The 144,179-nt window shown below is 30.4% G+C and overlaps 2 protein-coding genes and 2 long non-coding RNA genes across 6 annotated transcripts; 1 reads left to right on the plus strand and 3 right to left on the minus strand.

Moving 5' to 3' along the window:
• The first annotated feature begins 255 nt into the window (after positions 1-255).
• Positions 256-98,854, plus strand: Agxt (Alanine-glyoxylate aminotransferase). Of its 3 annotated transcripts, none has more exons than XM_087155975.1 (11): positions 256-405; positions 24,352-24,509; positions 35,575-35,767; positions 36,662-36,726; positions 38,717-38,817; positions 50,173-50,243; positions 50,323-50,407; positions 51,724-51,819; positions 75,940-76,105; positions 94,204-94,286; positions 98,591-98,854. In XM_087155975.1, the coding sequence occupies exons 2-11, from the start codon at positions 24,360-24,362 to the stop codon at positions 98,745-98,747; spliced, it is 1,167 nt and encodes a 388-aa protein (XP_087012101.1). In that variant the 5' UTR covers positions 256-405; positions 24,352-24,359; the 3' UTR covers positions 98,748-98,854. The 3 variants fall into 3 exon arrangements, with proteins under 3 accessions (XP_087012101.1, XP_087012103.1, XP_087012102.1); XM_087155976.1 differs by lacking the exon at positions 256-405 and adding an exon at positions 5,778-6,436; XM_087155977.1 differs by lacking the exon at positions 24,352-24,509 and having other exon boundaries at positions 273-405.
• Positions 79,383-80,355, minus strand: LOC139427237 (uncharacterized). The gene is made up of 2 exons (XR_011638378.2): positions 80,163-80,355; positions 79,383-79,763 (listed from the first exon to the last, which is right to left on the minus strand). It is a non-coding gene; the product is annotated as an uncharacterized LOC139427237 (long non-coding RNA).
• On the minus strand, positions 81,582-82,327 carry LOC122272276 (uncharacterized). The gene is made up of 2 exons (XR_006226900.2): positions 81,758-82,327; positions 81,582-81,622 (listed from the first exon to the last, which is right to left on the minus strand). It is a non-coding gene; the product is annotated as an uncharacterized LOC122272276 (long non-coding RNA).
• A 38,423-nt stretch (positions 98,855-137,277) lies between the features above and the next one.
• LOC147800904 (uncharacterized) lies at positions 137,278-140,478 on the minus strand. The gene is made up of 4 exons (XM_087156060.1): positions 140,406-140,478; positions 138,972-139,430; positions 137,982-138,776; positions 137,278-137,900 (listed from the first exon to the last, which is right to left on the minus strand). The coding sequence occupies exons 1-4, from the start codon at positions 140,476-140,478 to the stop codon at positions 137,278-137,280; spliced, it is 1,950 nt and encodes a 649-aa protein (XP_087012186.1).
• Between the last annotated feature and the right edge of the window lie 3,701 nt (positions 140,479-144,179).

Here is a 144,179-nt window from a genome sequence, read left to right on the forward strand (position 1 = left end):
AGCGCCCCTTTTGATCTTATGATGGTGCCAAGAATGTTCCAGAACATTCCACAAAATTCTTTTCCAGGTGTGTCACCACTTTTGACAACCCTGCTTCATGTTTAGCGTGGAGCATAACAATTAACTTCGCCAGTTGGCCAATATTTGCAGCTCTGTGATTTGCCCCTCTGATCCTTCTCCGTCCAACCAATGCGATATTCGTAAAATTTTAATTTTTTTGGCGAGGTTTCCTCGCTTGTCTTCCTAATGAAGAAATAGTTAGTCGTTACTTTTCCCCTCACAAGTGTTTGTTTGTTTTTTGTATTCGGCTGAGGCCGTTTTATTTTTGTTGGCATGTTTACTAAGTTGTTCAATAATGTTATCTTTTTTAATAAATAGTTGTTTGCATCTTAAAGAATGTGTCTGGTGAGTAATTTTACTGTATAAGTTGTTTTCTCTTCCTTTTTTTTCCAGCATCTTCCTCGGTTGCACTTACCTGAAATTTTTTACCCACTTCCTATGTACCCCACTATCATCTTTTTCGGCCTTTACATAATTAGTCTCTAAATTTTATTTAATCGTATGCTAACTTAATGTTAGTCACCCCCTTTTTTATTTAGCCACACCACACCGAAATATAATTTTTATTAAACAGTAAAGAATAATATACTAATTTCTATAATTTATTGTATTCTTTAATACAATCAATTGTTTCTAAAACAAAACTGTCAGTTGATGCAAACTTAGTCTTCCTGCCTTCCCGGTCGTTGACGGTGGCAAGAACTTCACCAAATTTTTCGGCTTTTCTAGTCTGCTAGTTTCTTTAAACAGTCTGAAGGTAGCAGCTGAAAAAAAATAAGACATGAACTGTGGTTAATTTTAATATGTTTAAATTAAAAGACTAATAGTTATATTGAAAACATTACATGAACTAAAGTAGACATAAGCATAACGCAAGTACTACTAGCAGCGTTTATGCTAATCCCTAGGTTGATAATTCTTTTGTATACAATCAGAGCAGTTTTTATGTTTTCAGGAGCACTGGGCCTGTTTTTATATGGCGGCCCTTTACAAGTAAGTTTATAACATATGGAAAATATTATATTTTATAATATAATAGATGGAAAAAAGTTTTTCCTTGAATAATTTTTAAAAATTATTTGGTTACCTTTCGATGAGGTGATCCGGATTCCAATCCCAGTATCGGCTAGGATTGGAACCCGGCTAGTCAATACAAATTCCACATCTAACATGTGCTTACCACAGTGCTGATTCAGATATAGTGAAGTATTTTGTAAAGGTACCGCTAAGTGGTAATAAATTTGGCTTGGACACTGATCCCTGTTCTTTAACTATTAAAACAAAGTTTCAATTAGCAAACCATAATTTTAATTAAAAGGTGAGATTTTTTTCTCTTGGTTTTTAATATGACAAAATAAATGCTACAGATTGTGTTTATAAATGTAGTCATTCATCAATAAATAAATATTTAATCGTTTATCAAAATAGATAAGTTAAGCTAAAAATTTTTTTTTAAAATCTATGTACTCATTGGAATTTTTTTTCCACAAAATTTCTTTATAGAAAATCTGATAATGTCAAAGATACTATAAATATATTATGAGAAAAAAAATACCAGTTACCAGTTAATAACTCTACTGCTTCAAATAGACTTTGAAAGGAAGAATGACACTATATCAGGAAAAAAAGCATCTGAATTCATCAGCCCCCTTTTTTTCCCTTCTATTTTTGACATATTAGGATAATTTCCTTCGAATATAACCTCAAGCTTTAGAAATATACATTTTCCACTAATAAAATATAATGTAGATTATAATTCCATGCTTTTTCAATCAAAAGGTAGAATTTTAACTAACATTATTTGAATTTTTTTTTGTTGAAAAATTAATGTTTATTAATTAATTTCTACAGCTATGCAAGTCTATATTAAGACAGCATTAAATGTGTACTTTAATCTGTACACATTTAATGCTATCCAATCAATCTCAAGAATCAAAAAGATTTTTAAAAATTTAATTTCAAATGTGTTGGAATTTAACACACACCAAGAAAGAAAGTAATTTCAATAACTAAAATTAATTAATGCTACAATTTATTTAAAAAAAATTTTAAAACTAAGAAAAGAAAACAATAAAAGTATCAATAATTTAAAACACTGTTTTTTAACTTTCAAAATCAATGATTTTTTATAAAAAAATCATTTGATTTAAATTATGATTTAAATCAACAAACCCTGATAGCTAGTAGTTGAGAAAAGACGCCATGAAAAACATTACAAAACTTAAAGAGTGGCTATCTTTTGAACTTTGAAACATACAATGCTGTACAATGTAAAAGTATTAGAGTTTAGTATACAAACTAAGCAAAATAAAACATGAAGGACCAGGGTAATTATTTTAAGGAATAACTGATCCATTTTAGTGCAAGATAATGACTCATAAAAAAGTAAAATCTTATGTCTATAAAATTACCCAAGATGGCGTTTGTAACAGCTGAGAGGCTTTCAAAACACTGTTTCCCTTTTCATTCTAATTTACAATACGTCATCGCCAATTCCAAGAAGGTGCTGAAGTAAAAGAGCATAGATAGCCTTTACAGATGGTTTCAAAATAACATATCTGAAAGAAAATATGTATATATATATATATATATATATATATATATATATATATATATATATATATATATATATATATATATATATATATATATATATATATATATATATATATAATGTTTTAATAACCATTACAAAATGTATCTCATATTTTATCATCAATTAAGACCATACAAGTAAAACGGGCATGGGATTGCTGAAGGAAGGAATTATCTAAATTTTTCATTTTTATAATATATTATTTATTATTTCAGTCACTTTATTCTCTAAAAGAGTTCTTGCATTAGTTCTTTACTTTGTATATGAGAAGCTTTCAAAGCAATGGCCTTCGCATAAATATATTAAACATTGCAGTATCAGATTGTATGTTTACGAATCCAATTATCACGAATTCTATGTATAAATTATGTGCAGAGAAATACCAATACCATCAAAACACTTATCACAGTCATATTTGACTCAAGAATCACAACAGTTAAAATATGTTGCAAAGTTGGGACATTTTCAGCTATAGATTGCTTTTCATTTTGATATGTACAGGGTATCTGCGACATTTTAGATTTTCAAATCCCTGATTTTCCATCAATAATTCCAAGAAGTTGTCATGACTTACCGAAGTTACTATTTTCTCCGACAAAAACACAACAATAAATTTAAAAAAGCATTATAATAACATCAATTGAAATGATAGGTATAACCAAAGCTGCTATACTCTGAATCCTCGAGGCAGAATTTTTTCGAGCTATCTGCGACAAAACTCTCTAGCACAAATATATCTTTCTGCAAGATTCCTTTCATAATAATAAACATGTATGCTACTAATTTAAAATAACAAAAGCGCTATGTTTAAAAAAAAACTTATAACTTTTTTTAAATTAAACGTGTAATTTTTATTATAACATTACATGTAACATTTTCGCATTTTGTAGGGAGGCCGGGGGACACATAAATTATTTCCTTCACCTTTTGTAACTAATCATCACAATAAAAAAAATTGCAAATTATTAAATACGCAGTAGTACTTGGCGGAAAAAAAAATATTGACGACAAATTCACACGAAACGGTCGCCTCAAATGAGTGTTTCGTTTCTGGATTAGGCTGTTGTATAAAAATATCGTATAAAAAACATCAGAATTAAAAACTTAGAAATCAGTAGCAATAACTGATAAAATTCGACAGAATTATTGACTCAAAAAGTAAATAGCTACCCAAATACAAGATTCCAATTTTTCAGGTTGTTTATCGGGATATTTAAAATCCACGTGAAAATCAACATCAATAACTGACGAAAATACAACAGAAAAAATACATCAATTTAAGCTACTATCAGTGTATATTGACCATGTCAAAAAGTTACTATTTAAATGCATGATTAAAATATAACTGGTAAATTTCTGTCAAAAAATAAATGAAGGTAATTTTTATCATATTTCAAGTCTTTCAGACATTTGTTTTAGTCCTAGAGGAGCAGACAAATTGTTATAGTACGCAGAACCAATAAAAGTAAACAAACAATAAAATTAAACAAGATCTTTGGGAATATCAGAATTGAATAATGTGATATAATTTAATAGTTAACAAACTTGGACTAAAAAAAAAAGAGGAAATTGGCGTAATTTTGGCAAATATATATACACATATCAAAACCCCTTCCGAAATTATTCATTACTTGATTAATGAGTTATTCGGTTTGGTAAGTAAGATGTAGACATATAAAATTTTCATGATTCAATTCTTTTTTTTTGTAATTTAAACATTATATATTAATTAAATACATTAAACATAATAATAATTAAACATATATATATATATAAATATATATATATATATATATATATATATATATATATATATATATATATATATATATATATATATATATATATATATATATATATATATATATATATATATATATATATATATATATATATATATATATATATATATATATATATATATATATATATATATATATATATATATATATATATATATCTGCAAACTTGTACGGTGGAGAAAAAAACTTCATACTAGCAGCAACATTAGAGATCTTACTAAATCTTCAGTATACATATTAAATCAATCTAGTAGACATACTAAATCTTAAAATTTCGAAAAAAAAACATTTCAATCTACCATGACAAATTAATAATTAAAAAATATGCAAATATGATATATTTGTTAGCTCACTTAGCTCTTAAAGTTTTAATTAGTTTAAGTATTAAAAAATATTTTTCTTCGAACGTACAAGTTGCAGCTGTGAAAAAATATAAACATAAGCATGTCAGAAGGCTTAACACCTCCAAACATACTATAATATTACGCCACTGTTTGCGAATATGAGAATTGAATAATGTGATATAATTAAATAGCTAAGCAGCCTGGACATGAAAAAAGAGGAAATCGATGTAATTCTTGCTATATATAATTATATATTTTAAAAACAGCACATACCTGCCAAGATCAGAGAATTCGCTCTCTTCAACAAGGTGCATTAATTCACCTTCATTTTCAGCTGGTTTGTGTTTTCGGGCTCGCTTAATCGAAACAACTTTCATTCCACTTACATTATGAGCTAAGATATAACTCTTATGAGACGAAATTAGATTTAAATATAAGAAGACAAAAGATAAATAGAGTAGCGGACAATGATAAACAGCATCTTAACGGGTTGCGGTTCCGAGTGGTATATCGTAGATTTCAGTATTTAGAGAAAACGATCGATGTCGTGACAAAAATACGATAACAATATTGATATCAAATATTGTCCGAGTGTTGTTCGGATATCTCTAAATTTATATTTCAAATTTATTTTTTGGAATTATAACATTTTGACGTCATTTTTTGTCTTTTAAATGATTAATTTTGATTTAAGAACACAATAAAGTTTAAAATGAAAAGTTTTACAAACAGACTTTTAATGTGAAATCGACGGGAATCGTACAATATCGTACCCACAATGGCGATTTTCGCCAATATTGACAATGCCGGTAGATGTAGACTAAGTCATAGAGCAGCAAAGCAAAATGAAACGTTAAAAAAAAAAAAATTCAATTTAGAAAAAAAATTTGCAAAAAAAAAAAAAAAAAAAAAAAAAATCATTTAAAATTCCAAATAACATATATTCAGAATTTCAGAAAAAAAAAAACTCTGTTAAACATATAATGGTTCTTCTAACATGCCAAATCTTTACTCTGTTCTTAAAATGTGCTTATGATGTTCTTAAAATGAGTTTCTGTTTTTTTTCTCGTTCAAAAAATATGTACAATAATAGAAAGGCTCTACATTATAGTCCCATCACAACCAATATATTTAACAATCAAGCAATATTATCAAATTTTTAATAATATAATGTTAATATTCAGCAATAAAAAATACGACAGTTTACTTTAGGTGTATAGAAATAGAATTGAACTTAAAAGGGCCCCATCATTTTCAGTAGCTTAGGGCCCCGCCAAGCTTAAATCCGGCCCTGACTGTAATCACACATTGATGACATTAGTTGTTATCGCTCGTCATCTGCAGAGTGTTGAATGTTCGTGGTTGTCTTATTGCGATATGTTAAGGGAATGTTAATATTATTAAAGTTATGTTACTTCATTTTTCGTCAGGATTTTTAATATTCTCTCATCTAAATTCATTATCACCAAAATCTCCATGGTGCCTGTGAACTGCCTCACTGTTTACTTCCTTATCAGTTAAGACTATCTGCAAATAGATATGAAGATTCAATTAAGATTTATCGCTCTGTCAAATGCCTAAAAATATGATATTTTTAAAATTAGATAACACTTGTTTTGCAAGGTTTTAGAAAGGTAAGCTTGCTTATTAGTTTATAAGTTTTTGTCTTTAAAGTAAAAAAGAAAAATCCTGTTAATACAGGGATGTGATTCTTCCGCGGATTCGCGGATTTCCACTTTTTTTCAGATTTGTTCATTTTTCCTGCTAATTTTCGAGGAAATTTTTTTTGGAACAAGTTAAAATATTTATGAAGAATTTAATTTTCCACGGAGCGAAAGTATTGAAGTCCTCATTCCTCCCTCTGAAGCTTCTCTAAAAATCATTTCCGTGAAAAAAACCGGTTTACCTTTATACAGGGATGAGATTTTTTCGCTTTTGCCTTTCGAATTTCAGCCTTTTTTTTATCAAAAATTCCGATTCTCTAAAAGTTTCGTTTTTTTATAAATGTCCCGCTTTTTTTTTTTTTTTTTTTTGAGAATTCAGACGTTGAAATAAAATAATTATATTTATTTACGATTTTCAAAGGCAAAGAGAAAATTCAAACTACGTCCTAGCTGACCCTTCCGTATTTTTACTTATTTTAGCTATTTTCTCCGCTTTTACGCACAGAAAATAAGATTTTAAGTATTTTTATTCGTCCGCCCGAAAGCTCGTATTTTCGCAATTCAAACAATTGACCCTGTTATCTAGCGTGAAAGCAAACGATAAAATAAAAAATTTAAAAAAAATAGAGGTGGATTTGCGGTAAAAATATTTATTTGCTTATTCAATTAATCTGGTAAATGTTTATTTATTATGTCTAAGCAAAAACAATACAAACACGCCTTTTAGAAATCCCAAGTCCAGAATCTGCAAATATCTCGATTCTTATCCACGCGATTTTAATATCAATCATCGATTTTCGTATTTTCCTGATTTAGTTGCGATTCTTATTCAGGCGACTTAAATATCGTACATTGCGATTCTTATTTACGAGATTTAAAAATCCAATATCGCGATTTGTATTTACGTGCTTTTAAAACCCTAAGTTAGCGATTCGTATTCACGCCAGCTTAAAATCCAATGTCGTGATTCGTTTGTGCAGTTGTAATATCAAACATCGATTTTCGTATTTATACGTACGTGCTTTAAAAGCACGTGCTTTAAAAATTAGACATTGTGATTTGTATTCGCGCGATTTAAAAATTATGCATCGTGATTCCTATTTACGTGATCTAAAAATTACGCTTCATGATTTGTATTTTCGCATTTTTCAAAATTCGATATAGAGTTTCATATTCACGTGATTTAAAAGTTTCATATCGAGATTTATATTCTCTCAATTTGAAATCATGCATGTGATTCATATTCATATATTCATACAATTTTAAAATTAATCATCGGAATTTATAATCACATGGCTTACAAGTTTAAAAGTCGCACCTTTTTTGTCAAAGTTTTGTATAGATAAATATATATATATATATATATATATATATATATATATATATATATATATATATATATATATATATATATATATATGCATATACAGTGCACTCCCGATTATCCGGGTTAATCACCGGGACAGGTCACACGGACAATCGAAAAACACGGATAATCCGAAAACTCCTTTTATTAAAGAAAAATTCAACATCAGTACAAAAAATATAAAAATTACTGACATTTGCATGCATAACATCAAACTAGGAATTTTCCTTTTTAAAAAATGTGTAATGCGTCTTCGCCATATATCGATACACATATTTTACGAACCGCAGTAATGTCACCATAATCAAATCCTCCCATATAATCTAATAAAGCTTCCACAGAGCAGTAGAATGAGAAATTGTATTTCATTCATTTACTACATCTTCTGCAGCAGTTACTATCATCACTATTTGATTTAACAACATAACGATGCCTTCATCAGTCAAATACTGGAAGCCAGGCTCACATACATCATTTTGAAACCAATCTTCTAAATTTTCTTCATCAAGAATTTCGAAACCTTAGATTTCTTTTGCTTGTTCGAGAATGCTGTTATCATACTTTTCTTGAACATCTGAAGAGGATTGTTCATTAAGCGGTATGATCTTTCTCCAAGATCGTGATAACGTAGATGATTTTACCTTTGACCATGTTGCTGATATTCCATATACTGCAATCCAATAACGAATATTGCTTCCAAAAATTTGGTAGTGTTATAACTTGATGAATCAAATTTTTTTAATCTTGAAAATGTTTCTCTTTATATTTTTTGTGTGATTCCGGAATGAGCACGGTTAATCCGCAAACCGGATAATCCGCACACGGATAATCGAGAGTGTACTGTATATTCATCCTTGGATTTCCTCTTTTTAACTTTCTGACTACTCTCATCCCTGTGTTAAAAAAGTTTTAACTTTACTAATTAAACTGCATTGCTCTCAATTTTCAATAGAAAACTCAACTAGTGAAGGAAACAAGATCCACAAAAGATAAACCCCGATCTGATACGAGCGATTAATACTCACTTAGGCCGGATCAGGCTATTGGTCGAAAATTACATCACTGTTTGGGGGAAGGGAGATGGTGGCTTTTGGCTGGTGTTTGTATGATTTTGGCGACAAATTTTGTATTAACATGTGCTTCGGGATTTATTTCTTCCTTGTAAATGTTAACATAATATTATGTCGTCGTTAGGGTGGGGGAGATAGGTAAATGTCCGCTTCAGTATTTCAGACAATATTTTTGTTTTAATTGATTGAAATTCATGAAAGCTAAAATAAATAAATATAATGAGTACTATACAATATTACAAATACGATTTTTTTTATTGTAGTTTTTCCTTGAGAATTATCTTTTATAGTTATAAAGTAGCAAAGTTGATAAAAATATAAGTTCAGATTTACTGATGCATCTTTATTTAGTTGTGTTCTGAATAATTTTAAAAACTTTATAATCAAACAACATTTAAATTTAGTTCAAAGTAATGACCAATATTCTGTGCTTAGCCTCCCCCACCCCCTGCATTTCTAGATCAGCCCCAGTTGCCCATGAAGTAAAAGCAGTATTGTTTAATATCACTTACTTAGATTCTATAACACGGTGTTCATATAACATGGTGATCGCCTTATTATGGCATTGCATAATTAAATATTATCTATATTATTTAACCATTTATACATAATACTTAATGATTAAATTTAAATATTAAAATTTAAGATCAAGACTGACTGGCCGAAAAATTAATCAGTAATCAGCACGTGTATAAAATTGAGAATAAAAGATAAATTTAAACTCAAGCATAGAAACTGTAAAATGAGAATAAAGCTGCAATTAAAAACTACTCTTAAATCTTATGCTATAAAATCATTTATAGTGATGGTAACACGTGCTGCGAAATAAATTAAGATCATAGGGTTAGTACAAAACATTTGAAACGCTCAATTCTCTAGAATAAAAAAAGATTTTTAGAATAAGATCAAATCAAAAAACTAACCAGAACAGAAACATCAAGGAGAATAGAATCAGAATATACTTACAAAACATTTTTATTTTCTTGGCTATAATAGACATGTGCTTAACGTACTGAAATTTTACATCAAATTTATGATCTCAAAACACGAAAATAATTTGCCATCGTAAATCCATTCTGGCAATGAAATATTAAATTGCTAAAACAGCAAAGAATTTAGAAAAAAAATTTTGAGATGAGAATAGATTCTTTCCATTCTCTAAAAAATTTCACTCCCTAATACTGGAGCTGCACACTCTCTCATTTTACTATTGCTAAGGGGCCGAAGCCCCCTCGCCTCACGAAAACCAACCACTAACTCCTTTTTCGTTTCAAAGCCCGCGGCAAGGATGAAAATCAGACTGATGCCAACATTAACGAAAAGTTTTTATATTTTGTCTTCGGCTTATCAGCCTTACACTTAATCGCCTCATCCTTAGCGGAATTCCAAGAGTCTCATTCCTTCATCTGATTGGCTCCGCTGCCGTTCCATTGCCCAATAAGAGATGAGTGCATCCCGAAAGATTTGCTTTCTTCAGACACTGCTTTCCATGTTGTTTTGTTTACAAACTGAAAACTAAATGTTAAATTCCTATTTAACATTATCTGTGAGAAAAGATTTGTGAGTTCTTGTGCAAAGTGTGATAATATTATTAGCAAGAGTTATTACACTAAATGTTAAATTCCTATTTAACATTATCACCTCTTTTTGAGAAAAAAAAAAGTAAAAAAAAAAAATTTTGTGCCAAGAATGTAATACTACTGGAAATAATTCACTTATAACATACATCATAATCATAACAATATAGTATTTCTGTTTATTTTCCTTGAGAATATTTGCTCACTCTCTCTCTCCCAAGTCATACAAATATTTTAATGATGTGGAGCAAAAAAAATTATATATACACATTTGATCCACATAGCTCACTCAAAGATTTGATTTGCATAAAAACCATTTCTAATATATTTTGTTACTCGTACTTTCAATTTGTGATAATACCTTCAATCTTATGTTTGTTTTTTACATTGTTGTTATTTCAAATTATCATACCTTTATATTATCAATTCTCTCATACTTATTACTTTCATTCACATTTATTATTCTTATTTCCATATCAAATCTTTCTATTCATTATCACTATCTAAAATAAAAGTGATTGAAATGACAATATAACCAAAATTTGCATCACAAGGATTGTAAAAATTCCTTAGTAGCTAAAAAAAATGAAATGGTTATCAGAAAGAGAAAACCAAGAAAAAAAATCTAGCTTAATTTTTGAATGGGATGTTTCCATATTTAATGATGATTGGGCCAGCCATTTATCATCAAATATAAAATTTTGAGCTCGAAGGAGAAAGATGCAATTCAAAAATCTAACCAAGGAAAAAAAAAATATTGCTAACTAAATTTTTACATTAAATAAATTTCAAGCCAAAATTGTCAATATCAATACCTTATACAATACGTGATAAATAATTTACACTATCTCAGCTTAATATTCAAAACTCTCATCAAGATCATTCATATTAGACATGTCATTACTCAATTTTTCTTTTAGCAACCTTTTTTTGAAAAGTTTACTTACATGATATTTTTTATAAATATCTCTTTTATCATCTTTAATGTGAATGAGGTAATTATTTCCTCTGAATTTTTTAGTGACCTTAAATGGTCCTTCATATTTAGGTTGAAAGGTATTTACATCAGTGTTAATTTTTAAATATATCAAATTTATCTTTATTACTTTTTGATTATAATAAATATTCCCATTCATAGGACATTTCAAACTTCTAGTTTTTACATCAGCTTAATGAACGTTTCTTATATGCTCGTATAAATTTTTATTTCGTTTAAATATTTTTTCGCAAATCACCTGATTCATAATTAATAATAACAAGAAAACATTAATAGATAAAAACAAGAAACATTAATACCACGTGTAAACAGAGCTCGTTTGAAAGCTAGATTTAAAATTTGTAGCCAAATCAAGATCTGTCGCCAATTTACTATGCAATACACAGCATGTCCCTTCCCCCAAGCAGTGATGTCATCTACGACCAATGGCGTGATCCGGCCGAAGAGAGGATTAATCGCTCGTGATCTAATCGCCCAAAGTAAATGATAGGGAAAGGAAGCATGTTGTTAAAACGGCCCTCAAAATCCAGCTCAAACTTTAGCCAAAGGCTTTCCGTCAGCTTCTGGCAAGTAACTGTCACCACAGACTACAGGAAATGTTCTCCATAGGGCTGGTTAATGGGGGGGGGGAGACGAGTTTACTCTTACCTATTGAATTAAGCCACTGGAGTTCTGAAAACAAGTTATTTTTTCTGATGAGAGTAAGTTTTAAATATTTCAACCAAAGCACATTTTAACAATTTGAAGGGAATCTTGTCAACAATTAAACATGGTGGAGAAAATGCGATGGTTTTGGGGTTGTATTGTGCATATTGGGGTTGGAAATTATTAATGTTAGGACGTCCATTTTGTCTTTTGTAGAGGTGTTACCCGGGGCGGATCCAGAAATTTTTCCTGGGGGGGGGGTCACAGACTCAGATTCCCCCCCACAATTAATTTTTTTATAAAAACATTTTTTTTTAAGTATTTTTTTTTGAAGAAAAAAAAATTGGGGTTTTTAATGCTAGTCTTCTCATTTATTTTTTTTTCATAATGAACAATGGAACAATACAAAATAATTTAAGTATTCAAAATCTTTAAATAATAAATGTAATGCGTTTTTTAGAAACTATGGCAAATCTGTCAATGATTTTTTCAAAATTCAAATCAATTTCTCGATGAATGTTTAATAATGCGAGTCCATTTAATCGTTCTTGATTTTGAGTTGTTCTAATCCAATTTTTGAGACGTCGAAGAGTTGAAAAGGAACGTTCTGCTGTTGCTGCACTATCTGGCAGAGTTATTAAAATTCTTAACAACATATTGATTGATGGGTACAAATCGATGTCACAGGCATTAATAATCTTAGTATGATCGTTGGGCACTTCAAGTCCTGCTTCTGTTTCACGCTGCCATTTTGCATTTGGGATAATATTTCACCAAATACACCAAAGAGTTAATGGAGTACATCCCACGGAGATTAGAGGCTGTCATTGAGGCCAATGGACAGCTTTTAAGACATTAAAAAGTAAATCACCGATAATGCAAAATGTTATTTGTTTCTCAAAGTGTGCTAATAGTTTTTTTGCAAAAGAATATTAATGTTTCTTTGTTTGAATTTCTGTTAAAGCTAGTGTGCTTTTTTATTTCCATTATTGTTGTTTTTACTATGAGAAAGGTAAATAAAATCATAGTTCGGATTAGGTTGCTTGATTTGTCTTGTAAGAATTTCAATTTAGCTTAGTGTTCTAATACTTTTTTGGGGATATTTCCTTATCGTGATCTGTCGCGCCAACTACAATAGCCTTGGGTGCAAAATAGATTTTAAACTAGCAAATGCTTTTTTTTTTTTTTTTTTTTTAAACGTGTATATGTTTGCCCATGGGTTGGCTAAGAGTTATGCCTTTGGAGTTGGTCCCTTTCTGCAATGTTTTTTTTTTTTAGTTTCTCGCAGACCGCTGCCCAGATGTTGTCAAGATTTGGCGATTGTTTTGCCACAGATCACGACATGGAAATCTCTCCCTTCTATTGTCAACTATATATTTATTTACAGTAAACTACTGATTATCATCAGAATTGATTAGCTCATGAAGTGTGGACCGTGTCAACCTTTTCATAGATAAAGGTTGACACGGTCGATAACCAACCCCCCCCCCCCACATTGGTGACCTTCGGACGTGACGTGAACACTCCTATAGCACGTGTGTGCTTTAAAGCTAAGAATAACATGCTAATAACATGCATATTTAAATTGCGTAATTAAAAATTAATTACAAAAATAAATAAGAATAAAAAAAGGTTTAAGTTAAAGAAAAATTTAATTTACAACAAAAACATATAATGAAGACTTACATTGTAAGGAATTAGATTATTGTAAAGAAGGGTTGAGGAACGCGTCCTCTCTCCACGCGAGTCAGTTTGGAAGTGAGTATGAGGGTGGTTTACAACCGGTTATGCTGGCTGGATTTACCTCACTTCAGTTCGTTTTGGAGTGGTCAGGAGGGTTGTCGAGGTACATACTTGGGGACTGGGTGTTTGCCGAGGCACACCACAGTACTCCCCCCTTAGTACCAAACGTACGAAACAGTCTATAAAAGTCTATAGAGTGATTACAAGTATCGAGGATTTAACTTGACTTTTCTTCCAGAGCGAGTCATAACCGGTAAAGAGTCACCTTGCTCACATTGAACTTGTGGAGTTGAAACTGCTGGCGTTGAAACTCTCTCTTCTAGTACGGGATCTGATGTTGAGTCTATGTTTAAGAGAAAGGCTGGTTTTAGCCGGTCAATGCTTATGGTGGCTTCCTTCCCATTTTTCTTAATCGTGAAATGTTTTTCAGTTCTATGGAGAACTTCAAAAGGTCCATCATAAGGTGATGACAGCGCAGGTTTCAAGGTATCGATTCTTACGAACACATGGGAGCACGTTTCTAAAGCTGGATGTACGAAGCATGACGATTTTGAATGGCAGGACGCAGGTGTAGGTTTTAGAGTTCTGAAGGTTTCTATAAGTTTTGAAAGATAAGTTGAAGGATCACTTGGAGCATCGGAAGGCGGTTCAAAGAACTCTCCAGGTAAGACGACAGTTTGTCCATAGACCATCTCAACACAAGATGCATTGAGATCCTTCTTGAAGCAAGTTCGCAATCCTAGTAAAACTACTGGTAAAGATTCAGTCCATTTGGTGTTGTGGCACCGAAGAGCTTGTTTCAGAGAACGGTGGAACCGTTCAACCATACCGTTTGAAGAAGGATGGTAGTGGGTTGTGCGGATTCGCTGTATTCCAAACATAGACTTCAGGCAGGAGAAGAGGTGGGATTGAAATTGTCGGCCTTGGTCTGTAGTCAAGATAGCAGGCACTCCAAAGCGAGATACCCAATGAGCGACGAAGGCCTTGGATACTGTTTCCGCTGAGACGTCACTGAGAGGGATGGCCTCCGGCCACCTAGTGTAGCGATCAACACACGTCAGCAAATAGTTAAAGCCATCAGAGGGTGGAAGGGGTCCAACTAAGTCAATATGCACGTGCTGGAATCTCTCAGAAGGTAGGTTGAAAGACTGTAATGGACTTACAGTGTGTCTTTGTATCTTATTTCGTTGGCAAGATAGGCAGGAACGAGTCCATTCTAAGGAAGTCCATTGTAAGGAATTAGATAATTGTAAAGAAGGGTTGAGGAACGCGTCCTCTCTCCACGCGAGTCAGTTTGGAAGTGAGTATGAGGGGGGTTTAAAACCGGTTATGCTGGCTGGATTTACCTCACTTCAGTTCGTTTTGGAGTGGTCAGGAGGGTTGTCGAGGTACAAACTTGGGGACTGGGTGTTTGCCGAGGCACACCACAACTCCTACCTTGGCAGTAACGCCCACTTCAAAATGAACACGCCTATCTTGACAGTAACGCCCACTTCAATCTGGAAACGCCTACTTCGATCGATGGTCCACATTGAACAGTTGACTTGCTACTTGTGACTCCTACTCGCACTGTTGCTACTCAGTCTTGATTCAACGCAATGTCTATCTGCATACACTCGACTGTTAAAGGCAACACAGTAGCGACTACGACCGTGAAGTTATTACACCTCTCACATTCAGCACTAAAAAAAAAGTACGTTGATCTTAATACGCTCTCCCGGCTTTTCTCGCAAAAATAGTAACTGAATCAACAAGTGATATCCATTCATTGAATTCTATCACAGATATAATTCTGGTGGGGGAGTACTGTGTAACTACCACTACAAAATTGCAACTACAATTCACTAGTATATAAGACATGTTAACTCGATTCTATGGTGGGGTACCTTTTCATAGATGAAGGTTGACACGGTCGATAACCAACCTCCCTCCCCACACTGTCAAGCCCAACTAGAAATAAATTAATATTTTAAAATAATTTTAAAAAGAAGAAAAAATGATAAAGTAATGCACATATGCTTAGTAAGATAAAAAGGGGAAAAAATAATGAAATAAAAATATATACAGGCTTAATATAAAATGAACAAAGAAGGTAAATTGGAAAAGAAAGGGGATGGGCTCCATCTTCCTCGTCACTTTCTTCTACTTCGTCGCTGGCTGCGTCAGGACTCAAAACCATCCACTCCATTTTTTACTTCATTATGAAAATGGAAAAATCAGAAATATTTACAACTTTTGAATATAATTCTGGATGAATTAAAAAAATTCTATCAAAAATTTCTGGAGAAAAGAAAAACAAAAAATTTTACTTCATTATTCTTTATTTTTTATTATTCTCAATTGAGAAGAGAAAAATCGCGAGCGTTTCTTTTCCCTCCTATGCATGAGAGAGACATTGTTCGAATATAATTCTGGATGGGGGGGGGGGGAGAATCCTTCGAAAATTTCTGGAGAAAAGAAAAATAAATTTTTTTTACTTCATTATTTTTTGTTATTCTCAAATGAGAAGAGAAAAGTCGTGAGCATTTCTTTCCACTCCTATTTGCGAGAAAGACATCGTTTAATTTAAATATAATTCTGGGTGCAAAAAAAAAAAAAAAAAAAACTTTCGAAAATTTCTGGAGAGAAAAACAAAGCAAATTTTCTGACTTCATTTTTCTCAAATGAGAAGATAAAAATAATCACGAGCATTTCTTTTTCCTTCTCTTATGCGCTAGAAAGACATTGTTTGAATATAATTCTGGATTTAAAAAATATCTTTCGAAAATTTCTGCAGAAAAGAAATTTAAAATTTTTTACTTCCCGAAGGAAAAATCTTTCTGCAAAAAACTTTCTGACGTTCTGCGATAATATCGCCATGATTCTGCCACGCGATTACTATCTAGAAGAGTTTAATTTGGGTTTAAGCATTTCGCTGAAACATTAATCAAAATCAGAAGGAAAAACACATGTATCACAATCTTATTCCTCATTAAGCTGAGTGATTTTATTTCGCCTACACTCCAGTTAAACATAAATTAGCAAGCAGACACAGAAGCTGACATAATAAAAAGAATTTATGTTCTACCATGTTCTGCCTCTGCCCCCTTCCTCACACCCCATTCAAAATGAATGAATTGAAAAATGGGTGCAGTTGCAATACTTGACCTTGAGTCATTATTCCCCTTTGGCTATCATTATGTTCAAAGAGGGAATAGCAGAAATGACAGATAACTATCCATCTAAAAGAAAAGATTACTATCTAGAAGAGTTTAACTTGAGTTTCAGCATTTCGCTAAAACATTAATCGAAATCAGAAGGAAAAACACATGTATCACAATCTTATTCCTCATTAAGCTGAGTGATTTTATTTCGCTTACACTCCAGTTAAACATAAATTAGCAAGCAGACACAGAAGCTGACATAATAAAAAGAATTTATGTTCTACCATGTTCTGCCACCTTCCTCACACCGCATTCAAAATGAATGAATTGAAAAATGGGTGCAGTTGCAATACTTGACCTTGAGTCATTATTCCCCTTTGGCTGTCACTATGCTCAAAGAGGGAATAGCAGAAATGACAGATAATTTTTAAAAAAGTAAGAAAAAGTAGGAAATAACAGGAAAAAAAGCAAGGGCACAGAGATAATAGGAAAATTTGAGTTCTGCAGTCCCTGTAGGAAGTACTTTCTGAGATTTCTAAGAATCAAAGAAGACAAATAAAATTATTTGTTTTAACTCTCCTTGACTAAGCAATCACCAGACATGATGACTCCCCTTAAGGGCCAGATGTTAAAAAAACAGGTGTTCAATGAGTCACCTTTTCTCACTGAGCTATGATTGAAAAGAAACGACTATGTAGGGGGTGGGGAAGGGAACCATTGATGATATTTAGTACATGACTCTTATTATACATGACACCTATACCGTGTCAGGGGTGTTTCACCGAATGTCTCTGCTTCCCCCTTTTCATGGGCATGGGGATGATCAATCACAATACTCTCAACTAAGTCTAGGTTTTATTATCTACTAGATTGGCACTCTTCTTCGCCCCATTATATGCCAAATGATGATCGCCAAAGAGGTGAGTTTATAGGAAGGAATGGCTCTTTCGTAAAACACAACCGGTATATTTGCTTGTAGTCGTCTGCTGTCGAAGTACCAGGAGAATGTGCATATGATTCTCGAGAACTCTCATATTCTGAGGAAAAAAAGATCACAAGCTACGTTCCTGAGACGTTTGCTTTATTAATGCATTTGCAGATAATTTCAATGGTTAAAACAAAAACTAAATCTCAAAACTTTTTTTTAAAGTTTGTATCGTGAGCCCTTTTTACTTTATTTATTAATTTATTTTGTAATTAATTTATTTTATTATATTTGGTTTTGTTTGTTTATTACTTTAAAAAACAAGATTTTATTTCTAAAATGACATTAAAAAAGGTTATATCCTAAAAACAAGATTTTACGCTGATCAAGGATCCTCTCCATCCGATTTGATTGATTTTTGTTTCCTGACACGAAAGTTTATTTTTTTATTTTAAGTTAGAACCATTCACTTTATAACTTCTTTGCAGACATCTTTGTTTCTGAAGAACTATAATTATTCTCCTGTTTCATTTTGTGCCGGTAATGAGCTTTCTAACCCGAATTAGCACATTTTATGAAATAAAGTATTCTATATTTTTCATTCGATTTATTTTTATACGATTCTAAATAGAAATATTATTTAATGTGCGTAAACATCTTGGCCTAGTCATAAAAAAAAAGCATCAAAAATAGACTTGTTTGAAATTATAACAATTTTAAGCAATATTAATTAAAAGCAATATTATTTGAATAATATTGCTTTTAAGCGTATTCAATGTCGCAGTTGATTATTGTTAGAAATATAAAATAATTACAATTTTTTTTTTATCAGACTCTAATACTTTCACTTCAGATAACTCAAAAAGGAAATTGATTTAACTATGTTAAAATGGTGAAGGAGGAATTATGGAAAACTGATTTAATTATTCATAGTTGCAATTTAAAGTTTTCCACACATGAAAATCTTACTCTAAGTGTAATAGAAAGAACACTTTGTCTAATTAGAATAAAATATTATTCCTTATTAAAAATTGAAGAAAGCTGATATTTAATAAAAAATAATTAATTTCTGCTAGTTTCTGACTGTAAGCAATCTGAACAATCAATAAAATAAAATTCTCACGATATAATAAATTACCCAAAGAGCTCAAAACGAATAGTCATGACTAGGACTGGGCGATATTAGAAATTATATATCGTGATGCATCGTCAGTTTTGCATCGCGATATAGTATTTTTGTATTTTGTATCGCGATATAGTATTATTTAATTTCATTTACTTGCAAGGCACAGAAAATCAGATTTCTATCAAAACTCCATACTCAAATTGGTTTAAATCAATTTATAAATTTGAAGATACATATGTTTTGCTTAAGAAAGATATTAAATAAATTGACTACAATGTACAAATCTTGCTTAAAATATTTATTGAAAAAATGTGTGTAGCTACAATATTTGAACCTCTTTATCGTTTATAAGGTATAAGCAGTCTTAATTTAAGTTAGATACTTTACTAAGCTTTTATCTAGAAATCAAAGAAAGTTTAAAACGATAGGTTTATGAATTTATTCGGAAATCAATTAGTTTAAGTGAATTAAATTTTGAAGAAAAAAAAAGTTTGAAGCTATAAAAAATAATTTTACTAAATGAGCCATAGCCAATTGAGCGAAATTGAAACTTCATATGAAATTTTTATTGTGAAATAAAAATATATCAACATTTCCGAATGTTTAAATGATAAAAGATGCTCTGTTTTTTCGAACATTACCCCCAGTACTAAACACCCTCTCTGTCGCTTTTGAAACATCATTAATTTTTATTTACTATTATTATTTCACATAAATAATTAAGTTCGTTTGACTAGAGCAAGGTTCGAATTTTAAACTAAAAAGTAAACATAAGTTTTGCTATAATTTCTTAAAATTTTCGCTCCTTGAAAGATTTATCAGTTTAAAAATAAGAAGGGAATTTTATAAATATATCTAGTTAAAATTATTGAAAGAAAATTTAGAAAATTTAAAAAAGAAGCTTGTTAAAAAATTCATCATACGCTTAAAACAAAGTGTTAAAAACTTTGTTTATTTTTAAAAAAAGCGTTTTTTACAAATCAATGTTTCCTTGTACTATTTTGCATAAATAATTACATAATTATTAAAATCGATCGTAACCTTCAAATTCTAAATGAAAAAGTAAACGCAAGTTTTGCTACGTTTTCTAAAAATGATCACGAAAATAACGAAAGATCTCTTAATTTAAAAATAAATCAAATTGAAATTTATCAATATATTTACCCAACATTTTTTAAAGAAAATTAAAAAAAATAAGTTCTTTAAAAAATATTTGTATGTTTAAAAAAGTGCTAAATAAAGTTAAAAAAACGCTTTTAAAACACCATTTTTTTATTATTATTATTTCACATAAATAATTAAATCAAATTGAATAATGACCGAATTATGAACGAAAAACAAAGTAAAGTTTAATTTCTTAAAAATAAAAACAAAAGAATTGTGATATTTGATAATATATTTTAATTAACTTATAATATTAAAAGAAAATTTTAAAAAAAATTATCATACTCTCTAATAAAGTGCTAAATGATTAAATTATATAAGTATAATATTTTATACATATGTTAGCATATTTAGTACTACTTACTTAAGCCTTCATAAAATAACCTATGGATAAACGAATATTATAATTCAATGCAATTTTTTTTATTTCATTTAAAATGTTCTCGAGATATTTTAAAATACGCATAAAGTTAAAGTACGTACAAGAGTCCAACCATATTTACGAGATAGCGATTACCTCCTTCTTTTAGGGATATCAAAAATCGAAATCCTTCAAAGAAAATGTATGTTTATTTAGAGAAAAAATGTTTTTGTGCTTGGTTTAGAAACTTAAAATATCGTCTACCCTTATTAATTAGCAAATTTGAGCTCACCCTTCAACCGAGCCATTTAGGTTGAGTCTTAAAATATTAAGATCCGACTATTCGACCAAAAGTAATTCCGGGTGGTCCGTTTTATTATGCACTGCACATATGCATATTTATTTTTATATGTATTTAAATATAAATGTATTCTTAAAACTTAAAATAGACGAGCAGTTTTTTAAAAGTAATTACCGTGATCTCCACTGGCTACGCTCATGACTAACACAACAGAATTTTTTAGATTTTTAAAGGACCGTTTGCACTGAATGTGATTTTTTTCGGATGAGACAGAAATCCTCAAAACTCACTAATCACGTTGCCGCACGCGTGTAAAAGTGCATCCAGTGAAGATGGCGTTGTAACGAATAGTAAGGATACTTTTAAGAATTTTAATTAAAGATAGATAAAATTCGTAAATTAATTTTCCTGCTGGATGTGAATAATTAAACATTTAGTTTTAAAATCATTATAATTAAAAATGCACATTAAGGACACATTTTTTTAAACAAAATATAAGCAATGCAACCGTAAATTTGTTAAATATTTATATATGTTATATTATATTTGTAATAATAATTTAGTCCGCGTAAGACTATCTACCTTGCTAATGAATTGCCCACAATCAATAAATGCTCTTCATTTTGTTTTGTTTTAACAAGGAAAAAAGATAAAATAACTTATAAGCATTGCTGCCTTTGTGAATGTCTTTTTTTTAAAAAAAGAAAACAATCAGATTTTGCGTTACACGTAAAGGGAAACCACGAAAATATCATTCAGATTGCTTGACGCTTAAAGAGTTCCTGCGAAATGCTCAGTAATCGTAATGAATTTTATGCAATAAATCATTTTTTAGCGTCTTTGACAGGCAGCCAATTATTTCGGTGAATATAACGAGATGCTCTTCATATTTTTTTGTAATTTTAAATTCATCCCAAAAATCAAAGTAACGCACAATTTAAATATCGGCGTAAAACAATGTTTATAAAAGTTATAAAAATAATTAATTTTAACCAAGATTAAGTTTAAACTTAAATGATCAAATTTTGCGTTGCACGCAAAGGAAAACCGTGAAATTGTTCTTCGGATTGTTTGGCGGTAATAGGATTTCAACTAAATGTTCATCCTTATCTCAATGAAATAATTTTTTATAAGCAACCATTTTTAATTATTATTTAGGCCTAGCCGTTGTGGCTCAGAAGATCAGGAGTCTCCTTGAGGTCAGGCTAACCGTGGGAGGTTTTCGTGGTTTTCCTCTCCTTGTAACGCAAATGCTGGTTAGTTCCATCAAGAAGTCCTCCACGAAGGCAAATTTCTTTCAATACCTGAACCAGGACTATCCTTGTCTTCTGGATTGGATTTAAAATTGAATTTACGGAGTTGAACATCAGTAGGAGTAAACACAAAATTAGGTCGGCAGTTCGACGACGGTTATAAAATTATGAAACAGATAATGTATCAATTTATTGAATATAAACGAAAAGCTCTTCTTTTTAACTCAACCAGTAAAACAAAATAAGCTACAATTTAAGTATCGAAATACAATTATATACTTATGAAAGCTATAAAAACAACCTATTTTAAATAAAATTAAATTATCAAATTTTGCGTAACATGCTAAAGAAAACTACAAAAATGTTTTTCAGATTGTTTTTATAGGTAATAGGCATTCCAGCCAAATATTCATTATCTAAAAGAAGTTATTTTTAAATAATCAAGTTTTTTTTTCTTCCCATCCTTGATAGATGGTTTATCATCTTTGTGAATATAAGGAAACGTCATTATTTTTAATTCAACCCAGAAATCAAAATTACTCCTAAGTTATTTGGAGTACAATCATAATCATTAAAGTTATAAGAATAACTTATTTCAATTAAGACTAAATAAAAATAATCAAATTTTGCGTTACATGCAAGGAAAAACCACAAAAAAGTGTTTTAGATTCCTGAACGGTAATAAGATTCTAGCTAAATGTTCTTTATCGCAATGAAATTATTTTTTTAACCATTAATTTTTTTAATCATCCCTGACAGACAAATTGTCATCTTAGTGAATGTTGTGAGACACTTTTCTTATATTTTTAACTTTTAACACGACCAAAAAATCAAAGTAACTTGCAGTTTAAGTATCAGAGTAATATAAAAGCTATTGTAGTAACCTATATATTATGACCTATATATAACCTATATATTAACCTATATATAATAGGATTTCTTCTCAATGTTTATTATAGCAATGAAATTATTTTTTAATAATCTATATTTTTTTTATCATCCTGGATATATAGTCTATCATCTTAGTAAATGTTGTGAAATGCTCTTCTTATTTTTGTACTTTTTTCACTTTCTTGTACACAACGCAGATATTAAAATAACTTGTAATTGAAATAGAGGAGTAAAATCACATTTTGAAAGACTTTTTGAATGAAAATAATTAGAATTTCCATTAAGCATAAATGAAAACCAGAAAAACGCTTTTTACAAGCTAATTGAACGCTTTCCAATTTCTTGTGCTTTATATGAAATTTAATGTTTTGGGCAGCTCAGATTGCTCACTAAAATGTTCTTAATTTTATTTATTTAATTTAATTTATTTATTTTTTGTAAGTACATAAATTGTGTTTTTTTTTATTTCAAGTATTTGAGTTTCAGAATGATATAAAGAATTAAATTTTAAGAACATATTAGTTTCCTTTTTTTTTTAATTTTAAAGTTTACAAATTATAAATCTTTCAAAAATTCGAGATAAAAAATGTGTTATAAAATTTGCGAATTTTCCTATTTTTCTGCAAAGAGACAGAATGTTATGAATTAATGTAAATCATTACAACTTATAAAAAAAAAGGAATAAATTACAATAAAGAAGCACCACAGCTCACTCGAGGGCGTGGATATAGAGTAAAACTAATAGAGTAAAACTACTAGATCAGTGCTGTCAATAGTAGTCACAACTGATCTAGTATTTCGATTTTTGGTTTCGATTTGTCGAGCATGCGCAGCTAATTCGTGTGTAAGAGGGAAGGTGTAGTTTACAAACATATCACTGGCGAGATTTTTGACTTCATATTGTTATGCCAAAAATCAATCTTATGTTAACCCCTGTACTTGTTTTCGATGTCAGTATACCTACCTCAGGAGTTCCTTTCATTCTGTAGGGGTGGGGGTTCGGTGAAACACCCCTAGAACCCTCTTATACTTCTCTTGACAGTGTGGGGAATTAATGATTATCTCTGAAATGACGGTAAAGTAAACATCTCTCAAAAAAGAAAGAAAAATCCTAAAATCTTATGAGGAGAAAAAACTATTTGTTTTAAAAATGGCGGGAAAATGTATCGAATTTCGTTCTGGTTTTCCGGTTTCCGGATAAGAGGCTGTACTGTATATATATATATATATATATATATATATATATATATATATATATATATATATATATATATATATATATATATATATATATATATATATAGAGTGCTGTTTTATTTACAGGATTGACGATGATGACTAAACCTCCTCCAGAATTATTGACTCCCCTTCATGTACCACAAAAATTATTGATGGGTCCAGGGCCATCAAATTGTCATCCAAGAGTTTTACATTCTCTCTCACAGCAAATGCTTGGACATTTAGATAGGAATTTCATGGAGGTGCTGAGTTTTTATTATCCCATGAGACATTGCGCAATTCTTTATAAAATATTTTTTTTAAATCTTCATTACTTGAACATTAAATATCTCTATTTTGGACATTCAATATCTTATTTTTTTTTTTTTAAAGATTGTTTTATTACCTTACTTTTTAACTGCTATATATGCTTTTTATGTTGTCAAGGACTATTTGAAACATAATTTAATACTTAAAACTTATTATTACTATTCTGAGTTTTATGTTAGATATGAAATTAGGTAATATGAGTTTTAAAACAAAAATTCGTTTAATCATATGTTTTCCTCATTACATTGTTCACCTGAGATATATTTTTGAGTTTTCTCATCTTCTAGTTTGTTTGTAGGAACAATTATGATATTAAAATATTTTTAGGTGTCTAGTGAAAAAGGTATAAGGGAGATAAGATTGAATACATAATGTTTGTATCTTCTAATACTATGATTTTTATATTTTGTCTTTTTATTCAGCATTAAATTTTATGATTTAAATTATAAATAGGAAAAATCTTACTTACTTCAATTTTTAAAAGCCCTTAAAATGATTATTTTTTATTAAGTTTGTAAAAAGTGCTCGATTTTCTTTTTCTAAAAAGATTTTTTTTCCTACGTCATGACGATTGTCGTCATGAATTGTGCCAAAAGTATGGTTTTCAGTTTTTACAATGGTGCCATTCACCTCTAATCCATTTTGGCGTACTGACTTCCATACTGTACTTAAGTGCCAATTGTTTTACATATTGGCTGAACTGGACATATTGGAACATATTGGAGTTTGCTTGCGCAAGCACTAAACCGGATTCGTTAAAAAGTATTCCTGCATTCACATGTGCAACTCACTAAATTTTGTAAGCTCGATTTCAGGCTTTGTCTCTGAAATCAAACCGAATGTCTTTCAAATTTTTGCTGATCTCGTGGACCAACTAAACAATACCAGATATTTTCTCTGGCCGCAAAAAAAAAAAATTGTTTTCTTTTCCTGGTAATTTCTTTGCATTTTGTTTTTGCAAAGCACTATTTTCATGTTATAGGAAAGCCTATAAATTTCTTCCTCTGTTCAGTTTTTAGATCAGCTCCACAATTCTTAAACTTGACTTAGGGATTTCTCACTAATTAAATATTTTCATGTGGTTCCAGAGCAGTCAACAAACACAGAACTTCCTCTTTTTGAAATGTTTGCCTTCCTTTTATTCATTTGTTTTAGAAAAGACAAAAATTATTTACGGTATTTTAATTTGCTGTTTAAATTTGCAGCATTTTTATGTTATTTCATGAAAAAAAAAATGTAATTATTATTAGAGGCAGGATTTTTGAAAAAAGTAAACATTTGGGGGCCCAACTTATTTAAGGTTTAGTAAATATAATAGGAAATTTAATGAGACGCAAATTTGTCATTAAAAAATATCATTAATCTCTTTGATTTGATTTAAAATTATTTGAAATTGGCAATTAACTAATCTCAGATATATTAAATATTATGAATTTGGAGATTGAATAATAATTTACATCTGACAAAAATATTTAACTACAATACTCACTGAATTTTCATTTCAAAATTATTAAAATTATTTTTAATTATTTGATTTAAAATTTATTGAACTAAATTAGGATTAATAATTTAATAGGGGTCATTCCTTAATTTATATTTGTTATATGAATCTATTTAGATAATTGTTCGGCCTTAAATTCAGTTTGCCTCATCACTAGAGGGCGCTATTATTCATGTTCTATTTTTTCTATTAATTTTGTTGTTCAGTGTGTGTGTAAACAAAGAGGAATAAAGTTAGATTTAGAAGCGCGTGCTGTTTCTTGTCTCGTCTCATCATCAAAATGGTCCGTCCTAGCCCCAGCATATAATTTTTAAGATGAATGACAGTGACACAGTCAGCGAAACTTCTAAATCAACGGAATAACATTCAAAAAGCCTAAAAGCTAATCCCAACTCAAATCAGAAGCACACCTCTTTTTGCGGGAGATCACAGTCAAACATGGATTCCCTTCTAAAACGTAAGAAAATCATTAAAGGTAAGCTAACCAGATTAATTACTCAAGTAAATAGCTTGCAAAGACAGGAGATTTCTGTTTCCAATATCGAAGTTTATCAAAACGATACTGATTCATTAAATACTGATGTAAATAATTTAAATGATGAAATTCTATTTTCTTGTTCTGATACAGAATTCGATAAATATGAAGAAGAAATGCATGAATTACTTTCAAAAGTAGATACTTTAAAGATTACTTTAAAGAATGAATTAAAAAAACATAATAAAGATCACGTTAATGTAAATAATATTGCTTCTCAAAATACATCCAATGCTGATGTAAATAGTTTAAAACTTCCCCGTGTAGAACTACCAATATTTACTTCTAATTATCTTGATTGGATTTCATTTCGCGATTTATTCTTAGCAAGCGGAGGAAATAACAGTTCTTTAAGTAATTGTCAAAAATTACAGTACCTTAAACTCTCTGTTAAAGGGGAATCAGCTACTTTATTACAATCGATTCAAATTACTAATGAAAATTACCAAAGAGCGTGGAATGCACTTAAAGAACGTTATGAAAACGAAACAGAAATCATTAACGCAGCATTAAACAGGTTAATTTCTCAACCTAGCCTAAAATATGAATCCGCGTCAGGATTACGAAAATTAATTGATGCTACTTCACAATGTATTGATATATTAAAGGTCCTTAAACAGCCTGTAGAGCACTGGGACACTATCATTATTTTTCTTTTGAAGGGGAAACTTGATCCAGAAACACTTCGCGTTTGGACGTTAGAACAAACAAAAAATATCCCTTCGTTCGCAGAATTCAGAACTTTTGTTTTGAATAAAGCTAACGGGCTAGCGTCTTTGGCTCTACGCCAAAAAGAAAAAACAAATGCAAACTTTGAAAGCGGAGCCAATCGAAATCAAAAAATAAATAAATCATTTTCATCACAATTAGTTTCTCATTTTTGTTTGTTTTGCAAAAGTGATACTCATTTCGGATTATTCAGATGCGATAGTTTTATTGAACTTCCGATGAAAGAAAAATGGGACATAGTAAACAAAAATAAGCTTTGTGCGAATTGTCTCAAATCGAATAAAACTCATTTTCGAAATGCCGTATGGGAACTTGTAAGAATTGCGCTCAGCCGCATAATACATTATTATGTTCTAAAAACTCAAATGAAACAAAATTAAGAGCACAGGGGGAAAACGAAATAATTTCTACTATTAGTAGCAACAACACAACTATTCCAGTGGCACCAGAGCCGGATTATACCTTTCGTAGGCCCTAGGCACAGAGCCGGATTATACCTTTCGTGGGCCCTAGTCATAGCCGTTTTTGGGCCCTCCCCTCCTTCCCCCACTCCTCCCCTCTTTTCAAAATATATGCTAAAATTTTCATGCATATTTTTTTTACATTTTTATTAATATGGATTTTAATTTACAAATTTGTTTATCGAACTTTATCTGCAATACCGACATACTGCCGATATTGCAGTCGATATCGATAATACCATTATTAGTTCGATTGATAACTATGTTAAAGATAAACTAGTGAATACTTTTCCTAACGTTCATATTGCATTAAGAATATATTTGTCGATTCTTGGATCAAATGCAGAAGGAGAAAGATCTTTCTCCAGGTTAAAATTGATAAAAAATTATTTGCGTTCAACAATGAATCAAGATCGTTTGGCATCGCTCGCACTTATGTCTATTGAATTATGTCTATTGAATTATGTCTATTGCGTAGTTTGGAATTCGACAGCATAATACAAGATTTCGTTGAATCCAAAAATCGCAAAAAAGTAATATATTAGATCATAAAATTCTGCAAAATAATTTATTACCGAAAAATATTATATTTTTTTTGTATCTTCATAATTTTGTGCAAAATACACTTGTTTTTAAAACTAAATTATTTTTGTCAACAAATTTTTTTCTCCCAAGTTCTTCGTAGGCCCCTGAATTTCGTAGGCCCTAGGCACGTGCCTAGTGTGCCTATAGGTTAATCCGGCCCTGAGTGGCACAATGCGTTTTATTACCCACCGCTGTTGTTAATGTTCAGGGCGGTGCTGGCTCACTACATAAATGCAGACTCCTTATAGATTCAGCCAGTCAAGGCACATTCATTAAGGAGAGTTGTGTTAATTTATTAAAGTTAAAACGAAATCGCGCGAGCATCAGTGTTGATGGCCTAAGTTCACAAAGAGTAGGTAAGGTTACAGGTTCAGTTCAAATACACATTACATCATTATTTTTCAAAAATGCTAATATCACAACAGAAGCTTTAATTATACCCAAAATAACTTGTGATCTTCCTCAAACAGAGGTCAATGCGTCTGTTTTGAATTCTTTTAAACAATTAAAATTAGCAGATGCAAATTGCCTCCAACCTGGACCTATAGACATTTTACTGGGTGCAGAAGTTTTTGGCGAAATAATGCTCGACGGACGTTTAACTATTCCAGAACTTTCATTAACTGCTCTAGAATCCATTTTCGGATGGGTTATTATGGGAAGAACAGAAAGCAAGTCACCTATCAAAACACGTACAATCATAACAAATCATGCTAGTTGCAGTGAAGCTGAATATCAGCTAGATAAATTCTGGAAGCTAGAAGAAATTACAGAAGCAAAGTCCCATTCAGAGGAAGGAATTGCATGCGAAAATCATTTTAAAGAAACATTTTCTCGAGACTCTACTGGCAGATTTGCTGTCAATTTTCCTTTTCGTGAATCATCTGAAAAACTTGGTTCCTCTCGGAATTTTGCTATTCATCCTTTGCAACAAATTGAACGTAGGTTTGTCAAAAATTAGTCACTTTATATGCAGTATCATAAATTCATGCAAGATTATTTAGATCTCGGACACATGGAATTAATACCAGAAACGGACATTGACATTCCAGCCACATCTAGTTTTTATCTCCCTCATCATCCAGTTCCAAACAAAATCGGGGATAAATTCCGTGTTGTTTTCGATGGTTCTGCAAAATCTTCAACTGGTGTTTCACTTAATGACAAATTGATGGTAGGACTGCAGTTGCAAGATGACTTAACAACATTGCTCATAAGATTTAGAACACATAAAATTGCTCTAACAGCAGACATTGAGAAAATGTACAGACAGGTTATTTTGAAGGACTCTGACTTTCAAAGAATCGTATGGCGTAACTCACCTTTTGAGCCTATTCAAGATTATCGACTCACTAGAATCGCCTACGGCACAGCTTCCGCGCCTTATCTTGCTACAAAATGTCTTCAACAACTAGCAGAAGAAGCAGATAATTTTCCTTTGGCCTCCAATGCAGTCATGAAAGACTTTAATGTCTGGAGCTGAGACACTCAGTAAAGCTCATGAACTACAAACACAATTAATGCAAATGTTATCAAGCGCAGGGTTCAGTCTGAGGAAATGGGCATCAAACAGCAATGAATTTTTGAAGACAATTGATGCAGACTTGTGCTTGAAAAATACATCCCTTGACATAGACAGTGACAATATCATAAAGACATTAGGTGTTCTTTGGAACCCAGCAGACGATGTGTTCCTTTTCAAGGTTACTCCAACATCCTTTGAAGGTACCTTGACAAAACGCCTACTTCTTTCCACTATTGCCAGAACATTCGACCCTCTAGGTTGGTTGGCACCTATTACAATTAAATGCAAGCTAATTATGCAAGAACTGTGGAAGCATAAATTGCAGTGGGATGAAACGATCTCTCCAAATATCTCACAAGAGTGGACAAAGCTTGCAGAAGATATAATGCTCGTAAAAGACATCAAAATACCAAGACTCTTGTCACCTACCAAGCAATTTCAATTATTTGGTTTCAGCGACGCATCAGAAAAGGCTTACGCGGCTGTCATATACTGTCGCTCAGTGCTAGATGATGAACAAATCAGTGTTCAACTTGTTGTATCCAAAACAAGAGTTGCACCACTAAAGAATGAATCTCTTCTAAGACTGGAAATATGCGGAGCTTTGCTTCAAGCAAAGCTGATGAAATTTACGTGCAGTGCATTAAATATTCCAATATCCCAATCTCACTTCTACACAGATTTAACTATCGTTCTTTCTTGGTTGGGATCACCATCCAGCCGATGGAAAACCTTTGTTACCAACAGAGTAGCAAAAATCCAAAGCTTATCTTCCCCAAATCAGTGGCATCACATTAGTGGTGACACAAATCCAGCAGATATCGCAACCCGTGGTGTGTCATCATCAGCATTATTCACATCTCAGTGGTTTAGTGGTCCAACATTTCTGTATCAACCGATTTCTTTCCAAACAGATATGCTCATATCTCAAATGTGTGAGCCTATGCCTGAAGAAAGAGTGTGTACTGTGCAGTCAATTGCTACAATCAGCCATTCATCTGAACCAAATGAATTGATAAACAAATTCTCCTTTTTCTCTAATCTTAAACGTGTAACAGCATATTGTTTAAGATTCATTCACAATTGCAGAAACTCCAAAAGTAAGGTAACTGGTTTTGTAAAAACTGATGAACTTAATAATGCTATGAATGTATTGATTAAATTAGTTCAATCTGTTGAGTTTAATAATGAGATCAATGCTCTTCAAAAAAAATCAACCCTTATCTTGCAAAAGCAAAATTTTATCTCTCAATCCCTTTTTGGATCATTTAGGTATTCTCAGGGTGGGAGGTCGCTTGCGACATGCAAATATCGGATACGACCAAAAACATCCCATCTTACTGCCAAAAGGGCATGCATTAACTGATGTCATTATTAGGCATTATCATCAAAATTTATTACATGCTAGTGCTCAACTTGTACTATCATCTACTCAGGAAACTTTTTGGATCATGGGTGCTAGAGACATTATCAGACATTTAATTAGAAAATGTGTTAAATGTTGTAGAATTAGAGCATCTGTCACTAACCAAATGATGAGTGATTTGCCATCCAGTCGAATTTCTCCAGCTCCTACATTTTTACGATGTGGAGTTGATTATGCAGGCCCGTTCCAAATTAAAGCAGCTAAAGGACTGGGCTCTAAAACATTCAAGGCATATATAGCTCTTTTTATTTGCTTTACAACTAGAGCTATCCATTTAGAGTTGGTCACTGATCTTTCTGTAGATGCTTTCATTGCAGCTCTAAAGCGATTTATTTCTCGTAGGGGTAAATGTAGCGACATATACAGTGACTGCCGGTCCAATTTTATTGGAGCTAAACGTAAACTAATGGAATATGAAAGACTAGCAAATTCGAAGAGTTATAATCAAAATGTTGACAAATTTTTGTCTGATATGGGTATATGTTGGCATCTAAATGTGCCCGGCGCACCTCACATGGGGGGCCTATGGGAAGCGGGCATTAAATCCACGAAATATCATTTAAAACGGGTTGTGGGTGATATCAAATTAACACACGAAGAATTTGAGACCCTCTTAGCCCTGATCGAAGCTTGTCTCGATTCTCGACCTTTAACTGCCTTATCTTGTGACCCTAACGACCTATCGGCCTTAACACCAGGTCGTTTTATAATCGGAAAACCATTAACAAGCATTCCCGAACCAAATTACACCGAATCTAACATTTCTTATCTTACAAGATAGCAAATAATCCAAAAAATTGTACAGCAGTTTTGGAAACGTTGGCACAAGGAATATTTGAGTAGACTGCAACAACGACCAAAATGGCTTTTGCCAACTAAAAACATCGAAGTTAATGATTTGTGTTTGTTAAAAGATGATAATTTGCTACCTACCAAGTGAAAAATGTGCAGAGCAATTACACCCCGGTATTGACAGCCACGTCCGAGTTGTAACTGTTAGAACATCAGATGGCATATTTAAAAGAAATGTAACAAAATTGTGTCTCTTACCAAAATAAGCAGAAATTTATACTAAAAAGTGTCTTTATGTAAGTGTATTCATGTAAACAATTCATTTAATGTCTTATTGCATTTGTATCATATTTAGGAATTTTGAAATAGTATTTCAATGTGGGCGGCATGTTCGGCCTTAAATTCAGTTTGCCTCATCACTAGAGGGTGCTATTATTCATTTTCTATTTTTTCTATTAATTTTGCTGTTCAGTGCGTGTGTAAACAAAGAGGAATAAAGTTAGATCTAGAAGCGCGTGCTGTTTCTTGTCTCGTCTCATTAGTAATCTTTGTTCGCTTATTTTCTACACATCTTTAGTAATTCAGTATGATCAAAAATGTTAATCTTATAAATGCTTTTATTTGGTCCACATTTATAAATAATTTTTATTTGATTCTGAAATATACACCCAATTGCTTTTTTTTTAAGACAAAAGTAACTTACATTAATTTTAAGATAAAATTATTATTATGATTATTATTTTTTACATAATTGAATAAAGTAATTATTTGTTTAAAAAATAGAATGAACAACTCTACATTGAATATATTTTTAAAATATTGTATCAAATGTTTTTTTTTGGTGGCTAATTAAATTAAGAGTGATTTACTTTTTAATGTTATTGCAATTTGTAAACTGCTTTAGAAATACAGTTTTTGATTGCTTAAAAAGTACTTACATTTTGTTGAAAAATTTGGCTACTTCAGTTCCGTGTTTTTTCATATCCACTTTCAGGAATGATTAAACTGTAGATGAAAAACAGAAACAAAAATTGAAACTGTTTTTTCAGTCTAACAAATTGTATATAAAGCTTAAATTTGCAATGTATTTTTAAGCAGCGTTCGTTGATTTAAATCAGCTTGATTTAAATCACGATTTAAATCAACTGATTTTTTTAATATATATATTGATTTTAAAAGTTAAAAAACAGTGTTTTAAATATTTGATACTTTGATTGTTTTCTTTTCTTAGTTTTAAAATTTATTTTAAAAAAATTGCTGTGTTAATTAATTTTAGTTAACGAAATTACTTTCTTTCTTAGTGTGTGTTAAATTCCAGCACAGTTGAAATTATATTTTAAAAAATCTTTTGATTCTTGAGATTGAAAGTACACACTTAATGCTGTCTTAATATAGACTTGCATAGCTATAGAAAGTAATTAATAGACATGAATTTCGAGAAAGAAAAAAATACAAATAATCTTAATTAAAATTCTACCTTTTGATTGAAATAGCATGGAATTAAAATCTACATTATATTTTATTGATGGAAAATGTATATTTCTAGAGCTTGAGGTTATATTAAAAAGAAATTACCCTAATATGCCAAAAATAGAAGAAAAAAAAAGGCTAATGAATTCAGATATTTTTTCCTAATATGTTGTCATTCTTCCCTTTTAAAGTTTATTTGAGGCAGTAGAGTTATTAACTGGTAACTTTTTTTTCCCTCATAATATGTTTACAGAATCTTTGACATTATCAGATTTTCTATAAAGAAATTTTGTGAAAAAAAATTCCAATGAGTGCATAGATTTTTTTAAAATTTTTTTTAGCTAATCTTTTTTGATATAGAATTAAAAATTAATATTTTAATATAAAAATATATAGATTAAATATTTATTTATTTTTTGATGAATGACTACATTTATAAACAGAATCTCTTACATTTATTTTGTTACATTTATTAAAATCAAGAGAAAAAAAACGCAATTTTAAATTAAAATTATGGTTTGCTAATTGAAACTTTAATTTAATAAATAAAGTGTCTGTCCAAGCCAAATTTGCTAATGCTTAGGGTACCTTCACAAATTCAACTTTCGGAAAAAAATGCTTTTTTTTAAAATTTTATTTTTGTGTTTCGTAAGAAACAAATAAATCCGTATTTTGTGTTGATTTTTTAATATTTTTAATTTTTCACAAATTATGTCTAAATTTTCACAAAATAAATACCTCTCAGAAAAACCTAGACAGACCCCTTTCATTAAATTCTCTATTTCATCTAGTCTTCAAATTTCAATCATGTATTTGTTTCAAAATTGTTGCTATGCATTCAAAGCTATGTATTATAATGAAAAATTATATTAGTAAGTTAGAGCTTCTATAATATTGTTAATAATATTATCTTAATATTAATTTAATTTTGATTAAACATTTATAAAGTATTTTTAATCATAAATTAAAGTTTTTACAATGTGTTTCAATAAAAATCAAAAAAATCTGATTTAAATAAAAAAAATCCGAATTAAATCAAAAAAATCTGATTTTATAAAAAAAAAAATCTCGAGCCCTGTTTTTAAGTAAATAATTGTATAGAATTTTTTTGGAAGGAAGAATGTACTCTGAGCTAATATTTTTGAAATTTTCCCCTCTTGACAACTTTTTATTACGAGTAAAGCTAAAAAATAGAGGATAATTTAAAACTGTTAGATAAAATATTCTAAATTTATTATTGGACTTAATTTTTTTTCCATCAATTTTCTGTGCAGGAAGTTGAAGTGCATAAAAAAATAACAATACCTAACTTGAAAATTTATTTACACAGAATTATTCTAATGTCTAATTCAATAATGTATAATGTTGACTCAGACCATGGCTACTGAATAAAACATCAGTATATCTGGTTCATTCTCCATTGAAAAATTTCTTTTTTTTATGTTTTACCAATTACATAAATGTAAAATACATTTAATAACATTTACATGAATCGAATAATTTCCTTCTAAAAATAAATTGGAAGCGAAATGGCGTGAAATAAAGTAATGAAAATTTGCTTTGGCGATGTGAATTTTTTTTCTGGTACACATCCAATTGTGTTTTGCATTACAAAGTGTGCAGTGTTGATTAATTACTTAGTCATTTATTCCATTTGAGTGCAGAATAATTCTAGTGATAAAGACAACCTAATTACAAATTTTGATTTATTTGCTGTTTTCTTATTGTTGAAAAATTGTATGTTTTTAAGGCCTTTTAATTAGAGGGTGAATCACAGACTCTAAATTCAAGGTATATAGGTTGTATAAATGTATGCCAAGAATAGCTTGAATTCTGTCTATTAAGTCAACTAAAATGTAAAAAGTAAACTGTATTTTAGTTAGACTTATGTAATCTGTAATAAGCATTGTTTGTGCATTATATGTGGAAAAATGCTCATAGAATGCACTGTATGATGGTTCTTAAATTTTTTAGATTATGCATGAAGTAAAAATTGGAATTAAGTATGCTTTTCAAACTGAAAATGAAATGACATTTGCTGTTAGTGGTACTGGACATTGTGCTATGGAAACAGCAATTTGTAATGTTTTGGAGCCAGATGATAAATTTTTGGTTGCCTCACCTGGAATTTGGGGAGACAGAGCTTTAAATATTGGTCAACGACTTGGTAAAAACGTTATATTACTTAATTCTTTTAAAAAGTATAATTTTATTGATTATTTTAACAAAATTTGTTCAAGCTGTAGATTTTCTAAACATCTTAATTCATAAGTACTATTAGTCTTGGTAGCAGAATTTAGTTTAATTATTGGAAACAGCACTATTAATCTTTAATCAAAATATGTCGGCTATTGCAACACAGATAGCCAGATACTTAGGTATAATTTAGTCTAACATGTATATAGTAAAATTTGTATTTACAGATAAAAAGTGCATAGAAATTATGCTAAAGCATTTGCATTGCTTAACTTATTTTAAAACTTATTTTATAATAATACTTAAAATAGGAAACGGGACAAAACCATACATGAAATAGTTAAATATGTAAACAGAAAAGATTATTATAAAATCACTTAAAAAAATTAAGAACAAAATAAACAATCTGTAACAGAAAGATTCTATTTAAAATTCCCTTAAACCATCATTATCCATTGTTACTGAATCATTTTAATTTCTCTCTCAAAATGAATAAATTAGGAACTTGAAAATGTTGAGTTAGCATTTCTGAAAAATTTTCTTGTCAGTTGTTATTCCGCTCAGATTTCTAAATTAACATGCGTTGGAAGGTGAGCTGTAATAAACAATATTAAATTTTGAGGAATCCCTATTTTCTGTACACACACTTTGCAACTTCATGGTGTTAGCTTTATAAATGCACTGTAAGAAAGGTATAAATAGTGGGTTACCAATTTAGAGCTTAATTGTTTTTACCTCTTTTTAGCTAATTGTTTTGTCAAAAGTTACTCAAAGCTTTTCAAAGAAAAATTATCTTTAAAAAATGTATGACATTATTATATATTTCTATGAATTCAATGAAGTATGTATTTTGTTTTATTTCAAGGGGCAAAATGTCTTCAACTGAAGACACTGGAAGATGAGGTTCTTCAAATTAAAGATCTAAAAAAAGTAAAAGCTGTTATTGAAACTTTTGATAAGAAATGATAAATCTAAAATTTTTAAAGTTGTATAAAAAAATTTTTTTTCCTTCAAGCTTATAATAAATTATTTTTATTTTGTTACTGGTGTTTAACGTATTGGATGCACATTTTTCGGTGGAACTGGATTGTATGTATTTTAAAAGCCAATGTTATATACTAATTACTTAGTTATTTTATTTAAAACAAAAATAAAATTGTCAATCTATTTTGAGATATATTTTTAAGAGTAGAACGTTTCTCTGGAAAAGAAGGGGACACTGAATCACATACTTTTTCATAGGTGAAATTTTTTTTTCTGAGTCAGTATAGAAAATTGCTCTTGTTTTCTATTTTAAAAAGTGAAATTGGCACTTATTTGCTTTACACTTTCAATTATTTAAAATATGTTAAAACCATTTGCAGTATTTTATATTATTTACTATTGGCATCCGTTATCAGAGACATAAGTGTTATACTTCTATAATATAATTTGCACTTTTATCATATATATCATGCACTTATGTATGTTTATTCAAACATTTTATGTTTTGAATGATATGTTTTTGATCATTGATTTTTTTTTAAATTATAAGGTTCACTCATACTTTTAGTTCATAAATTTTTTTTATAAAACATAGAGATTTGCATGGTATTTACATTTTTATTATTCAATTATTTACATATAAAATTGAATTGTTTCATTTTGATTTATTTATGATTATAGTTATAGGTCAAAAAACGGCATTTATCATTTAGTATAACATTAAAATGTAAAGGTTTGCTGCGAAATTCTAAGTGCTAACTTATTTTCTAAAGATATAAATTTACCTAAAAAATTTACATAATTAATTAAAGGGTTATTTTTTTATAAGAAGAAAGAAACTTTTTTTATTTTCTTTAAAAATACCTGGAACTTCTTCTCTTTTTACTTTCTTAGAGTGTTATTGTATTACTGCATAAATATTAATTCTGTTAGGTGGTTAGAGAAATTTAGCACTTAAGTAGTCCATCCCGCAGGAATGTTTTCTATAACACAGTTACTATAGAAAAATCTTGTTTTCTACACAGCTTGCAAAGAGCATACATTTGCAAATTTGTAGAATATGTGAAAATGCTAAATCTCACTATTCCTTCTAAAAGTAGTTTAAGCAAATGGCTGCAAAACCAATTATTAAAACCCTTTTGTTACAGTTTTCAGATATCATTTGTGACAATTTCATAACAAAGTCCAATCTGAATTTTTTTTTAAAATCAAACTTTTGCTTAGCAAATCTAATTTAATTTGCTAAATATAATAAAATAAGATTATTGAAAATTTGTTAGCTGGAAACATTTTATATTAATGAATTTAAACTAGGTATCTTTATGATAAGATTATAATATTGAAAAAAAATTGACAAAGCATTAAGCATCACAAATAATTTGTTTAAAACAATGAACATGTTTCTACAAAAAGAACTTTTTTCAACACAAAACAAGACAAAAATGGTAAGGGGTTATATGAATGCAAAACAACTGTGGCAAATGATAAAAATAATTGATGGATTCCAGAATAGATTTGATTCCAATTCATTTCTGATATTAAGCATTGTACCTTTATTTATGATCATTCTTTTCATATTAGCTTTAATTTTTGCAAATGAACTATCATTAAACAAAAACGTTATAGTTTTCTGCAACTATTAATGCATTTATTCCTTATTCAATTCCTGCAAAGGCTAAAATAAAATAATAAATTTAGAAAAATATGTAATTTTTTTTGTAATTTTTAATTGTATAACTAACTTGAAATTTCCTTGAAGTATTTTAAAATAAGAATTGAAATTCAAATTAAGGCATACCTTATTTCATACGAATGTTTGATTTTACATGATACATATTGCATTCTCTGAAATAATAATTAATATGAAAGTAAATAAATTTTATTCTTCATTTAAACTCATATAATTTCATCTCTGATTTATTAATTTTTTTTTTAGACTATGATTGAATTTCAGCCGAATGTAGTATTTTTATGTCACGGTGACAGCTCTACTGGTGTTCTTCAACCATTACCAGACATCATTGATTTTCTTAATAGGTAAAAATATTTTTTTCAGGAAACGATAGTGTAAGATTCAGTTTATAAGTTGTTTTTTCTACCATCTTAAGTTTTGAAGTTTATAAAATAAAATATACATAAAAAATTACAATAACTGTCAGAACATCCAAAACTTGTGCAGAGACGAGCCTTTTTCACTGATTTTGATCAAATTAACCAATCAAAAAAATCTGAGAATCTTTCATCATTTGAGAATTAACTGAGTGGTGTTATGCCTGAAGGTTAAAAAAATGCTTATGATGTCTGATTAGTTAATTGAATTTTTATCTTCCTTCTTGGTATCAAATATTTTTCATTCACAGTTAAAAATTTTTCATTCATAAGTGTTTTGAACGCATACTGATAGCATGAGTTAAATTGTAAATAAGCTTGGTAAAATCATTTTTTTTTTTTTAAGAATCTGTTTTGCTTTCTTTCATTTATAAAGATAGTTTTGTCAAATATATCTACCATAAATATTTCTACAGGATGATTTTATAGTCAGCAGACAAACTTTGAAACTTTAATAGAATATTTTTGAAGAAAACCAAAAAGAAAAGTGAATCTCCTGTGTTAGTGTCTTTATTATATGTTTAACCAAACTTTGTAAAAGGAAAAAGCAGCAAAAATTTTAAATGAATTAATAATGAAGTCCAAATGGCTTTTATACTTGATTTGAAAATCTGATCTATGTATGACTTTTAAAACTTAGAATTTTCAAGAATGGTTTTACTATCAAAGAAAAACCTACAAATGTTTATTTTAAAATCAAATTAAGGTTTTCTGCTACCTCAGTGAAATTACAAAAAAAAGGTGCATTCAAACTAGATGATGTTATAGTCTGTTCTGTATATATGCATTTGCAATTTCCAGAAATTCCTGATTATACGCTAGGGTGCCTAATTTTGAAACTTTTTTTCACAGTAAAATGTAATACCCAACAAAACTGATCAATCCAAGTGGGCATAATAGATATAATTTTTTTAAAAAAATATCAAATAATATCCTCTGTGTGAACTATAGTTTCAAAATTTTAATTAAAAACTTATTTTTAATAGCTTATTAACGCACTTATAACCATTACACATTAATAGCTTATTTTTTATCCTTAAAATTCAAGTTAAATATTCTTTAGGAGACAGAGATGCCTTAATTGCAAATTAACTGATATAAAACAAAACCAATAATCGAAAAAACCCAAAAAATTTCATACTTAATTATAAGTACAAAAGAAAACTTTAAAATAAAAAGAAAACTTAGTAATCAGATTACATAAAAACAACACTTGAAAATTGCGAAATGGAAGCTATAGTTAAAAAAGGCACTGATATAAATATTAAAACCATGGAGGAAACGGGATATTTTATAATGAAATGTATTAATAAGAAAAAAACAACTTATTTTTAAAATGTATGGATAAAAGGAACTAATTTATTGAGTACAAAATTTATTGTGAACGGCGGGGGAAAAAAAACTCAGTGAAATCAGAAATGTATTGCATTTATAGAAAGAAAGCTGTAATCTGCTTCATAAAATAACCGTCTAATATTAGTAATAAATAATTGTATGCTTCGATTAATGAACAATCTTCTATATTTATGAATGCAGACGAGTTTTAATTAAAGCAGATCCTATTCCACATCAAATAAAACTTGCAAATGATACCACACTTCTAAAGAGACACTATTTATTCAATTGAAAAATATTGTTTTGTTAATCGATGTCAAGTAGATAAATATACCATACAATAAGAAAATGTTTTGTTCTTAATAATTAATAGTAATAATAATCTATTATCCTAAATTATAAAAGAATTTGTCATAATAAATCAAGGATAACAAAAACTGAATAACTAAAGTGGATTAAGAAAAAATCTAACATGTCAATTCTCTTGAGGCAAAAGTTTCAAGTTCCTTAACTTGGACATCCAATCGACAGCACTCAGAAGCGATTAAAGACTAATAGAAGAATCTTGAAGATGCACCTAATGATGGTTGTTTCGGGAAAAAAATCAGATTTTTTTTTCATCCTCTATTGCGCAAGTGAAAATTATGATATTATGAAAAACCGAAGAGTGAAATCCAACAATTTGAATGAGTGTCGAATTCTCTGACAATGACAATTCCTGATTTTTTGGTAAAATTGCGTTTCCCCCTGATAATTCACTGTTTTTTTTTTAATTTCGTTTTCCCTAACAATTCTCAGGGCTTACAAATCCGTAATTTTACTTTCATTCGATGTCGTTCAATTTCCGAATTTTTCTTCCATATTCTAAATATAACTAGATCCGAGTTTAGAAAAATATTCATACTTATTTATTATTTTATATAGTTTTTATTTTTTAATACATCTTCTTATGAGGAGTTGCAAAATTTTGTCTCGTTTTTAATTAAATGCTGCTAATTTTTTTCTTATTGAATCCATTATTTTAAATAATGCGTTAAAAAAACTAACTACTCAAATTTGGATTCTAACAGATGTTTTATAGTTGTCTTTGGAATCATTTAATTTGTACCAATAATAAAACTTTATTCATTTTATTTCGATGAATCGTAGCAGTCCAAAAAAATCTCAATGGTTTTTGTATTTTTTCCCCCACTAGCACAACCAATTTTGTTCTGAGTTATAATTTACTAAATTCTTCTGATTATTTTTTAAATGATTAAATTCTGCTTAACTATGTTCAGGGTATTCGCGCACCTGGAAAGTCATGAAAAATCATGGAAAGTCATGAATTTCGGTATTGAACAAAATTTGTCATGTAATGTCATGATTTTTACTATTTCTTAAAAAAATCATGGAAAGTCATGGATTTAGGTCTCCGAAAAATCTAATTTTTAAAATGGTATCTCCCTCCCCCCAATTTCATCCTGTTCCAAATATCTAAATTTCTAACAAAATCACCACTCAGTCATATTTTATTTGAATATAAAATGATTTTATCATGTTCTTTAAAAATTATGGTGTTCTTTCAAAAAATGAAGGAAAAAATATCATTTCTAGAGTGAATTATCCTTTAAACTCTCTTCTGTGATTTAGGAATTTTTATTATTATTATTTTTTAATTTTATCAATTTAAAATTTTAGTTGAAGCAAACCAGTTAGTGGTGAAATTTTTTTATTCCAAAATGAACAGAAAAATCAGGAGTATTTCTTTCCTTTCTGATGAACAAGAAAAGTATCTTTAGAATATAATTCTGCAGAAAAATTTTTTTTTTGCTTTTGTATATTTTTCAGCTATTTTATTGTTTCAACTCTCTGCTTACTCTGTTTTTTAAGTTTAAAATCTATAAATATGAAGATGAAGAGTATAATAGTTTTGGTTATACCTATTTCGAATAATGTTATTATAATGCTTTTTTCTTTAAATTTATTGTTGCGTATTTGTTGGAGAAAATAGCAACTTCGTTAAGTCATGAAAAATATTGGAATTAGTCATGAATTTTGAAAATCTAAAATGTAGCAGATACCCTGTATGTTCCTACCTAATTATTGAATAAAAAATAGCCGTATTTTGATTGTTTTCATATTCTTTATATATCCATTTCACTTTTTTTACTTTTTCTAAGTAAAGTATAGGGATATATTTTTCTTTTTATTTCTCTTTCATCTTCTGTTTATTGATATGCGTGTGCGATTCAATTCCCCCACCCCTTTGTAAATCAAAGTGAAAATAAAAATATCATGCCACTCTTCTATGTTTGATTGACGACAGCTTATCAGCAAAACAATCATTCCGTGTGACACACGAGAAAATAAAACGTTTGTCCTTTCCCTCTCGACCGTAAGATCTTCAAGGTAACGAAAGACTCTCCACAAAGAGGGAGAAACACATTTCCCTCAATTTCATTTCCGCTTTTATCCTTATTCATTCTAGCTCAAATTGGCTGGAAAACCAAGCAAATTTCTTTTTTTTTATACCGGATAAACAATTATGTACCGCATGTATATGAGTTTAGTAAAAGTATTAAGATTATTCTAATAAGGATTCTAAAAATATTTTTAATTACACAGGCCTGCCTGCAATGAAAAAAATAATGTATTTTTTGGTGCAGAAATGGAAAAAAATAATAAAAATTTCCATCACGTCACATTTTCTTGAAAAATTCAATTTTTCTAGAATTTTTATGAGCAATTACCATAAAAAAAGTTTCGTTTTTGAATTTCTTGCCTGACCGACATTCTATTTTGGTTAAATCTACAAAAGTACCCTTCTATGACATCTTCCTATCACCGTCCTTCTCTCTGTTACATTATCGCTCTACCAATAGCGTCACGAAATTTTTTATCTTGGTTCGCCAACCTCTCAGGAACTCTAGCAAGCGTATTTGGGAGTCATTTTTCGGAAGTCTGCTTTTCTCTATGCGTTTCGTGAAACATGGCTTCCAGCTCGAGACATTGTGAAAATTTCATTACAAACAGAGCATTACAGACTACGTAAGCCAACTTTATCATGCGTATTTTGGCATGAAACTAGGATGCCAGGACAAATCGTAGGCTCCTCATAAAGTTTGGGTACAGTATCTTAATGATCTACGCTTATCGCTCCGAGGAAAGAAGACTGCTTTACGATTCCTATGATATGTAGGGAGCCTAAAAACCACATTGATGATTGTTATTTTTGTACCTGCCATATTCGTGTGTATAACCGGAAAAAATTAAAAGGCTAATATCTTATCCGGATTACATTCCATCGGCCATACGCCCCGCTCTTCAAGGACATGATGTTCCTGTGCCTTTTTCTCCAACTGAATTACCAGTCATCTCTTCAGACGCGGAACATCCAGATGTGATTCTTCCGGGGATTTCCGCTTTTTTTTCTTTCAGATTTTTCCATTTTTCCCGCTAATTTCCGTGGAAATGTTTTTTCTTTTTTGAACAAGAAAATATTTTATGAGGAATTTAATTTTACGCGGAGAGAAAGCATTGAAGTTCTCATTCCTCCCTCTGTAGTTTCTCTAAAAATCATTTCTTTGGGATACAACTGGTTGATCTTTATACAGGGATGAGATTTTTACGCTTTTGCCTCTCGAATTTCAGCCTTTTTATCAAAAACTCCGATTCTCTAAAAGTTGCTTTTATTTTATTTTTATAAATATCCCGCTTTTCTTTTCTTTTTTTTTTTTTTGAAAATTCAGTTGTTGAAATAAAATAATTATATTTATTTACGATTTTCAAAGATAAACAGAAAATTCAAACTACGTCCTAGCTGCTAACCCTTCCGTATTTTTACTTATTTTAGCTATTTTTTCTACTTTTACGCACAGAAAATAAGATTTTCCGTATTTTTATTCGTCCGCCGGATAGCTCGTATTTTCGCAATTCAGACCTCGTGAACCTGTTATCTGGCTTGAAAGCAAACGGAAGAAGAAAAAAAGTAGAGGTGGATTTGCGGTGAAAATATTTATCTGCTCATTCAATTAATCTTGTAAATTTTAGGCAAAAACAATACAAGCAAGTCTTTTAGAAATCCCAAGTCTTTTAATATCCCAATTCCTATTCACGCGATTTTAATATCAATCATCAATTTTCGTATTTAACTGATTTAAAAGTTGCGCATTGCGATTCTTATTTACGCTATTTGAACATCGTACATTATGATTCTTATTTACGAGATTTAAAAATCCAATATCGCGTTTTGTATTTATGCATTTTTAAAGTCGCGATTTTATTATCAAACATCGATTTTCGTATTTCCCTGATTTAAAAGTTGAACGTTGCGATTCTTATTCAGGCGATGTAAATATCGTACATTGCGATTCTTATTTACGAGATTTAAAAATCCATTATCGTGATTTGTATTTACGCGCTTTTAAAACCCTATGTAGCTATTCGTATTCACGTGAGCTTAAAATCCATTGTCGTGATTCGTTTTTGCGGTTGTAATATCAAACATCGATTTTCGTATTTATACGTGCTTTAAAAATTAGACATTGTGATTTGTGTTTGCGCGATTTAAAAACTATGCATCGTGATTCGTATTTACGTGATCTAAAAATTACGCATCATGATTTGTATTTTCGCATTTTTTTAAAATTCGATATAAAGTTTCATATTCACAAGATTTAAAAGCCTCATATCGGGATATATATATAAACTCATGTTTGTGAAAAATGCAACACCATGAAGGAATCGTCATAATTGAATGAAATTTAATACACAGTTGAGCGGTAGTGATACAAATTAATGATTAAACTTTCAAAGCAAACAAACAATAACAAGAGATCGAAATCAGTATTTTGTGTAGCCACCAAGCGCCGCAATAAGTGCTTCTACACGACGTGGCATGTAGTCAAGCAAATTTTGAATGTCTGTCCGAGGAACAGTATGCCATATTGTTTGTATGCGTACCCAAAGTTCGTCTGTAGAAGCAGCAGGACGAGGATCACGAGTGAAATGCCGACCAACGAAATCCCACACATGTTCAATCGGCGACATATCCGGGGAATACGCTGGCCAAGGAAGAAGCTGTACCTGCCGGGATGCTAGGAAGGATTGAACAGTCCTAGCAATATGAGGGCGGGCATTGTCCTGTTGAAATACAGCGCCTGGTAAGGTTTGAAGGAAAGGAACAGCTTGGGGCTTCAGAACTTCCCTGATGTACCGGTTGCTATTCAGATTACCCACAATTCGCAGCAATTGAGATCGTCCATGATATGCTATGGCACCCCAGACCATAACTCCGGGTGTTCGTCCACTGTGGCTTTCGATAATGCACTCCGGAAGGCGGCGTTCACCGGCATAACGTCTGACACGAATGCGACCATCATGGTACCACAAATTAAAGCGGGATTTGTCAGAAAACACGACATGCTGCCAATAAGCCCGCCAGTCACTATGCTGATTGGCCCATTGTAGCCGCAGGCGGCGATGGTTTAGCGTGAGGGGGATCCTGTATAAAGGAGTCCTTGCACGCAGTCTACGCTGCAGCAGACGTCTACGAATTAATGAGACACACAATGAAACACCTGTAGCTATTGACCACTGTGCCGTCAGTTGTCTAGAGGGAGCCGTACGGTCCGTCAGCGCCATGCGGATCAGGTGTCTGTCATCGCTAGCTGACGTCACATTTCGGGGTCCAATCCCGGATTTTCGAGTTGTCCGACACTCGTCCGTCTACTGCTTCACAACACACATCACTTCGCTGCTGTTACGCTGCACACGAGCGGCTACTACACGATAAGGCAATCCAGCTTCACGAAGGTCGATGATTTTCCCCCGTTCAAACTCCGTAAACTGTTGAAGTCTCGCTCTCTTTCATCGAAGAGGCATAAGTAACGACTAAGCTAACGTTTACCACTAGCAGATAGCCACCAATAACCATACACGCCTCGCTACAGCCGTCTATTTATTCGGATCCATCCGCCGTTCAGAGGGAGCTGCTCAGCATACGCATGCGTTACGGGTCTGAAATTCTAATCATTTGCATATCATGCTCCACTTTGCATTTCCTGAAAATTTCAGCTCACTCGCGTAAGTCCTTCATGGTGTTGCAATTTTCACAAACATGAGTTTATATATATATATATATATATATATATATATATATATATATATATATATATATATATATATATATATATATATATATATATATATATATATATATATATATATATATATATATATATATATATATATATATATATATATATATATATATATATATATATATATATATATATCTGCCTACTCTCATCCCTGAGAAGTTCAAGGCTCTGATATCGAATATAAGTCATCTGACACTGGTTCACCTCAGCCCTTTTCTTAGGTTGAACTAAATGATCTGACTAGAGATCTGGGCCTTTCGAAAAAGAAAGTTGAATAATTGTTAGTCTGCAGACTGAAGGAAAAAAACATAGCGGCCAAAGGAACATCTTTTCATTGGTACAGGAATCCAGAAAAAGAATCTATTAAGTACTTTGATGAAGAGGAGAACTTGGTCTATTGTTCTGATGTTCCTGGATTGATGAGCAAGTTTAAAGTCATCTACGATAAAGATGAGTGGAGGCTGTTTATTGATTCTAAAAAAAGCGTCAAAGCTGTTATTCTTCATCATGGGAGCCAGTATGCATTTGTACCAGTTAGACACTCGGTATGTATAAACGAATGCTACGAAAACCTGGCTCTCGTCTTGGACAAAATAAAATATATCGACCACAGTTGGACCATTTCCAATGTTATGAAAGTTATATCCATGTTTCTTGTTTAACATGGTGGATTTACAAAGTTCTCATGTTTCATTGGTGAGTGGGACAGCCATGACGAGACTCAACATTGGGTCAAAAAAGAATGGCCGAAAAGACAAAATCTTGACCCAGGCTCCAAGAATGTAATTCGAAACAGCTTAGTTGATCCAAAAAAAGTATACCCTTTCTAAATATAAAATTAGCTGTTCGTCAAGGCTGTTCCAAAAGATGGCAATTGTTTCAAATACATGTGGAAAAAGTTACCAGGTTTATCCCAAGCTAAATTAAAAGAGGTAATCTTTGTTGGTCCAGATGTCTGCAAACTCATCGAGGATAAAGATTTTAAGATTAACATGACAACAACGAAAAAATAACCTTGGGTTGCCAACGAAAAAATAACCATCTAAAATAATAAGATGTCGACAGTAAATTTCTGGATAACTACGAAGATCCTGACTGTAAAGCAGTTGTAATGGAAATGCTGGTCAAATTTAAGACTTTGGACTGCTCCATGAGTGTCAAAATGCATTTCCTTCACTCACACGTGGACTTTCCCCCCGAAAATGTAGGAGCAATCAGCGAAGCACAAGATGAAATGTTCCGTCAAGCTATCAAAGATACAGAGCGCAAATATCAAGGAAGACGGGACAAGAACATGCCCACCAACTACTCTTAGATGTTAACTTGAGATAGGTCTAAGATTAAGCAAAAAAGAAGATCATCAAAAATAAGTTTCAGAGGAAAACGAGTATGTACTTATGTAGAAACTGTTTTGTTTTTTGTTTCAAAGTTTCATGTACACAAGGACAATATTTGCTATTCTTGGTCAATTGTCAATTTTACGTAAGTTACCTGTAAATTATAATGGTATGATGGTGATTTCCTTCTAGAAACTGATGTAAAAAGTTTAAACTCAACGAACTTATTGTTTTTCTCTCGACCAGAGTTAACTTGTCCGATCTAGCAACAGTATTTTTCATTCATTTTAATCTATAAAAACTTAGCCAGTCGCTCAAAATATAGTTTACCATCACGAGATTCAATTTTACATAGATTGAAATGAATAAAGACGACAGTTACCAGATAGTACATGCACAATTGCTTGAGAAAATCCTTTTCCAAATAGGATTTTAGTGAAAATATCGATATCGATTTTATGTAGAAACTGTTTTGTTTTTTGTTTCAAAGTTTCATGTACACAAGGACAATATTTGCTATTCTTGGTCAATTGTCAATTTTACGTAAGTTACCTGTAAATTATAATGGTATGATGGTGATTTCCTTCTAGAAACTGATGTAAAAAGTTTAAACTCAACGAACTTATTGTTTTTCTCTCGACCAGAGTTAACTTGTCCGATCTAGCAACAGTATTTTTCATTCATTTTAATCTATAAAAACTTAGCCAGTCGCTCAAAATATAAACTGCTGTTTGTAGAAAATGCAACACCATGAAAGAATCATCAGAATCAAATGAAATTTAATGCAGAAACGACTTGTACTGATACAAATAAATGATGAAATTTTCAAAACAAAAGAAACAAATTAAGCGTCCGAAATCAGTATTTGGTGCAGCCACCACGCGCTGCAATAAGTGCTGCTATACGACGTGGCATGGAGTCAAACAGATGTTGAATATCTGCTTGAGGAAGAGAATTCCATATCGCTTGTATGCGCAACCAAAGTTCGTCTTTGGAAACTGCAGGACGCGGATCACGAGTGAGACGCCGACCAACCATATCCCACACGTGCTCAATAGGCGACATATCTGGCGAATAAGCAGGCCAAGGAAGAAGTTGCATGCGTTGTGCTGAACAGAAGTCTCTAACAGTCCGCGCAACATGTGGGCGTGCATTATCCTGCTGAAAGATAGCTCCAGGGATGCCTTGAAGGAAAGGAACGACTTCGGGCTGTAGCACTTCACGGACGTATCTGTTGCTATTGAGATTACCCTCAATTCGTATCAAATTGGATCGTCCATGATACGAAATCGCACCCCAGACCATAACTCCGGGTGTTCGACCACTATGTCGTTCAATAATACACTCAGGAAGGCAGCGTTGACCGGCATAACGTCTAACACGAACACGGCCATCATGGGTCCACAAATTGAAGCGTGATTCATCTGAAAAGACAACTTGGTGCCAATCAGCTCGCCAGTCTCTGTGCTCAAGAGCCCACTGCCGACGCAGCCGTCGATGATCCGCCGTGAGGGGAATCCTGTATAATGGCACCCTTGCACGCAATCCACGGCGCAGCAGACGACGACGAATTGACGAAGCCGACAATTGTACACCTGTAGCAGTAGACCAATGTGCTGCCAGCTGCCTGGAGGAAGCTGTGCGATCATTCACCGCCATGCGGAGTAGGTGTCGATCATCGCGCTCTGACGTCACCTTCTGTCGTCCAGTGCCTGTTTTTCGAGTTGTTCGGTGCTCGTCGGTCCACTGCTTCCAAACTCGCATCACTGTGGAACTGTTCCGCTGCATACGAGCTGCTATTGCGCGATAGGAAAATCCTCCTTCTCGATGGCCGATTATCCTCCCTCGTTCAAACTCCGTAAGTTGCTTGAATTTCTTATTCTTCCGTCGTGGAGGCATACTCAGGTCTCACTAAACGTTTGCCACTAACAAATAATCATAGACTATTTTCAACGTCCCGCTACAGCACTTTATTTATACGCTTTCAGCATCAATTCAGAGGGCGCTGCGCGCGCCACGCACGCGCGATGGCTCTGAAACTTTATTAATTTGCATAATATCCTATAATTGACATTTGCTGCGAATTTCATTTGATTCTGATGATTCCTTCATGGTGTTGCATTTTCTACAAACAGCAGTTTAGTTTACCATCACGAGATTCAATTTTACATAGATTGAAATGAATAAAGACGACAGTTACCAGATAGTACATGCACAATTGCTTGAGAAAATCCTTTTCCAAATAGGATTTTAGTGAAAATATCGATATCGATTTTACAAAAAATCCTGATGTGATGATGGAAAATGAAGGTCATTTTCGGAATCAGGGCATCAAATAACATATAAATCAATAAAAACTTCTCTTGTATTTTTCAAAAACTTCAATTTTGCAGGCTTGTGTTATTTACATGTAAAATTTTCTTAAGCAATTACTTTTATGTTCAATAATAGAATCTGTCATTTTCCAGCTTTAATTGCATTATTATAGTTGATTCAGTTGCTTCATTAGGAGCTGTTCCATTATTTATGGATAAATGGGGTTAGTAGTGTTCTAATTTTTGTGAAGGTTTTATTATTTTCAAAAAATATATCTTTTTTAATTGCAATAATCTTTTTAGGTATTGATGTTTTGTATAGTGGATCACAAAAAATTTTGAGTGCACCACCTGGAATTTCTCCTATTTGCTTCAACACTAAGGCAGTGTAAGTATAAAAGAACATCCTAGTTTCATGCTTAATGTTTCTGTCTTTTTTTCTTCTTTTTTTTATTGAGCAGTAGTGTATGCAATAATTTTTCAAAGAAGGGGATAAAAATTGGCACTGTTTCTAGAAAATCATACTCATATATATATTACAAAGGTCAAAATTATCTTAAAAATTTAGGACACTGTCTTTTCTGAAATTTAAGAAGGGGACATAGATGCTTCATTATTTGTCTACTGCTAAAAGAATTGATATACCTATGAATACAATATGATTCACTTTCTTTCTATGACATAAAATCTTTCAATTTAGAATTCAGTGTATCACCTATCTTAATGTGACTGTTGGAACTGAATTTTGGCCACTACTTTTTAATTTTTGGATCGAGTTTGGTGGAGGCTCAAGTTGTCCTTTTAACTAGGAAACTTTTCCATTATTAACTCCCACCATAGCAGGAGTACCATCTTTAGTTATGCTAATGCATTTATCCATATTAAGTGCAGCATAGCTGCACAATTCAGTCAAACTCAGAAGAAGTTTGCTTCGAGTTTTTTGACCTTTCATTGGATAAACACCAAGAAGTTATTTATTAATGGGAAATTGATCATCAATTCCTTGAATATACACCAGTAGTTGGACCACTGATGTACTTTGTGTTTATCAACAGCAAGAGAAAAAAAAAGCGGAGAATTAGAAGTAATAGTGTATAAAATTTTAAACGTAAAAACATTAATCAATTTAGCTGGGCACCTGACTTCGCTTGGCCATATAGAAGGAGTAAATGAAAATAAGGGCTTTAGAAAAATCTTTAATTTGAAACCAATGCGCACAAAATCTAGAGAAAGACCCGATGAGAGTTGGTTAATTGATGTATCAAAAGATCTAATTATACTTAAAATTTAAAATTGGAAATCTAAGACTAAGAACAGAAAGGTTAGAAGCAACATTGTTTAGCAAGCCTAGGTCCACTGCAGGCTGTAGTGCTATAAAAGGAAGAATTTAATACAGAACTTTATGGCATTGTGCACAAGCCGCATTTACAGCATTGTGCACAAGCCGTCTTTACTTCCCTCATAAGTTGGTAACCATTCGTCTGAAGCAGGGTGGGTTACGGGGATCAAACCTTCACATGACAGTTCAGTGCCTTAACCACTTAGTCATTAACCTTTATGTTTCTTCTTTGTTTTTATCTTTGGGAATATAACATAGAAGAAGGATCATTTTTATATGTAATATTTTAAAAAGGGTATGTTGTTATTTGTTATTTTATAAAAAGTTTTTGATGAACAATATAAGTACCTTCATTTTATTGATAGAAAAAAAATGAAGTCAAGGAAAACTCCTATATCATCCTTCTATATGGATGCTTTATTATTAGGAAATTATTGGAATTGTGATGGAGACCCCGTGAAGTGAGTAAGGTTTCTGTCATTTCTGAATTAGTAGTAAATATTCAGTCAAACCTTCAAGGGACCCACTATATCCGTACTTCAAACAATTTTAACTAATTTTTCCGAACTGCTCCCTTTTATTACACATTTTTTAAATTAATGGCAAATAGAAAGAAATACAAAAATGATTAAAAGACAGTAAATATGTAGTAACAAAAATGTGTTATTTCTCTTCGGCTTTCGTGCAAAAATTTAGGGATGAGAAGCAAACAAGAATAAATGCTTATGGCTACATTCCACTCAATAGATGGTTTTAAAAATCGGTATATTTATTTTATGTAGAAATTTCAAAATTACCAAAAAAAGGACCGAAAAATCTTCTTTTGGTTCCACACACAAATAATATTATATATGCACAGGAGCGAACATTTTGACTCTATAAATAGCTAGGTTTGATTTAACCTTGGTATGATGGTCCATTATGGATTCTACTTAAATATTCTATTCTTATTTCTTTAAGAAAATGTTTGATTTTTGACCTTCCTATGTTTGCTTGGAATGGTAGTTTTTTCTTCTTCTGAGAATTATCATTGTTCAAAAAACATTTTAAAATTAAGCATTTTTTTATGTGTGCTTTATAATGGACCTCTCTTGGTAATTTGTTTGAAAATTTTTCTTAAATTTTATTATCTGTTTTTTTACTTGAATTATTTCTTTTCACTGTTACAGAGGTGCCAACTTTCTAAACTGGCTATCAGTAATCAAAAGTACAATGACACAAAGATATATACAAGTAGCATTTATAAAAATCAACTTATCAAAAATTTTTGGTGTATATACCACTTAATTTTTATATAGGTATATAATATGATTAAAATGCACGAATTTTTTATTAAATATAAAAAGTAACACTTAGATAGAGGTACTAAATTTAAAATTACAACACTGAAATTCCGTGCATGGGTTAAGCACGATTTGATTTAAATTAATTATTTTTATTTAAATTGTATTTCATTTGAAGAATTTTTTACAAATGTATTAAATTCAACATACTTGTAATTACTTTATATTTCTTTAAAATAAGCAATCGATTAAAATTATTTCCAAATTAAAGATATACTTGTTAAATGTATCAGAAATTTAATTAATGGAATAAAAGAAAACTAACAATTCTCTCTAACATAACTTAGTCAATGAAACTGGCCAAAGAAAAAAAAAACATTCTGAAGATTTATGGTGAAGAAATAGGAATAAGCTTACAAAATAAAACTTAAAAGCTTAAGAAATAAAATTGTAGCAGATAATTTCACCTCTTTTAAAAGTCATTGACTTTTCATTATAAGATAGTACAGAATTGCATACTCTTTAATATAATTATATCAAGAAAGATGAATTTAAAAAAAAAAAACTAATTTATCTGAAATTTTTCTTTAATTGAAAAGTAACTGAAAAATTCATGAATCAGAATATCATTTTGCAAAAAATGAATCTGAAGTAGGATCTTAAAAAATATGTGAAAATCCACAGCAAAAACTGCTGATTAACAAAACCGCACTCATTTAAGAAGAAATTGCCAGTAATCAAGAGTAATGAGGAACCTGCATGCTTTTTTTTTTGCGTTTTAAAATTAAACATCATGCCATTTTACAAAGATAGACACCAATTTCAGACCGGGGCGATCACTTGTTATTTTGTTATTAATAGTTAAAATCCCTCAATTAGCCCTGCCCCCTAAATCACTGCTAGGTTTCCCATCCGCTCTGATGATGTCATGATATAGTACAACCATGACTCCCATCATGTTTTGAAACGGCAAAAGCATATGCCGTGCCGAGTATAAATTCTGAAAAATGGCTCCAAGCAAAACTACAAGTGTTGCATTGTACCATGTGCAATATTTCTACGTTAAACAAGCCAAATAAATTATTTTTTAGTGTACCAAAAGGAGAAAAAAAGACAAATTTGGTGCAAAGCTATCAAACGCGATGGAAAAAGAACTCGCAAATTGTCTGCAACTACTGCATTATACTGTTGCTAAGACCATTTTACAGTAACTTAATTATAATTTAATTGTATAAGATTGCTTTTCTGATTGATAAACTTCTCTGAATGAATAATTCATTATATTGAATTAAAATGTTTATGAAATGCTGTTCAAATCAGTTCTTTCTTTCTTTTTTTCCTTCTTTTTTTAATTCTTTAAAATGAAAGGATTTTATTCTTACAGTGGTGAACTGGTTTTTTTTTAAGTTAAAAAATAATTTTATCTAGAAGAAAAAATTATCAGAGTTAAAATAAAAAATGATAGGGGTATAGCATTATTTACATTTCTTCCAAAAAAAAAAATTTTTTTTTTTAAATTTTATTTACCTAAAAGCTTATAATTCCAGGTCATATACCATTCATTCCATTCCCTCTAATTGAGATCAACTCATTAAATAAAAACTTTCGAAACAGTTCAGACTTTTATACATAGAAAAATATAAATAAAAATGAATCAGTATAAATAAAGAAAAATGAATTTATTTCAAAAGTTATTTAAAAAAAAGTAGTTTCGACATTTATTTTTTCATCCTTAAATTTTATTTCATTATGCTGAAAGGTGCCCGCGAAAAGTTTCTCAAGGGGGAGGATGCAACTGATATCCACTACATATATATTTAAACTATATATATGATATAAACATGAAAGAAAAACAATTTTTTAAAAATGCAATTCAAATTAAAATGCCTTTGAAATACTTTTCTCGATAGGAAGCTTTGGTTTAACTCCTCCCGTTCGCTGAGTTAATATACTTTGACGTCATAAGCAAACCCCGTCTCGTTTTGTGTCACGTGATGTTAGTTTCGTTTTGGGCTGACTTTAAGTTAATTTTTTTAAAATTCGGGTCAGTTTTTTAAATTCTGAATTGATTTTAGAGAGTTTTAAGATACAGACTACCCTTATGAAAAAATAGAGGTATAAACGAGGTATATTTTAAAGGTATAAATGAAGTTGTTATTTAAATACGTCGTTAAGGTTGAAAAGGGTGCAAATGAATACCTCAAAATCAACCTCAAATATACCTTAAATATACCTCCAGAGGTATATATGTTTCAACCTGAGATGTTTAATTTTACATCTGTGGAGAGGTAGATATTTACTACTTTAAAGTGTTTCATTTTCAACCTTAGGCTATTATATCAGCCTGAAGTATATTTTTTTACACTTGTGGAAGTATTTATTCAACAACCTAAGGTGTGTCATTTTACACTTCAGATTATTATAAATCAACCTCAGGTGTATTTTGTTCGACTTCAGGTAATTATTTTTCAACCTCAGGTATCTAATTTTATGCTTGTAGAGGTATATATTTTTCATCCTATGGTGCGTCATTTTACACTTAAGGTTATTATAAATCAACTTCAGGTGTATTTTGTTCTACCTCAGGTAATTATTTTTCAACCTCAGGTATATAATTTAATGCTGTAGAGATATATATTTATCAACCAGTGGTGTGTCGTTTTACACTTCTGGTTGTTATAAATCAACCTCAGGTGTATTTTATTCTACCTCAGGTAATTATTTTTCAACCTCAGGTATCTAATTTTATGCTTGTAGAGGTATATATTTTTCAACCTATGGTGTGTCATTTTACACTTCAGGTTATTATAAATCAACTTCAGGTGTATTTTGTTCTACCTCAGGTAATTATTTTTCAACCTCAGGTATATAATTTTTGCTTGTAGAGGTATATATTTTTCAACCTAAGGTATGCCATTTTACAGTTCCAGTTGTTATAAATCAACCTGAAGTGTATTTTCAACACTTGGAAAGGTTATTTTTTATTAACGCCATGTGTTCCATGCTCTACCTTAAGTTATTATTTCGTAACCTCAAGTTAATATTTTTGTATTTTTAGAAGCATTAATATATCAGCCAAAGATTCGACATTTTGCACTTCAGGCTTATGTAGCTCAACCTAAATTTTTTTAGCACTTACGAAGGTGAGGTGTTATACGGACCACCTAGTTTATTAATTTTTAGACTCACTATATAAAAAATATAATATATGTAAAGATATTATATATATTATATGAAGAATAATTTATATCATTACATTTTTTTCACTAGTAGAGATCATTTATCAACCTGAAGTTTTTAATATTGAACCTTCGGCAGTAATTGCTTCTTTTGTTAAGCTATATAAGAAAGTTTCAAATGCATAATTCTTCTATAATTTTAATAGATTGAATTAAATCATCTTAAAATAACACTTATCCAAATTCTGCAGTTAGTAAAAATTATTTATGGGAACTCATACTCGTATTTTTAGAAGATAGTTGTCTAAAGTGCTTGAATTTTTAAAGAAATAAAACTACAAATTTAAGTAATTAGTCAGCTGAAATTCAAATTACTTTTATTTAAAACTAAAATTTCATTTTTTTTTTTTACAAACCAACAAAATTATTTTAAATACTGTTTCCGTCTACATGTTGAAACTTTTAATTATTGGAACCTAAAAGAAAAAAAAAATACGAATTAGTAAGAAAGTTATATTTACAATAATAGTGGCTGGTTTTGAAATATTAAAATATTAGAAATTGTTTTTTTATGATTTAAATTAACTGGATGAAATTAATTTTCTTTTTCAGATAAATAGTATTACTCTTCTGCCATTTCAATTCAATCCTCGTAGCTAAAAAGCATGATAGGTGTTGTGCGATAGCTTGCAGGGTGTATAAAATCATACTTGGACAACGTGGACTGTAAAGAATTTATTTTGCGGGTGCGCTGATAGCGCTGCGGAGATGCAAAAACCGAGCGTGTATGCTCTTTGGTTGTTTTACATTAACTGACTCTTGGCTGAGAACAATGACGCCAAGAAGCCAACAAGGAAGTAACTTTTTTCTAATTAATGTAGGTGGCGCTACTATTACTACATTCATACCGGGCCACCTTGAAACATAGTTTCAAAATTTGCACATAAATTGACAAAAAACAAAATTAAACTATACACATCTAATAAAAAGATAATTATAAAAAACTAATGCAACATACATAAAATTGAAATATATATAATTATAAACAGATGTATAGATTCCTTGGTATAAACCGGATAACTATAACACAAAACAAAAAGAAAAGTAAAAGTCTAAAATAAAATAAAGAAAGTTAATCAGTCAATAGGTAAAACTGACAGTTTGTGAATGGGTCTTTTATAAGTTCCAGTCTCAGTTTTGACACTGACCACTCTTACCTTAGCATCAGCACTAGGAAAAACTTCTTGTATACGCCCTAATTTCCACTTCAAAGGTGAAATATTGTCCTCTTTAATGAGAACTAAATCGTTAATTTTCAAATTAGGCTGTTCTCGCAACCATTTGGGGCGCTGCTGTAAGCTGGAAATATACTCGTTAACCCATCTTTTCCAAAAATTCTGGAAAAGTTTTTGAGTCAACTGCCAACGTTTTAATGGGGATATGTTTTCGCTTAGAAGGTTCTCTTCTGGTATAGAGGAAAGAGCGGTTCCCACAAGAAAATGTCCTGGGGTAAGTGCTGAGAGCTCAGCGGGATCGTCCGATACTGAACACAAAGGACGAGAGTTCAAGCAGGATTCAATTTGTGCAGTAAGAGTTAAAAACTCTTCAAGGGTAAATTTATGATCACCTATTGTTCTTTTCAAATGCGATTTTGCGGATTTCACAGCAGCTTCCCAAATTCCTCCAAAGTGAGGTGCTGAAGGTGGGTTAAAGTGCCATTTAATTTGCTCATCGGCAAAATACTGATGGATGGATTCTTCTTTTTGAAGAGATTTAGCTACTCGATTAATTTCCTTATTTGCAGCAACAAAATTTGAACCACAGTCTGAAAATAATTCATTTGGTTTTCCTCTTCGCGCAACAAATCTTTTTAGAGCTGCAATAAATGATTCAGCGGTTAAATTTCCAACAACTTCGATGTGCACCGCCTTTGTCGCGAAACACACAAATATACAAATGTACATTTTAACTGATCTAACTCCACGTCCAGAACGCGGTTTCACAAAAAATGGACCTGCATAATCCAGACCAGTCATGGAAAATACTCTAGAAGGCGTTACTCTTGAAGGTGGTAATTGAGCCATTATCTGTGTCGCGGTTCTTCCTTTTAATCGAAAGCATTTTATGCATTTCCAGATTTGCTTTTTTATAACTGATCTAGCATTTACTATCCAAAATTCTTTGCGAATAACTGATAATAGTAAAAGTGCTCCAGCATGCAAGAAGGATTCATGATAATGAATTATAATTAGATTAGTTAAGTGATGTTTTTTCGGTAGGAGAATAGGATGTTTTCTTTCATTCGATAATTGTGTATTTTCTAACCTACCGCCAACACGGATAAGACCCTCTTCATCCAAAAACGGATTCAAGGAGAGGATCTTACTACTCGAAGAAATTGGTTTGCTATTTTTTAGCTGGTGATATTCGTTTGGAAATTCTTGTTTTTGGACTATTTTGACCAAAACGTTTCTAGCTAGTTTTATCTCACTACTAGTTAAATAACCATTTATGCGATTGTTCGGAGATTTACAGTTCATTATGAAGCGGAGACACCAAGCTATAACTCTTTTTAACTTAACGTATGATGAAACATTGTAAATGATCGGAAAGTCAATAGGAGTTGTTTCAATCAAGCACGATGTCTTTTTGCGTTCTTCTTTGAGAGCGTCTGTTGAGAGAGGGATTTCCTCCAAATGCGATATTTCACCACTTTTCATCCAAGACGGACCCGACCACCACAAGTCTGATGAGGAAAGTTCTTGAGGATTCAAGCCACGGGAAATGAGATCTGCGGGATTGTTATGAGTGGAAATATGTCTCCACTGGTAGTTCTCAGTCAAGGTTTGGATCTTGGAGACTCGGTTTCCAACAAAGGTTTTAAGCTGGTGGGCTGGCGTTTTAATCCATGCAAGTGCGATGGTTGAGTCTGTATGCAAAATGACTTCGTCAATGTCCATTTTAAGAGAATTATAAACCGTTCTTACAAGTTGAGAAAGAAGTAAGCAAGCTGATAGTTCTAAACGTGGTATAGAAATTACTTTAATGGGTGCAACACGAGATTTGCTTGCAATAATATGGCAAGTGTTTGATTCAGCTAGGCCTGGGCAATACATGTAAACCACAGCTCCATACGCTAATTCCGAGGCATCAGCGTAACCCATTAAAACAGTTTTTGTGAAAAAGTCAGTTAAAATGTATCTATTAATGCGAATAGTTTCTATATGTTGCATAGAAGATGCAAAATTAAGCCACTGACCTGCGATTTGTGGTGGAAGGGGATCTTCCCACGACAGTTTATGTACCCACAATTTTTGGAGAAACATCTTTGCTTTCGTGATGACAGGTTGCAAAAAGCCTAATGGGTCATACAGTCTTGCTATAAAACTCAGCACTTCACGCTTAGTGAATTTGGTGGTCATTTCTGGGATGGATACTTTAAACGTAAATTGATCTTCAATTGAATTCCACCTTACACCCAAAGTTTCGACGCTCGCATCAACTTCTGAAGCAAAATCATGCTCTGCTGGGTCACCTACAGGTAAACTGTTCCTTAACTCCCTTGAATTAGAGTTCCACTTATGAAGAGACATTCCACAAGTTGCTAGAATATCATTCAGCTGTTGTTGCACTTTCTGAGCACCTTCTAAACTTTGAGCACCTGAAACGATATCGTCCATATAAATATCTTCCAAAAGAACTAATGATGCCAGTGGAAATCGTAATTCATCTTTAGCCAACTGCTTGAGAGTTCTGATTGCGAGAAATGGAGCGCAAGCAGTTCCGTAAGTGACTGTCTTGAGTCTGAATGTTACAGGTTTTGCGTACTCTGAATCTTTCCAAACAATTCTTAGAAGATCAAGCTGCGATGGATCTATTTTGATTTGTCGAAACATCTTTTGGATGTCTGCCGTGAAAGCATATTTATGTTTACGAAATCGAGTCATGATTTCGAAAATGTCCTCGACCACGTCCCCCTTCAAAATGACATCATTCAAGCTCACACCCGTTGAGGTACTTGATGAAGCGTTGAACACAACACGTAACTTAGTGGTTGCCTTCTCTGGACGATAAACACCGTGATGTGGGAGGTAATAGGTAATTTGATTACCGGAATTGCTTTCATTATCATCATATTTTTCCATATGATTCATGTCTAAGTACTCCTGCATAAATGATTTGTATAAATCTTGCATTTCTTGATTTCTGGATAATCTTTTCCATAGTTGATTCAGACGTCGCAAAGCTAAGTCTTTGGATTCTCCTAAACGCTCAACGTCCTTAACTGGCATCTGTACGATGAATCGTCCATGCTCATCTCTGCGATAAGTATTCTGAAAATGTGATTCACAATACTTTTCTTCTTCACTCTGAATTTTTATTTTATAGTCTATATCCTCTATTCTCCAGAATTTTTCTAAGCAGTCTTCGACTTCTGTTTGAGTGGTTATGAAACCGCAGTGAATTTCTGGAGTGCGGGTATTTATTGCTCCAGTTGCAATGTATCCAAAAACAGTATTGCGAAACACCAAATCACTGTTTGCAACGCGGATATCTCCAGCCTTGATAATTTCGAAAAATACCTCCGCGCCTAAAAGCATATCTATTCTTCCAGTTACCGCGAAATTAGGATCTGCTAATTGTTGCGGAATTTCTAACTTATCTACTTTGAAGGATGTAACAGGAAGAAAATCGGTAATTTTGGATACCACTAAAAAATCAAGAGTTTTCAAAAAAGAGCTATTACAAATTGTAGCTTGTATTTTTGATCTTATTGTAGTTTCGTTTCCACCCAAACTCGAAACCCGATAATTTATTTTTTCTTGAGGTACACCTAATTTATTAGCGAAATTAGCTGTACAAATATTCGACATGCTGCCTGAATCTAATATCGCCCTACATTGCATATAAGATCCATTTGAAGGATTTAAAACCCAAATTAAAACAGTCGGAAGAAGCCCTGTTTTATTTTTCGAATTAATGCAAGATAAAGAAGCAGAAACAATTTCATTATTTTGTTGATGAATATTAAATACCGCTGCTTCGGGATTGAGGTCATGACCGTGAGAAGAAGAAGCCAAAACCGCAGAGTTGTTTATAGTTTCGCGTTCCTTATGGAGTAGTGTATTATGCTTTGAGTGGCATATGTAGCATAAATGTTTCGATTTGCAATTCAATAACTTGTGTTGACTGCTTAGGCAATTTAAACACAATTTATGTTTTGATACCAATTCACTTCTCTGATGACTATTCAATTTCAAAAAGGAATCGCACTTAAAGATCGGATGATTCATTTTACACAAAATGCATGATTGAGTTACATTTTTATTGATTAGAAATGTTTTCGTTTTCGGATTTCTCTCTTGACTTAACTTAAATCTTAAAGGAGTGGTTTTGCTAGCATTTTCTAATATTTGAGCTCGTTTTTCCAAAAATGAAAATAAATCATCTAATTTAGGAACATCATTTGAGCTGATATTTAATTCATACTGCCTTCGAGTTTCCCTATCCAATTTTTGAAGTACTATATTTAAAACAAAAATATCAGAAAGATCATTGCGATTATACTCCAAAATTTTTAATGCTCTTATATTTTTCTTTACACAATCAATTAAATTACGTAAGTCTTTAGCCGACTCATGCGTTAATTTTTCAATATCTAATATTGATTTAACGTGAGATTCTACTATTAACCTTTTGTTTTCGTATCTTTCTTCTAAAGCTGTATATAATGAAGTGAATGTATCATCTAATGTAATAAGATTTTTAGCTTCTCCGATTAAAGCTGAATTTAAATAGTGTAGTTTTTGTGCATTTGTCAACTGATTATTGGATGTAATAACATTTGTTAATATTATTTCTCCATACTAATTATAATTTCTATAACTCAATAGATGGCGCTCTGCGCAGCAATGTAAAATCAGTTAGTTTCCAATCAGTTTCCTCCATGCCACTGTACCATCATCATCATCCTTCTTGTTATTAAATATATTTTATGTTAAAAGGCGTTTGTAATGATTGAAACCCCGAGATCTGAGAGATCATATCACCGTATTTAATATTGGCGCACCAACCTGGAGCTAAGAATTTGATTAAAGGTGAGTGCAATTGATTTAAATAATGGATTCATACGATGATTTGAAAAATAAAAGAAAAACAATTCGCTCTTTAACAACTCGATTAATAACAAAGATTGAAAATTTGATGAATGATGATAATGTTGAAACTAAAGAAAAGATCGAAGAATTAATAGATTATAAGGAACAGTTAATTGATAAAAATAAAAGTTTAAAAGCAATAAATAATCGAATTGAACCACTAATTGAAAGTGAGGAAATAGAAAATGAAATTACTGGAATTGAAGAATATTCGGAAAAAATAATAAAGTGGCAATCTCGAATCGCAAGATTTTTGAAAGAAAACAATAAAGAAAGTAGAGGAGGAGAAGAATCATTTAACAGCGCACAATCTAAATTTGTTCCAGAAATAAGTAATGCAGTTAAACTCCCAAAACTAAGCATAAACAAATTTTACGGAGAAACAACATTATGGCTTGAATTTTGGAATCAATTTGAAATCGCGATCCATGAAAACGAAAGTTTAACTGAGATACAAAAATTTACTTATTTAAAGAGTTTACTGGGTGGAATTGCATTAAATGCTATTAAAGGGTTTGCTTTGACTAAAGAAAATTATACCAAAAGTATAGAATTGTTAAAAGATAGATTTGGGCGGGAAGATTTAGTGATTAATAGTCATATGAATCGTCTATTAAATCTTGATCCCGTAAAAAATTCTAGTGATATTAGAGCATTACGGAATTTATATGATAATTTAGAAGTAAACATTAGATCTTTAGAAAGCTTAAATGTAGTCTCTGGAACATATGGACACTCATTATGCCCTATATTATTAAAACTAATACCAGAAGATTTAACTTTAGAATACAACCGCAAACGAAAATCAAAATCAGAATTTAATGTTTCGGAATTAATTCAATTTATTAAGGAAGAAATTCAAGTACGCGAATCATCTACATCAGTGTTCCCCAACCTTTTTATCACCGCGGACCCGTCAACGTTTGATAATTTTACCGCGGCCCGCTGGTGGTGTGTCTTTAGGGGGGGGGGGGATGTTGATTGTTTATATTTCAGATTATTTCGATTTATTAATTTTAATTTAATTGTATTTAAACATGCCTTCAAAATAAAATGCAGTTACACCAAAAAATAAATATAAAGTGATTTAACATTTTGACTTACTAGAGCTTTAAATCAATGAGAACCCTGAGCTTTTTTCTTTGCAATGAGACTGTTCCATCCGGGGGTAATCGGATACAATTAATCCCGAAGTGTGTTGCTTATGTCCAGTTTATTCCGTTGCTTTGTTTTGGTTGCTGTTACTGCAGAAAACCCAGCTTCGCACAGATAAGTAGTCGGAAATGACAATAGGGATTTAAGTGCTGTGGTGGCAATCTCGGGGTATTCTGCCATGTCTTTAATCCAGAACACCGGCAGAGTTGTTGTCTCGAACGTAGTTTTAAGGCTGCCGTTGTCATTTGCAATCTCCAGCCGTTGATCTTCTTGCACACACATGCTAGATTCTCCCGATTTGTTGACAAATGGGTCGCACATCCATTCCTTACCATATATTTTTAATTTGGGGTATAAACCTAGGAATTTAAATTCAGTTTCAATGAAGTGAACTGCCCGGTACCATTTGTACCGCGGACCGGTACCGGTCCGTGGACCGGGGGTTGGGGAACACTGATCTACATTATTTCATGATAATGCTAAGAAAAATAAACACTATAATTATTATAATCCCAGGGAAGTAATAAATAACAAAAAACAATTCAGATCGAATATTCCCACAGCTTCAGCATTGGCTACTAATGTAAAATTTAATTGTGTATTTTGTAAATCAGAACATGATTAATTTATTTGTGAAAAAATGTCGGTTTCTGAAAAAAGAGATTGATTAATGCGCGAAGGTCGTTTCTTTAAATGTTTCCGAAAATCACATTTAAGTTCACAATGTAGGAGTAAAATTAGTCCTTGTAAAAAATGTAACAGTAAATCTCATCACGAAATAATTTGTTTTGGAATTCCGAAAACTCAAAACGAAAGTTCGCAAGAAACCGCAGAGAAAAATACAGTCGTAGCCAGCGTTTCTCATGTCGAAGAGGGACAAAAGGGGGAATTTCAATCAGTGATTTTACAAACATGTGTTGCGAATTTACATTTGGCAGACAAAACGCAGGAGATAAATATTTTATTTGATTCCGCATCGATGAGGTCATTCATTACTAGAGAATTAGCTCAAAAGCTTAATCTCCCGATAATAAGAAAGGAAAATTTATTAGTTTATACTTTTGGAAGCCGTGAACCGCAAGAAAAAACATTTGATATAGTAAAGGCGAGTATAAGCAATAAAAAATATCCTACTCGAAGACAGTGTTGCCAGAACTTAAAATTAAAAAGTAGCGAATGGGAGCTCCAAAAGTAGCGGATTCGAACATTTTGTAGCCCAAAAATGAATCATATATATATATATATATATATATATATATATATATTAACAAAATTAATATCATAGCATAAATAAAGTGTAAAGTTTGGCTATATTTATAATTTTTATTTGGCTATATTTCTGTATACTATACTATTCTGTGTACTATAATTTATTTGGCTATATTTCTGTAAAACAGCGCCGTTTGCCAGAAAACACTAAAATTATAATAACATTGGATAGATCGTTTTTTTCAAGCTTTTTTATGTGTAAAAATCAGTCGGAATTGTCTTCGATATTTTAATGTTGGTGCGGTCTTTGAGCTGCATAAGAATACTAAGAGGTTTCGACCTCAGCTCGCTTCGTTCCCCAACCTCAAGAACCTTAATTACTCGCACATAAAAATGTTTTCACTAGCTAATTTTTTTTAATAAAAATTATCTCGCGTTTCGAGGAAAATAAAAATAAGACTTAACTAGGACCCAATCTCCAACAAGAAATTCAGAAAAGTTCAACTTCATGGTCCTACGTCTGTGTGTATTTAAAAATAAAAGGCAAAAAATCTTTTTTTGATAAGCAAAATAATTTATTTAATCATTTCTGCTCTGAAGTTCGAAACAATACAAAGTACAAACATTCAGCTCGCAGATGAGAAATATGACTTTGCTTTTCTTTGTAACAGCATCAATAATTGTTTCAAACTCGATTGAGAATAGTTTTGACAGGGAACAAATGAATATTTTGATTTGGGCTACGTATGAAACAGTATTTTAAAGCGTCTACGAAGCAACAAATATTTTTAACTAATTTTTTTTTCCATTTATAGTAGCCGTAACATCTGTTGTAAAGTTAAAAAAAAAAAAAACGATGATAAAAAGATAGATTTGCACTAAATGCTCGTAAGTATTTTCTTTTCTCGCAGCTCGCTTAGTTGCTGTGCTTACTTTACTTGCACGGTGAAACCTGTTAAGTTGACCATCTCTATAAGTTAATCACCTATCTAAGATTTTGATGATCAAGTTTAAAACTGGTAAAAACAATTTATTATCATTTTTATAAGATGACTTCTCTTATAAAACCATCAAATTGTAGTTCCACTTCTGATCAGTTTACGCTAGTTTCACTGTAGTAGCTTTAATAATTTTCTAAACTCCTTTTATAACACACAGCATATACATTACCGTGTTTATCATTTAAAGTAATTATCTTTCCTAGTTATTTTGCAATTACTATAAATGTTAGGTTTAAAATGTTGACATTTTCAAATTAAAAAAATTGTCGTTATTCAATTTTCCTGATCCCTAAGTGCATTATGTTTCAATTAACTTAGTCATTTTTATTCATAATTTCATTGTTATAGTTAATTATTATTTGAAATTTCATAGTATATATTTTTGTTTTAAAAACAAAATCCATCTTTTGCGTTTCATCGTCATCATTGGGTGGGCCTTGGCCTTCTATGAAATATTTCTTCATGTCGTTCTCCTTGATGCCAATTCTGATTATCATTTGCGTTTGGTAATATACGAATTTCATTTTAATACGATAACTATCCAAAACTTCATTTTTATTTGTTTCATTTATTTGTTTCATTTATTTATTGCATATTTGGCAAAATGAGGTGAAAAATAATAACTGTAACCATAGCAATACATATTATAGCTTCCTTTAAAAAAAAAAAATTCATCATTTACAACGGGCAAATCTAAGCTCTAGAGAGATATAAAAATTTTCCTATTTTTCGTGCAACTGTGAATAGATGGTGATTTACAAAAGTGAAATGAATTCACTAAAAAGCATTTAACAGTACGATATTTTTTGGAAACTCATTGTCATTCACAACAACTATTTTCATTGATCAGGTTTAATGACTTTGGATTTAATTTTTCTGAGTTTCAAAGCGAGTGACGTGATTTTTTTTCTCCAGAAGATAAACGATTAATAATAGTTGGAGGAACCTTAAGAAACATTTTCCCCATCATACTTTCCATATATATCTATGCGATTTCCCGAGTCTACGATTTGAAACATAAACATGGAAAGATTATAGACTCCATCAGTAAAACATATCAAGAATCCAAAACTGAAGCTAGAACGTTTTCAACAACAAAAATGTCCTTTTTAAAAATGGTAAAGAAGCTGCAAACTTTCAGAATCATTTTATAATGGGAGGGGAAAAAATTAAAAAATATATATATATTTCAGTAAGGAAAAAAAGTAGCGCATATTTAAGATTTGTAGCGTTCGAAAAATAATAAGTAGCCCAAAAAGTAGCAAGTAGCGAAAATTCAATTTTCAGTAGCGGGGACTTTTAAAAGTAGCCCAATCCGCTACTTGTAGCCCAATCTGGCAACACTGCTCGAAGGTCAGAGTTCGAATTATTGGTTTCAAGTACCATAACACGTGCATCTTTCCCACCTCATAATAATAAAATAAAGTTGCTGCTTGAGGATTTTGCGCTTACTGATTTATGCCTTTCGAAAGGAATAAATTCCATTGATATATTAATTGGAGCAGATTATTATTGGAAACTCCACACTGGGTACATAAAGGAGTTGACTAAAGATTTGTTTTATGTCGAAACATTACTCGGCGGAAGCGTAACTGGGATTACTCATTCAGATTTAAAAAATGACTCTATCATTGAAAATTTATGTTATTGTAAGGAAAAATTTAATTGTGAGGAATTAACTAATGAAAATAATTCTTGTGATGATATAAATTTACAATTACGGAAATTTTGGGATATTGAAAGCTTAGGCATAAATGATAAAATTCAGAATACACCTTTAGAGCAAGAAACTTTAAAACAGTTTGAACAAAATATAAAATTTCAGGATGGCAAATACGTAGTTAAATTACCATTTAAAGATGAGGTAAACATTTCTGACAATTTTAATTTATCTAAAAGAAGGTTAATTAGTTTAACATCGCGTTTTAATAAAAATCCTTCTTTGCATAATAATTATGCTAGTATTTTTAAAGAACAATTATCGGAAGGAATAATAGAACCTGTTAATGATAAATCAATAGTTCCAAATATGGTTTATTACTTACCTCATCATCCAGTAATTAGAAATGATAAACAAACTACAAAGTTACGGATAGTTTTTGATGCTTCGGCTAAAGAAAAAAATTGCTACTCTCTAAATGATAACTTATTATCGGGTCCCAATCTAAACCCTAATCTTTTAATTTTACTATTAAAATTTCGCGAGTTTAAGAGAGGAATAATTGCTGATTGTGAAAAGGCTTTCCTACAATTGTTAATTGATGAACATGATAGGGACTATCTTAGATTTCTTTGGTCAGAGCAATTCCCTCCCAAGAAAATTGAGGTTTTTCGCAATAGAACCGTAACTTTCGGAGTAAAATCATCAACATTTTTACTGGCTGGAACAATAAAGTATCATATCAAAAATTATAAAGAATCTCATCCTTTGGCGTGTAAGGTTTTAAATGAAAATTTGTATGTCGACGATCTTATTACTGGTACAAATACGATTGAAGATGGACTACTATTATCCAGGGACACTAAATTAGTATTAAAGGATGCATCAATAAATCTTAGGAAGTGGAAGAGTAATTCTAAGGCGTTATGCCAAAAATGGCAAGACACGAAATTTGAAAAATATCCTAGTGAAGAAACAGTACCTTTAAAGGTTTTAGGATTAATTTGGAATACTTTAAGGGATGAATTTAATTTAGATTTAAGTTCCTTAATTGACTCTTTGGAAAATATGAAAAATACTAAGAGAAGCGTATTACGCATATCATCGAAATTATTTGATCCAATGGGATATATAACAGCATTCACGATTAGAATTAAAATTCTTCTTCAAGAAATATGGGAACAAGGCTTAGAATGGGATGAGGAATTCGGAGATATTTTAAGACTAAGTTGGGAAAAATGGTATAAGGAAGTAAACGTATTAAAGGAACTTTCACTACCAAGATATTATTTTCATGAAGAAGATAGCTGTTCTGAAGTAGGGAATTATAAGATAATTATATTTTGTGACGCAAGTGAGAAGGCGTATGGAGCGATTGCATATATTCGATATGAAAGAAATCAAAATTTTTACGTAAGCTTCGTTACTTCAAAGGCACACGTTGCACCATTGAAGAAGTTGAGTCTACCAAGATTAGAACTGATGGCCACTCTTATAGGTTCCAGATTATTGGATACTTTAAGGAAAGTGTTTCAAATAAATAACAACTATATACTATACTCTGACTCAACCATAGCCCTTAGTTGGATTCGAGGAAATGCAAATCAGTGGAAGACATTTATTTCAAACAGAGTAAGTGAGATCCAAACTTTAACAGATCCTACTAATTGGAAGTACATAAAGGGAAATGATAATCCAGCAGATCATATCAAGAGGATGCAGTGCTAATGATTTGCTCTCAAGTGCAATTATTTTTAATGGACCAACATGGTTGACATTAAGCGAAGAAAAATGGCCGAAAAAAGAAGATAATTTTAGAAGATCAGATGTAGATGAAGAAAAGAGATAAAAATTTATTGCAGTTAATTATGCAAGTGAAAATAATGTTCACGATTCAATTTTCGATATCCACAAATTTAGTTCTATTAAGAAGGTTTACCGAATAACAGCCTGGATTAGAAGATTTATAACAAATTTGAGAGTGAAGAAAGAAGATAGAATCAAAAATGTTTTAACTGCAGAAGAATTAGAAGAAGCTGAAAACCTTTGGTTGAGACACGTACAAGCAAAGAACTACAGTAAGGATATAGATTGCTTAAAGGAAGGACAACATTTACAGAAGTGCTCAAAAATCAGAGACTTAAATCCGTTCATTTCTGACAAAGGGATTCTACTTGTGGGTGGAAGACTACAGCACTCCAATTTGAACTATTATGAAAAACATCCTATACTATTACCATCAAAAACTAAATTTACAGAACTGATAGTGAAAGAAGCACACGAAAAGACCCTACACTCTGGTATTTCAGACACGCTAACACAGGTACGAGAGAAATTTTGGATTCCGAAAGGTCGGCAATTTATTAAGTCAATAATTGGAAGATGCGTCTTATGTAAAAGATTCAATGTTCGATCAGGAAGAGAAATCATGGCTCCTCTTCCTAAAGACAGAATCGAACAGTCACCCCCATTTTCAGTTACTGGCCTGGAATTTGCTGGACCCTTATTTGTGAAGGACTCTGACAGTAAGTTTTTCATCATGCTATGCACCTGTGCAGTTACACGAGCGATACACCTGGAAATTGTTTCCAGTTTAACAACTGAAGCATTTTTACTTGCTTTTCGTCGCTTCATTTCCAGAAGAGGACTGTGTTCTGTAATTTATTCAGACAATGCTCAGACGTTCAAACGAGCAGAGTTTGAATTGATAAAAATGTGGACTATTTTGAGCAGTTCTGAAGTGAGTGAGTTTTATTCCTCAAAAGGAATAATGTGGAAATTCATCGTTGAAAGAGCACCCTGGTGGGGTGGATTCTACGAGCGAATGGTTCGTTCAATGAAAATCATTCTTCGGAAATTACTGAGGAAAACATCTTTGACTAGTGAAGAACTCGAAACAGTTCTATGTGAAATAGAAGCTGTGATTAACTCGAGGCCTATTACTTACGTGACTACAGATTCTCCAGAAACTTTTCCTCTAACGCCATCCCACATGCTACTTGGAAGACGATTAATAAGTTTACCGTCAGTCAAGTTATCCGGTATTGACCGCATGATTGACAAAAAAATGATAATTAAAAAATTTAAATATCGAGAAAGACTTATAAATCAATTTTGGAAGAAATGGAAAAGGGATTATCTTTTAAATTTAAGAGCTGTCAATTATGTAAATTTGGATAAAGGTAATCAAAATTTTAAGGTAAATGATATTGTTTTGATTCATGATGACAAACTTCCAAGGAGCATGTGGAAACTTGGAAAAATTTTGGAAACTTTTCAAGGACGTGATAACAAAATAAGAGCATGTGCTTTGAAAACAGATACATCAATAATAAAACGTCCTATAAATTTATTATATAATTTAGAAGTGAACAATTAAATTAATATGAACATTCTATTTGAACTTTAAATTCACATTTATTATTATTTGAACATTTTATTTTACAATATTACTTAAGATATTCATTTAACTTACAAATTAAGTTTATCTTAAGATATTATTTGAACTTTTTTGATTTAAAGAAAATATGCATACATATATATTTTCTTGTTTAAATGCATGTTTGTTTAAAATTGAAATATTTTGCATGTGAAAGAATTTGTGTTGTGAAAATTGCTTGATTTATTATTCATGATATGATAATTTAATTTCATCAATTGATATTTACTTAAATTTCAATAATTTCATTTATAAGGTTATAATTTCATTTATAAGGTTAAGGTAATTTCATTTATTTGTTAAAAGTTTGAACTAATGCTCATGAAACATATTATTTTTTAAGAATTCAATTAATATTATTGCATTATAATCTTTATATAATTAAGAAGGGCTCATATTGTAAAAAGGTAAGATTATATTATATTTTAAATATTGGTACCTTACATTTGAGAATAACTTTGATTAATATATGAAATGACTGAATTGTTATGAACTAAGAGTTCATCGGGGGGAAGTGTATTATAGTATCTGCTTTTGTTATTAGTTTTGTAGCGCTAGTTCTGATTGTAGCGCGTTTCTTTCTACATTTCTCGATGTTATCCATTATTTATTAAATGAAATTATGCGGTAAATAAATAATGAAAATTTGCCTACCTTTCAATAATTCGATGGCTGGAGATATGCTGCGTTATTTCTGATGCGATGCGTGGTCAGTCCAATAATGAATGCGGGATTTTTATTGTAAATTTGCGATATACTGGATCTTTACTCTCCGGCTCGACGGACCAGATGTTGTGCGATAGCTTGCGGGGTGTATAAAATCATACTTGGACAACGTGGACTGTAAAGAATTTATTTTGCGGGTGCGCTGATAGCGCTGCGGAGATGCAAAAACCGAGCGTGTATGCTCTTTGGTTGTTTTACATTAACTGACTCTTGGCTGAAAACAATGACGCCAAGAAGCCAACAAGGAAGTAACTTTTTTCTAATTAATGTAGGTGGCGCTACTATTACTACATTCATACCGGCTTCAACAATAGGTATCACAGCCACAAAATAAAATACACTGAAAACAGTACTACCATAATTACATTTACAGAAATTCAAATACATAATTCCAATCTTATTTTGCAATTTTTATTTTTCTGTACATCTGGTAACATTAACTTGTAAGTTTGATAATTAGACTTTCTTTCTTTGTTTTCTTACAAATCTTTAAACTCAATATACCAAGTCTATATTTTTAAACTTTTTATCAGACTTCATGAAACTAATGGCTTTTTTTTTAAATTTTTGACGCTGATTCTGAAAAGGACTTACGTTATTGTCAATCACATCAGAGTTTCTTAAAATATAGTTATTTTAATATTTTTTAATCAATGTAATCAAGAATCAACAATCGTTTAATAAATTAAAAATTTAATGTTATGTACCAATTTTTATTCTTTTTTTACACTCAATCGAATAGAACAAATTACAAGCTGATAAGGAGCATTTATTTTAAAATTGTGAGTAATTTTTATGTGAAGAAAATGTCTAAGAGAGAATGATTTGAAATAATACTTTTAAAATAAGTTGAGTATAATATCTCCTATATAACTTAAATACCGAGCAGAATAAAACTAATAGTTAGTTGTTACAAACACTTGTTTAAATATAAATACACATCCTATAGGATGAAATTCCTCAACAATAAATGTTTTTATTTGCAATTGATTTTATTCAATTCAGGATTAAAATTGCATACTATACTGACTTATTTCTAAAAAACTTAAGATTTCTGAAATTCGCAAATTTTTGAAGTAGTGAAACATAAACAGCTGCGTAAAAATGCTCGTAACCTTGAACAAATTGTCATATAAACTTGAAATCGGATTTAATTTAATTCCGCTCAATATTCTAATAAGAAATAACAATCTACATAGTAAATAATTAAAGTGGGTAAATTGCGAAAAAATAACATGAAGTGAAAATAGCAGTTTCATGATCAAACGTGAAGAAGTGAGCTAGTACAGTGAGCTAGTACGTTTTCAATTATCAAATATCTAGCAAACTATTGTTATCAACAATTAAATAAACTCTGTAGTTTATTAGTAGAGATTACTTTTTCTTTTAGGTATAAATTCAGATCTATTTCCTAGGGGAAGGCTGAGCAGTAGTTTGCTAGTCTCTTCTTCTGTGCCGCAGCGCATGTGCTATTTACAGCCTAGATCAGCTCAGCAATGGATGGTGTTTTCAATAGGAATGTAAACAATAACAATCTCGAGCTTGGCACCTACTCTAGTTCCGGTTAAAAAGTTTGCAGCTGCTTACTACATGTTATTCTGATAGGCGATGTTTTCAAACGGATAATTTTGTTTTCAATAAAAGAAATAAATTAGATAATTTCTGAGCTCAAATATGCCGTATTTCATAAGATATTAATGTTATTATGTGATTCTGGGGAGTTTGGAGTGAAAATTTGCTTTAGTTATTTTGTTATTTATTATTTAAAAAGGTGACATGGTTGCTAGATTTTGAATAACTCGCTTCTTTGGCAGTCTTGATTACTGTTTGTTCGTGTTGCAAGCTGTGCACCATCTTACGTTAGTGTTAACACTTTTAGTATTGTAAACACAAGTATTGTTAGCATTGTAAACATAAGTAATAAGTAATCAAATACATTGTTTGCAAGAATCTCAAAACACAATGATGCCAAATGCCTTTAAAATGCAACTGAAACAGTAACCCGGAAATTTAGGCAGTCCCGAGCTTGCAGTGTCCCCTAGTGTCGAAAACACCATCCATATCAGGGAACTATGGGTAAGCCTTGTAAATATATATATATATATATTATATATATATATATATATATATATATGTATATATATATATATATATATAAAGTTCATATTGCATATACGAGTATATAAACAATATAAACTTTGCAACAGATATCCAAGCGATAATCATACAGCTATAGTAGAATTTCAAAGCAAAATTGCTATTTAAAAAATCTTTCAATTTTCAATGATTTATTTATAAGAGAAATTATGAACATTTTACTCAATTAATGAGCTTACATACTGCGACGTTAAAACATGTACATTTAAGCAAAATAAAAAAAAATAGTTCTAATTGAATAAATTACAAACAATGAAATATACTCTGCATAACCTGCTGTAACGATTCACCAGTAACCCTAAACAGCGACAAGAAATATTTCGATTGTTCTCTCTTATTGCTAAGCCTACAACGATAGCCTCTAAGAATATCCTCCAACTTAAATTATTTATGATCAGGACGTGTCTTTAAAACAAAAATAATAAAATTTAAGTTTAAAAATTGAAACATATTTGATTAAAAGTAATAAAACTAAATTAATAAATGTCAAGCACACTTACAGAATTTCGAATTGACTTTCGATTGTCAACACACACGCCATTTGCCGGCTCGCATGGAACTCTGTGCAGTGAGCTAGTTAATATGAAGTGTACTTTAAACAACGTTAAAACAAGCCTAGGTATAAATAAAATGACTTCATACTTCACTCTCTTTAGTAGAAAAAAGGTATATTTTTTATAACTCGTAAATACCTCACTCTCTTTAGTTGAAACAAGATATATTTTTTTTATACCCTGTAAATACCTCACTCTCTTCAGTAGAAAAAATGTATATTTTTTTTTACCTCGTAAATACCTCACTCTCGTTAGTTGAAATAAGGCTGATTTTTTTATACCTCATAAAATACCTCTTTTGTTACACGTGTAAGAAAAACAACCTCGTACACCTTAACAATCACCTTATCAGTCTGGTTGATTTGAATTGAATTTAAAACAACCTCAAAATAAGCTAAGGAATAAATAAAAATAACTTCATATATCTCAATAAATACCTCACTCTCTTTAGTTGAAATAAGGTAAAAAATTTTATACCTCAAAAATACCTCTTTTGTTACAAGTTTCAGAAAATCAACCTGGTATACTTTGAAAATCACCTCATCAGCCTGGTTGATTTGAAGTTGATTTTAAACCACCTCAAAATAAGCTGAAGTATATATAAAACAACCTCGTACACCTTAATTACTACCTTTACGAGGTATAATTTTTATTTCTGTTTTCTCAGCAACCTTAAATATACCTCAAATATACCCCAAATCAACCTTGATACCTCAAAAATACCTCAAATCAACCTTAAATATACCTTAAATTTTCGTAAGGGTATTTAAAATAATCAACATTCTGCGATTATCCAACGCATGCAGGTTCCTCATTAAATATAATTACTGAAATTTGAATTTTGAGTGTTGTTATCCTTTCATATTATAAATATCAAGATTTTGAAAACTATGAAAAAGTTCTTAGCAATAACTGGTGAAAAAACAACTGACCACACTGTATGGAACATCATGAATCAAACAAGTAAAAAAGTATTTACTCAAATGCGTGATTTGAATTTCAGGTGTCATAACTTTATTGTCTTAGAAAAATATCAGATTTTAAAATCAATGTGGTAAATTTTACCAATAAGCCCTGAAAAAAGTCCACATGATTTTACGATAGAATAAAGCATGAGTGTCAAAATATAATATCTCAAATATCGTAATAATAACAGGATTTTGAAAACCTTTTAAAAATCTGTTGTAGTAACTCTCAAAAAAGTGTTTGACAAAATTATTTGGAATTAGGTGGAACCGTCGCAAATTCTTTACATCAGATATTGATTATTTAAGCACACAGTTTAAAATTTGCACATTGAAAATTTTAAAAAGCATGGATAAAATCTATAATTTTAGTTTTTTAATTAATGGATGAATCATCTCAAAACAAGTCTATCAAAAAGTGGTTACTTACATATTCGTCTAGCGTATTACCAAAATTTAAATGTCAAGATATAATAAAATTGTGTGGAAAACTGTAGTAATAACTTTCAAAAACGTAAGCGACAATGCTTTTTAAAAAAATTGATGATGGAATCATGGTGATTCAAGTTATTTAAAAAGTGTTGATTTAAATTCTCAATTCGGTGTTTGAGTATCGTTTAAGCATAAAATTAAGTCCGAATTTTTAAAACATGTGTAGTAATAATTCCCGAAAAAGTTATAGAATTGTTGCAAATAGAGTTTCAAAAAGTTATTACTCTAAGGCTGAATTTGATATTTGTGTGTCGTATTACCATATTAAGAATAATAAAAATTCATAGAAATGATTGAAGGACAAAACGATCGAAGTTTAGCATGGATTTATGATACAATTAGCACGAATCTGGCATATTTTATTCTTTTATATTAGGCCTGTAAGGTGGGGACACCACTTTTGACTTTATGACTAGGTTTTAATATTTTGATAACCATTTTCTGTGTAATGGTTGCCCATTTGGCGACTGGTAATTGGTAATCTAGAGCTCTATATTAATCTCTTGATAATCATTAATTTCTCATTTAATTAGTTATTGATGCTTTTGCTCATTTTTTCAATGCTTATTTATGTAACTAATAAAAACATATCTTTTGTTTTAGATATCACCATACTGCTTGCATGAGTGTAATTTATGGTTTAAGAGAATCTTTATCTATTCTTGCAAAAGAAACTTTAGTAAACTGCTGGGAGAGACATAAATTATGTGCTCAATATCTGTATAATACTTTGGAAGAAATGGGGTTGGTTTTATTCATAAGAGATGAGGTATTTTTCTGTTTTTCATATACACAAATTATTTGTTTTTTAATAATAATTAGCTTTTGGTAAATAATTAGTATTAATCATTTTTAAAGTTTGCAACCAAACATAAACTAAAACTTTCTGTTTTTAAGAGAATTTTATCTGATATGTCATTTCGTGCATTTTTTGTATTTACATTGCTAATTTAAAATTAATTCTGCCATAGCTATAAAAATATAAAGCTCTTAATTAATTTAATATTCCATTTAAATCCTTTTCTAGAATATATCAGGGGTGCTACGCCTGCGCCATTTGCGACAAACTGAGACAAAACGCCATAACTGCGCCATTTTGCAACATTCAGCTCAGTTTCTGCCAAAGCTGCACCATTCTGAGACAAAACGTCCAAAATTTGACAAACCTGAATTCAGTTTCAAATATTAATCCGCATCGCCGTGAGTCATTGGAGAGCATTTTGCCGTTCACGCCTCCTAAATACGTCATTTAAATGTCAGAAATTCCGTTTGGTAAATCAGCTATTGGAATGCATATAGAATATGCGTTTCGTGTCTTCAATTGGATTATGTACAGCAGTAGCAATCAGTATCGTATTCACGTGATCTTGTAAAAAAAGAGGGTATTCTTCCCTTATACTATTGGTTATTATCTTGCTTTTTTTTCTTAGGAAACTGTACCGCTTTTTTCTCCCAATTTTTAAAATTTCCGATCATGTTCCAAAAACTAAAATTTTCAGGGAGTCCAATTAGAGAAACCCAAGCCGCCGGAACGATAGTCGGATTACTGCGACTTCCGCTATAGAGTGGAAAGGAGTCCAAGCGTTTCGTTTCGACCGCCGATATTTGATTTTTTTTTGTTTAGCTGATTTTCGGAATTTTAAATATTAGGAACTGCGCTGGAATATGCTAAAATCGCGATTTTTAATCAGACGATTTTAATATCAATCATCGATTTTCGTATTTAACTGATTTAAAACTTATGTGTTGCGATTTTTTTACGCTATTTTAAAATCGTACTAGCAATTCCTATTCACTCAATTTAAAAATTCAATATCGCGATCTGTATTCTCGTGAGTTTAAATCCAACGTCGCGATTCGTATTCACGCATTTTTAAATACATTATTGCGATTCGTTATCACGCAGTTATAATATCAGATCTCGTTTTTCGTATTTGTACGCTATTTAAAAATTACTCATTGCGATTCGTATTCACGTGATCTAAAAATTATGCATCGTGATTCTTATTTAAGCGATTTAAAAATTCAATATCGCTATTTGTATTCTCGCATTTTTAAAATCCAACAGCGTGATTCTTATTCACGTGATTTTAAAATTCAAAATCGTGATTCATATTCACGCGAGTTTAAAATCCAACCGCACGATTCATATTCACGTGATTTTAAAATCCAAAATAGTGATTCATATTCACGCGATTTTAAAATCCAATATCGTGATTCATATTCACGCTATTTTAAAATCCAGTATCACGATTCTAGAAAGAAGTAGAATTCAGTTTTTTCTTGAATTAGTTACAGTAAAGATGTGATATATTTTTCTACAGTTGTTGCATTTAAACAATTACTAAGTGCATTCATAATTACATTTTATGATTGTATATTTAGCTATATAAATTAAAAGAACATAGCCAACTAACTGATTTTGTGAATGCAAGAAAATACAATCTACTAGTCAATGCCAATTAACTAAAAAGTTTACTCTTATACTTAATAAAGGATGCAAGTCATTTTAGAAAGAAAAGTATATTTATATGTGTCTTTTTAAATTGTTTATAATAGTTTTTATCTATTTCTGTTTTGATATAAGAAAGTATGTATGCTAATTTTTGGCTATTAAGTGCTCCCTAAAATTTTCTTGAAAAATTCCTACCTAAAATATTTCAAAATTTCACTGCACCTCCTGAATTCTATCAAAGAGTGGTTTTTTTTTGTGTTATTTACATTTTCTTAAACTCTAATTATTTAATTACTGAATTTTTCTTTTAATTATTGAAATCTGTAAACCTTCCATTGTAACTGAATAGTTATATATTTTGAGATAAAATTTGAGCTCAAAATAAAATGGGTATTTTCCCTTTTGAATTGCCAAAACTAAATAGATATTTCTTTTTAGAAAGGTTACACCATTATATTTTAAAAAATAAGAAAGTTAAAATTTACTTTGTAAAATTTTGGAACAGATACTATTCATTGGCATAAATGATAAATGCAATATACATATGAAAACAACAGTCTACAAAACAATTTTGTGGACTCTTACAATCAATCATATGCAGGTTTTTTAAAATCCTAGCAATAGTGAGTGTATGTATAATTGTAGTACTCCTAGTATGCTATTAATGGTTTTATGGATCCTGAAAATTAACTTTATATTGTTATCAAACTGATTAATAGTCATTTTAGCTGAGATTTTAGTCAAAAAATTTAGCTTTAGTCAAAAAATAATTTTAGCTGAGACAAACTGAGCCAAATAGAGATTTTAACTGAGACGAAATGCAATTTCTGGTGAGACAATTTGATATTTTGCGAGTAGCACCCCTGATATATTTTATTCTGAAGAAATGTTGTTTGGAGCTAAATTAAGGAAAAGAGAATGCAATGAGATATCCATTTAAAGGCTGTAATGATAAACATTATCAAATGTAACTAAGAATAGTACATTGCTTAAATTTTTGATTACCATAAGTTTTTAGTAGATCTTTAAACTTTGGCTGTGGAAAAAATAAGTATACTTTAATAATGTTCTTTCTCAACAACAGACTTTAAATAAGAATTCCGAAAAAGGTCTTTTATTGTGTAAGGGTTATTCTCACTGAAAAGGTATAAATAGACTAAAAAATTTTCTTAAATTAAAGTAATTAAAAAAGTGATAAAAATTACATAAATGCCTTTATTTATTTTTGTTATATGTCCTTATAATAATGGTCAAGATTTCTATTTTATTTTTTACAAGATTTAAAATATTTTAAATTCTGCCTTGTCCACGGAGGAGATGTAATAGTCAACGGAGGAGACATTTTATGTTATGAAATATAAAATGTCAATGAAGACTATAATTCATTAATTATTGGGTACAACTGATATGAGTTTAACATTAATAAGCAAATAATAAAATATTTCATTATTAGAGATAGAGCTACTTCCGATTAATCATGCTGCTATGAAAGGAAACATCCATTTTTTACCTAGGTGTACGATTTTTTAAGTAACTCTTACTGAATATTAATAAATTAAAATGTAAACACTATTGAAATAAAAATTCAGACTCCTCATGAAATTTGAGTGTTGAGGGTACTCCTTTATGAACATTTTATGCAAGGAAAGTAAACATACTGTCATCCAAATAACATTTTTGTTTTTTCTCTTTTCTTCTTGTTATTGTTTCTTTTTTCCCTGGGCACAAACGGCTTGCTGTATCAATTTCCAGAAATTTAAGTACATTAATCACGATTTTTCTGTTAAATCTTTTTCTGATACAGATTTTAAAGCTTCTTGCTCTTTTTTTTTTACTTTCTTCAAACAATATAGGGTTTTCTTTTCATTTCTGTCTAGCTTGTCTCATACTAAATTTTTTCTGTTCCCTTCTCTTTTGCATTTGAACATTTGATTGCTTTCTTTTTTTACATTTTGGTTTTGCCATTTTTTTCCTAAAATTTGAAGAGAAAAAAAATTTTAAACATCGCAGAAATTATTTAGAAGAATTGCCAATATTTACTTCTCCGATAAGAAAAAATTAAACTTAATTGATTTTCTTTAAAAATACAAACAAATTAACACATTTGTTCCATTTTAAAACATATCAATTAAAAGAAAATAGTTTTTTAATTATTAAAATTGTATTATGGTTATCTAACACATTGTCTCTTCCATTGACTGTGTCTTCTCCTCCGCGGACTTGTTATGTCCACGGAGGAGACAAAAACTAGTTCTTGAATTTTACTGATTTTTAATTTTAAGGTTACAAAAAGGGGGCAGTTCTTTTTATTAAATATACTATTTTCGCAATCTAAAATTCTTGTATCAGAAATAAAATAATTTTCTCTTACCTTCTTTATGATGTCCACGGAGCATACGGCGAGAACTTTGCCAAACCCCAGTTGAACACAACAATCCAAAACTGACACCAAAAGAGAACAAAAACAACTGATAGTTAACATTAGAAAATGGAATGGTTACCTTTCCCAACAGCTGTCTTATAGGGATTTCGCATATGTTGCCCTTTATTGCATATTTACCGAACTATATTAATTGTCCATGGAGGGAGATTTAATTTTCGATGGACAAAGTTTACTAGTCATTTGTTTTATAAAAATAAATTAAAAAAAAAAATATTAAATAAAAAGTTACTATAAGCATTTAACTAGGTAAAACTACAAAAATCATTTAAATTGTTTAACAGTCATTAAAAAAATTTTTGTCACAGACTTAGGGACGTCCACGGAGGGGATTTTGAAGTTATGTTTATTAAAAAATAAGAATGAAATATTAAATACATTTAGCAGAAACGCATATGATTTGTTAGAACTTTACGAAAAATGATGAAGAAAAATATTAAGAAATCTGCTATATTTCCTAGTATTTATTACTAAGGGACTTAAAAAATCACCTTTTTGTGAGAATGACTCATAACTAAACCTAATTTTTGAATCGTTAAAACGAATTTTTGAAAGATAAAATTTTTTTTGAAATATGTATGAGAAAAGCTTCAGAATTGTTATAGACCAATTTTTGGAATAATCTCATGTTTGTTTAAAAAAATTCAAAACTCTCAATAAAAAAAAAAACTGTTGAAAATTATTTGAGACATAAAGACTATGCAATAAAAACAAACCAATCTAACATATTTCAACAAAGAATATAATGCAAACAAAAAATCTAACATACAAACAAGAATATAATTTTAAATATATAGTTTAAAATTGAAGTCAATCTATGAAGATGGTATCTAGCAGCATAGGTGTAATGTCGGAAGGGAGTCACAATGCCCCCTCAAAAGTTTTTCAAAACTTAAGAATCTTTTTTATTTTATTTCTTTTTTTAAAACACCAAAAAATTATTCTTAACATAAAAGTTTTATAACTTTAGATAATTTATCAATAATTAAATGAAATAATTCTATGTTTAGCATTTTTATGTAAGTGGTTTCTTAAAAACCATATTATGATTTTTAAAAAAATTATTTTGATTATTACTTAATGATTTCAGCATTAGTTTATAATAGTGATTGCTAGTTATTTTCCATAAAATACCAATAAAGCCCCCCCCCCTTACTTTTGAAGGAAGTCGCTGTGGTGTCGATGGGGGGGGGGGGGTGAATAATCGGCTCTGAAGAAAATGCAAAGCATCGTTTTAAAAAAAAATCAACTATATTTGATTGAGCATTATTTAGCTTGAATCACAAAATATACAGTAAAAATAATCATTGCAAAATAAAGTAAATTTGAACTTTAATCATTAAAAACATACCTTTGCAGCAGTCCTTTATTTTCAAATTTCAGCGTGATTGCTGCACATGCAAATAGGTGAAAAAATTTTTAAGAAATATATGACAAAATATTTCATAAAAGAAAGATATTTTAATCTCTGTGAACAAGCAATGAATGTTCAGTCTCCATCTCCAAAATATTCAGAATTTTCTTACCCCTGTAGAACAATTCTAAGAAAGGTTAATTTCCTCTTACTTCTTATCTCTTCCATTCAATTCAATTGAAATGTCACATTCAACTCTCTCACCACCCCTTAAAATTTCCCCATTCTTACCAGTGAGTGTACATACCATTGGACCTTGACCTACAGGCAGCTTGGAGGAAATGTTGAACATGCCTTTCTTCCTAGCTGAGGAAGAGAGGGGAGGAAGAAAAGGATTGCTTCCCCTTCTCTTCCCACCACACTTAACAAACAACTGCACTTTTGTTAGCAATCTTCAATTCAGTGACTGTGATTGATTATCTACCTTTTCCCCCCACTCATTGTTCATTTACAGTCTAACACTAATCTTCTACCCTAAACACCAGGATAACTATTTTTTAGAAATTTTATGAATTTATTCTTAAAATAAGAACTTTTCTAAATTGCGTTGTAAAGAAGGGGCAGTTTTTTGGTACTGATTAGCAATCTGTATTTATGTGAAACTACAGGGAGTGCTTTCTCCAGTTGGGGCGTTCTATCAGTATTTTACAGTAGTTTAATTTATCCTCAATAAAAAATTTTAAATTACAATTATTTTCTATTAACATAGCATAATAATTCTTAAACATACCATTTACTTTTTGTAACTGTCAAAGGTTTTCAGTATGTTTAAAAGTTATTTTTGTCTTATAGCATTAAGAAGCAACTACCAGGTTGGTTGAAACTCTAAATTTATATTCTGATTTGTTCTAAGTATAAATTGATGAGTACTGCTGCTTAATATTCTTATAATTTTTAATCAATAAGTACCATTTCATATAAACTATTCTTTTTTGATTACGGATGAATTTCAAATCTAACGTACAAATTTTCTGCGTGTTTCAATAAAATGTGTTCTAAACTATTTTATTATAAATTTTTTTTCTTCTAAAACCTAGCACCGGATTTAGAGGAATGGATTGCACTAAATTCTCAAAAATATAAAAAAGTGGCACATAGGGAAAATTTTATTCTTTTAGACTTTAAGGCAATATGGTATCAAGAAATTACATTGTTAAATTATAAATAAAGTACATTATGATGGATCTGATTTTCTCAAAATCTACCCAGCAATAGTTAAGAACCATCAAAATCTGTAAAAACATTTTTGGCACTGTGAGTAAAGTGATCATATCACTAATTGCAAACGTAGATTAATTTTATTTTATGACAATTAGGATTCTAGATTTTGTACTATTTTTCAATCGCAGTTAATGTTTCAAAATTAAAATGAAACATAATTTCTATAAAAAGTAAATATTAAAAATTACTAGGAATAAAAGTCTATAAAACCGGTGAATTGAAAAAAATTTATTGATTGTTTAAAAATATACTTAATAACTGGAAAAAAATTTAATTTTCATTTTAGCATACTTGAAATAGAATTGTACATCAATCTTAACCTTGACAGGAAGTGGTTATAGATCAAAATATTTTACCATGACTTTTTTTTCTTTTTTTAATTTTATGAAAATAAAACATTTAAATTCAGACGCCATGGTTTCACAATGTGGCCCGATTACATTACAGAATCAGTCATGCTCCATAAAAGAAATTAATTATTACCAATATAATAGTAATTAACTCCTGTTATGTACAGAAAATTACTATTGAAATTAACGATATTTTTATAGTTTTTTCTGTGTATTTAGAGTTTTAATTTTAATATATATATTCTAAAAAATGAATGAGAAAAAACAAAACAAATGTGTCTCCCTCAAAAATTTATTTTATTCTTCGTCTATGTCCAGAAGACTTTAAAAAAATACAACTTTGAAAAATGAAAACCTTTGAAGTTTTTTCACACAATGAACTGTTAAGAATTATGCAGAATTTAATAGCTAAAAAAATAGTTAATAAAGTGGAATACTCATCTATTTTTCTTGCCAACATAGTGTTACCTGGTTTGTAAACATACTAGTTAGCCCAAATGAAGAAGAGAACTGTAATTAAGAATTTGGTTGGGTGCAGTTGCTTGTGAGAGAAGGGGATTTCTTTTGTGCAAAATGAAGAAATCCTTTCATTGTTATTTCTTTGTCTAAATTTCAAAAATGTGCCTAGATTTTCTTTTACTATAATTAGCATTAACATCAGTGCCGTAACTTCACCCCTCGGGGCCCAGGGGCAAAAAAGTTTTTTTGGGGGGTCGGGGGCCCTTTCAAAAACTTTCAGTACTCCATCTCTAATCGTCATTTTAGCTATTTTTGTATTATGTTAGCGAATATATTTATGAAAACAAGTTATTTGTTCGCATATAAATTGGATTACAATACATCGTAAGTTTTCTACATGGCAAAATACAAACTTTCAGCGAAATCGATTAATCCTGAGAAATTAAATTTAAAAAAAGTCATACTTATAAAACTCGATTTCACAGGAACTAATACACTATTCAACCAATTTCGCTCAAATTTGTATTTTCCATGTGGAATTAGATACTTTAAAATGATACAAAAAAAAAACTATATGCTTTACGATTCAAAAGTTTTCAGACTATTATTGTCCCAAAGGGGACTGATCGTTAAGACCCGGTTCCTAGCAGACCACCGAAGTCAAGCATCACTGGCTGTGGCCAGTGTGCGGGTGTGTGACCACTTGGATCAGTGTGCGTAAGGACCGAGGGTGTGCAGTATTGGTCCTCGTTAAACTGTTCTACGATAAAGTGCTCGACTTCGCGTGCAGGTCGCCTGGCTACCGAAGAGGGGGTGACATCACAGAGGATCAAAACTCGAGGGATGTTTCCCAGACCGTCGCCAATAGCCTATTGTGTAGCACTAGTGCGACGTAAATGATCAACATCAGACTATTATTAAATAAAAAAATAATAAATATTTACTAAAAGTTATTTTTTGCATGGAATTATCTTTAGATAACAGAATTTTATAATCGTGTGCAAAATTTTTTCAATTCCCTTAAAAAGCTCTCCATCTGTAGTGAAATACAAAAAAATAAAATTAACATTTGGGGGTTCAAACTTCGGATAGCTCACCCGACCCAACTATTGGGACCATATTTCCCAGATTACAGCTACCTCCTATATTACGGTGGTTAGAAAATCGAATCTGTTGAAAAAAAGGTATGTTTATTCAGAGAAAGTATGTTTTTGCGTCTGATTGGGTAACTTAAAATAAAATATCGAGCACAAATTAAGTTGCATATTTGATGTCACACCCTCATTATTAAGATGGAGTCCTAGAACGTGAAGATTCCATCATTAAATAAAAAGTTATTCAGGGTGGTACTTTCTTGGTTCTCTGTACGTAAATGTTACCAATTTACGACATCTCACCGAGGAAATATGACAAGGGGAAAAATAGCTACGTTGTCTATTCCTGTCCCCCTGTCATGTTGTCTACTAAATATTATGCTAATCATAAAATACTATTTTATAAATCTGTTGAATCCGGTTACTATATCGTTAGGATGGTCTTTCAAGACAAAACCATAATAAAAATGAAAATCATTTTTTGTTTCAAATCTGAAAGTTTTTGATCGCGTTATGGAAACTGAAGGAAACTATAGACTTTTTTTTTTCTATTTTCTTATCAGCACATATATCTACATTTCAAAAAGTCCTAATTGAAAAAATATTCAGAAATTTTTTCTCTATATAAATCAATTAACAAAAACAAAGTTGCCTTACTCCAATATGGACAGGTCCCTAGAAAATCGTTCTTGAATATTTGGCCTATGTATTCATGACGCCATGTAATCATATGTGACAAAATTATGAGAAAGAGTAATAGTTTTTTTTATGAAAGAAAAACGAGAAAAAGTCGAAGCATATTTGCTAATTAAAAAAAAAATTATTTTTAATGGTTTGTCATGGCAATGAATTTTAATTGCTACGGATTTCTAAGCTGATGGTCATAGCTTTTTTATTAAATTAAATGCGTTCTTTTATTAAATAAAATAGGATTTTTTTTAATATAAAATAAAGATTGCATTTCATTTTTTAATGAAAACAAAGTTGTTGAAAACCCTGAAAATTCGAAGTTCCAATCTAAAAAATTTAAAGGTCTTAATAATTTGAAAAATATAAAAAAGGAACACAATCCATGCACACAATAAACAGTAAAATTATCAATTAAAGTATTTACTATACAAATTAAATTTTAAATACGAACATAAAAGAAAGCAATTTTTATTTTACCATTCTTATAAAAGAATTCGAACCGTATATAAATATAAAATTTAAATGTATTAAATGAGTTAATGCAAAAATTTACTTACCTCCTTATAAATAAATTTACATTTGGTTTTCTTGTTTTCCAAAGAAAAGTTTTATTAAGAATGGGAATTATTGATATCACGATTTATGTTTGAAAAAAAGGAAGTTGCAAATAATTTCAATAACTTTTAATTAAAGTTAAATTTTAATTTCAAAAATTGAATAAAATAAAAGCTAACAGAAAATTTATATCTGAATTAAAAATGGTTAATTTAAATGACGCAATTAAATGAGCTAAAAACTGGAATTTAGCTGGAACGTTTTACGTTTGCCGCAGAAAAAATCTCTTGACAAAATGACCTAAGTAAATGTCAACAAGAGTCATCCCCTTGGATCCCTTAAAAGCTTACATCTGTTTTCCTAGAACATCTAGATCAAGGGTCGCCAAACTTTTTTGATCATCGACCCCTATATAATTTTTCGAAATCTCTATCGACCCCCACAAAAGTAATTTTCTGTTAGTTAAAATAAAACTCTATTAGATACTGTGTTTGTACATTTATTTCATGATTTTAAACATTTATTAAAGTAATAGTACATTGTGTAACAATAGTTTTATGAAAAATACATTAATATTGAAATTTAAATACCTTATTATTAAATTAAAAGTAATTATGCATAAGTAGATATAATAAGTAAAGTAACTAAAGATTTAATGCTTCTTGATCAATGAGATGGGTGTGCCTGGTGTTTTTTTTTCTTTTTCTTTTTTTGCAAGGTTCGCTATATTGCGTTTAAAATTGGTCAATTTTAATTTTCGTCAAAATTGGTCAATTTTGTAATTTTTGTAAAAAAATACAAAGTGGGCTATAGTTTTGTCGTGGACTGTACTAATCCGTATTATTAATGCTTACCTTCTCTTTGTGCATTGATAATTAAAATTGATATATAAACTAAACTAATGGTTTTATCGAAACAATAACTAATTATCCAAAACCATAAAAGTTTTAATAACGACACTGCAAATATTCAACACAGTTTGCAAAGATAGCTGAAACTGCGTATGATATTTACATTTGTAACGTCAATGCTCGTCACACGTGACATTTGGACAAGCGCACATAAGCATATGACTTATAAACTGCGCTGAGTTCGTGCCACTGCGCGGTGGTACGTAAATACTTGTTTCACCCCAATAAATATACTCTTATAAATTTATGTCTTATAAAGAAACTGATATTGAGTCAATTATAAAAAAAAAATCACAAATTTTATATACTTAATTAGGTATGTGTGATTTGCGTATTGAGAACTGTTTTTTTTCCCGACTCTTCCGATTCGGATCGACCCCCATTCGCCTCCCTGTCTCAGATCGACCCCCGCTTTTGTTAAATAGACCCCTGGGGGTCTATATAGACCACTTTGGCGACCTCTGATCTAGATAATTGCTAGTTTAAGACAACTAAAAGGACATGGAGGTACTGTAAATATCTGACATTTTATAAAAGCACAAATGAGTCCAGGGTCATAAATATTATAAGGCAATTTAAAGAAGCAAAATATCATTTTCCCAAGGTGTAAAAGGAGATGGCTATTTTTTGAGGAGTCAGATAACTGTGGGTCAACTCTGTGGGTGGTATGAAGGTTTTAACACTTCATACCACCCACAGCCACCAACAGATGCTTTTAAATCGTCTCAGTGTTGGATGCATTTTTCAGGATGCAAAACAGTGGTACTTATTTTAGTTTTCTAAACACTTGTTATGCTTTTTTATGATGTTCTCCTCTTCTCTTCTCGTGTTTTAGTTTTAAATTTTATAATAATTTTAAATTTTTTAATAAATTGAAAGTTGTAATATGTAGAAAAGAATTGAAACAGAACCGAAGTATTTCTCTTGTGGCGGGGATTTCTACTTCAATTTGGAATATAGCTAGTAAATTGGAAAAAAGGTGGTTTCTTTTTCTAAAATTCTCAATTCTATTTTATTTTATTGTAGCGTATGCCAAATTTTCAGAAGGGGTGGCGCACATTATCTTCCATCTCAATTAAATTTCAGAGGAAAATAAAGTTTTCGATTTGGAAAATAGCTTTAAAGTCGAAAATAAGAGTTAAATATAAATTTCATCTGACTTTATTCCTGCGAATGTCTGAATTTCAGAACAGGTGAAGTACATTCGTCGCCCCCTCTCTTTAATTTATGAGGAAAATAAAATTTTCTTTTTAGAAAATAGCTTCAAAGTTTTTTTTTTTTTTAAAAAAGAAAAAAAAAATTTTTTTTTTACTATTTATTATTTTAAATGTCTAAATTTCAAAAGATACAAAACACATTTTAGCCCCCCTTCAAATGAAAATAAAGTTTTCTATCCCCTTACTATAATTTAAGAGGAAAATGAAGCTCTCTATTTGGAAAATAGCCTCGAAGTTATGAAACAAAACGATATTTTTCTTCTAAAACTTCCTACTCTACTTGATTTTATTCTATTAATGTCTAAATTTCAGAAGATGAGAAGCAAATCCCCCCCCCCTCACTTTTATTTCAGAAGAAAATAAAGTTTTCTATTTGGAAAATAGATTCATAGATGACATTTTTTTTTAGTTACCAATTTCTATTATTTTTGAGCACTTTGAAATTTCAAAAGGGGCGAAACACTATGTTTGCCCCCTTACTATTTCGGAAGAAAATAGAGTGAAAATTGGAAGTAAAATATTTTTTCCACTTTTACTTTACTTTTCCAAAAGTCAAAAAACACATTAATCGCTTATAACAAAATAAAGTTTCCTACTTGATGTATAACTTCCAAGCTGAGAAAGAATAGCTTTTTTTTTTCCTTCTCTAAATTTACCTATTTTAATGGACTTCGTCTTGGCGAATAACTAAATATCAGAAGAGGCAAAGCACATAAATGTTAGAAGAATATAAAGTTTTCTTATTTCAAAAATACCTTCAACATTGAAAAAAAAAAAATTCAAATGACCGATTTTACTTTATTTTTGAGAGTGTCTAAGTTTCAGGAGGGGCGAAACGCATCGTTTGCCCCATCACTTAAATTTTAGAGGGGCCCCTCTGTCTCCCCCTGGTTGGCACGCCACTGGGTCTGACGCTAGATAGTAGAGGAAACAACTAAGTAAACCAGAAGTGCAGTATACCGAAAGTGTTAACAATCAACTACATGCAGCTGTGACCTTTCCCATTCTCTGCAAAGCATGTTTGTTCTTTTGAGAAAGGGAAATAATTCGCGAAAAGGTGTTTTACCGTTTTTTACCCTTCCCTTGTTATAGTAGGTACGTAATTACAAAAAAGAACATTTTCATCACAATTTCTTTCCTACATATATATAATTAGAGTACTGTATTTTGAAAAAACATGATGTGGTCTCGTCATATGGGGCCCCCTTGACCGTCGGGGCGGTGCCCCGGCGTAGTTACGGCCCTGATTAACATAGAATCTATGAAGAGCAGCAAACTTTAATTTGTTTATTTGAAACCATACCAGCTCTAAATTCGAATTAAAATAGTTTAATTTTAGTTTAATGATGACTTCTAAGGGAAAACTAAACTTCATAAATTTATGTAAATTGGCTTTAACGAATTCTTTTAATTATGTATATTCCTGATGCTGTGCAAAAATGAGAAAATATCATCTCATTCCTTATATAAAGTAGATATTTTGCATCCTGTTTCAGATATTTAATAGAATCGAATCCTTCAGGTACAGGTGCGAGTGCTGTGGACATTGTATTATTTTAAGGTACTAGGCATTGTTTAAGCAAAAAAAGAAAATTATTTCTAAAATCCTGCAGTGACATACCACTTAACATATTACTGTTAACGCAGATAATATCTAAAACTTACAAGATTACAAAGCAAATTATTGCAACTATTTGATAGGTATATAGAAGAGTTTAAAAACAGAAAATTAAAAACTTTTATTTGTGCTTAAAATTATATTTTACTATTTTTCTGAAGAAATTGTTACTAATACAATATGAGATTAATATGATAGTTTTGATTTGAATTAATTTCTTTATGGAAAGTTCAACTAGATCACTAGCTTACTGTCACAGAGCAACAACAACGCCAGCTAACGACCCCACACCTATGCTAGACAAAAGGCATCTTACAAAAAAATGGTCCCTGCCAGAGAGGTTGTTAGTGAAAGATAGTATATTTTAGAAAGTTAAATTAGAAAGGTTGCAGGGGGTGGACAGAAAAAGTTAAGTCTTTCAAGAAGAGTAACAATCAAATTGAATAGTGGCTTGTTGTATTTTCCTTGGATTTTTGCTTACTGTATCAGAGCATGGTTAAAAAGATTCTTTTGTGTTACTTTTTCAGGCTGTGTAGCATTTTTAAAAAGTGTTAAAAGGTGCTTATTTACATTTTTCAAAGCCCTTAAAGGTGCTTTATTTATTCGTGGTTTGTAAAAAGTGCTTAATTTTCTATCTTTTTAAAATATATTTTTTCTTTGCCATATCGTTTGTCGTTCTAAATTACAAAAAAATTCAAGTTTTTCACAATTTTTTCTACAATATTTATCAGAAACTAGTTATTTTATCATGATTATGTGAAATTTTCGAAATTTTTTTTGAATTTTATTGATTTTATGTTTATAAATTAAGAACTTTAAATGATATGAAAAAATAATTTTTATTACGGCACAGATCCTAATTATGATTTTTTTTTGGAAAGTGATTAAAAATATATTTTAAGTGCTTAAAAAGTACTCAAAAGGGCTTATTTTTTGTTGAAAAATCTCTCTACTCACCCTGTTTTTACTTTTGCTATTTTTAACATATTTAAGATATTGTTATTTTTAACATATTTTTATTGTTATTTTTAACATATTTTTGATATTTAAGACAGTTTAGAGGCCATGTCAAAATACTTTATAGGTCACTTTTTATCTGTGGAAGATGTGCATTACTGGTTGAAAAATATAATACTTTAAGCTTGGTTAATTATTTACACGGTTTATTGAATATACAAAAATGTACCATGCGTTGAAAAACGAGATTTGAGAAAAGTTTTATTGAATTCATTAGCATTTTAGTAACACGCAATTCTGTCAAATAGTTTTAACTTAGTAGATAATTTTTGTTAAAAAAAAAAAACTGTTTTAAAAATGTGTTTTTACTCAGTGATGTGCATTTAATAGATTAAAATTTTAGTTGAAAGAATATTCTAAGATAGACATATTTTTTGTTTGCTTTCAAGTGAAATAATTGGACAAATATTTTATAAAACATAATTATATAAACAATTTTATTTCACCTTAAGTTGGCACTGGAGAGAAAGGTAGGCAGACCGGATTACAGACGTTGTCATGGAAACTGGGTTACTCTTTAAGTCGGTTGAGGGATGAGGTAGCAAAAAAAGGAGAGAAAGTGGCCAGTATTGGCGTTTAAAAAAGCAAAACGCCAATGTTTTTTTTTTTTTTTTTTTTTTTTAAACCGAGAATCGTACTAAAATTTTGAACAGAATACAGAAAAGAACACGATTTTTTCGAGCATTTCTAATAATTATTATTTTAAGATACTAGTTGTAAGCTAATTTCTTAATTAGTATTTCAGAAGCAGATTTTCTTATTATGATTTTTTTAACTAAACTAACTTGTAAACAATAGAAGAAAAAAAATATATTTGAAAAGTTTTTTTTTTTTTTTTGCTGAAATTTAAGCAAAAAAAGGAAATGCATAGATGCGCATAAATACGTTGTTTCAAATATTTATTTTTAGATGCTTACTTTTTGTAGCACATAGCTTTTGTATTAATTTATCCCACATTGGTGTTTTGTGGGGGAAGAAAAAGTCAACATAGGCAGGGAATCATTTATCATGAAAAATATCATACCTATGTTTTTTAATATTTACTGTTCTTTTTTTTTCTTCTTTTTTTAATATATATATATATATATATATATATATATATATATATATATATATATATATATATATATATGTATATATATATATATATATATATATATATATATATGTATATATATATATATATATATATATATATATATATATATATATATATATATATATATATATATATATATATATATATATATATATATATATATATATATATATATATATATATATATATATATATATATATATATATATATATATATATGAATAAAGAATTAAATTTTTTTTTCAGAAGTTCTTTTTTGTAATATAAAAATAAATTTTTTATGAAATATATTTGCTTCTTAGAGACAAAAGAACTTACCCAAAAAAATAATTCTCAAAAATTGAATTTTTGGTATTATCCACATAGGGAGCGCGTACTGCATGTACGCCCCTCCCCCCTATATTTGCAGCTGCCATATCCCACCCTCTCAGACTCAACAGGAGCTCATTGACCTGTCCTGGTGGTTATCATGTTATTCATTTAATATTTTAACAGTTGACAGTTCCTTCTGCAAACTTTTTGTGGACTCGCCCTGAATTGAATTCAATCTACAATGTCTTATCAGGAGAAATTCTACTTGGGCGGTTAGGCGCATTTTTTCAAAAGAAAATACATATTTTAAAATATCAGAATCTTCCCTTGCTTTTCAGGATCTTTGCGGGTGAAAGTTGGCTTAAGAGATAAATCCGTATAATTAGTTATTTAAGTATAGTAGAATTAGCCTGGAAATATTTTGTCAGATACTGAAATATCTTAATATTTTCTACATAAGAGAAAGAATTTCTCAGCTTTTTCGGCTTTGTATTTCAAAACTAATAATTAAAATATTGACTGGTTTAAATTGACCCTCCGATGTTAAAAAAAAATTATGATTCATATTTTGTATCTTTTTTTGAAATTATTTCAATTCCTATACTTACACTTATATTATGGAATTTGTATTTAAGATAATATTTAAAAATCCCTTTAATTAAACAAAACTAAAAATCTTAAATTTCCGCCATCACATTATTGAAGTTCCTATAAAAAGCGAATTGTACTTCAGAGCTACACATGGCGCAAAAGACACAAAATTTGAATCTTTAAGGAGATTGAATAAAGCGAAAACAATTTTTACTTTTGTCGTAAAAAAATATTAAAATCACATGTTGAATTAGCTACACAGCAAATATGCTCAACTGTCATCAGTTTAATAATATTCACCTGTCTATTTTTTTTTCATTCATTCTGACGGGAAAATTTTTTTTAATGAGGTTAATGTTTAGAAAATTAAATAATCAAATACAATTTTACTATACTGGTTTAAATTAGTTTTTTTTTTTCATTTATGAACATGGTTTGTTGATTTAAATCAACTTGATTTAAATCGCGATTTGAATGATTTAAATCAAATGATTTTTTTAAAAAAATCATTGATTTAAATCAACTGATTTTTTTACATATATATTGATTTAAAAAAAAGCAGTGTTTTAAATTATTCATACTTTTATTATTTCTTTTCTAAGTTTTAAAATTCGTTTTAAATAAATTGCTGCATTAATTAATTTTAGCTAACGAAATTACTTTCTTTCTTGGTATGTGTTAGATTCCAACACATTTCAAATTACATTTTTAAAAATCTTTTGATTTTTGAGATTGAAAGTACAGATTAAAGTAAACATTTAAGTTTTTTTCTCATAATATATTTACAGTATCTTTGGCATTATCAGATTTTCTATAAAGAAATATTGTGAAAAAAAATTTCAATTAGTACATAGAATTTTTTAAAAACTTTTTTTAATGAATGACTACACTTATAAACTCAATCTGATACATTTATTTTGTCAATTTAAAAATCAAAAGAAAAAAAAAGAAATCACAATTTAAAATTATGGTCAAAAAAATTAATAACTTTAAAAAACGAGCTAACAATAACTAACCAGTAAAAAACAGCAAATTAACAGTTAATAACTAATTAAAAACAAAGCAAATCTGGCTGACCAGTGTATAAACTTAACCAACGCGCCAACTCCTTGGCCTTGAAAACTAATCCGTCGCCAAACTAAAACACCTCTTTCTTCTTTGTACATTCGCATTACTGAGAAGTTATTTATAAGTTAAATACATTTAAACATGAAAAACTTCGAATGTATGTTTGAAGATAAACTTTTCTTATTATACAAAATTTATTTATATTTGAACGCGCATTTAAGCTGCAATTAATTTCAAAATAGAGAAGAACTACTTTTCAAAAGCGGAGTATTACATATCCTACCTTTCCCTGCAGTGCCAACTTAAGGTGGAATGGACTATAGCTAGTAACTAGAATTTTCATTAATTTTTATCAGGTATATCGTTTACCATCTGTCACAACAGTAAAAATCCCAGCTGGAATTGATGGACAACACATTGTTAGAGAGATGGAGGAAAAGTAAGTTATAAAGTGTTTCTTTTTGCAAATTGTTTTTTACTGTACCCTAATTTTTTTTTGTATAAAGTTTTAAGTGGATTATTTAATTTTATCAAGTAAGAATGAATCACTAAATTTGTATAAAAATACTTAGTGTAAGACTTTAATATGTGTTTGCATTGAATTTTAATAAGTTACTAAAGAAAGAAAAAAAAAAAAAAAAAACTGGGAAAATATAATAATAAATTTAGTACCTTGTAAAATTATATTTTATAAAATAATGAAATTTCATTTACATATAATAATAGAATTTTTGAATTTCTTGAAGTATAAAACAGTTTATAATTTCCAACGTAAATATTTGTGGCTAGTCATTTATTTCATTTTTAACATTCAATTTTAAAAGTGTTAAAAAAAATATTTGTTAAAGTTAGTATTAAAAAAACATGTGTTTGTATGATTCTTTGAAGGATTAACATTATCAAATCCTTATAAGGAAAGCGGTTTTAAAAAAATCTAGAAAACTCATACATATTCTTGGTGAAACACTTAACAGGGAAAAAATTTTGGGATTTCGTTTAAAGTATGTTCAGCATTTCACATTCTCTCTTGGCAGGGAAAATATCAAGATCATGATTTCTATCCAACAGGAGTAGGAAATTTTTCTTTCTTAAAGCTGATTATTTGGACCTTTTTTAAAGTTAAAAAGGTTTATGGTATAGGGGAGAGTCGGGTAGCCCTGCCCAGCGGGTACCCCCGCCCACTGTCAATTTCATATGTATAGAATATTTTTTCAAGTCAATGGGCCATCGGACATTAATTTTTATATTAAAAAAAGATTACTTTCAAAGTTTCAAGTATTTATGCAGCTGGTAACATGGTAAACAATAGTTTTGAAAATATGTTGAATACAGTAGTCATGAAATTAAGAAAAATTGGTTGAATGTTTCGATTAAACTTCAAATTAATACTAAAAAAATAATTTTTTCTATACATACAGTATTAAAGTATGTAGTCTTAAGTTTAATTCGCACAAAGAAAAAAGTTTGTATTAAAAAAATTGTTCGAGTAATTACAAATTTACAAAAAAATTGGATTTCGGGTAGCGCCGCTCATATGAATGTCGGGTATCACGGCCCAATTTTATTTCGTCGATAAATGTACGGTTGCAAAGATTATTATTTTATTGCTTCAAATTTGAATGTTATATGCATTTTTAACGACAAATATATGTTTTAATATTATATGAAACATAAATTTATATATTTAAAAATGAAAAATTAAATATTTTTAAAATATAATTGATATATCCAAATTAAATTTAATATCAAGAAATCACAAATATTATGATGAGCTATTTGCTTACTTATTTATTTTCACTTATTTGTGAGCGAATCAATCTACAGAAGCATTTGAATGCAATCAAAATACAAAGTGAATTTGTAATTTTATAGGAAGTATTTTATATTAAGTTTATAAGAAGAGATCAACCAAATAAGTTTATATTGAAAAACAACTATTGTTATTAATTATTGTTACTTAAATTAAATTATTTTCGTTAAATATTTAATATAAATATACATTAATATTATAATATATTAATATACATTAATATTATAATATATTAATATACATTAATAATGATAAAAAGTATGACATTTGTTGTTATTAAATGATAGAATTCACTAAAAGTATATAAATATGTAATAAATAAAATAATTTTGTGATAAAAATGGTATTCTGGATTTCTATTTTTTGTGTCGGGTAGCCCCGCCCAGTTACAAATGAGGTTTATCTATTGTCAATACATTGGTCATTCTCATTTACACCTGAAAAAATTGCCAAAAAACACAATTTTTGTAACTGGGCGGGGCTACCCGACACATTTTGAAAAGAGCTGAAAAACATGCTTTTTTAAATTTCTATTTTTTCAAGTTTAACTATTCTTTTTTTGGTTTATTCTTTTTGCATTATTTAATTAGATGATAAAACAATAGAAACATACAAAAATGTTGATTATTACTCAGTATTATACAGAAATATAAGCAATTATCCTTAAGTGAGCGGGGCTACCCGACTCTCCCCTAATGATCTAATGAGAATCTATTTATGAAATTTCTTAAAATGTCTTTTTTTAAAAATTTAATAATGTATTATTAAAAAAATTCATATTTAAATTTACATTCAAGCGTAATAGACTAACAGTTTCTAGCACTAACAAATGAAACTTAATATAAAGACAAGGCTTCGTAAATATATTCTATTAATGTGCTATTTTATATAATCAAGTTCATAAAAATAATATATGATCATCAAATGCAATATAGTTGAATTTTGTCAATTTGAAGATGAAGGACTATTAAAATACAAGTTTTCTAAATCTTAGAACTGCAGTAGTTAAATTTGTTTGATTAAATTTGAATGGCTGAAGAAGAGGTTATTTAATCAAAACTTTGATCCAATAAAAAAAAAAACTATTGGTATGTAAAGAATAATAAACATAAAAGGATAATTTATGGCTTAAAAATATTAATTCATAGTTTAATAATAATAATTATTGTGTTGAAATAGGTTTTTTATTTAGGTTTATGATGATAGGAAAAAAAAAACTTAACCTTAAGTTTTCTAATTTTTACTTTGTTTTAAGCAATGCTATTTTAAATAACTAAATTTGAACAGAATCAGTCAAATAAATTTAGAACAGAACTTTAAAAAAGTAGCATTTTAAAATTTTCATTTCTTGGGAACTGTAAAGCCCTAGATTGTTTAATTAAGTAGCATCACTCTTTTCCTTGCGGCCTTTGTGCCACTTTCAATTAGTTGTCGCTGATCACATGGGTAAACTGTCACCATTTAGTTGGCTAGTTTGAAGAGTGAAGTATCATTATTGCTTTTCTTTTTACTTTGTTTCATACTTCTAAATTAATAATGATTGGTTGTTGTGCATTTGGATGATCTAAGTCAAAATTAGGCTTTAAATCATATCCCTTACCCATTGAAGATCGCAATACAGATTGCCGGAAAGTATGGCTGCATAGAATTGACAGATAAATGGACTCCAAACAATACTAAGTATGATAAAATTTTATATTAAGAAAATACTAAAATAATAATTGTTTCGTTATATTTTAAATTGCTCATTATTTTGTTTGTTTACACCGAATCATCTATCACTAAAAAGTGGCGTTTAAGAATAGAAACTCCGTATTTCTACATTGAGAGTTGCGGTTACAACAGAGTTGTAGTCACTAAGATGGTGGCGTGTCGCTATTTAATCCTCGTATCCAGGGCTTTAGGAAACTATTCACCTGATTCTGTTCATGTTTAGAATTTTGTTCTTCAAACTAGATAGTTTGAATTGAAGTACAAATTTAATATAATCTATCTCATTATAAATGACTGAAACCAAACTTGGTCTGAAACAAAATTGGTTTTATAGATTATGGTTAGTAAAACCTTTTAAAAACTCATAGGTTATTTTTAGGTTTTAATTTCTCAAGAACTATATTACTAATTCCGTTAAAATTTTTAATTTTTTCATTTAAAATTAGTCTAAAAGTAAAGATAATTTTAAATTTTTGGTCATTATTGAATTAAACAAAAATGATTGCAAATAATAAGAAAAACTTATTTGCAAATAAGTTGTTTTATGTAAAAGGCTATTGTTTGTAGTTTTAATAGATAATGTCTGTATGTTTATCAAGTCTTCTTAGTGGAGTAGTAGAAATCTTCTGATTCATTATTTTTTGAAGATGGAAATTTCATTAAAAAAATTGTGCTTTCCAATTTTTATTTCTCAACTTGATTCTGTATATCGAGTATTCAGATTCTAAAAACATATGTTAAAAGATGATCTTTGCATAACATCTTATATATAGGTTAAAGCAGCTTATAAAAATGTTTTAGAAGTTTAGTGTCTCTATAGCAATGAATTGATAAAGGTTGAAGATAATGGCATATATAGAAAATATTTTTATTTTAGCATTTTAATTATATTTACAATATTTAACTGCAACTGAGACATTCATTTTCAAAATCATGTCAATTTAAATATCTTTTTTATTGTTTTCATTTTAAGAAGTGGTAGATATCAGTTAAAAGTTAAATCCCATTCTTGAAAAAAATACATTAGCACTCTCTGGCATTTTATTGAGATGGAATCTGTATCTGACTCTGTGATGGTAATGACAAAAAATATCGTATCATATCATTTAAAATGTTTGTATATCTATTTTACAATCTATTTCAAATGAAAGTAGTAAATATCCTGTTTTATTATAACGTAGCTTTGCTTCCACATGATTTTTTTTTCTTTCTAAACGCAGGTATGGAATTTGTATAGCTGGTGGCTTAGGAACTACTGCTGGAAAAGTATGGCGCATCGGCTTGATGGGTTACAATTGTAATGAAGAGAATATTAAAAAAACTTGTGAAGCTTTAAAAAAATGCATTGAAAGTAGTAAACTAACCAGTTCACTTTGAATTATAGAACTGCAAATTTTACTGCAATGGTTTTATTTTTGTATAGAATATATGGAGGAAATTTATAAATGTTTGTTACATTTTAATAAATTATTTATATCATTCTGGTTTTGAATTTAATTACTTTTCTAATAATGATCATCATAAATAGGGTTCTGTACTGAAATGTCATTCCTCATCAATGATTCAATGCATTTTCATACCCTCCAACATTTGAGGTTTTTGAAAAATATTTTTTTTTTGTTCTAATGAACTAAAGCAGAAGTTAATTCATATGGAATTTTTTCATGATTTTCATCAGAATATAAGAGTATAGAAATTTGTCGATCTGCCCTTTTATTTATCTATTTAAATTGTTTATTTGCAGTGGTTGAATAATATTTTTATTTCGCTAAAATATTAAAATTGATATATATTTAGGAGTTTTCAGAAATTTGCTGAAGCATAGAAATTAAATATTAAGACAAATTCTCTCTGCAAAATTTCATAATAATTTTAAGCAAAGCGCTTTCTAAGTTAATTTTAATTTGAAACTGTTAGTTGAAATTTAAATTTGATATATTACCGTGAAGAGCATTGTCTTAAATAAATCAGAAATATGAATACTTTTTTGCATTGACCTGACATGTTTTGGTGTTATCTCAGAACTGTTTTTCCTTTTCAACTTTTTAGCAAGAAATGAATAAATATGATAAATTTCCTACTTATTCTATTTAAATTTAGCAACATCTTAATTACTAAATATGAATTTAGCTTGTAGGATATTTTTATTGCATTTATAGTTTTTTTAATTAAATTCCATAATGGAAATAGTTAAGCATTATGCATACAAACAACTTTTTTGTGAGTTGAAGTGTTGTTAATAATGACAAATGTTGACATTACTGACGTGTTGTTCTCAATAATGCAACTAAATTTTTTTTTAATGATGTAACAAACCAATACCCTGTGGTGCCACCTATGTCCCCACCACCGAGACAGTGTTGCCAGATTGGGCTACAAGTAGCGGATTGGGCTACTTTTAAAAGTTCCCGCTACTGAAAATTGAATTTTCGCTACTTGCTACTTTTTGGGCTACTTATTATTTTTCGAACGCTACAAATCTTAAATATGCGCTACTTTTTTTCCTTACTGAAATATATATATATATTTTTAAATTTTTTTCCTTCCCATTATAAAATGATTCTGAAAGTTTGCAGCTTCTTTACCATTTTTAAAAAGGACATTTTTGTTGCTGTTGAAAACGTTCTCGCTTCAGTTTTGGATTCTTATTGATATGTTTTACTGATGGAGTCTATAATCTTTCCTTGTTTATGTTTCAAATCGCAGACTCGGGAAATCGCAAAGATATATATGGAAAAATGCACGGAGAGTATGATGGGGAAAATGTTTTTTAACTCCAACTATTATTAATCGGACTATTATTTCAACTATTATTTATCTTCTGGAGAAAAAAAATCACGTTACTAGCTTTGAAACTCAGAAAAATTAAATCCAAAGTCATTAAACCTGATGAATGAAAATAGTTGTTGTGAATGACAATGAGTTTCCAAAAAATATCGTACTGTTAAATGCTTTTTTGTGAATGCATTTCACTTTTGTAAATCACCATCTATTCACAGTTGCACGAAAAATAGGAAAATTTTTATATCTCTCTAGAGCTTAGATTTGCCCGTTGTAAATGATGAAAGTATTTTTTTTAAAAATAAGCTATAATATGTTTTGCTATGGTTACAGTTATTATTTTTCACCTCATTTTGCCAAATATGCAATAAATAAATTAAACAAGTAAAAATGAAGTTTTGGATAGTTATCATATTAAAATAAAATTCGTATTACCAAACGCAAATGATAATCAGAATTGGCATCAGGGAGAACGACATGAAGAAATATTTCATAGAAGGCCAAGGCCCACCCAATGATGACGATGAAACGCAAAAGATGGATTTTGTTTTTAAAACAAAAATATATACTATGAAATTTCAAATTATAAATAAAATTATAACTATAACAAATATAACAAACTTATAATTATAACAAACAATTAACTATAACAATGAAATTATGAATAAAAATAACTAAGTTAATTGAAACATAATGCACTTAGGGATCAGGAAAATTGAATAACGACAATTTTTTTAATTCGAAAATGTCAACATTTTAAACCTTTCGAAACATTTATAGTAATTGCAAAATAACTAGGAAAGATAATTACTTTAAATGATAAACACGGTAATGTATATGCTGTGTGTTATAAAAGGAGTTTAGAAAATTATTAAAGCTACTACAGTGAAACTAGCGTAAACTGATCAGAAGTGGAATTACAATTTGATGATTTTATAAGAGAAGTCATCTTATAAAAATGATAATAAATTGTTTTTACCTGTTTTGCACTTGATCATCAAAATCTTAGATGGGTGATTAACTTATAGAGATGGTCAACTTAACATGTTTCACTGTGCAAGTAAAGTAAGCACAGCAACTAAGCGAGCTGCGAGAAAAGAAAATATTTACGAGCATTTAGTGCAAATCTATCTTTTTATCATTGTTTTTTTTTAAACTTTGCAACAGATGTTACGGCTACTATAAATGAAAAAAAAAATTAGTTAAAAATATTTGTTGCTTCGTAGACGCTTTAAAATACTGTTTCATACGAGGCCCAAATCAAAATATTCATTTGTTCACCAAATTACTATCAAAACTATTCTCAATCGAGTTTGAAACAATTATTGATGCTGTTACAAAGAAAAGCAAAGTCATATTTCTCATCTGCGAGCTGAATGTTTGTACTTTGTATTGTTTCGAACTTCAGAGCAGAAATGATCAAATAGATTATTTTGCTTATCAAAAAAAGATTTTTTGCCCTTTATTTTTAAATACACACAGATGTAGGCCCATGAAGTTGAACTTTTCTGAATTTCTTGTTGGAGTTTGGGTCCTAGTTAGGTCTTATTTTTAATTTCCTCGAAACGCGAGATAATTTTTATTAAAAAAAAATTAGCTAGTGAGAACATTTTTATGTGCGAGTAATTAAGGTTCTTGAGGTTGGGGAACGAAGCGAGCTGAGATCGAAACCTCTTAGTATTCTTATGCAGCTCAAAGACCGCACCAACATTAAAATATCGAAGACAGTTCCGACTGATTTTTACACATAAAAAAGCTTGAAAAAAACGAGCTATCCAATGTTATTATAATTTTAGTGTTTTCTGGCAAACGGCGTTGTTTTACAGAAATATAGCAAAATAAATTAGAGCACTCAAAACATGGCAAACTTTACACTTTACTTATGCTGTGATATTAATTTTGTTAATATATATATATATATATATATATATATATATATATATATATATATATATATATATATATATATATATATATATATATATATATATATATATATATATATTTGGGCTACAAAATGTTCGAATCCGCTACTTTTGGAGCTTTTGGCAACACTGCACCGAGACTCAGTTCAAGTTCGGATATGAAACCCTAAACATGACTTTTCCCCTTTCCCCGAGTTTTCTTAAATTTTAATTCTTTTTACTTTTGTTCAAATGTAATTTATGTTTGTATCTGTGGTTATTAATTAAATTTCTTTATTAAGTGTACTTTTAGTCACTTTTGTCCTAATTTACAATTAATTTGAGCTAGCCGATATTCCTTCACACTAAAATGATATAATCATGGTGGATTGAATAATGAATTAGGTTTAAAATAGCACAAATAGTAAAGAACACATAGAGGTAAATGTTATCTTAGAGCCCTAAAATATAAATTACATTTTTGTAATTACTAAAGTGCAGGTGACCTAATCCACCTCAAAAGACAAAGAAACTCGTAATGTCAAGGAACTGTAAGTAATTGTATAATTGATATTCAAGTATTTAAAACTATATACAAAAACATTTCTAAATTATTTGGTTGTAGCACAACAGTTATCTGTTACCTTCTAAGGATAAACTTTTTTAAATGTATAATTTGCTTTCTTTGACCCATTTCGTAAGTTATTACAGTTAATTATCATTTGTGTAAAAATAGATGTTTTTGTGAAGAATTTTGTATATTTATTCTGAATCTATCATTAATTTTATTATTACAGTTGTATATAATGTCTAATTTAGTAAAGGTATAAAAATTTGCACTTTTTGCTTTGTAAAATCATAAAAATCGTTTTTATGTTTTTATAAAATTGCTAACTGTGGAAGTAGTTTCATTAAAATCTTTATCCTATTAGAAAACGGATAAAAACGTTAAGCTAAATATTCGGGGGAACACCTTGGATAGCGTGACCCAGTGGTTAGGATTCGTTGATTCGTGTAAGATTCGTTGAGCAGGATGACGTGGGTAGGAATCCCGGCGGTGTTAAATTTTTTAAATTTTTTGTTTTCTTTATTTTATATTACTTTTTTAATATGTTTTTCGATGTTTTAAAGGGTTCCATATATATAAAAAAATTCCTTCGGAAATAGCGAATAATGGGTAAAAAAAGGAAAAGTCCGGGATAATTTATTTTATTTTATATCATGTTTTTAACTTCTTTTTCAATATTTTAGCGTGAAAGAGATGTTCTATATATAACAGGGGGGGGGGAAACCTGTATATTACATATCATATATATATATATATATATATATATATATATATATATATATATATATATATATATATATATATGTCATTATTTGTTCTTATTTCACATATTGCAGCTATATTCATGTGTAGTTCAAATCTAACTGCCTCTTTACTTGGTAACTTCACTCCTGTTCGTTATGACATTTAGAACCTTGAGAATTAATGAATGCACTGTTTCTCGTATCTTGTCTACTTTTTAGTGCCGTCTATTTGGGTAACAAAAAATAAACCGGAGTTGAATTAGTTTTAAAATAAGATAGAAATGATTTGCATAAAAATGAAAATTAATTCTATTTTTTTCAATGAATAGAGTTGGACCACATTTAACTAAGGCTTCTGCATTTGGGCTTTGCTTTTAAAGGAAGATAGCCAAGGGCAGAAACTGTGCTTGACAGTGTACCCCCCCCCCCTCCTCACCAGAAAAAAACAGGGTATACTAGGAATAGGTTAAGGGATGGATCACCATCATTCCATCCATTGGCGTAGTTGGAAATGAAAACATTGCGTGATGTTGTTCATAATTTTGTAACAACTATAGTTTTACTCTGAAAACATCTCCAAACTGATGTTTTCTGGTGCGAACGCCTTTGACGGCAGTGTGTGAGAGATATTTTAATTCAGGATTATCTAAGTTGGTAATTTTTTCTACCTTCCCTGAAAAATGAATACATTTTGTCTGGATGATTTATTATTTTATATCCGTCGTTGAACAGCCGACCCAATTTCGAGTTTGCGACTACTAATGCTTAACTCCGTAGCATTAGTAGTCCTGAACCAATCCGGAAGAAAGACAAGGAAACTCCTGGATCAATACCCCCAGAGGTGTTGATTTGTTATGGGAATATGGAGGACTTTGCAACTAGACAGATTTAGCATGCATCAGTCACCATTTACTACACAGGGAGTCTTCAACTGGCGGGGATCAAACCCACGAACTCTTGGACATGGGCCAGTGCCCTACCAACCAGGCTATCCTGACCTCTGGATGATTTATTAGTAAATTTTAATGACTGGAGCGAGTTGACATTGTTTTTGAGTTAGCAGCTTTTTTCTTTATTATACTTTCACAGATCCTGATTAACGCTGAGGCTAGTATAATTCAACTGCTTGCCGAAAAATTAGCAATTAAACAAGAATTTAAATTTTAAAAATTTTTTTTGAGACATTATTTCAACAATGCCAATTTACCTCGAATGGGAGAATAAACATAAATTAGTAACCTAGATTGCAGAAAGCACTGCAGGCTTGCAAGAAATAAACATTTATAAATTTATCAGTTACTTCAAACACTAAACAAGTTAGCAATTTTAATCTGAACACTCTAACAATAACGAAATGGGGTAAAATACTAACAAAAGTTTAAATACTTAGTTATCATCTAATAGTAAATCGCCATTTAAAATGCATGATTAGGCTTGACACCTGCCCTATGCCACATACCATAGTGTTCTCTTGTGGAGGCAAGCTGGCATTCCAGATTAGGAGTATTATTACTCGTTAATATCCTGTGGTGGCAAACGACATCCTAATAAGGGTTCACTTACCAAACCACATAACATCCACAGGGAAGGACTGTGATTCAATTCTTTGTGACGACCTGAAGCTCACCCAACTTTAGATCAAAGGGCAACTGCTTGTCTGAAATGTAAAGGAGGCATTTGCGCAATGCTAACCACATTCCCACAATCATGCTGTTGGTTATGAAATTGTACACCCTTAACCTCCCTGACTCTTTGGACACATCGGGCTGGTGTGTGAATGCTTAGCTAAATTATCCAGTCTACTTACCCAGCTGTGGATAATAATATTGGGTCGGTAAGTTCCCATATTTTTTCTTCTTAATTTTTAACGTTGCGTATTTTATTAAATGTTTGTGGCATAATGTTTCAGATCATTCGAAAGAGACTATTTTTGTTTTCGAATGAATTTATGGTAACTTTCAGATCATTAAAATGGAATGGCGAGCACTTCCTTCACTTTCCCCATTTCAGCACTTCCTTCTTTTTTCTTTTAATTAAGGTTCTAAGACCACAAAAGCAGCTCGTATCATTTCATTTTATAACTTTTGCTTTCGAAATGTAAACAATAGTTTATAAATGATATATAAAAGGTAAACTTAACCCTTTCTTGGTTTCTTTGACGCCGGGGCCTGTAAAAGATTTCTTAACAAATAATAAACGATCTGAAAAACATTTGTATATTTAATAACATAAGTAAATTACAAAAATGTTCTACTCTAGTGGAACATTTTTGTAACTATAGTTGGCGACTGACATGCTGCTTTTAGTGAGTGATAACAACTCCTATCGCGCATGCGTTAGGAAAGTTCTGTTCGGTTACATTTCCGACACCTTGCGTACTTGAAAAAACATAAAGGAAGGTACGCAACTAGAGTCACATTAGTGTATAAAGTCACAGTCCGAATCTCCGAACAAGTTTTACTACCCTGCCACATCAGGTTTTTTGTTCTTGACAGTTCGGATTCGATGTCTCCATTGATGCTGACTCTTCAATCAGGGAGGATCTCTTTTCATCTTCTACTTCCAATGGATAAAGTCTTTGGTATGGTCGAACAAGTTCTCCATTCATAGTTTTCATTCGTGCAGCACGAGAGTTTCTATCAACTCCAGGATAAAGTTCCAGTATTTTAGTCAAATGCCAGTCTAATCTTTTAGCATTGTCATTTCCTACAAGAACAATTTGGCCAACTTTAAGGGTGGTGGAGAGTTTGTTTTTTGAATAATTTTTCAATTGAACCAAGTACTCAATATGGAAACTTTTCATTATATCTTCGTTTAATTTCTGGCGATAGCGGAAGCGTTTATTCAGATGTGCTGAATCATATACGTCTAGTTCAGGTAAACTTCCAAATCGGATTTCTTGCAGAAATAAAGATGGAGTTAAAGGATGTAAGTCGTTGACATCCCAAGTAGCACTCTATATCGATCGATCTCGAAAAAACTTCACTTACGAAGTAGATCGATGTTGTTCCGAAACATCGATCTATGTAAAAAGGTCAGATTTTTTTTATATTGTACGACATTGTAAAATTGATATATAGATCGATATCTCAATAACGCCGTAGAATGTCGAGTTTGAAAAAACCATATTCCACGGCGTTTACGTATAGATACAGTAGAATGCCGATGAATATTTTCATAACGTTATTCGTATAACAAATATTAATAAGCATTTAAAGATGCGGCAGAACGACGATCGATAATTTTGATACGTTATTTGAAAAAAAAATTTCAAGGGTGTTGTAGGATATATATACATGTTTATTAATCTGTATTTTATAAACTTTTGCACTCCAGGCTGCACAATGCAGTTGCAGATTCGATTCATTAGATTTATAAGGAGTCAAAAAATCCTTCAGATTTATTTTGTGCAAAATTTGTCTAGGATATCTCGAGAAGAGTTACATGCTAAGTCTATGCCTCTTTAATAGAAAATTTAACCATTTCCATGTTTGATACATAATAAGCATTCTGGAAACTCGTGAACATAAGTAGTAGGCGCCCCACTATAGGGGACGCAAGTGACGTCGTAAACCGGAAGTTGCTTATTGCTACCCGTATGCTTGTTTCTGCCAGCCTGTAGTGTTGATTTTAGTTTCGATTTCCGTTAATTATTTAATTTATTAGTTTTTTTAGAGTGGCAGCACTTATTTTTTTTAATATTAGTTTTTAAGGATGGCAATACTTATAAACTTTGTTATTTTAGGGTGAAATCGTATATTATAAAGTAATGATGTCATCTTTTATTACATAATAAATTAATATCATACACATGCTTTTACTCTAGTGGCGCCATCTATGTAGGAATGTTAGAAATAAAATAACTTTGAATCTATTTTAATATTTAAATCTATTTTACTATTTATTAACTATAAATAAGGCTGAGGATCGAACTCACGCCAATCGAAAGGCCTTCGTGGGTCAGTAGTTGGATATCATAACCACTGACCTACGAATGTTTGCTAAGATATGTGTAAATAAGTTAAACTTTTGTATTCTGATTGTTGTAGTTGTAGTTCATCTACGTCGCACTAGAGCTGCACAATGGGCTATTGGCGGCGACGGTCTGGGAAGCATCCCTGAGGATGATCAGAAGACATGGCATCACAATTTTGATCCTCTGCAGAGGGGATGGCACCCCCGCTTCGGTAGCCCGACGACCTGCTCGCGAAGTCGAGCACTTTACGGTAGAACAGTTTAACGAGGACCAATACCACACACCCTCGGTCCCTACGCAGACTGATCCAAGGGGTCACCCACCCGCACACTGACCGCAGCCAGTGATGCTTGACTTCGGTGATCTGCTGGGAACCGTGTCTTAACGATCAGTCCACTGCGGGACTTTTTTGTATTCTGAACACGTGTATGAATGAAAAGGATTTGATATCGATAACATCCTACAGTTTCATCGATACATTTTCACTTAACCTTTGACAGTTATTAAATAATTATTTCTGCCCCTCTGAATGCTATTATAACTTTCTCTGGATGGCAACGGTACTGATCATACACCTGTTAATTATTACATAATAAATAAATGATATCATGCACATGCTTTTACTTTAGTGGCGCCATCTATGTGGGAATGTTAGAAATAACTTTAAATCTATTTTATTATTTAATTTGGGATGAAGAACATGAACAGGGTCGACACACTTATAATCTAATTAAAAACGTAAACCCAAGAACATTAAACAGTAATTTTTATCTCAACCAATTCTTAACAGATCACGGTACCCAGCACACCTATCAGGCCCGCTTTCATCATAAAGATCCTAACTGCCCCTCATGTAGCACCACCGATAATCTGGACCACATACTAATCAGATGCCCCGAATACCAAACCATAAGAACAGGCTTCTTCTCTGCCGGGTTCAATTACGAACAATTGAGACAAAATTGGAGAAACAAACAGATCAAACAGGGAATCACTGAAATAATCAAGTCACACTTCGAGAGACACACGCCGGAAATCATCGACAGATAACACTTCTCACAGTCGTCAAATTATTATTCATTACAATCACTACACAGATCGAAATCTTGCTACAGTTCGCGGATATAATGCCAATTAGACCTTACCTTATTGAAAACCGTAGATTCGTCACACAACCCCCCCATATAAAAACCATATTTTGTTTGTGTAATCGATCATCTTTACTTCTGTTCATGCTTACCACCGTACCCATCATCTTCACATCTGTTTCAACATTCTCCTGTAAATATTATACTTGCTTACTGGGCACTGTTGCAGTGTCACACAACCCCCTTATTCACTTGTAAAATCACATTATTTTTGCTGTATTGACCTGACCATCTTTGTCTCAGTTCATAATTCCCATTGTATTTACCATCTTTAAATTTGTTTCAACCAACCACTGTATTTATTATCATGGCAATTAGACGGATTTTATGTCAATCAGACATTGCCTTATGGAACATCGCAAAGTTAACTTATGTCTGTTGAACTGATCATCTTTACTTCTGTTCATGCTTTCCACTGTAATCATCATCATTGCATCTGTCTCAACTTATTATTGTAATTGCTATAATTGCTCACTGAGAAGTGTGGTTGCGTCGTACAACCCCTTCACTCACCTGTAAAAACCATATTATGTCTGTTGTACTGATCATCTTTACTTCTGTTCATAGTTGCCATTATATTTATCATCTTTCACTTGTAAAAACTACATTATGTTTGTTCAATGGATCATCTCTACTTCTGTTAGCACTTGATATTGTATTTGCGCCTGGGATTCTCTACATCTGTGAACTGTATCCATGCCATGTAACTTTACTTGAATTTAAATAAATTGGCTGCTCTGCGCGTGTGGCGACCAGACCGGCCTAGCGCCTACTTGCCCCCATCTCAATAAATCAGGAACTCAACCAATTATACTCGTTCTGTACACCCGTGCTCCCACCCCACTTCCTTGGAGGGGATGCTTTAGGTCTGCGGGCCAACCCTCGACGAGACGTGCTGCCATCTTCTCGTTGCCAGACACTCTCCCAAGAAACTCTTCCTATTGAGCAGTCACGAACATTCACTTCGGGTAACCAGTATCCCCGGATGCCTCCCACCGGAGGCGGGACGGGGTTAAGCCAAGCTTATTATTTAATTTAAATATAATTAATGCTGAGGATTGAACTCATGATGTAGTGATAAGAGATAACGATACATAGAGGTGACGAGATTAAAGTTTTTCATTCATCATGGATCTTTTGAAATTCAAACATTCCTTTACAGCTGTCCTCGCTGGTCCCTGCAGGTAGTGGTAAAAGTTATTTCATTAAAAAAGTGATTGAAAACCAAATGATACAGCCTTTTCCAAAACACGTAGTATGGTGTTATGGCGGTTATCAAAAATTATATGATGAGATGCCTAATGCTGTTTTTCATGAAGGACTTCCTTCCGATTTGAATCAATATACAGATGCATTAATTGTGATTCATGATCTCGTAACCTAAGAAGTAGCACTCAATATCGATCGATCTCGAAAAAACTTCGCTTACGACGTCGACCGATGTTGTTCCAAAACATAGATCCATGTAAAAACATCAGATTTTTTTAATATTGTACGACATTGTAAAATTGTTATGGATCGATATTTCAATAACGCTGTAGAATGTCGAGTTTGAAAAAAAACATATTCCACGGCGTCTACAGATACAGTAGAATGTCGATGAATATTTTCATAACGTTATCAGTACAACAAATATTAATAAGCATTTAAAGAAGCGGCAGAACGCCGATCGGTGATTTTGATACGTTATTTAAAAAAAAATTGACGGGTATTGTAGGAAATAGGTACATGTCTGTTAATTATTTTATTTCGCTAATTGCACTTCAAATTTTATTTCGCTAATTGCACTTCAAATTTTATTTCGCTAATTGCACTCCAGGCTGTACAGTTACAGATTCGATTAATTGGATTTATAATGAGTAAAAAAAAATCCATCGAATTATATTGCGCAAAATTTGATAATATATCTTATCAGATATCTTAAATTATCTTCAGATATCTTAAAAAGGGCTACATGTACTGCTCAGTCTTTGTCTATTTAACAATAAGCATTCTGCAAAGTAAGCAAAGATTTCATATTGTTTTTAACATTGCCTTAGAATAAAATATTTGCAAGTATTTAAGTCATACTTTCAAAGTACAGGGCGCATAGCCAGATTTTTCAACAAAAAATAAGCACTCAAAAATATTTTTAATCAGTTTCCAAAAAAAAAATATATATAATTAAGAAATAATAAAAAAATTAAAAATATAATAAGTGAAAAATAGGTGAATGGGAATAAGTGTGAGCACTGCAGATGGAATGTAAGAAGTGAATATTAATGTAAGTCATGATAATTATTTTCATCTCAACTAGGATTTATAAATCAAAATCAAGGACTATGTACTTGTTTTAAAATAACGACATTTTACATGTATGCAAATTAGTTTTCTTAACTTTTAGCACTGGCAATGCACATTTGATCTTCAGACAGGATTCAGTCAATGAAAATTAGTAATTTAATATATTGCACAACAGCACTAAAAACTCAAAAAATATTGTAATATTACGGGTTTAATAAAATTTGCCCTTCTGATATGAATGTGCTTTGTAATACAGAAGGTGTGAAGGCAGAGGAATAAAACAAAAAGTAGCTATGAATATTTTATTTGAATTAGTTAAACAAATTGGCACATTCTTGGGTCTCCAAGTCCAAAGAATAGGTCACGTCAATTATCTTAGGTTTTCGTCCTTCCCAATCAGTGACTGTAGCCAGGACCTTCCCAAATTTTTCCACAAGCTCTTGGCCTCAAAACGTCTGAGATCTGTAGCTGGAAGCAAAACATTGAGTAATATTAATAACATTTGAAAAATAAAAGACTATTTAACAAAACACAATTTATTAATGAGTATATACCCAAGTAGCACCTAATATTAGGTAACATCAGAAAATCGGTAAAATCTAACGTTATCTTGCACAACTTCTAATATTAGAAAGATACAAGAGGTCGCTGTTTGCTCTGCATTATACAATATTAGATTCTATGCAAACTAATATTATCTAGCGTTCGCCGTAATATTATTTTCCGTTAGTTTTAAAAAAAATAAGCTTATTTTATCAAAATCTCAATTGAATTTGTTAGTTTGTAATATATCTGTATATATATAAATATATATTTATGTACATATATATATATATATATACAAAATGTATATATACATACATATATATATATATATATATATATATATATATATATATATATATATATATATATATATATATATATATATATATATATATATATATATATATATATATATATATATATATATATATATATATATATATATATATTTATATACATATATATATATATATACAAAATGTATATATACATAAATATATATATATACCCAGAAGCAGAAAGTGCCTAAAACTGTGACGTACGTCGCAGAACAAAGTCCTGCAGAACAATTTCTATCTTGAGTAACTGACAGCATTTTCCTGCGAACCCCCCCCCCCGCCCATCTGCCTCCGGTAGCCTAGCAGAATAATTCCCAACCCTAATCTCATACATTTTTTTTGTAGACCATAATGACCAGAATGTTTAAAGGCTCATAATTTTGCAGAATATTTCCTCCCACCTCAGTCAGAAAGTATGTTTCAAGAAGTTCCTCTGCCAGATTTGCCTGCTAGCTCCAAAAGACTGCGCTCCGTCTTAAATAATTCTGAGCTTTCTATATTTTCCTCAGATGCAATGCAAATGATAATCTGCATTAATTCCATGTTGGAGCAATATACAATATATTTTGAAAAAGCGGAAAACATTGATATTGTCATTAAACGAATGAAAATCCTCTTTAGCTTTGACCACTTGCTGCTTTTCCCAGGAATGATGTTGCTTTAGAAGAGGAACATTTGACACCATGCACAAATTTCAGCACATTTATCAGTAATCTAACTTTGCCATTCTGAGGAGGAAATTAATTAATTAGCTTTTGGCTATAACATTTTTATGAAGTGGGTGTATCAGTTTTTAGCAGGCAGCAGGAGAAATAGATCACCATTTTTATCAAGAGAGCTTCTAAAGCAAGCCGTAAAAAATTAAATTCAGAGATATCCAATTTCATAAAGTTGTACTTTAAATTTTTTCATTCCCATTTCAGAAGCAATTTGAGAATCGTGGGGATCCACGATTGACAGAATTGTTTCTAAAAGACCAAATGCTTTTGATGGAGATGAAGTTGTTGGAACAACAGACCAGCTAATGTTTGTGTTTGCAAATTGAGCACCATCTGGGCACTTGTCCCTTCGAAACAGTTTTAAGGCTGCCCTTATTTTAATGTTCGGACCTTCATATCATAGGCATTTTATTAATAATTCATCATCATCATCGTCCTTAACAAAATTTTGTACTTCATTAATAAGTGAAAATATAGTATTTTAATGTAAAGTTGACTTTTTTTTGCTGTGAAATGCTTGCAGAACATGTGAAAATATTCTGCTTATGGGTATATATATATATATATATCTGTTACGCTTTGAAAGCCTAAACATTGTAAGTTCGTAGTGTGGCCGGTGCTTCTTGAAAAAGATACAGGAAAATACGGGAATCATAATATAATTTTATTAAAGTAAGGGCCAGAGCCCCAGAATGACAACCTTACATGATGGTGGATAGGTATAGAATAACACATTTGACCTTGGAAAGAGGGTTTTTATATCTTTCTGGACAATTTATTTAAATGTTAATGGGTCTCAGTAGCGTGGGACTGATCAATTTCCCAAGCTGCTAAAGCCACATCATCACATTTTTTGAGATAATTAGATCAATATTATTACTTTCTTGTGGGAAAGGTTTTTAAACGTTTGCGCGTTGGATAAATGCTCTATTTATGGATTATATTTAATATATAATTGTTTTAACATTACATATATATATATGCATTACAAAAATTATAAATACTTTTGTATTAATAACAACATTAAAACTCTTTTGTTTTCATAAAATGTCTTTGGTAAAGAATAGGTGTAGAAATTCTATTTTGGGACTTCCAGGATGTAAACATACCATTGAATTATAATTAGATTTATATTTCAAAGGAGGAGTTATTTTTAGAATCTTGTCCCTCTTTCACTTCCATATTAGGAAGCATTAAATGATTATCGATGATGCGTAGAGTTACAAAGTATGTACGATTTGAGCCTTTTCACCTTTTTGTCCATTAGTATATAATGCAAGAGCAATTGTTTTTGCGTGTCTTTTGCTGTACGATGTTGTCAACATAACCCTCGCCACTACTGTCTTGATATTAGTTCACCCCCCTCCAGCTGGGAGAGGGGGTGAGACTTCTGTTTAGACCATACTCCAGTAAATAAAGCCTGTTAAAGTCTATCGGCTTATTATTTCTACAAATGTAAATTAAAAACACTACCAAAATAACGGGGTTGTTGCCCTGTTATTACAAGCCTAGCAGGATGTAGGCTTCGAGGAGGAAACCCTTTGAAAGAAACTATTACGCATTTCAATCAAGTTGAATCTTAAACCTAACTATGGCTGATAGTGCTGAATTGTCGAAGGTTCCCATTCCTGACCCCGGGAAAAAGTTGAAGGAAGGATGATCCCATCCCGTCCGTTTCTCTACCTGTACCTCTTCCTATACCTCGCCGTTATCGGAAGAAAGTTTGATCGAGCTTGTCTCATCCATAAACCGTTTGATGTCTGAAATTTTTTCCATCTAAATTGGAAGAAACATCATCCATGGTATTGATTCGGCACCTAGTGATTAAGAATGTGTGTTGGTGAACAATTTCAAGTGAAAGTGCCATGCGCGTGTGAAAATCCCGAATACGTGTGAGTATAAAATGACCTGCAAAAATTTGCTTCTCGGTGTTCTAAAATACCTGTTGGTAAAGTGATGAAGCACACCAGTGCTAAAATCGAGTGATATTTTTTTTAACACCGATACATGTGAAGAAGGAAAAGAAAAAAGAAAATTAATTCCAAAAGAATGCATTTTTTTTCCTTCGTAATTAGTAGTGATAATTTTATGATTACGTAGGTCAAGTGACCTAAATTTCTTATTATGAATAATTGAATAGAGTTTGCTTATGTTTACATTGCTTTTTTGAATTTTGATATAATATTGAATTGATAGTGCATTTAAAATGTTTTTGGAGGAAATAAATGTGGTTCAAACTTCGATTAAATTAGTGACCGCAAACAAAATTAAGTTATTATTTAAACTTTTATTTCCTAATGATTTTTCACGATTAAATCGTAACAAAATACTAAGTTTTTCAGAATTTTCCTTTGAACCTAACGATGATGAATTTTCAAACAAACTGAATATCCACATATTGTAATACTTTTGATTTTTCAGAATTAGTCAAAATTACAGACATTCTTAATATTTCCAGTGAGGGAAATAAGAATGAAATTGCAAAACATATTTTAACTTGTTTATGTGATTTTGATTATTTAAAAAATTCCATAGCAATTGAAAATCCCTCTGAAGATGAGGAGGAAACTAGTCAGTTTGAATGTAAACAAACTCAAACTGATTTTGAACCACATTTACCCATTAAAACTTATGTAAATCAATTTACACAAGTTAATTTAAATTCTATCTGTACAAAAGTTAGTGTTGATAAAGATATGGTATCCTATAGTCAAAATTCTAATAATGATGTAAATAGAGAAACAGAAACAAAATTAATAGTTAATTTTTCTGACATTGAAGCAGTGACTCCTAATTTTAAGGGAAATGAACATAAAAATATTAATTCTTGGTTTGAAAATTTTGAAACTCATGCAAATTTATTTAAATTGTCTGATATGCAAAAATTTTTATTTGCAAAAAGATGTTAAAGATTTAATGCATTAACCTTAATTAGAAGTGAAACTTGTTTAAATTCATACGAAAAATTAAAAAATCTTTTGCTTGAAGAATTTGGACTTAATTGCAATAGTGCAGAAATTCGTGCAATGTTGCAAAAAAGAAAGCAAAGATACAATGAAAATCTTCAAGAGTATTTCCTTAAAATGAAAGAAATTGCTACTCAAAGTGATATTGATGACTTACATAATTCAAGTAATACCAGACCAAACAAATAATAAATCAATTTTTTATGGAGTCAATAATCTTTTTGAATTTAAACAAAAACTTAATGAAAAAATTAAGAGTGGCGTAGACAAAAATAAATTTTTAAAATAATAAGGGACTATATATGAAAAAAATAGAAAACCCAAAATATGACATTAAGTGCTTTAAGTGTAATGCACCAGGACATAAAGCTTCGGCTTGTCATAAAAATAAAAGTGTAACCCCAAATGTGACAAAACCCAAAGTATATCATACAACACAGGAGATCCCAATAAATCAATGTAAATATTGCTCGAAAAAAGGACTTTTGAATCAATTTCACATGGGCTCCTTGTGTGTAAACAACCCTAAAAATGTGGTTGAAGTGAACGTTCAAACTATGACAAATAAGCAATAGCAATTAATAATATCCGGGTATCAAGTGGAAAATAAATACATGAACGGATATGAAATGGAAAATAAATACCTAAAGGGACGTCCAAAACCAAAATAAAATAAAAATGTAAACAAAGAGATATTATTGAAAATTGATACCGGGTCAACATTGAATATAATACCAAAAGATTTGGTGTTGAAATTAAATATTCCTATTAAAAAATGGGAAGAATTAAATGCTACTCAAACGAAAGGACATTTAACACTTAATGAAATTTGTGAGTTTCCCCTTAAGATAGGCGAAATTGTTAACTCAGTTAAGTTTTTTATAATTGATACTGATTTACCATACGCTTTGTTAGGGTAGCAAACTTGTAAAGATTTTTGTTTGTTTATTGACCATGTCGGACCAGTTGTTACTCAATTTGGTAAGAGACTGATCACCTCTGCTAATTCTATCAATGACAACTTATCTTTGCACATTAGACAGCAAAATTCTCAAAATGTTATGGGTAAAAATGATGAAAAAATAAAAGTTAATGATGTGTCAGTAAAAGTAAGCATTGAAAAAAATAATGTAAAGGGTAACAAAAATAAAAAGAAAAGGGAAATAGGAAAAAGAAAGAATGTCCAAAAATTTCAAATGATTCGAAGATAGAACTGGGTAATGGATGCATACATTATCAGGTCAATATCGACGAAAAAATAAAAAATGAGGACAAAATAGAAAATGTGGACTTAAAAGAAATTTTAAAAAGTTATGATGATGTTTTTGCAAAACATAAACAAGATGTGGGAGAAATCAGAATGGAACCACAGAGAGTCAGGTTAACTTCAGATTTACCTATATCTCTAAGGCCGTACAAAACATCCCCAAAACAACAACAGGAAATTTATTTACAAATAGAGGAATTGTTAAAAAATAACATTATAAAAGAAAGTTCATCCCCTTATGCTGCCCCTGTCATCTTAGTCTTTAAAAAAGATGAAAATAAAAAGAGTAGTTTATGTGTTGACTTTAGGAAATTAAATCAAATTACGAAAACAGATTCTGAACCTCTACCTTTAATACAGTCTTTAATTGAAAAATTGTCTAATAGTAGTTATTATTCTAAAATAGATTTATCACAGGGATATCATCATGTTCGTATTCATCCGGATGACACTGAGAAATTAGCATTCGCTACTCAGAATGGCCTATTTGAATACTAAAGATTACCTTTTGGCTGGAGGAATGCACCAAGCAACTTTCAACGTACAATTCGTAGAATTTTAAATAAATATAAAATTAAATTTGCTACAAACTATTTTGATGATATCACTATATTTTCTAATTCTTATGATGAACATTTAACCCATCTTAAAAAGATTTTTGATATTTGTAAACAAGAAAACTTAAAATTAAAACTTTCAAAATGTTCATTTTTGCAAAAACAAATAGAATTTTTAGGATATGAAATAAGCAATGGGATTGTATCACCAGATAACCATAATATTGAAGTGATTAAGAAATCAATGCCCCCTAACAATGTGAAATCATTGCAAAAATTTCTTGGATCAATAAATGTTCACAATAAATTAATTGATAGTTATGCAAATATTCGACATCGTTTAATAACTTGTAAAAGAAAGATGTAAAATGTTTGTGGTCAGAAAAATATCAACAATCTTTCGAACTTTTAAAAAATGCTATTATTTGTAAACCAATATTGAAAATTTTTAATCCTAATCATGAATGTCATCTTTTTGTTGATGCATCTTTAGTTGGAATTGGTGCTGCGTTAAAGCAGACAGATGAATGTGGTGTATTGCATCTTGTAGCTTTTCATTTACGTTCCTTAAGGGACTATCAAAAAAACTATGCAATTACAGAACTTGAATGTCTTGCTATTGTAGATTCTTTAAATAAATTGCATCATTACCTTTATGGCCAAAAATTCACCATACATACTGACCATGCTGCTTTAGTTTGGCTAAAAAATGTTAAAAATTTAAAAGGTAGATTATTTAGATGGTCATTGTTGTTATGTATGTATGGATATGATATTAAATACACAAAAGGTTCTACTAATTTTGAAGCTGATTGGCCTTCGAGAGATGCAACACATTCTCTTGTCAATATTGATAGTAAAAATAGTAATGTTCATGTATCACATTTGTTGAAATTGGAGGAAATAAGTGAAGCTCAAAGGAAAGATAACTTACAAGGTAATTTTGTTGATATCAATAATGTTTTATGAGTAAGAAAAATTTTACTAAAATAGTTGTTCAGGCCCGTCCCTAACCGATTCGAGAGGGGGGGGGGTGTTGAAGTTTATTTTGCCGACTGTCATGTATATATATATATATATATATATACAATTTGTATATGGCTAAAGCTTGATAATCAAAGGTAAAACAAAACAAATAAAAGAGTTCAAATGCGTTTATTTTGAAATCATTTCGACTAGTTATAAACATAATGCTATTCATCGAAATAATTTTTACAGCACTTAAAAATGCAACCGCCATGGGTGAAAAATGTGGTATTATTGATAACTGAATAGTACCTGTAATTATTCAAAATAATGCAAAGAAAATATACTTTTTGCATTTCTATTAATTTTAATTATTAAAATGGTAACAAAATATTAAAGAAAAAAAAACTATTTTTAAATAAACTGAAACTTATTCAATTAAAATAAGTTTTCAGTAATATTAAGCAATAATTACTTGTGGAAATAATTTTAAAAAATAAAGTTGTAAATTTAAATGTTTTTCAACGCAACTTTGAAATACTTTTGACTTTATATTTAAATATTTTTTGAAATATCACTTGGTAATTAAAATGTATCTTTCGTTTCATTTAAACGTTGTTACCAAAAGTTAATAACAGCAACTGTTTGAAGATGAGAAAGTAAGTCATAATCAGCAAATACAGACTTCTATAAGATATTGATTCAAAATAAAATTTATTCAAAAGTAAATTGACCTTTCATTTTTAAAAAATAAGAAAAAAAATGTAGAAAAACATTGAAAATATTTGCCATTTAAATTATATATGAAGAAATTCACGTAAAAATGATAAAAAATTAAGATATTAGTAAAATTGCGTTATATTATATTAGCTACATAAATTTACTTCGACGTTGTTTTAAAAGCGAAAAATATTCTGCCAACTTATCACGCTTAATATTGTCAACAATATCTTTTTCTGCTTTGAGTAAAAGCAGTGAATTTAGGCGTTCAGTGGTCATTGTTGTTCGAAGATAGTTTTTAATCAATTTCATCTTGCTGAAAATTCTTTCATTTGTCGCAACTGTCATTGGTGCAGTTAACGCTAATAGATTTAACAATAAAAACTTATGAAACCATTTCTGCTAAAATGTATGATTCTGCATTTTTAATACAAACTGTGAATTGAATTTTTACATAATTACAAAATTATTAAGCTTTTTTTTACTAATAATTAACTTAAATGAAAAACTGTTAACTTTAGTCAAAAAGATAATATAAAAACATTAAATAATTAAATACATAAGAAATACGTCAACCCCACTTAAAGGAATACCATCGGTTTCAGCCAAATTTATGCAATTAAGCGGGTTATTCGATTAAAAGAGGAGTGCAATATTCAATCCAAAATTCTGAATTTTTACGAAATTTTACTTTTTAATGGTATTTAATGCATAGTATAGCATTTCGATTAAATAAGCTCAGTTTTATGATCAATAAACAATTATAATTAAAAATGTATGCGTTAGTATCATAAAATATAAATGTCATTTAAAATTACATAAAAATAAATCAATATTAGTAAAAACTATAATGTAGGTACTAAAATATTAATTGATCCTTTCCGAAAAAATCTATAATTGAAGACTGTTTTTTATTCGAGTTAAATTCATCAAAATTAGATATTCCCTTTTAGTTTCCACTAAAAATTTCATGACTTGCGTGTATTCCTTTCAAACACATTTAGAATTTTTTTTTACTTATTTATTCTTCTTAAATCTTCGAAAATTGAGAAATTTTAATTAATGCTCTATTTAAATTAATGCGCTATTTTAGTTAAGGGTTTTCTGAAATTTATTACCTCTAAGATTCATTGTTTTGCTTTTTTCCGATTAATTTAAATCATTCCTTTTCACTCTCAGCTTGCACCCAACTCAAAGTCATTAACTGGGTTAAGCAGTTATTCTATTTAAGAGAAAGACTCTCTGTACACTAGTGTATTAGGTTTTTGAAACTTTTTCTTATCAACGTTAATAGTGCATCAACAGGGGATCACAAGTCAAATCACTCTATCCCTTTCTTACATTCTAAATGATGTGTGTGTGAAGTAAGTCAAAGAGGGGTAAAAACCTCTTCGTTTTTCATTATGTATAAAACTGGCAGCAAGATTTGATTAATTTTTCAACTTTACCCCAAACACCTACTAATGAATAAGAAGTCCCTATTGAAGTGACCACCTATTGTATCTTTATATTAACTGAAAAAGGGAAATTCCATTTTAGCTGGTGAAACATTTCTCAAAAATAAACAATACTTTTTTCATTTCAGTACCACTTTTTTATGCAATTAGGCGGGGGCAAAAAACAACAAATAACCGTTTAAACGGGGAAGTTTAACATTAGTTTCTTCTAAAATGATTTGGTTCCATTAAATTTTATTCGTATAAGCGAGTAATTCGATATGCAATTAAGTGGGGACGACAGTACGAAATAACTAAAAGGAATTATTTATCAAAAAAAACTGAAACTTTCTATTTTTATACACGTTATATAAAATTAGCATTAGTACATTTTTGTTCATAAAGGATTGCAGTTTGGACTTATAAAAACAAAGCCTACGAAAAAATATAGAATTTGAAATTTCAATTAAATAAGATGTATAAAAAATAATTTCAGCTGAAAAAATCTAGAAAAGAAAAAAAAATATACTATTTCAAGCACGAAATAAAAGCTTAGTAAAAAAAAACGGAAAGAGAATTCCAATTTTCAGAATTCAAATGTGACTTATCTTTTTCTATCCCTAGCTCCTACTAATGAATATAAATAACATAGCATTTTTAATTGCTCTTTTTTCTTTCTTTTAATTATTTTACTGCACAAAAAAGATTAAAAAAATAATTTTATCTGCTTCATAAAAATCAATTTTTACCCGAAATAACTTAATTGGAAAGTAAAAACACATTTAATGCAATTTAATTAAACTTAATATTTAAACTATAAGACTGCAAATAATAAATATGTATTCATAAAAAAATTATACTTACATTCAAAACTTAGACTGCGGTAGATAGGATGATCGTTGGCATGTGAGCAGATTTTCTATTTTATTCAATAATAATATGAATTTATAAAATACGCTTTGAGTAACTAAGTATCCGTACTAGACAGTTAAAGACAGGTCAGTGAAGTAATTGCTACACAGCTGCATGTGCATTGAGCACCTTCCTTCCCCCTCTTAACCACATGGACAAAGATATTGTCTTTATTCCCAGAAAGAGTAAGAGAAAACATGAGAAAATATAGCTTAGGGCATTTCTAGCGAACCACTTTTAAAAGACCCTCGATTTTTCAAGTTGACAGAAATATCCGGGGTTTTGTCTGCTGCTTCACAAGATCGAGTCGCAGCACCATCCTTTTTTTGCGCCTTTTCATAGTGCCCGTAGCGGCTTGATCAAACAGAATTGCCACTTCTCCCTGAACATTCGGAATTCTCTATTTTCACCATACTTTTATTGAAATAATTAATGAATCCAAAATTACAACATTTAAAACTTTGAACTCGGCAACCATTCTCAAATTCTGTGAAATGATCGAAGTGTCGATTCGATTGAGTGTAACTCAATTTAATGTTTCAGAATTCTTAGGATTCTTGAAAAAAAATATTAAAAGCAAAAAACAATACTTTATTTTCAAAACAGAAACTTTTATAAAGGTGAATTGAGGATCACATATATGTTAACTATTTTCCATAGAGAATATCAAATTTTGTTGTCATGATTAATTGTTCTAAAGATATGAATTGGTCCCTGAACACTTTATTTTAGGTTAAAAAATTTTGAACTCAAGTAATAATCCAATCATCATAGAATTTTAAAAGTTATGAACTGAATGGTAGTTGACAAATTAAATGTTTTTATTTTCTTTTTTAGAGTTAGGAGTCCTTTGGAGTTAGTAAAATTCTTCATAATAGAAAAATAGCGTTTACTAATTGAAAATATAAATTATTTAATAATATTGTGTTATTTACACAGAATTTAACAATTTAAATAAGATATTTTGAATAATAAAGTATCCTATTTAATAGGTACTCTTATTTGTAATTTTTTCCCTATAGTTTGAAAGTAAAAAAAAAAAATAGGTTGCATCACCGGCACGATTATTTCATATAAAATTTATAATTCTTTAAAAAAAAATCATGTAAGTTCATCACTTCCTTTAAAAAAATTACTTAAACCTCTAATAAAGAGTTAATATAATTCAGATAAATAATATCTGAATTTTATGATACATTATTAGCTAACTAAAAATTAAGGTCACTACAAATTTTTCTTAAATTTAAGAATTTGTCGTTGAAATAATAATACAAGAGAAATGGTTTTCGAGATTTTGGCATGTAATGTCTGTCATCTTGCTTTGAATTATCATAAATGGTTACTCTTGGTTGGAGGAGGAAAAAAAAAACTAAATTTAAAAACACATTTCCCAACAAGATTTGTCGAATCGGGTCTGGGATCCCCAAACGAAATTCAGATAACATTGAAATCCGTTTAAATCTCATCACCGATGAAATATCCGATAATGAAAGAATTTAGGCAAAGTCGGGATTTCGGCCTGAATTATCGATCATCTTGCTTTGAATTATCATAAATGGTTACTCTTGGAGGAGGAAAAAAAAAACTAAATTCAAAAACACATTTCGCAACAAGATTTGCCGAGTCGGGTCTGGGATCCCGAAACGAAATTCAGATGACATTGAAATCCTTTTAAATCTCATCACCAATGAAAAATCCGACAATGAAAGAATTTCGGCAAAGTCGGGATTTTGGCTTGTAATAAAAGAAAAGAAAAAAAAATGTCGTCTCAACCTGAATTTGCAGACTGGATGATATCGCTGGGGGGGGGGTGAGACACCCCTCTCACCCCCCCCCCCCCGTTGAGGACGGGCCTGGCAGTATTACATCGCATCTTTCTAATATTAGATCATATCTTTTTGCTACCTGGGAGTAGACAGGTCTGCTGACTTTTTTGACCAGGTTGTGTGCAGTGTTCACGATTTCAATGGATCTTGCTTAGACTTTCATGTGGAGAATATTGCTCTGGATTTTAATAATGAACTAAGTGAACGAAGGTTGTTTAGACTACCCCTTAAAGACTTTTTGTGCGAAGCTTTTTTAAACGAAATTAAATTAGATACTTTATTAACTGCTGCTAAAAATGATTTTTGCAAATAAAATAACTTAAGTTTTAAAATATTTTGTTGTTATTTTTATATTTTGTAAAAATTACTATGGACTTTTGTTTTCAGAGGAAAAGAGATTTCTTTTTTTCAGCAGGCATGAATTTTCTTTTTCAGAATAATACTTTTTTTCAGGTTCTTAAAATAGAAATTCTTGCTGTAATACAATAAGGAAAACTATTTTATACTTATATAGGTATTATTATTTAATTTTATTAAAAATTATTGTATACCATTATTTTTTAAGAATGATTATGACTGTCTCATATAAAAATTCTGATAATTTCTAAAATTTCTTGAATCTGATTATGGATCGATTACTTTCATCTGTTTATACGAAACCTGGACATCCAGGAAGTTTTGGAGGTGTAAATGCTATTTATAATTCTGTGAAAGGTAAAGTGAAGAAAAGTGACGTTAAGAAATGGTTGGAGACTAAAGATTCTTATGCTTTACATAAACCTGTTAAGCATAAATTTAAACGTAATAGAGTGTTTTGTTGGAGGCTTTCCTTTGGCTAAGGTTGGAGGTATAGATGAACAATTTCAAATTGATTTAGTTGATATGCAATCTTTAGCAAAATTCAATAATGGATTCAAATATTTGTTAACTTGTATAGATTCTTTCTCAAAGTTTGCTCGGGCTGTTCCTGTAAAAGACAAATCAACCAAAAATATATTGTCTGCTTTAAAAACTATTTTTAAAGAAAGAAAACCATAAAATTTACAGTCAGACAAGGGTACGGAATTTACAAATAAACCTGTTCAGCAATATCTTAAAGAGATAGGAGTTCATTTTTTTACTACAAATAATGAAACTAAAGCAAGTATTGTTGAAAGATTTAATCGCACTTTAAAAACTAAGATGTGGAAGTACTTTACAGAATATAACACGAAAAAATACATTGATGTTCTTTCTATATTAATCCATAGTTATAATCATACTAAACACAGAAGTATAAAAATGGAACCAGCTTGCCAGCCTCAGTGAATACCGATAATCAAAAAGAAGTATGGAATAATTTATATAGCGACAAGGTGAATATTGATAACCCTGTTTTTCAAGTAGGTGACACTGTTCGCATTAGTAAATCAAAACTTACATTTGAAAAAGGATATGAAAAGAATTGGACACGAGAATTATTTGTCATAGATAAAATAGTTCATCGAAATCCTATAGTGTATAAATTAAAAGATTTAAAGAATGAAGCAATAGAAGGTACTTTTTATGCAGAAGAATTACAAAAAGTAGTTAACTCGGGTTATTATCCCGTAGAAAAAGTTATCAAAAAAAGAAAGAAAGGAGGAAGTACAAAATATTTTGTTAAATTTTTAAGCTATCCTGAAAAGTTTAATGCCTGGGTGAGTGATATTCAAAAAGTATAAGTAGTGAAACTTAACCTCTGAAGACTCATTCTCGAAAATGTCTTTCTACGTGACGTTACCTTCTGATAGCTCCATGCAGTTTTTTCCTAACAACAAAATCTCTCATTTTAAGACGCAGTTACCGATACCAGTTTATCTAAAAGGTGAATGGGAAGTTGGCCTATCTGAAATCATCTATCCCATTCTTGGCTGAACGTAAATGAAAGTAACAATTATTTTCAATACAAGATAAATAATGATAATATCGTATCGACTGTAAAGCAAACAATTAATGTCGGGTGTTATGAATGCTTGCTTTTATACAACTGTATGTATGTAGTTGTATACAAATGCTTGTATACAACTTGCTTTACCTAAAAATCCTGGTCGGTTTACAATAAATTACAATAAAGCTACGAAACGAGTAAAAATTAACGCCGTTCAAGGGTGCAGCCTTCATTTAGATAAGTTAGGTGAATTGTTAGGATTCCAACGTGATGCAGTCATTACGGGTAACAGGAAAAACGAATTTGTGGCTGACGCGTGGTCTAATTTTTCCGTTTTTTACGTCTACTCAGATTTAATTTCACCACAAATTGTCGGAGATACACAAGCTCCTTTACTGCGGATCGTTCGAATAGAAGGATATGATGGTGAAACAATCAGTCAGTGTTATGATAGACCTCAATACTTACCTTTAACGAGGCACTCTTTTCAAACTATTCAAGTGGAGCTCAGATTAAATTCAGGTGATTTCGTACCTTTTGAAAGTGGTAAAGTTATTATAGTTTTACATTTTCGCAGGAGACAAATACTATAAATAGTACGATGCGTTTTTTGAATCATTCATTTGAAGAGAAGACTTCAAGATGAGTGTACCGTACGTTTGTTGTGCTGAAAAATTCGAAGAACATTATGTGAGTCAAATTGGCTCGGGTTTGCCCTATTATAAAGGTATTAATTTCCAAAAGGGCTATGGACTTGGTGGTATATTTCATCGATTATTTAGAGCAGCACTACCCTTTTTAGTAAAAGGTGGTAAAACTATTGGAAAAGAAGTTTTAAAAACAGGAACTCGAGTAGCATCTGATGTATTACCTGGAGAAAACTTTGAGGAAGCTGTCAAAACAAGAACTAAAGAAAGTGGAAAGCATCTAGCACAAAAAGCTATTGATAAAGTGCAGTCTATGGTCGGGAAAGGAAACTATAAAAGGAAACGCAAAAAGCAAAAACGATTCATTTCATCCAAAGCAAGCAAAGTGAGTGGACGTGATATTTTTGATCCATAAAATTGCATTTTTGTTGAAAGATTCTCCTGAGTGCGTAAAATTGGAATTGGAACTTTTAACGTTACCTCGAACTCAAACAGTTATTCAATGGATGGCCAATGGACAGTGGCGTATCTAGGGTATGGCAAGTATGGCGGATGCCATGGGCGCATTATTTCAAAAAGGCGCAAAATCAATCAACATCAACGATTATTTTTTTAATTAAAAATTTTACTAATTTTTTTTTCAAGTTATGGCAGAATTAAAAAAAGCATCCAACATTTAACCTTTCCTCGAGGGCTCGAAAAGAAGACATCGAGGTCTTTCGAGGAACTCTTTTTATAACTGGGGGAGTGAAATATGAAAGGGAACCGCTAATAATAAAAACAAAGTAGGTGACGAGCGTTAAACAATTTTAGTCTCCCACTGTTTTTCATTTTTTTTAATAACTTCGTTTGAAAACTCATAGACCACCTCAGTTAGGGATAATAGGAGGGCCAAGGTTTCCAGCGCTTTTACATAACTCGAAAAGCGCGGGAAATCTAAGTTGTTATATTGGATTCAACATTAAAAAAAATGGGGGAAATAAGAAAAAAAAAACATTCCACATACCCCCTCTTTTTAAACAACTTGACGTCTGTGTAATAACAATTCATACACGTTTCTGCATTCATTCACTAGACACTTTTTCTTTCATTATACTTTCAAGTTGAGCAACAGAGGATTCGAAATAAATAAAAAAAAACTTTATATTCATGAATACATTCAAGATAAATACTAAAATAAATCAGTAATTAAAAGTAGCTTTTTCTTTCCTACTATTATATTTACGATGATTTCGGCAAAAACCAAATTTTAATTATAATATCGTAATTTAAAGAATGATGCAGAGTTTTTAATAATTATAATTATAACTCTCTTTACTAACTTTTTGATACTTTCCAATAAAAATATTTTTAATTTCAGAGAATTTCCTAAATATTTAACATTTAATGTCGATCAAAATCCTTTGACAAAAAGACTTTTAGCCCCATATTTAATTTTATAACCGTCGTTGAACAGCCGACCTAATTCCGTAGCCTTGTAATTTTGAACCCAATCCAGAAGACAAGGGAACTCCTATATCGAGAAATGGGAGAAATTTGCCTTCGTGGAGCTAACCCGCATTTGCGTTATATGGAGAGGAAGACCACGAGAATCTCCCACGGTTAGCCTGACGGGAAGGGAACTCTAACCCATGATCCGTCTACAACTGAGGATATTTCCATGATATTTCACGTCAGCACTGTGGTCGGTGCAAGCCGGGTGCGGAATTCGTATCAACTGGGATTCGAACTCGGTTCGCCTCATTGCAAGGCGAACGCTCTATCCCCTGAGCCATCGCGGCTCCCATATTTAAATTAAAAGGAATTTAAACTTATTTTTTTCTAAACTGTAGCTTCTTATTGCTTCACGATACGTCAAAGCTGTAATAGAAAGAATTTAAGTTATCGCTGATAAAATGAAAATACAAAATGTAAGCTCATTATTTATTATAGGAAATTACAGGGAATTTTATTTATTTTATTTTTTTAGTGCATTATTAATTTCATTTTTTCTACTAAAAACGAAAAATAAAGCACAAACTTAACGTGAAATTTTTTGAGGAAAACGAGAAAAAAAAATTTTTTTTTCCAGGTATAAACGATGATAAAATAAACAGTTTAATAATGTTCATTCAGAAGGGTTATTCACGAGTAAGAGTTATAAATATTGAAGTTCCCAATATTATAAACAAGCAAGACATTATAAGACTTTATTGAAACTGTAACTCAGAGTCAAACTATAATATTGCACAAGGGAAAAAAAAAAAACACTAAAATAGCCACAAAAAATCATGGTTACATATAAAAGTAAAATAATTAACTTAATAACATAATTTAGATTACAAAAGTATGGAATATGTACTAGCATTAAGAATGTATATTGTAGAATTGTATTGTAGTACTATGTATGATGTTATAGCTCTTGAGTAGCAAATATATAGATATAAGTCAATACCTTTTTCCTCGGCAATACATAGCGTATTTGTTTAAAATCGTGTCCTTTTTTATAATAAGATGATAAAAACAGAAAACAAATCCTAAAAATAATATTTATTGATTTCGTTTATCTAAAATAGTTTACTTAGACAGTCAATTAAATTTAAAATAATTTATTTGGAAAAAATGCTTTTCTACTTAGATTATTTGATATTATTTATGTATAATTGAAAATGCTATACGTTAAATATAAATTATAATAATATAAGCTGAATCTTTAAATTTAAAATATTTATCTATATGAAAAAATTAGTAGTACAACAGACTAAAAAAATGAAAGGCGAACGAAAGAAACTTTGGAAGTTCAAAAGTTGGTGACAAACGTAAAGAAATTTTTCTCCCCTTATCTTAAGGAAAGTGAGACCTCCAGTTAAAAGAACGATTTTCGGGGGAGGAAATGAATGGAACCCCTTCAGGCAGAAAAACCAGATGGCCAGATGGTGATGACCAGAGGACAGAGAGATGTGAAAACCATGGGGTGTCCCAGTCTTGCTTAGACTAATTATTCTGTAGTGAAATGCTTGTAAATCTTAAATTTTATCAGGGGTTAAAATCTCTTTGAAAAACGTTTTCGGAATTTGCTGAATAGATTTCAAGTAGAGCCCCTTCTATAAATTAGCGTAAATTCTTCCTCAACAGGAGATTTTTACCACCCATGGTGGGAATCACCGCCACTAAAGTGTGAAATACTAAAAATAGGAGGTTCCTCTGATGACTCGCTCTACAAATAATTTAAACCAATGGAACGATTTAATAATGAATACTTTCCACTATTTTGAAAAATAAAGGGCAGGCGTTATAAGTAGTTAGGTGCTCATACAAAAAATTCTGCTCGTTTTAGTTAATGTTTCAAGATTTAAGCCAAGAAAATCAAATATTTAAAGTCTTTAGATTTTTATAATCTATTTTGATGCAGCTTCTGGACTTTTATAGTTGGTTCATAGATTTAAGAAAACATCATGTACTACAAGGATTTTCTTTGATTGTAAGTAATAATTTCCTAAATATTTAAATTAATGCATTATACTTAAATTATTAATACCGTTATATGCGTTCGTTATATTTTCTAGAAATGATGTCGATATGCAGGGATGTAAGATTTCTCCGAAATATTTTATTAAGTGGTAGAGAGTTAAAAACTAAACCTTGCAAAATTTTAGATGATATTGGTAAAATTTGAAATTCTTACCACAAGGTAACTGGAGTAAAATTGTATTTCATGGAAAATTTCGAATTATACATACGTAGTGGCGGAAAATATAATTTTAAATCAGATTTACATAAACCAAGAATAAAACATCAAAACATAAATTTTGCTACCACTAGAAAGAAGTTCCCCATTAAGTTGCAAGTTAGCATCTCTGTATGTGTAGATCGAGTGGGACATTTGCTCCTTTTAATGCTATAAATTAGAATTTATAATATTTTTTAGTTTTTATTGTTACTGTTTTATGACAGTACATTTAATATGCACATAGATTTTTTGTATTAATAATTATATATTGTATAACTAAATATTCGTTAATGCGTTATAATTATAAATAATAAGTAATAAAAAAAGCAACGAATGTTAAAATTTCTAATGTTAGTGGGAATATATTTTCTTAATTTTCCTGAAAAATAATTGCGATAAGTAAATAATTTTGTGTTTATTACGTAACATTCATTACGTTCAGCAAATAGTTTCCAACAACCGATAAATGTTTCTCTTTCTATTCATAAATAGATAGATTTTGAGTTTAACCACTTGTTTTTTTTCCTTCTTTTCTTTGAAGGGTTATATTAAGGAACAATGCTTTAAGTGTAAGTTTCAATAATCCTTTTACTTACAAATTGATTTTTTTTAATTCATAAAGACATGTTTGTTTTGTACTTTTAAATTACATTTATTTAATATTTATCAACCTTTCTTCGAGTTATGGAACACGCTTCCATAGCATCTCGGGTGCAAAATTTTGTCATCTTTCTTTCCCCTATATCTTTTATTTTATTTCAGATTACAATTTTCTTCCCTTTTCAAAAAAAAAAGAAAAGAAAAATTAGATTAAATAATTACTTTTTTTTTAATTTTATAAGTCTTTTACAATACATATCACTTACATTATGTTTATATCACTACATATTATATTACTTGAAAAAAAATCAATAAAGTAACAATCACAATAATTATTTTTCATTAAATAATTATCCTTATTTTAAGAATATAAAAAAAACAATAAGCATTTTAAATATTGAAAAATTAGACCTTGTTAAATAATGAAGTATACGCATTCTTATAATGTATTTTCATAAAGATACAAAAAAGCCCTCTTTTCCTCAAATATTCCAATCACTTATATTTCTCTTCTTCCTAAAAAGCAAATTTTAAAGCTAATTAATTTTGATTATTTTTTTTAAAAAAGTTTTTTCCCCTGTTATACAGGTTGGTCTAAATTCATGTTGTTTGAATATGGAGTTAGGATTCCTGAGAAATAGAATTGAAAAAAAGTCGGATATTTAAAATTTGATTTCTATTTTGACTATAAATTTGACTATTTGACTATAAATTTGACTATTTGATCAATTTCGCTAAAATGTAGTATTTTTTAAAACAATGTAAAAAATGTACATCTAACAATTGAATTTTTTTACGACTATTATAAATAAAATAATAAATATTTACGAAAAGATATTTTTTAACAAAGGACCTTTATAGTGTATTTTATGGGAAAATTTTTTTAAAATTCGATTGAAAAGCTCTCGAGTTACTTCTCATATTATGACTACCCCCAATACTTAGGGGTACAGAAATCCAAATCAGTCAAAAAAATGGCATGTTTATTCAGAGAAAGTACGTTTTAGTGTCTGATTTCGTAATTTGAAATATTGTCCCTGCACTTATTAATTAGCATATTTTAAGTCACCTCCTTGAACCATTGACATGAGAAGAACGTGAAGATCTGATTATTATATCAAAAGTTATCAGGGTAGTCCGTTTATTTATTTATTTTTTTGCGCACCGAACGTCTACAAACTTGTGATTCAAATCTGTTTAATTTTTTTCTGCTTTTTCTCTAATTTGTTCCATTCTGATACGAAGAAAATTTTTCATAATTTGATTTTTTTTTTTGGTCTATTTCTTAACTTTTTGCCTTTTTTTTTTCACTGTTAAAAAATCAATTATTTCTAGATATTCTTAAACTAAGACGTCAACTTCCTCTAATTTATTTCTCATTAAAGAATGTATTATTGTCGCTATTTTGTCTAGAGTTCTGTATTAATTACTATATGTATATTTTTTCTTATTATCGGTTATGTGGGGGGTGGAGTTATTCGGCCATTATATTAAGACCATCGGTTTTTTGTAAATAAAAAGCTAACGAAGTTATAAAATTTGATTGTAGCTATTTTATTTGTAATTGTCATAACAAATCGTAATTATTTACACTGTGATCTTTAATGAATTTGTTATATCTCGATGATTTTATTGTTTTGGTATTAGCAAAGCATGATTATTTCTAAAAACAATTAATTTTATTCAGTTTAAATTTTGAAAATAATGGGTAATCATCTGGTTATGTTATAGTTCTTCTTTAATTCAGAGACATTTGTTGTGCGTGCGTATTTTTGTTACCTAATTGTATTTGTTGCTTAATTAAACAAATTGTTAGAATTGTTATTGACAGTTGAAGAAACGCAAGAGAATCTTCTTTAAAAATGATAAAGCAGACTTTTTTTTTATTTCTAACTAATGCTGATTTCGAACACACTTGAATGCATTATAATTAAAAAGAGATAATTTTATTGTTGTAGTTAATTTTTATTTATTTATTAATCTATTAAAAAAAATTGCGTTGCAATCTTTTTGGAAAATTTTATAAACGTTGTTGAACAGCCGATCCAATTGTTTGAGTTTGCGACTGCTGATGTCCAACTTCGTAGTCTTGTAATTTTGAACCCGATTCAGAAGACAAGAGAACGCCTGTATCGAGCATTTTGGAGAAATTTGCTTTCGCAGACCACTTTTTTGATTGAACTAATCCGCATTTGCGTTACATGGAGAGGAGGATCACGAAAGCCTCCCGCGGTTAGTCTGACGGCAAGGGTAACCAATGATCCGTCAAAGAGGATATTTTACGTCAGCACCGTGGTAGGTGCAAGCCGGATACGGAAATCGTGTCGAGCAGTCATCGCTGGGAATCGAACCCGGCTCACCTCGTTGGAAAGTGAATGCTCTATCCCCTGAGCCACCGCGGCTCTTTTTGCAACATTGCCAAAAGGCTTAAATACTTCAAACAACGCTTTTATTTCGCATCGCATAAAAAAAGAGATTATAAATATTTTAGGAAGGGCGCCAGTGCGAGATTTGCCATAGGCGCTTCCTTCCATAGATACGCCTCTGCCAATGGATACAATTTCATCCTCTTTCTAACGTTTTTGATAATGCTCCCGTAGAGTTTCACGTCTCTGGAAGTGTAGAAGATTACATAGATCTCAGTCAAACACAATTGTACGTGAAAGCGAAAATAGTAAAAACGAACAATAGAGCTATCACTAAGGATGATGTTATAGGACCTGTGAATTTATTTCTACATTCATTATTTTCTCAAGTAGATGTATCTTTAAACGATCGTACAATTTCCAATTCAAGTAATACCTATCCCTATAGGGCCTATATTGAAACTATCCTAAACCATGGATATGATAGCAAAACATCTCAATTAACTGCTGAACTATTTTATGGATTCCGAGGATGGTTTAAACAAAAGAACTGCTTTTTTCAAAGAAAGCGCAACAGTAGATATGATTGGCTGTATTCATTCAGATTTATTTCATCAAGATCGTCTTTTACTCAATTTAGTGGATTTGAAAATAAACTAATAAGAAGCAAGCAAGAATTTTTTCTATAAGGATCTGAAGGATTTAAAGTAGTATTGGATCATGTCTCTTTATTCATTCGAAAAGTTCGTGTGAACCCCGGAGTGCTTCTTGGTCATGCTAAAGCACTCGAGAAAACAAGTGCGAAATACCCCATTAATCGAGTCCTATTTGCATAGGACTCGATTAATGGGGTATTTTGATGAGCAGTTGTTTTGATGATAGTGTATTCGATTCCTAAAGGGAGCATGTCTTTTATTCAAGATAATATATTTTCGGGTCAAATGCCTAAAAAAATTATCATTGGTTGTGTAGATCAGTGGTGCGCAAACTTTTTTCGACTGCGACCCCTTTTGTAGAGAGAAAAGTTTTGGCGACCCCTAGAGATAAATGTTCACAAATACGATGCATATTTCGCGCATTTCTTTCGTCTCATCGAATAAAAACATCACCATATTTGACTCATATTAATTTTATTTATAATTTTAAGAAAATACTTTCTGTATAACGCAAAAATCAGTAAATTGCCCTTTAATGAGATGTATGTGGCTGCAAGTTTCTAATTATCTCATCGATGTTTGGATGTATGTTGCTAATTGCAATTCGCATATCATCTTCAGGGTTTAAACGCGAGCGGTATTTAGTTTTTATCGAAACTAGTTTGCTAAATCCAGTTTCACATAAATACGTTGATGCAAATTGTATTAACACTCTGATGGCATTCTTGCATAAAACGGGATATTGTTTTTCCACGGATAGCCAAAATTTTTGGCAAGGCTGAGTCTTAAATTGATTTCGAAGAGTATAATCACTAATTAGATCTATCAATTGCTCTTTCTCACTAATTTGAAGAGTTGAACTGCATATGTCAAAGGAAAATGGATCACGAATCCAACCAAGATCGTTTTCAGGAAAATCCTCGAATCTTTTCGAAAAATATTTCTTTAACTTTTCAATAAGATTGGAAATGATGTTCTTAAATGTAAATACATCTATATTATTTTCCTTGATAAAATCGTTAAAGCAAGGGAACATGTCGGTGTTGTTTTTGTTCAGTTCAGTTTGCCAGAAACTAAGCTTATTCTTAAAAAGCTTGAATTTTACTGGCTGCAGTTATGATAGTTGAATTCTCACCCTGCAAGCTCAAATTTAAGTCGTTAAGTTTTTCGAAAATATCAACTAAATAGCTCAGCTTCCCTAGCCAAACTTCATTGATATAATAACTTGCCAATCTATGATTCTTTTCGATTAAAAACATGTACACTTCATTTCTCAAATCAAATATCCGTCGTAGTATTTTCCCACGTGAAAGTCATCTGACTTCGGTGTGTAACAGTAATCTCTCTCACGTTGAGCCCATCTCATTGCAAAGTATTGAAAAGAGACGGCTGTTGTGGCTGTTGCATTTAATGTAGTTATTTGAACTAACAGCGTCTTGTAATACGTTGTGCAACTCTTCATCCATATCTTTTGCAACAAGAGCTTGCCGATGAATCATACAGTGATTAAATACCATATGAGGCGCCACCTTCTGAATTAAGCCTCTGAGCCCTTTATTCGAACCCGTTAATGCTGCAGCACCATCAGTACAAACCGCAACACTGTTTGCCCAGGTAAGGGACTTTGTTTCAAAATATTCATTTATTACTTCGAATATTTTTTCTCCAGTTGTTTTCCTTTCCAAACTTTTGCAACATAAAAACGTTTCTGTTATATCTTCATTAAAAATAAACCTAACGTAAATAATTAGTTGTGACATTTTAGTAATATCGGTAGTCTCGTCCAGTTGTAAAGCAAATACAGATAAATTTTGTATACGTTTTATGACTTCTGACTCGATATTTCGTGACATTTCGGAAATCCGCCGAGACACGGTATCCCTTGATAATGGTATTGTTTTTAGTTCATTTCCACATTTATCGCCATGCATAATTGATGTCATTTTAGTTGCTGCAGGAAGGATAAGGGATTCTCCAATTGTATGGGGTTTCATTGTTTTTCCTATTAGATGAGAAACTTCTAAAGAAGCTCGTAATGCTTTCTGAGGTATTGCTGTAAGTTTCTTTAAATGTGCACTTTGAATTTTCAGATTTTCAGCTCGTCTTTGAAAAAAATCGGCATGTTTATTTTGAAGTTCTTTATGATTAGTTTCCAGGTGCCTTTTTAATTTAGCTGGTTTCATGCTCTCATTTGCTAATTTTTCGTTGCAAATGACACATATCGGGCGTTCTTCATCATCAACAACACAAAATGTAAAACCATACTTAATAAATTCCTCATTGTATTTTCTTATTTTTTAGATCGGGCATTTAGTTCAGTATTTTGCTACTCCTCATCAGTATTTGTTCGTTTGTTAGCTGAAGATGTACCTGGTGTACGTATTACCCATTTATCCATTATGAAGATGGGGGTTTAATTATTTAAACTAAAACAAATAATATCTAAAATTTTATCATTTTTTTTCGAGAAATTCAATAAAATTAATAGAGATCTTTCTCTAATGATAGTACATACCTGATAACAAAGAGTAGCAAAGCCCGATAAAAATATAAAGAATCAAAATTACACTGGGTGGTTAAGTATTACTTCAATACTTATTAAATAAATGAGCAAGATCTAGCATCTCACATTTAATGACAACCTAACGAGATACACAAACTGAAACTAAACATAAATGCAAACTGAAACTAAAACTAAACAGTTAATACACAGTCACAGTTAATCTGGCTGATGCCACATACACAACGTCACATGATATAACTCGAGGATAAACTAAAACAATTGCAGATTGCAGGCCAACTGCTACATGCTACAACTTCATGCGAACACTTCACTATGACTATCAGATACACCGCGTACCTCGCCATCTGATTGGTTGATCACGGAAGCGAATTTTTGCCCTTTCGCTGCGGTTAACAGTAGTAATATAGTGGCAGTTCAGCAACAGTCAGAAGCAGCAGTAAACTGGGGTTGCTGCTGAAAAGGGGAAAGGGGGGGGGAGAGGCAGGTGATGGAATTATCAACTCTAAGAGGAGGGTTTTTTTTTAGATCAGTCAACTATAGTAGAGGGTCTTATCAGTTTTTGAATTTTTATCATTTATTTCCCTTCTTTATAAGTTTTAGGTAAGAGTGTATTTTTTTCCATTTTTGTGGACTTAGAAAATTTTGAACTATAGTTGATAGTTATACCCGCTTGCTTGTTTCTGCCCAGTTTCGTTTTCTGCTTTTAATTAAAGTTTCTTTTTTTAATATTACTTTCATTAATTAGATTTTGAAGGGTGGCAACACCTATTTGTATTCATTTTTCTTGTTTACGGTGGCACCATTTATTAGTTTTGTTTTGGCGGGGGAATTACTTACTTGCTTGTTTCTGCCCAGTTTCGTTTTCTGCTTTTTATTAAGTTTCTTTTTTTTTAATATTACTTTCATTAATTAGATTTGCTGGGTGGCAACACTTGTTTATATTCATTTTTCTTGTTTACGCTGGCTACACTTATTTATATTCATTTTTCTAGTTTACGGTGGCAACACTTATTAGTTTCGTTTTTCGGAAGGAGAATTCCTATATATTATAAAGAAATGACGTCATTTTTATTACATAATAAATAAATTAGGTTGTTATCACGTGTATGTTTTTACTCTAGTGGTGCCATCTATATGGAAATGTAAGAAATAAAATAAATTTAAATATATCTTATTATTGAAAAAATAAATATATTTAGAGGCTGAGGATCGAACTCACGCCAATTAAAAAGCTTTCGTGGGTCAGTAGTTGGATATCATAACCACTGACCTACGAATGCTTGGTTAGACTTGTGTAAATAAGTTTAACCTTTTATTTGAGTACAAAAGAACATAGATATAGGATTAGAAATTATTTATGAACATACTTTTGTTAGCAGAGGTTATGTTCTAATACAAATACATCCATTTCCCCACCACCATAGAGGTAGGATGTGTGGCGCATTGACTGCTATTTATAGTGCGCAGTTCCCCAGGAGGCATATAACACTTTACAAAAATTATATACAATTTACAACAATTATTAAATTTACAAGAATTTATATTAAAAATAAAAACAAATTAAGATCTATTAATTTTATAATGTCCATAAGCATATGAGGTTATGCCATCATCTAGTAGATATCGTTTGTCATCAAACGCACTTAAAGATTTTTTCCGTTGCTGGATGGTAAATAAATTATGGTTTTTACACTGGATTCTATTCATGGTGTGGTAAGAAGGTGTAAATGAAATTAAACAATTTTTGTAATCATTAAAAGTTATATGATTTCGGACGATAGACCTTGAAATCCCCTTGGCAGTTTTCTTTTCAAGATCTTCCGCCCGAATAGAATACCTTTTAGAACGAAGCCCAAATAAACTCAAAAATGGGTTTTGAATTGAGCTCGTCCTTAAAACAGCCTATTTTCTTTTTATTATTTATTGAATATAATTCATGGTCAGGAGGATACTCTGAAAAATCAAATAATTGCTTATGGACACTTAAATCTTTATAAATGTTTAAAGTTCTAATCTCGTAAGTGAGAGAGTCCGTGTCCGTAAAAAGAAGTCTTGCTCTTTCACCATATGTTTGTTTGATAGTGTTATAATGGAATTTGTACATATGTATCTTACTCAATTCCAATATAACAAAACCAATATACATAGGACGATTGAGCGTAACTTGAACTTTAGTTCTCTCAACATCCACGAGATCATGATTAAATATTTTGAAACGTTTAAAGGATGATGATGCAACTAACTTTTTAGCCCTTCGCTCTGTATTAACTAGCTGAACATCTATATGGTTACGAACATTTTCCATAGTCTTACCATATACCGAGTTATTCATAAGTTTAAAGAAATCTTTTTCAAAGGTCGAATGAGAATTTTTACGTTGATTTGTATTAAACTCGATGTAGGTTTTAAGCCATGGTTTTTGCTTAAACTTTGAAACTTTATGAACGCGAACTAAATTCAAGCCTAAAGTTATGTAAAGTTGTAAATTTTTATGGTAAGTGATGTAATTTTCCTTATTTTTTAAATTTGGAACTAGCTTAGTACAAGGAGTATATTTTACACCGTTTAACATCCCGGTTGCAAACGGTGATAGATGCTCAGCCGTAATACTCATCTTTTCAGGAGCCAAAGGGTAATCATTGTGAATATCGTGCAAGTGTGAGGGATACTCTAAGTCCACTTCTAACACGTACCCATCTTCACTATTGTCCTTCAAATTTAAAATATGATCAATTAAAGTATCAGAAGGTGTAACCCATTCAAAGTTACCGTATGGCAAATATTGGGACATTGCCCACCCGTACAAATTATTTGCGTCCAAATATATTATATGTTTGGACTCCTCCTCCGCGTTATAATTTGGAATAAGGTCATGATTTGCTACAGAGTGACGGTGACTTATCATGGAAACACCTCCTCGAATACCACGTTCTATAAACAAGTGCATGTTTATGTCTGTGAATAATTCGAGAGGCTGTTTCGTCATTTTAAGAGAAGCCTGCCATGCTAAACCAGGTGAAGTCATAACATGACCGCAATCCAACCCATAGTGTTGCATGCACAGGCATCTAAAATTTTGAAAGACATCTGCCAACTGTAGCACATCAGATTTTACATATAAATCATGGTATTCCCCCAAAGAAGTTAAATTAAAAGATTTCCAAACCGTTTGGGCATGTTGATAGTTCTCATCAGATACACTTTCCCCAGTAAGAGAACTGTGAAATTCAGTTATAGGGGGTAGCGTATCTTCCTCGAACTTATCAAAGGAGGACATATACTCATATGGATATATACCCTTCCTTAGAAGTAGACTTAGAGAAGGATGATTAATATTTTCTTTTAAAATTTTAAAATGATCGAAACTTAAATTTGATACTAATTTTTCCAATGACGTATTCATAAATTGGAAACTGTCGATGAAATTTAAAGAAACTTTAATTTTGTTATAAAATTTGTCAATGCTGAAAGAAATATATTTTTCCATATTGTTGGCAATTACATTAAAACTATGATTTTTAATTTTCCCCAAACTTTGCATAATGAGATGAGCATCGTAATGCTTTAAATTATGGAAAACAACTGGAATTTTTTTAGTTAATTTAAATTTTAAGTTACAAGAACGATGAAGGGGTGCACGTTTAGCTCCTGTGAGATGGTCGTGATCACGAACTCTGTCATCACCAAGGGGCTGATCACACACTCCGCAATTCACGGCAGAACAAAAGGCCTCCTCGTCTTCTGGGGTGAAGCCCATGGGGACTATTGTTATTAATTTAGTTGCCAACTCCTCCTTTTCCCTTAATATGTTTTCCAAAAAGTGGTCTACAGAATCAGGTCCTTTATAGACCGTAACAGGTTTGTATGTTTTTCCATCAGGCCCTACGATTACGTAAGCATAACCGCGGGGTGTATGAATTGACATTTTCTCAGTATATGAGGCTAAAGGATTAGGTTGACAACTATCAATTTTCTCAATGAGAGACTCAAAATCTGCGTAAATTATATAGGAAATAGGATGCTGAAAATTAATATTATGAAAAGATACAATTTTATCTTTATCATCAGGCATTTTAATATTTTGAGGGGAATTATGTTTACAAAAAGTTAAGTGTTTCTTAAGGGTCTCTTCTACTGCAAATCGATGAAGGCATCGATAGCAATAGAAACTTTTAGGATTATGTTTAGTGGCATCACCCATCAGACGAGAGAAATTTCGAACGAGGCAATAATGATTTTGCGTTTCATTTGAAATTAAAAGTAAGTTGCAGCATTCAACATCCTCACGCTCGGAAGTATCCAGTGCTAAATATTGCCCGTTAAGCGCAAGCAGTTATATTCCATTGCCCACTAAAATTTTAAGTAAAAAAGCAGTATTAAATATTCAAAATTTAGATCAAAAATGTCTCGTATGGTGTCTTTTGGCTTTTCGAATGAATATTCATAAATCTCAAAATCCACAGCGAGTTAACCATTATTTACCATTCGAATCAAATATTAACTTAGGCAATTGTAGCTTGCCAGTACCCATATTCCAAATTCCTAAAATCGAGAAACTCAATAACATTCGAATTTACGTCTTTGGGTATGACGAGGTGATATTTCCATTGTATATTTCCGAGCATGAGGATGTTGATATGATAACTAGTAAATATTCAAAGAGCCTTTATTTAACTTTTATGTATTTTTTTCTAAAAATGAATCTTTCATATTAATCAACGATGATTGAATCAGCCTAAGTAAAAACATTAGAAAAAAAAGAAGTTCCGGTTGCTCCGGAAGTTTATGCGGACCATTACGTCTGCAAGCGAAAATAAGCTCCGCCTACAGATAAGGTGAATATTGATTGTATAATCCGTAATGTGCCAAAGTAGTGACGTAGATATTCGCCTAAGATTAGAAGGAAGTGAAGGTCCTATCTTCCCGGTGGCAACAAAATTCCAAGAACTTACCCTCTTTCAGGTTTACCATCAACGACGTCACTAGCTCTCCTCGTTCCAAACAAAGTTTTGAACGGAGCAAACAATATGGCGTTTCTCATGTAGTTAAAAGTGGGTCAACTAAATCTTTGAATATATTAATATAGAGTCGAATTTAACCACTGACATGGCAAGAAAAAGTGTTGCATATATTAATATTACGTTAATCTCTTTTTATGATATTAATTGGAATAGCTTATTAATTGCAAATGATTATGAAAACTTTTTGTATATATGATTGAGAGAATTTGTATTTAATATTTACCATATAAATTGTATTTATAATCTGAAAATCGGAAATTTGTGAATTTTATTATTTGGAAAAAGTTATTTCTAATTTATGTTTAATTTTTCTTAAAATATGTATATTATATTAAATCAATTTTTTTTATAATATTGAGACAACTTATTAATTGTAAATAATTATGAGAATTTTAAAACAAATTAAAAAGTTATGTAAGAAGCATGAATAAAGTCAGATAAATTAGTGAAAATTATAAAGCATTTTAGATACACGTTTTTAAAATAGCTCAAATTAATTGGTAAATTTACTAAAATGATAGGAAGTAAAAAAAAAAAAAGTTATATAAACAAAAGAGTTGACAGGTCTTAAAACATATTTACAACCAAATTATGAAATAAATATGGATGACTTGAATGTTACGTTCACTGCAACAAATAGAATATTACTATGAAGATAATTTAAAAAATTTTGATTTAGGCTGTCAAATGCAAATTTTATTCTATAAAAAGTGATAACAGTAACATTTGCCAAAATAAAAGCTGTATAACTAAATATGAATACATACATTAAAGAATTAAGTTTCTAAATTAAAAAATTTCTTAAAAATTTGAATTATATTTATTTGAAATGCATGCGAAATTAATATTATTAAATAAGTAAAATTTAAACATCTATGTGAATACATAGATTAATAAATATGAATGTTAAATAAAAGTTTATGTATGGGATAAGTATGTTTTAAAGAATTCTAAAAAAATTCATGTTGCACTTTCTTATCGAATAAAATAGGAATCTGAGATTTTAAGATAAATTCATATATAACACCTAAAAAAAATTGTTCCTCTCACATTTTAAAATGAAAATTAGAAGTTTAAAATTCTAAAATAATTTAGCTATTCTATATATTAAAATTCTGGAAACTAAACATAATATTGACCCTTTTAACATACCACTACACTGTACTATGATAACACTACACATTAATATAGCACTACACTACTAACGTTAAGAAATAATCTAATATTATTATTAGATAATAGATACCTTATTATCTAATAATAAGGTAACTTAATTTTCTTAAATAATTAATGAATAAAACTACAGTTAAAAACTAATTAATGATGATGTTGACAAATATAAACAAGATAAAATCTCAAGTCAAAATAAATCTGAGTTTAAACTAAAGCTCTGTGCAGATTTAAAATTAAATAAGTTAGTTACATAATTTATTCCTATTTAGTAGTTAAAAACTAAAGCTTATGAGAATAAGCATCAATAATCAGAAAATCTTAAGCAAACAAAGTTTACAATAACTACAAATTTTATCATCAGACATAATTAAATAAACAGACATAATTAAATAAACAGACATAATTAAATAAACAGACATATTAGTATTGATAAATACAATCTAATTATAGATTAAAAATTAATTACAAAACGTTTTAAAACAATGCATGCCTATCCATAACTAAAGAAAAAATTTAGATGTAGGTCAAGAATATGTAACAAATTCTAAATAAAATAAGACATTATTTTAAACATGAAACAAGAGTTAAAAATATTGACGCTGAGATTTTTATACATCAAAATTAAAGATAACTTGACCATTTTGAAACTTTTTTTATAGCATTTAATGCGCTTAACTCGTAAAATCTACTGATACTCCGTATAAAGAAAACTACTTAAATTAGGAATAAGTCCCTTAGAAGCGCTATATAAATTTATTTATTTCAATAAACTAAAAATCTTGCCGTCTTAAATTCACATAGGAAATGCCATTGAAATGGTTCGTTCGAAAAATTGTTTGGAACGCGTTTGGAAGGAGGCGGGGTTTGACGTCATAAAATACGTCATCACTGTCCCTGTCTATTGGCGTATCTCTAAGGAGCGCAAAAATTTGAAATTTCTCGTCCTGTATATGATTGGACAGATTTATTACTGTCTCTAAGGCTTTAGAACGCCTTACGTCAAAATATCTTGCATACGTGACTGTCATTAACAATGTATTTCTTAACTTGAATATAGATTAGATTGTTGCACAAAAATATTATTTAGTCCCACTCAAATCATTTTATTATGATATTGAACACAAAAAGATTATATTACTTCACCATTTATGTCTTTAGTAATCACATTAAAAGGTGAATTTTATTAAACATGATTTTAACATTCATATCGCTTGATTGATTGTCATCGTTAAAAAAATTTGAAAATAATCTTAAAATAAATTTAAACTATCATTTAACAAACATTGAAGATGTTCGTTAATTAAGCTCTTCGAAAAACAGTTGTTTACTTAAAAAAAAGAAAAAAAAAGGGGGGATAATATTTATTTTCAGGAAATATTTGCTAGGCAATAGCATTAATGTTTCATTATGCTATAAAATTTAACGTCAAGAGTAAAAATCTGAAACACATTATAAATTAATGAAGATTTTTAAAAATAAAAAGTGAAGGAAAAAAAAAACATAATTTTTAAAAGATTTAACTCTGTAAAATGCTGTAGGCAAGAAACTTGATTGCCAATATAGTATTTCCAAAGATTTAAAATCCTAATTCATTCAATTAATCCTATCTTTTTTTATGCCTAAACAATTAAAGAGGAACAAGTTTTGAACGTTATTTTATATTTTAAAATATGAAAGAAATCAAAACTTGCTTCTGCTTTCGAACACAAAAGTGAAATTTATATATTTACATGAAAAAATTACATCCTTAATAACAAATAAAATTAACAATTTTAACTACTAATTAACTAAAAATTAAAATTTCAAAGCATAACTTCATAAGTACAAATTAAATGAATAACTGCTTTACTTTCTTATTTTATGTGTTTTAATTTAAATTTTTTTTTCTTGTTTAAGCAAGTGCTGCACGACTATTTTACTCAGATTTTCTTATACGTATTTCTGCTGGAATAGAAAGTTTAAAAATGAAGGACTAGTTTTTTAGGACAACATTAAAGTAAATAAAGGCCACATCAGCGCGACTAAACATAAGTATTGATTTAAAAATAGTCTGGCAGTTAAAAAATTGAGCTTTATGCATAAGAAATGCGATTGTAAATTCGATAGCATTTTTTCCTTCGAAAATGTATCCCATTTTATTATTTTTATTAAAAAAAAAAGTTGAAATTTTTAAGAATATTTTGTAATATTGCGAAATTTGGTTTATTTCAAGTTTAAAATTTTTCCTTTTTCGAAATCATCCTTGTAAATTTTACCATACTTACTTTAAGAAATGCTTGAAAAGAAATGCCTTATATCACTAATATGAAGTTTTTTTTAATCATTTAAAACTTTTAAATTCTGAAAAAAATGGCCTGTGTTAAAAATGTTACAATCAGCCACTGGAGTGAAATTTCCGAAATTCGTCATATATCCTAGAAGAGCAATATCCTAGAGGGATGAACATTTCCAAAAGTAATATTTTAACTTTAAACTGCTCTTTAGTATGATTTTCAAAGACCTACCTAACAAATTACCAAAAATTTCACTAGATAACATTAAAAAACAT

The sequence above is a fragment of the Parasteatoda tepidariorum genome, chromosome 12 (assembly GCF_982258835.1).
Source record: "Parasteatoda tepidariorum strain Cologne lab strain chromosome 12, Ptep-v5.0, whole genome shotgun sequence".
Taxonomy (NCBI): domain Eukaryota; kingdom Metazoa; phylum Arthropoda; class Arachnida; order Araneae; family Theridiidae; genus Parasteatoda; species Parasteatoda tepidariorum.

Coding starts and splice junctions, on each gene's coding strand:
- Agxt (XM_087155975.1), top strand. CDS start 24,360: ATGATGACTAAACCTCCTCCAGAATTATTGACTCCCCTTCATGTACCA. Junction 36,727..38,716: donor AAATTAAAGATCTAAAAAAA/GTAAAAGCTGTT, acceptor TTTTTTTTTTAG/ACTATGATTGAATTTCAGCC. Junction 38,818..50,172: donor ATCATTGATTTTCTTAATAG/GTAAAAATATTT, acceptor GTCATTTTCCAG/CTTTAATTGCATTATTATAG.
- LOC147800904 (XM_087156060.1), bottom strand. CDS start 140,478: ATGAGAAACGCCATATTGTTTGCTCCGTTCAAAACTTTGTTTGGAACG. Junction 139,431..140,405: donor AGCTAGTGACGTCGTTGATG/GTAAACCTGAAA, acceptor TAATTTACGCAG/ATTTTGAGTCTCTCATTGAG. Junction 137,901..137,981: donor CGGTGTAAAATATACTCCTT/GTACTAAGCTAG, acceptor ACATAACTTTAG/GCTTGAATTTAGTTCGCGTT.